The 118,742-nt window shown below is 41.1% G+C and overlaps 3 protein-coding genes across 9 annotated transcripts; 1 reads left to right on the forward strand and 2 right to left on the reverse strand.

Annotated features, from left to right (window-relative positions):
* Nucleotides 1–618: 618 nt before the first annotated feature.
* tle5 (TLE family member 5, transcriptional modulator) lies at nucleotides 619–53,838 on the reverse strand. Of its 2 annotated transcripts, none has more exons than XM_082523519.1 (7): nucleotides 52,987–53,838; nucleotides 29,213–29,301; nucleotides 22,307–22,370; nucleotides 14,500–14,544; nucleotides 7,519–7,581; nucleotides 6,677–6,751; nucleotides 619–4,910 (listed from the first exon to the last, which is right to left on the reverse strand). In XM_082523519.1, the coding sequence occupies exons 1-7, from the start codon at nucleotides 53,011–53,013 to the stop codon at nucleotides 4,686–4,688; spliced, it is 588 nt and encodes a 195-aa protein (XP_082379645.1). In that variant the 5' UTR covers nucleotides 53,014–53,838; the 3' UTR covers nucleotides 619–4,685. The 2 variants fall into 2 exon arrangements, with proteins under 2 accessions (XP_082379645.1, XP_082379644.1); XM_082523518.1 differs by having other exon boundaries at nucleotides 619–4,913; nucleotides 52,987–53,833.
* A 2,409-nt stretch (nucleotides 53,839–56,247) lies between these two features.
* On the reverse strand, nucleotides 56,248–90,023 carry LOC309700107 (guanine nucleotide-binding protein G(q) subunit alpha-like). Of its 5 annotated transcripts, none has more exons than XM_082523516.1 (8): nucleotides 89,805–90,021; nucleotides 88,666–88,791; nucleotides 71,428–71,612; nucleotides 69,438–69,592; nucleotides 67,325–67,453; nucleotides 63,960–64,089; nucleotides 60,829–60,982; nucleotides 56,248–60,514 (listed from the first exon to the last, which is right to left on the reverse strand). In XM_082523516.1, exons 2-8 carry the CDS (start codon nucleotides 88,784–88,786, stop codon nucleotides 60,324–60,326), a joined length of 1,065 nt encoding a protein of 354 aa, XP_082379642.1. In that variant the 5' UTR covers nucleotides 88,787–88,791; nucleotides 89,805–90,021; the 3' UTR covers nucleotides 56,248–60,323. The 5 variants fall into 5 exon arrangements, with proteins under 5 accessions (XP_082379642.1, XP_082379641.1, XP_082379639.1 ...); XM_082523515.1 differs by having other exon boundaries at nucleotides 88,666–89,016; nucleotides 89,805–90,020; XM_082523513.1 differs by having other exon boundaries at nucleotides 88,666–89,019; nucleotides 89,805–90,020.
* An 8,529-nt stretch (nucleotides 90,024–98,552) lies between these two features.
* Nucleotides 98,553–115,572, forward strand: LOC309700030 (guanine nucleotide-binding protein subunit alpha-14-like). 2 transcript variants are annotated; one of them, XM_082523377.1, is made up of 8 exons: nucleotides 98,553–99,147; nucleotides 99,457–99,618; nucleotides 103,334–103,518; nucleotides 103,872–104,026; nucleotides 106,954–107,082; nucleotides 108,560–108,689; nucleotides 109,967–110,120; nucleotides 112,077–115,572. In XM_082523377.1, the coding sequence occupies exons 2-8, from the start codon at nucleotides 99,468–99,470 to the stop codon at nucleotides 112,280–112,282; spliced, it is 1,110 nt and encodes a 369-aa protein (XP_082379503.1). In that variant the 5' UTR covers nucleotides 98,553–99,147; nucleotides 99,457–99,467; the 3' UTR covers nucleotides 112,283–115,572. The 2 variants fall into 2 exon arrangements, with proteins under 2 accessions (XP_082379503.1, XP_082379502.1); XM_082523376.1 differs by having other exon boundaries at nucleotides 98,554–99,147; nucleotides 99,446–99,618.
* The last annotated feature ends 3,170 nt before the right edge of the window (nucleotides 115,573–118,742 follow it).

Raw genomic sequence — 118,742 nt, forward strand, 5'->3', positions numbered from 1 at the left:
ACAAAACATTTTTTTTTTTTGCCAAATTACACACTTTTAGGTTTTACATTATACACAAAATAAGTATTTAAAAAAAGACCTTTACAAAGCTCAAAACGCTTACAATGCTTCACGCTATGAGGGCAAAGAGGCGGCACAGGAGTCAAGGGGAGTGGGTGGGAGGGAGGGAGTGTTAGGGTGGTGGGAGGGGGGAGAAAAGGAAAGGGGGATCAAAGGGTGAAAAGGTCAACATACTGCAGTTTCCCTCCCCCCTGGTGTCACATCAGTTTTGTAACACAATAGCACAAGAATCATCCAGGACAGACAAGAGAAGATGCAGCCATATACACATAAAGCTTTCTATGTATAACTGTATACAGAGGCGAGCACCTCCAACTACTTCAACAAATACATAGAATTTCATTTGTACGTCTAAAACGTCAGCCTTGCAAATCTCCCTCTAGTTCATATCGATTAATATTTAAAAACGAAGAAAAGGGGGGAGGAAAGGAACGAGTGCATCGATCACAGAAAGTTTGGATCAAACATTCTTTAAAAAGAAAAAAAAAATGTCTCCACTAGAAAGAAATCAATCTCAGTTCCCCCGCAGACATGCATTGATGTGTGTGTGTGTTCTGCTTTGTCTACACGCTCTGCATTTCACTACAACAAGTACAGTATGTATGCAACTAGATACATACAGTATGCAGCTAGATGGGAGGACGACGTGCCGCGAGCTTAATTCACAAGCAAGGTAGCATGTTAGCTTTAGTTGTAAGAACAGCAACGCATTTCATCTGGTTTAGCATCGACTACGGGATCTGTACAAGTGTTTATACACACCTTGTTTTATGTATTCACATACATACACAACAATGGGGATCATTGAAAGAGTCCTCCAGCAAATGCCATCAACAGTTTATCACCTGAACCTTTAGAAGACGGAGGCTTTTATTCTGAAAGTCCCTCATATGTATTTTCACTTTTGGATATCAAACGTGCACGTTCGCCGATCTCTTTGAAGGGTACTTCTGCAATAAAAATGTGCTTTATCATCAAACCGGAGACCATTCTGAGCTTATTTTCCCCCAAATGAAAGGAGCAGGTTTTTTTTTTAAAATACATATACAGCTCGAGATGGCTACACTCAATGAAGCCATTCAGAGATGAAAAGAGAGGAGGTCAAGACAGGTGTACGTGCTTTTAAGTGTGGTTCGACATTTTCAAAGTATACGTGGTACCTCTCAAATTGCATGTCATCTTTTTGAAAGCAGACATTTCGCCCATTCGCACTTCTGTTGCCTGACAAATCCCCGGGACAGTAAAAAGAAACTCCAATATATCCAAAAAGCAAACAAATTCAACCCAAACATGATGAAGAACGCGATGTAGTCTCTATTCTTTTTTGTTTTTTAACTATAGACAAATTTTCAGTCCTATTTTGCATTTTTTTTGGTGTTATAAATGCGCACTGGGTATAAAAATTGGTCTACTTCCACTATTTATTAATTTGCACTGATACTTTTCACAGCAGAGATTTTGACTTGTACTAACAGGTAGAATATCTGTGTTACTGATATAAATTACAGCTCTGGTCAATTTAAATTTCCCACTAAGCAATGACAGTATGATAGCATGAACAGTACTTAACAGCTCAATGGAAGTCATTAATTCTACTATTTACACCTTACCTTACTGGGACATGTCAAAATGTCTGAAGTGAAAACAACCAAACAAAAGATACTGTCAAACTGGCTCTATACTACTTTACAAATAATAGTCTCCTAACTGACTGAGAATTTGGACTGTAATGCTATCATTATACAAATGTTCTTAATTAAATGCAATATAAGACTTTCAGATGCTTCTAAAAGCGATCACTGATTATTCTCCTTACTAATAACATGAATTCTTGCCATGCTGGTTTAAAAAATAAATAAACAGAAGAGTTTATTAAAGAGCTGCAGATGTGTCTTCATTTCCTGTAAAGACCAATTTTAGATCACAGTAAGGAACTGTATGTAATGCAAAAGACACTCTTTAATTTTAAAAAACAAAAAACAAACAGTATTTGGTGATATTATATTATGCTCCTCTCAGATCACAACCCTATTCCAGGAAGCAGGTTTAGCTAAAATTCAGAGTTTGTTAATCCTGAGAAATCAGATAGGAAATGATCGGATTCAATTCTGATCCGATGGCAGGCCTATGGTACAAACTTTTTTCTACGATTATATAGAGCGGCCCAACATAATTTTAGTTTTATTTATTTAACCTTTATGAGACTCAATATGTCACAAGCGACCTCTGTTTCAGACAGCATCATTAAAAATGGCTGCCTACTCTGACCAGCCTCCATGAAGATACCAACTCAGAGTTGCTGATCTGCTCAGTTTACAGTTAGAGTCTGACTTTAGTAAACCTGGTTCCCAGATTAGTGACCGGCTGGTTGCTGCGTTTGCTGCGTGGCATTCAAATCACGTGTGTTGCAGAGTGCCCTCTGTTGGACAAACTATGCAATGTCAACTACTACATTTTTTGCAGACCCCCACATGGAGCAGAACTTTTTTTTCCCTTAAGAATTTGGTAAAAGATGCAGTGGGTATTTTAATAAAATAATCAACCACAACTTTAAAGCCATCTGCCTAACACTGAGTATGTTACCTTGCACCTCCAAAAAAGCTCCAACAGGTTGGTGCATGGAAACGAGACATCTGGGAATTGTCCTTTGGCGTCTGGCACCAGGACGGTGGTAGTAGATCCTCTGACCGGATAAAGACCTTCAGCAATGTGGCAGAGGTGCCGTTGCTCATAATAACATCTAAAGGAAAGTCAAACCAGAAGATTCCGCAGCTGAACTTTGTATTGCAATGAGATCATCAATGTTGTGGTGGGCTGGCATAGTTTCGCCCAGCTTCCAGCAGACTCGAGGTCTAATCTGAAAACAACCAAGAGCGTACAGGACCTTTCTGTTTGAAGGGGGTGTTTTTGTTTAGTTTGGATTCATAGCAGCAGCTGTAGAATGCACTTGTGCTTCATTTGTGTGAATTACAGTAATGTAACTATATTCAATCATACTCAGTGCCCCATGTAGGCATTAAATCAACTGTATAATGCAGGATTAATCTGATATGTGAAAGATCTTTATGTGCAGTGAATCGTAGGGTATTTAAAAGTGAATTTACAGAGAGCCCGTGTTTTTGTTTCATGCTAGGATGGAGTCATTCCATTTAGAGACCAAAATAAACCAAAGCAGACAACTTTTCGAGACCTGCATCACTGCAGTAATTGATCCCACCGGTCTAGTGTCTACTGTGCGTTAAGTTTGCACACTCAGACTGGATAAATAAGCCATTCCCTTTGTGACACAGTCTGCACTCTGTCATTGTCCTTGTTCTGCACAAGCGAGGAGGATGGTTCAAAGACACACGCTGCCCTCTGCTGTCAAACACACAACATGCACTCTTTCTCCCCTCAGTGTCTGCTCTGATATTAGTGCACATTAAAGAGGAAAAAGATGGTGGGAAGGTGTGGACGTGAAGTGGCGTTACTTCTCTTTGCTGCACGTTGTGCTACCTCAGCTCCGTTTAATGATGCCTTTCAGTTACGGTGCTGGGTGGATTTATCCAACGCACCTCACAGGGTCGGGCAAGGATCAAACGTCGGGGGGATTACTTATCAAGGTGGGTCTGTTATCTACTCTGACGGCTCTCAGCATTAAGTCGGATCTAAGATGCTTTTATTTTATATAAAATTAGGATTACTCGCAAAATCTCTAATTTGCCCGGATATGTCTTTTCATAACACCGATTCTCTTTTGAAGGCAGAGGTTTTTGATTAGAAAGTGAGTATAGCTTTTAAGCACGCTTCTGTCTTTAGCCGGGGCATTTTTTAAACAATTCTCTGATCTTTTATCAATCCAACATTTAAACTTTGAGCCCACTTTTATCTTAGAATGAATACACGCGAGGTGAAACACCATGAAATATCAACACTGCTGATTTCGGTGAGACCTTTATGTTGGGAAAATGAAGTTTTTAGGAATCCTGTGTTGCATCTGACAAGTTTTACAGCTTGCCAGCAAATCCAAGTGTTTAACAGTTTTTCTGTTAACACCTACGGAACAGTGCATTCAGTCTGACGGATCAGTCCTGTCTAACAAGGACCTATGAAAGAGGAAGAGGCAAGAGGTGGGAGGAAGACAGGGAGGAAGAGAGAGAGAGGCATGGAGAAGAAAGGAAAACACGGAAACTCAACAGGAATCAGAAGAGAGAGAAAAAGCAAGAGGGAGGCAGGAAGAAACTGAAATAGAAAGTAGTCCTGATTTTCTTTTTTTTTTAAAAGGGATAAATGTGGCTTAATCACATGCAAAAAAGAGAGAGAGAGAGAGAGAGCACACTTGAAAATACAAGATACATAAGAAAGCGACAGTCTCATGGCTTAAAAAAAAAAAAAAAAAAAAAAAAAAAAAAAAAAAGATATAGAAACAACCCAACTATGGTGAATACCAGGATATAAGGTGGTATGTGCCAAAGACCTCCCAATAATGGGGTTGGCTAGGGGGTCGGAAGAGATGAAATTGAAGCCCATGTTAGGTAGTGTCAAAGAGAGGGAGACCTGGGGGAGAGGCTATAGGCCAAGTGGGCTTGAATCTAGGGATTCAGGTCTCTGGATAAAAACAGAGCTGAATAGGGCTGAAACACCATCTAATCAGACTTGTCTCCATCCTCCTCACGGTGGCTGTCGACTCCATCCCGCGATGCTTTCTCCTCCTTGGCCAGCTGGGCTTGAGAGGCCAGCAGGGAAGAGAGGGAGAAGAGACCAGAGGAGGTGGTGACGGCAGGGAGGGTTGGCTGGCTCAGGCTCAGCGGCAGCGGAGTCATGGGCAGGGCCAGGCCCTGAAGCTGAGACAGCTGGTGAGCCTGGAGCTGCTGCTGCATGGAAAAGAATCAGACGCAACTTAGAGACAGTAGGATAGATCAAGCGCACAAATCACTGCAAAACACAGGACAGACCTATTATAGAACCACAGGTCATGTTTAATATATAACCCTTGAGGCACAGCGCTAATAGTTTACAGACAACAGGATAGATGGAACGCACGTATCATAGCACATGCTCAGTAGAAGATACACATAGCTTATTTATAATAGATGCAGTTTTTAAGATGTATAAAAGCCTAAGAAACAAGTGCAGACAAAGAGGTATCTGAGCACAGAACTGGAAAAAACAATATCATGGGATCGACATGCCTTTGATTTTAAAGTACAGAGAGATACATTGTTACTGCCACGCTTCTCTTTTACACACACCCAAAAGTGAGTTCATTTTTACGGCAGCTCCCTCTGACCTCTTATAATCGACACATAACTGCCCCCACTGATCCTCTAACTTTCTACATGATGCGACTAAAGTCAAAGCAAAAGATGTCTGTGAAGGTTCTCAGTCATCCAGGTCATCGTAGTCGAAGGAGCTTGTAAAGAAAAGCGTCTGGACTTCAAGCGTCTTCAAGCAACTTAAAGAAGTCCAGACGCTTTTCTTTACAAGCTCCTTTGAAAGCAAAAGATCCACCGACAACAGAACGCCCTACCACAAACGCCAACGCAGAGCGCCACCTTCTTTATCACAAGTCGCAGACACAAAGACAAAAGCAACGCACCACCGTGAATCATCTATCACAGTGATGGAGTGGCTGGGCTAGCGAACACTAGACAATAGTGAAATGATGGAGGAGCTAGGATAGCTAACACGAGGCTGATAATGATGAAGCGTAGCTGAACTAGTTAAAGCTGCCGATATAAAGAATATCTGCGCATAGCAGGCTAACGAGCTGGCCTGGTTTGTACAGATTTGGTATTTTAGCTAGCGAGATAACTGTGCTGTAATTGTTTCAATGGACAGGATTGTGGCTTAATCAAATTTATCCCCTCGATGGGATGGATACCACCACTTTAAAAAGACACAAAAAGTAGTTTACTCGTGATGAAGAGTACTACACACTCCTAAGACGTAAGTGTAGAAGAGATTTTAACCCTAATAATGCCCCGAGGTTATCTCTACTTAAATCTGCACATTTAACATGAAACCTAAACAAAAACATTTCAAGGCATGGAGGCTTTAACAGAAGAATCCAGCATTTCTTTGGAGCTTAGCCACTTCTAGAAAAGTTAATTTCTTATATTCCAACTTTTGGTGCATCAGAAAAAAAAAAGAAAGTCTGTGCTTTAAAAGTTTCTCTTGGACTTCATCAATATAACTCTAAAGAAACCCTTTAAAAATTAATTGTTCCCAGAGCTGCTTAAACAAAACAGTGGGAACAATTATAAATGTTTATTTTACTGTGCAGGCATACATTACCAGCGCTTGAATATAATCATGATTTATGGGTCATTTTAACGTTTTTCATTAGCAACTGGAGCTAATAAATGCTTATTTACTTTTATAATGCTCTGTTTAGGAGGAAACAGATCGGGGCAGGAAACCTTTGAGGTTTAGGGTTTTTCATTTCACACGATATAAAAAAAGCATTAAAAAAACATTTTAGGTTTTTGAGAAAAACCCTGCGATGACACACAAAGGTTTTTATCCTCACAAACAATAAGTCAATAAATGCAAGATGTAAAAGAAAACAATAGAATTGATCGGGTTGGTCAATATTTGCACTTTTTCAGGCAGGGTTAGGGTTGCAACAACGTACCCTTATGATGGAGTTCATCTCCGGGGGGGTGACCTGCTTGGCCCTCTCTATGGCTGCCAGGACCTGCTGCTGGTGCTGGAGATGGTGGGTGGGAGACAGGGGGGAGGCAGGGGGTAAAGACAAGAGGAGGAAAGTGAGAAAGACAAAAGCGAGATAGAAACATGGGGAGGAGAGTTGGGGGGGGTGGAGAGGTTAGATCAATATCAATAGTCCCAACAGAGACCCGACAACCCTCTCTGGTGTTGCGCCTCCCCCTCTGACCATTTTGCTATTCATCCAGTTACACACACACACACACACACACACACACACACACACACACGCCTTGTGTGACACCCGGGAATGGATGGTCGGCTGGTGTGCTGTAATGGGTGGAGGTCAACCCCCTGGTGGGCAGATAAGAGCATGGCTTATCTGAATCGCACAGCCATTTATTACACTGACACAAACACACACATGTATTAAGCAAGAGAAGAGTTGGATGGAGTAGGAGGAGGCAAAGGAGGGAAAAATGGAGGGAAAGAGGGGAGTGAAGGAAGAGGTCAAAAGGGGAGGGGGGAAGGGACAACCGTGAGGATGGGACAGATTGAATATGGCAGAATCGAGGTGGGGGCAGGGTGAAATGGAAATTGAGGTGGAAAGAAACACAGGAAGCAAGTGATGATGAATGATGGGAGGAGAGAAGAGGGATGCTGAGCTTGAGGTCACGGAGGTGGAGAGGTAATGAGGTGGGAATGAGGGTGATCTCATTCCAGGATGTAAGGAATAGTGCTGAGGGTCAGAGGGTTATTGACGGCTCTGTGCCAGAGTGTGCGTGCGTGTGTGCGTGTGCACGCGCTTACCTCCTGAGACAGGTAGGGGAGGACCTGTGCGCAGATCCCATTCAATCTCTTGACTATCTCAGCCTGTTGAAGGAGAGCATAGTGGTTTATAGTATTCCATATTTTTATCACTCCCAACAAACCCAGTGAAAAAATATGTAACTCAAATGGTTATTTTCCATCTTCCCCACCCTGTCAGCATCAAAGCTTAATAATTTTAACCTTAAAAATGGTCATAAATATAAAAAAAACTTTCCACTGTTTCCTAAAAATTGATAGTTGTTGTAATAAACAGGGATAATTGTATATTCAGTGGTTAGAATAGAACGTTGCATGTATGAGTATCTCAAAATAAAACACACTGGGTGTGTTCATAATGAAGTAAGGGGCGGATCTGACTGTGAAATGTAGGCTCAGATCCTGGGTTATTCGCCTTTCTGAATCTTACAATGATCAAAATTTACAAAACGGACTTTATGGTTTATTGAGTTCACCGCAGCGCACAGATTGGGATTAATGACCGGGTTTTATGCTCGATGCTGTTCCAGATGCAACCCTCGCATTTATCCAGGTTTGGAGCATTAGGAGTACACCTCAAACTGCAACGCTACACCACACCACCACTGTTTTATACAGTATGAAATGAGTGACTGAGCCCATAAACTCAGCGGGATAGTGCTTGCAGATTTTTTATTTTTATTTTTAGCCACCACAGGTGTCTCCCCCTGGTGGCCATTAAAGAGAATGGAGGTTTAAGACAGACAACATGGGGGCGCCTACGTCCATATTTATACTGTCTATAGTCAAGAATTAATGGTACAGGGGACAGAGGGGAAGGATATTCTTACTTTTCTATTAGATTAAGTCACCTAAGTAATGCTCGGTCATGAGGGGATACACTAACAGAAGGAAGCTCATACCAGCTTTGCTTCTGTCTGAGGCTGTTGAGCAACTAAACGTAGGGTGGTGGTGTCTTTAGCACATAGATGTGGATTTGCTGAATGTAAAAAATGTTACTGCACCTCACTGGGTACTAATGCCTGTGAGATCCATGGAGAAGATTTCATGAACGAATGAATGAATAAAGTCAGAGATGATAACACAGAACAACCAAAGCCAGAAGAGGTGAACAAAAACCATGCCAGGGCAAAGTGTCGAGGACAACAACTCTATGGAACAGAAGAATTCAGCATAATAGCCTCAGGCTACACAGATAAAATGTGATAGCAGCTCACGGCTCATTTTAATCTTTTCATGGGATTTAATGACAGCTCAAAATAAAGAGTATCACCACACTTATCCTTTAAACCCTTGTTAAATGTGAATCGTCATTCAGCGAATTTAAGCCACACTCATCAGTATGGGAAACATCTGCTATGACCTTCCCAAACTGGAGCAAATATATCTCACACACATGCACATATATCAGATGTGTCAGAATCCCTTTATTCACCTCATTAATTTAGTTGCTTGTACTTAATACGCTTCTAAAAACACTTGGACGGACACACACACACACACACACCCACGCACACACAGTAATAATCTCCCATACACGCACGCACACGCCGTGTTCTCTTTCACATCATGCACATTCCCTATCTTTCTCACGTGCAGGTCTATTATCACATTTGGTTGGTAATCATCCAATCCATAAGAGATATGCAAAGCAGCAGTAATTGTGTTAGAGCCTAATTCGAGGCGCGATGAGGAGAGAGAGGCTCTTCTAACAGACATTAGGCATGCAGAGCACAGTTCCCATCAAGCGCTTCACTCCTATCTGCTCATCATTACACATACAATCTCCCTGACATCTCTAAAATGTCTCTGCGGGACTCGCTCCACGCTAACTATGGCTCTGCCTCTTTTTCAGTGCCCTTTATTCTGTCTATCTTGTTTTTTTCCAACCCAGCTTTTGTCTATTCTGTTATCCCTGCTCTCCATCACCTTCTCTTCTCCCTCAGATTTTTCGTTCTGAATGCAGCCTCCTCTCTCGTGTCCTCACTTTACATTTCACTCTGCTTCATTCTGGCTTTCCTAAAATGCTATTGGAGCACTTTTCACTGACGAAATTCTGTTTCAAGGAAGTATGGAAGGCAGAGTAAACAAACCTAACGTTACACAGACTTCCTTAGAGTGTACTGGCTTTGTCACTGCGTGGGCTCCCCTATAGTCACAGGGTCTCATGGCAAAATGTGAAATACTGAGATTTTTTTCTCGTTTATGAAAGCAAGCTGTCCTGTTTTTTGTAAGCGTGACTTTGAAATATATTTCAATACAAAGAGGAAAAGGAATAGTTTTTATGCCTGCAGCACACACATGATAACATGCTGCAGGTGGCTCTTATCAAAGTGCCATCTGTTGTACTTCAACCCAAACCACGACCTTTTTCAGAACCTAGCTAAATAGTTTTAACACCTAAATCTGCCCTGAGTAGTTTTTTATCAAGAAGATTTATGATCTAAACTTGTGGTAGCAGGTTTGATTAGCTAAATCTAACCAAGTAGTCCAGATTGTTTAAACCTAATCAAATAGTCTAGATCAGGGGTATCAAACTCCAGGCCTCGAGGGCCGGTGTCCTGCAGGTTTTAGATCTCACCCTGGGTCAACACACCCGAATCAAATGATTAGTTACCAGGTCTCTGGAGAACTTCAAGACATGTTGAGGAGGCCATTTAGCCATTTAAATCAGCTGTGATGGATCAAGGACACATCTAAAACCTGCAGGGACACCGGCCCTCGAGGCCTGGAGTTTGACACTCTTGGTCTAGATTATCTAAACCAGGGGTCCCTAATCCCAGTCCACGAGGGCCGGTGTCCCTGCAGGTTTTAGATCTCACCCTGGGTCAACACACCTGAATCACACGATTAGTTCATTACCAGGCCTCTGGAGAACTTCAAGACATGTTGAGAAGGTCATTTATCCATTTAAATCAGCTGTGATGGATCAAGGACACATCTAAAACCTGCAGGGACACCGGCCCTCGAGGACTGGGATTGGGGACCCCTGGTCTAAACCTAACCGACTAGTCTGAATTGTCCAAACCTAATTGAAAGGTCAAGACTGTGCAAACCTAGCAAAGTAGTCCACATTATCTAAACCTACCCAAGCAGTTTTGACTGCTTAACCCTAACTAAGTAGAAAAACAGGTCGACAGGAAGGCAGAAACAGAATACAGCTTTATTAGCCATATTCCAAGTTTAATCCTCGACTCAACCTTGCTTTTTTTCCAGACCCCAAAAATGGCCTCTGGTATGAGTGGAAAATGAAGTCAAATTGCCCCTCTGTCCTCTAAATTTATACTTTTTCTCCCTTTAAAAGGTTGAAAATATTATTTTCATGTACACAAATGTGACCAGTTACATGACTAATCAAAAGGACTTTTGCTCCAGTTTCCATATATATCTTCAGTTTGTTATCAGATAAAAAGAATTAAAAAAAAAAAGTAATGCTCACGAAACGAGGTCAAAATAATTGGCATTTTTGTTTTGAAATTTCCTAAAACTAGGACTGGATAACTGAATCACAGCCTTTTCAGTGTCGCCACTTCTGCTTAACAAAGAGTTTCCACCATGCCGAACACGAACAACTATTCCTGCAGATGCAGCTCACATACAGATGAATATACTCAGAATTGCCTTCATAGTTTGGTTTATGTGATGAGCACAATGAGAACATATATACTATACACAACACAAACAAAACACAAATGCTGTCAGGAAGAGAAAACGAGGAAAAACAGATAAACGATACAGCTTCATTCAACACACTCCCAGTTCGATCCGCAACTCAACCTTGCTTTTCCTCACTAAGACAAAACAGAGATGCAGAGAGCAAAGAGACAGACTGCACAGAGTGGAGAGGCATTTTTTGAATTGAGTAGGACAGAGTGATCAAGAGGGAGCAATTGAATGTGTGAGTGTGAGAGAGAGAAAGAAAGAAAGAAAGAAAAAACAGGGAAACAGACAGAGGAGGAGGAGGAGCAGCAGAGAGGGGAGTGTGGCTCTGCACAATAGGCCTAGACATGAATGCTCCTCGACACTCGTTTCCACACATCCCCTTCAATTTCAACTCTCTAATGGAACTAGCGATTCTCGGCACCCACTCACACTGTGCACAAAGGACGGGCGTGTGCGCACACACAGTAACAGCAGCACACACGAGCAGAGAGACACAAACGTTTATGAACATGCGCTGGTAACATACGCGCACACACAAAAAACGCAGGCACATGCGGTGATGGAGTGACTGGAGGGGCTCAGGAGCGTGCACGCTAACACACCGAAGCTCACGCTGGCTCTACCCACACACTGACATTTCTAAAAGATTGCAGACAGCCAATGGGAAAGTACATGAGCTAATGTACACACACGCACGTACGAAGATTGCTGGGTACACACACAAACACACAACTCCATTTGTGCCTATGAATTTAATCCCTATGAGATAAAGGAGAAAGGTGTGTGCGTTTGCTTAGCATGCATCGCGGTGCCCGTCTTGTGCTTCCAACCTCAGAGTTTGTGCGGGTGCATACAAGTGAAGGTCTTTAAATCATGGAAGCTGCTACTTTCATGTGTGTCTCCATTCGTCAAAGCATGCTCCCTTCTTCCAATATGGCTGTCAGCGCACGCCGTCAATCATACGACAGCGTGCGTGTGCGTTTGTGAGTGTGGATGGGCAATACCAGACGAGGTCATCGATAAGGGTTGGCCCCTTGGAGGCCCATCGCTCTCTCCTCCTGCAGGCTGAGCATAAATTACTCCCCCTGCTGCAGCAACACAAACTGATGTATGGACCACTCCCTCACCCACGCCCTGCCTGATTGAGGGCCTTTTTTTCTCCTCCATTTCAAAATACCTTACTAGTTCTTACAGCACCGTTTTCACTGGATGTAAATATAATGCCATTTTGCCAAGACCTACATCCACATGAAATGACTGCGTGATGCTCAAAATTACTAAAAACAACAAAAAAAATCAACAACAACTGGATTTACACACAGAATTAGGTGACCTCACTCAAATGAGATCCCCAAAGGAAACAGAGATTATGTTTAATAATCATACCAACAGTTCAATAAGCTGTCGGTGCATCACGAGGAATGCACAGCTCCTTTGACACTTTGTATTTTATTCAACTGAATCAATTTTAGACTTCGTCTGCTACAATCCTATGATATTTAGTTGACTAAAACTAAAAGGATTTAGTCCTAATTAGGAATAAAACTAAACGTTTTTTTAATCAAAAGACTATGGCTACAACTAAATCAAAAACTGCTGGGCCAAAGGTGAGGGTAAGAAGGTACATCATAGATGTACTTTCATACTTTATCTTCACCACAACAGCCCAGTACTGCGTCTGCATCACTGTTGACACCGCATTCATCTATCTGTCAGCCTCCTGCTTTCCTCTTCCCTCACTTGTAAACAAGACCCTAAGATATCATCCACTTGAGGTAGCAGCTCGCTCCTGCACCCTGCAGTGGACACGCTGCCCTTTTCTGACTAAGAACCGTGGCTTCGGAGTTTCAGGTGCTAAATTCTCACCCCAGCTGCTTCACACTCGGCTTCCGGAACAAGGTTGATGAGTCCAAAGGAACCACACCATCCGCCAAAAGCAGAGATGAGACTCCTGAGACCATGAACGGAAATCCTAAAAAATCCTTTTTACAAAAATTACTGGACTTATTCTAGTAATGACCATAATTGCCAAACTGAACTTCGTGTTTTAATCAGTGACCTGAAACTAGTGACTAAGCCCATGAACTCATCAGGAAGGTGATCTGATGTCAGACAGCTAGGTAGCCAAGGGCCATTGCCCCATAGACATCTATACTACCAGACATACTTTTGTTAGGAAAGGAGTCGCCCCCTGCTGGCCATTAAAAAAATGCAAGTTTAAAGTACTTCCACATTAGCTTCACTTTCAGATGTTGGCACAAAGTCCATCTTTTATACTGTCTATGGTAAATCTTTGTACCTGTCACTGTTTACTCACCCGTCCCATCAAAAAAAAAAAAAACACTAAGCTGCTCTCTGAGTATCCATGTCTGTAGCATAATAAGGCTACCACAATACAGCAATGTGGATCTGCCAGTCAAACATCAGTGAGGCACATGCAACAGGTAACTTATGGAGACATTCCCAACCCTGGCAACCAATGCATCTGAGCCAGGTTAAAGAAAAAAAGAACCCTGTAATGAAGTGCATAATTCAAGGTTCAGTAAGTATTAAAAGTCTTTTTATCTGCATTGATGAGGTTAGCCAACTGGCACCTCAAAGTCCAGGAAATTCTCCCAGCTGAATCGTCAGTATGAACAACAAGCAACGATACAGGACAGCGAGTACTTGAGACATTTTTCAATCACAGAGTACAAAATGACGCTAGATTATTGGTAAATGTATGATTCATCTGTAAATATTAAAACAAATTGCTCTGAAATTACTACAACTTTTATTTGTGGCTCTCGCAGGTTTATCCATAACACGTATAGAGAGAGCACTGCCTGTCAGACAGCTGCTAGCCAGGTTTATAAAATAATTCATTTATGCAGAGGAATGTAGCTACTTCCTGCTGACAGCACAAAAGCATTTTTCACTCAGATTTGGCTTCTTTGGATTTTTTCCTGTAGTATTTAAATCCACATGTCAAAGCTAACTGACAGGAAGAAAAATTCTAAACATTGGTAAAAGCAATAACAAAAAATTAGACTGATAACCCTCGGCAGTAGTTGCATGACGATGGAGACACCTCAGTTTATAGAAGCATGTTAGAAAGGAAGCCTTAAGCAACATAATACACACAGGAGGTACAATAGAAACTTGATAAACATGCATGCCCCTCAGTTTGAATCCATCACATCCTGCAAGCAGAAAAGGCATCCTCCTGTGTTTCAATTTTCTTCACAAAAGCAATCTTCTGTTTATGATCATACAACAGTTTTACATCCTATGTGATGGGAATAAAAGAGCGAACTTTAAGGAGACTAAATACAGACTTACCTGTTTGTGCATCTCAATGTTGAGCCCGTAGGACATCTCATAGTACTACACAAAGAAGAGGAGAAGAAGAAGAAGAAAAAGCTATAAAAACACAGGCACCGAACTGTTGCCAGAGAAATTGTCTGTGCAGGAGCTCCATGCTAACAATTTATCATGCTCAACTGACTGCATGTGACAAATCACGTTTGAAGCTAATGTGCATTTTGATTGCACCACAATCGGAAATCGCACAAAAATTCTGTTTCTCAGCTGGAACACTCGAAGCATCTTCAGTTTGCTTCGTTGCTTTTTTCCACCAAAAGCAACGAATGCTAATATGATCATAAAAAACATTATACGGGCCTTCTTAAATCCAAGAGATGATTCCCGAAAGGCATCATTACACTGCAGATTAATAAGAACAAGAATTCACATGGGTACAGTAATCTTGAAACACTGCGGAAGACTTTATTCGCCTTTTCATTTTTGCCTTTGTTTTTAAGTAAACAGCTTAATAACAACCTCCAATGTTCTTTGTTCGATGTTATTTGATGTAAAATGATGAGCTGCTGAAACCGAAGCTACGACGGCACATAAAAATAAACCGATCAACTGATTTGCATAATTAATCTGCCAGTTTGTCATTTTATCCTCCTTCTCATGTACACGCCAGCTCCCTCATACAAATGAAATTTGCATGTATGAACTGCCAGAGAATATAAACAGTTGCTTAATTTAAAGGGCGTACTGAAGTTCTGTTTGTCGCTTACAGCTGTTTGTGTGCAGGATGAGTTTCATTAATCTCTGCAATCATCACACAGCAGCAGGATCCACATGTGTGCGCACGTGGAACAAGAGACGCTGCCTCATTTATTATTTAGAATTATTAATTATCCAGACAAGTCGATGTGATCGGTAACAGTCCCTTTACTTACTTCTACACTTCAGACATGTTCACACACACACATGCAAAGAGAAGACACAAAGAGGAAGAGAGACTGCGAGAGAAAAGGAGAGACAGAAGAGAAACGGCTTCTGTTGTGTGTCTGTGTGTGTGTGTGTGTTCAGTGTTAATGAGAGGGCCACCTTCTAGGCGTCAACCCTGTTAATCACCCACTCTGTCTGCAGGGGGACTGGCTCTGTCACTGGAAAACAAACAACACACAGATCTCTCACTCACACACACATTTTTGTCTCTCGCTTGTTGTCACTCACACACAAACACACACGCACATATGCACGCACACACAGTTGTTTGTGTTCAATTTCACACTGGCTCTCTCTTGTAAGTGAATGCACGTGCACGCACGCACATGCACGCGCACTAAAACATAGCTCCGTAGCTGCTTGTGCCCACGCGGAAGCTCCCTAAAGTAATTACAGCGCTGGGGAAATGGAGGTGCTGCCGCTGGCTGGGGGAGTGGGGCAACCTGATATGCTATTAGAGGAGGAGTGGGGAGGTCGTAGTGGGGATACAAGACTCGGCCTGCCACTGATGGAGTGGAAGTGCGATTGAAAGTGCGCGTATGTGTGTGCGTGGCTGACTGTGTGTGCGTTCGAGTCAGAGTGGGCGAAGGAGGCTGTTTTGGCAATACTGCATTCACAATTCAATTTTACAGGTTTTATTTCAGCTGAATGTGAAGATGGCTGCACAATTACATCAGCATGTATCCAATAAGGGCTGTGCACATATTAAAAAAGACAAATGGTAAGCAAATGGTAACAAACGTGTAATTTATCTCAGTTAATCCAATACAGCGGATCTACAGAGGGGTGATAAAGTGAAGGAAATATCTCAACACTTGACCTCTACAAACGAGGAGATCCAGTAATTATTTTGGGGCAGGTGTCCCCTTGGAGGAAAGAGCAACTGCAAATCAATACAAATCCCTTCTGAGGCATCACCTTTATCCTATAATGAAAATTTTCCATACTGATGGGAGTGGTGTCTTGGCAAGTGATGCCAATTCTTCATCAACTCTTTCCCCATAAAAACCTTTTTTCCAAGGGTTGCTCCAGTAAGCTATACAGGCAGAGATCACTCTCACTAACTAACTTTTGATGCACAACCAGTTATTTTGATATAAAGCAGTCATGGGGGAAAGAGTTAAAAAGGTAAAGAATGCTTTAAATAATTAAGAAAATGTGATTCTTTTGGAAAAGCATGATTACTTCCCTCCAGTAGAGATCCAGAGGCTTGTGAAATAAATGCCAAGACACTCCAAAGCTGTTCTGGCAGCACGTGGTAGTCCCACTCCTCACTAAAGCCGTTTTCACATAAAAACTCTGAAACTTTTGGCAGAATCAGGTCAGGGCATCATCTGCTCTCCTTTCTCACATGTATCGATGGTGCAGCGGTTAGCACTGTCACCTCAGAGTAAGACGATCCTGTGTGAAGTTTGCGTGTAAACCCTGTATGTGCTTCCTCTCAAAGACATCCATGTTAGCTTGACTGCTTTCTTGAATTTGTGCAGAACAATCCTGTGTAAGAGTGATGTGAAAAACTAGTTTAGAGTTTATTGGCTGGACTATTGTAATTCATTATTATCAGGTTGTCCTAAAACATCCTTAAGAAACCTCCAGTTCATTTAAAATGCTGAAGCGAGAGTACTGGCAGGGACTAGGAAGAAGGAGCATATTTCTCCCATATTGGATTTTCTTCATTGTTAAATCCAAAGTCAAATTTTAAATTCTTCTCCTCACATTTTGGATAATCAGTCCCCATCTTATCTTAAAGACCTCATAGTGCCATATCACCCCAATATAGCACTTCAGTCTCAGCCTGCTGGTTTACTTGTGGTTTTGAGGGTACTTATAAGTAGAATGGGAGCCTTCAACTTTCATCACATTTCCTATGATGGCTTATTTCTTCTAAACACACCTCTTATAAATATGTGTTGCACACCACTTTGTATTTAAAGGTGGCTGTCCCTGCCTGAGCTCGCCGGAGGTTTCTTCCATTAAAAGGGTGTTTTTCCTTCCCACTGTCACCAAGTGTCAGCTGATTGTTGGGGTTTTCTCTCTATTGCTGTAGGATCTTTACCTTACAATATGAAACACCTTGAGACGACTTCTGATTTTGTCCTCTCTAAATTAAATTAAACTGAACTGAAATTAAACGTGGCTGCCAGTCTAAAGCACAGCTGGCGAAAGTGATCCATGTTCTCACTTCTGGAAATGAGGCTGCTGCCTGAGTGAAGTGCAGGAAAATGGCACAGATCGGATTTAATCTATAGGGAGAACACATATAATATTGATTAATTTAGATGCAGCAAAGAAGGAGCTGAGGTGGAATTGAATGTGTGAGATGATCAGCTGGGATTGCAGATAAGTTGGCCTACCTGCTAGCCTCAATACTGTGGCTTTTTTAAAACTGTCACAGATCTCTAGACAACATTTTATTTCTTCTTTTAAATCTGTAACAGGGTTGGACGCAAACTATTTATTTATTTGCTGGCTGCCTTTTTTTTTTTTTTTTAAATGTTTTATTTCCCAGACCCAATTACATGTTTATAAAACAACTGGTGCGTTCACTGTTATATATGGTTTTAAACTGCTCAGATTCAAGCAGATTGCACTTTTATGCCCCTCACATTTTATATATGAAGCTTGAGTTTCAAATAAAAATGAAAGACCTTGTAACGAAGAATCAGAACTCCTCAGCAGACTCTGGAAACACTGCAAAGTGCTACTTGTCTGGCATTTTCTCTTAAAAGTGTCCATGTTTCATTCAGCTGCGCATTTCCTGTCTCACTGTTTTCCAGCACGATAGCTATAAGATGCAGGCTGAAGAAAAAGCTGCCTCATATTCTCCTCCTCACTAAAGTTAGACATGTGAGGTTAAGCAGGATTTACGCTCTGTCTGAATTGCATGTCTGATGGTCAGATAGCGTTAGAAACCCCTTTCACCCGCATCCTTCCTGACATTTGATAGTGGGTGACACACACACACACACACACACACACACACACACACACACACACACACACACACACACACACACACTCTATCTTTAATGTTCTAAAGCAGACATTCACACCCGCTTCATGCCTTGCAGAGGTGAGAGAGAGAAGCCAGGGATCTTACTCAACTATTTGTTCTATTTTTCCAATGTTTCCCTGGAAAGTCTTATCCCAGTTTTTACATAGTATCACATAACATCACTGCAAAGTTTTAAATGGGGCTTATTTTGCAAAATCAATGCTTCCATGGCTTTTGCAAAATAATTACACCTACCAATAGGGCTGTTTGATATAAACATAAACATTTTACGCTATTGTTTGTTTCGTGGTGTCGCAAAATTCATTGTTTACTGCAATATTTTTTCATTGTTTTGGTCACTGTAGTGTTTATATTAATTTCTTAAAGTTCTCTCTTTCTCTTATATTTAATATAACCACACTACGGACGGACAAGCGCCTGTTTTTATGCGTTTTGGTTAGCAACAACGACGGTAACAGCATCGCGTGTCCGCTTGTTTATGTTCCACATAAACCTTTCACAATAAAGCTCAAGATCCTGTTGAGACTTTTCAAAATAAACTAAATCACGTGAAAGAGCAGATTATTTATGGATGAGAATTAAAAAAGAGCCGCCAGGTGCTAAAAAATAAACCTTAGACTCAAACGTTAGAACAGGCTTTCCCCCGCAGCACGCCGTGTAATAAATACTCACAAAGAAAACAGCGGCCGTTACAACTTATGTCTAAAAATGTATCGTTTCATGCATCAGTTAAAACACTCGACTCCAGCTACATGACGCGCAGCTGGAAACACTTCCCGCAAGTCGAGCTGCCCGAGATTCACAGAATTTACAGAAAATGTTAAAATTTTGTGATTTATATCGTTATCAGGACGATAGAATTCTTATATCGGGATATGAGATTTTGGTCATATCGCACAGCCCTACCTACCAAATAGAGAAAAGATCATTCCCCTCTTGTAACATCAAAATTGGGGAAAAGCACCACCTATTACCAAATCTAAGCAAACCAATTTATCAGTTTTGTTTTGGCCAATTTTAGCAGCTTCACCTGAGTAACTTGTTGGCGTCTTCACACGATCCAAAGGCAGGAATGTTAAGTTTCCTGTTGATTCTTGATTCGCCACATGTAAGATAGGGAAGTTCATGTGGTTGCAAACCATCCAGAGTGAACCTTGCCTTTTGACCAGTGTCTGCTGGGACTGGCTCCAGCCCAGTTTTCCCTCCTGGCTGCAGTATTGTTCTGAACGATAGATGCATCAAGTCAGAAGAAGTAGAAGATGTGGAAATGGGAAGCAAAGTTTGCTTCAGAACGTCTGACATCTCTTGATGTGTAATCTGGGAATCTCTGAGCTCCTGCACTGATATATCATTGAAACTGCAGTAAAGACCAACCCACTCGAGTATCCTGAATCAGTGTGTTTCTGTTTTAAGATTTAAGATGTCCAAAGTGCAGCTATCACATTAGAAAAAATGAAAGACAGAAAGCTAAACTTTCTGCTAGCTTTCCTTTCTTGTAGCACCAGTGTTCCCTTGTGCTTATATTCAACATATAAGAAACATATGATCTGGTCTTCTTAACAAATGTAAGAAGCACTCAGTTAATCAATTTTGTGCAGAAGAGTCAAATATACACTCTGATACTATTATATTGCAGACAGAATCTGATAAAGAAAGTCTAGCTTAACAATGGAAGCTGATAACCACTGCTGTGATACCCATTTTCTTAAACTAGAGTTTTAGGGGTTTTCAAGCCTGGCTATGTAATGTAATGTAGCACCAAGCTGCTAACTTGTACCAAAGCTGACTGTTGTTAAGCAAGAAAGGTTCAGTAACTTCAGTAAAAGCAGGAACAACCATCTAGAAATAGACACAATGCTGGGACATTAAAGACTTACATTATCTTGTTAAAACTTGGTACAATATAGGACTTTGAAGTGGTCCTAAGAGATAATGATCTGTCCCTTAGTCATTTAAAAGCAGGACCACAACATTTAAGGGGATAGAAACTACACAGAACACTCAAACTGAGCTTTGCCTCCATCAGCCTTTGAATTACCCATTGCATGTATGCAGCCTTGTCTGGTTTCTGTCTTTTAAAGTGTCCCTTAAATTGATTTAGCACATGCATCACAGAGTCACTGAGTGAACTGGAGGCAAAGGAGCACTCTTAAAAAGAAAAAAGAGATGCTTTGGTTAACGTTGCCAAAAAACAGAGCAGCTGAAAGTTGTATATCACTTTGTAGTGCCTCACAAGCTGATCAGAAAAATACCAAACCCTAATGAAAACTTTGTGCTGATAATATCAGCCTGCAGGCTACTAAACAGTCTGTAGAACATTTTTCTGACTATAAAAGTCATCAATTTGTGCAGCTGCGTTTCTTCAAAACATTTAAATGCTTAAATCAACTATTACCTATAATCTGGATAAATCACTGCAATTACACAAAGAAAAAACACACAAATCAGAATTTGCTGGGTTCTGCAACACACTTTAGTAAGAGTTTCCATTTATTTCTGAAATTCGTGGCATCGGTTTTTCATTAAATCTGTTTTACACGACTGTGCTCTTGTTTCAGTGGGTGTGTGCTTATGTGCACAAGGACGACAATGCCCGAGTGTGTGTGTGTGTGTGTGAGAAACTGTGTGTACACATGTCTGCCTGAAAGATACACAGAGGAATTGTGTGTTTGTATGTGTCTGCTGCCCTGCTGATGGTGGAGAGAGCAGTGCGGCAGCGCAGATGAGATGAGATTAAAGCCAGTCAGAGGATCAATTAGAGGCAAAACATCAGACGGCTACACAGCTACGGCCAACAACAATGAGATTAGCCCCGAGGTGGAGCAGAGAGCAGGCAACCACATCTGTGTGTGCATGTTTGTGTGTGGATGTGAATGTGTGGACAGAGACAGAGAGATGGGGGGAAAAAAGAGGAAATGAAGGGGGCTGGGGGAGGCGAGTAACACATACATTAACTACAGAAGCAAAAGGGAACAAAGCATGAAAAATTCTGGTTTATTTCAGTTCAGGTTTTGTTTTTAGGGAACATGATACCATCATTTCAATCATGTTACGTGTTGAGATTTCAAGTCTAACGGGGCTACAATCAACACCAGTCAGCAACTGGATTTGACTGCACTGCGCACTTTAGGGTTTCACCAACATGTCCTTCAAACTGAACTAAAAGAAAATGTTTTTTCCAGATATGATATCCTAATTTGAAGGATGGCGTTATCTGTCTGTGCCAAAATTGTGCAAATCACGGCTGGAAAAAATTACATTTTACGATCCATTAGCACGGCAAAAGTTTTGTTTGCTCACTTAGTCCAATCTCCTCCTGCTGCAGGCTTCGCGGCTCTGTAATAACATCACCCAACTTCCTTCTTTGTTCGCTGACAGACAACAGCCTTTGTTCCAGCAAACACTAAAGGGACATGTCGCTTGATCATTAAGGCATGCTTTTTCAGGGCATTTGCTGAAACAACTGATGCCGTCCGTTTTCTTCGAAGAAGAATCTAATTAAGGGAGTTGTTAGACTGTTTAGATGAGTTTGGAAAATTAATAATGTAACTGTCAGATTCCCAAACAAAGGAAACATTTTTCAAGAGAAGCACAACGACGGCGTCACTTCTTTGCTAACTGAAATCATTTGCAAGCAGTTTTAAGAAAATCTATGAAAATGACTTGCTGTGCAAAAGGGAAGATGATGAAGGGTATGGAGGAGGTAGAGTGAAAATACAAAGAAGTTGCACAACAACCAAAATCTACATTAGTTAAAAACAGTGAAAAGATGGCATTTTGTGTCAACCATCAGCTCTGACGCGCAGCACACACAGCTTAACTCACCATGATATAATGGCGCTGCATCTCTGACTTCTCACTGGCCAACTTGTCACACTCGAGCTTCAAACTGGAGAGAGAGGGAGGGGAGAGGAGGACAGAGTCAGACCTTGTTATTCAGCTCGACAGTCTTCCTTCTAAAAGTGCTGACACCAGGTGACTTCTACCCCCCTTCATCATCATTACCTCCACTTTCACCGGCAGCACTGTCATCACTTTCATCATTGCTTCAACCGCCACCATCATCATCAGCAGCAGCAGCAGCAGCACCACCTCCGTTCTCATCATCCCCCGCCACCATTTTCATCTATATCATCGCTGCCAACTGCATCATCATCATTAGCACCATCATCATCATCATCCTCGCCTTTATTAGGTCAGTGGCAGCGTGTTCGCCACACCTGACATGTGTCGATTGACAGGAGGAGGTCAAACTCCCTCTGAACTCCAGAGACGAGCCGAGCCAAAATGTCTGCTCACTAAATCAAAGAAGAGGCAGCGAAGCAAAAAGTCTAAATATAGTGTTGACGCGTTCTCTGCGACCCTTTCCCTGCGACAGCCATTAGCTGTAATCATGTCAGCGTTGATGTCACGCGAGGCGACAGGACAAAGGAGGATGCATCAACAAGTCAGCCTGATTGTCAAATAAAAACGACAGAGGTGGAAAAAAAAGAGCCCCTCTGTGATTTTGATTGAAGCAGCCTTTTATAGCGTGTCAGTCACAGGCGGAATCATCCGATGTGAAGCGTGGGTAAGACTCATCAAAATATGCAGACACACATGCTAGATAGGTTCAGATTTAGGATAAGTCTGTAACCTGTTTGATGGTGTGTGTATATTTATGCAGGGTTGTTCTTCGCAGCTGTCTGCAGGAATGACAGCTCGATTATAGCGAGCGATGGCTCAGTCTTTGCCGCTGTTAGTCTTAACTGGCAGACTGAACACCGTGTTACACACAGGCAATAATGTAAGCTTACTCATACACACAGAATTGTGCTGCTTTTTCTATACTTACTGTAGCTACTGCAGTGTAGACTGCAGCTAGAGCCTCCACCCTTGCCCTGACTTTAAATACAAAAACCACAATATAATGAAAAAGTATTCAAGACTGGTTTGTGATAGGATGCCACCACAAATCCAGTCAAGAAATTTCCATGGTACTAAATATTCTACAGTCAGCCGTTAGAGGTATTATAACAAAGTGAATGCGACTGGGAATGACAGCAACTCAGACATGAAGTGGAAGGTCCATGTAAAGTTACAGAGCGGGGTCAGCAGATGCTGGGCACAGCACAGTGCACAGTGCACGCCAACTTTCTGGAGAGTCAATCGCTACAGACCTCTAAACTTTACGCGGCCTTCAGATTAGCTCAAGAACAGTTCGCAGGGAGTTTCATGGAACGGATTTCCACAGCAGCTGAGGGGATTATGGAAGGGGTTGTATTTCAGGAGGTGGGCTCAACCCCTTAATTAATAAAAGGAACTCTTAATGCTTCAGCATCCCAAGACATTTTGGACAATTTCATGCTTCCAACTTCGTGGGAACAGTTTGGGGATGCCCCTTTATTGTTCCAACGTGGCTGCAGACGAGCGCACAAGGCAAGATCCATGAAGACATGGTTGAGCGAGTTTGGCTTGGAAGAACTTGACTGATCTTCACAGAGTACGAAACCTGATTTGGATGATTTAGAGCAGAGACTGTGAGCCAGGCCTTCTCGCCCAACATCAGTGTCTGACCTCATAAATGCGTTACTGGAAGAATGGTTAAAAAAAAAGAAAAGAAATTCCCATAAACACAATTCTAAACCTTGTGGAAAGCCTTCCCAGAAGAGCAGAAGCTGTTATAGTTCCAAAGGGTGGGCTGACATCATATTAAATCCTATGGATTAAAAAACGGGATGTCACTGAAGTTCATATGCGTGAAAGCAGAAAAGTGAATGCTTTTGGCAATAGAAAAAGCAAGTTTTCACAGTACTATGCAGGGCTGTGAACTCCTTACTGCTTCTATAGGAAGTAGGAGGTTAAGTAGCAGCCAGGTGCTGCTAATCAAAATAAATTTATTAACTCATCAACCAAGAGCTACATCTCAGTCTCCAGAGTCCTCAGATTGAATTTCATGACTGCACAATTGTAAAAAGACTAAACAAATAAGGCTTGATGACAAGGCAAGGAAAGCCACAAACTCAGTGGATGAAACAGGTGCTGAGAAGCTTTCTCAATTCTATGGAATTCACCCAAAGTCCAAGACTCCAAGGATCTTCCAGAAAAAAAACCCAGAAGAGGGAACAAAGATTCATGTCTATACCACTATCCAGGATGTGTGGAGCAGTCATGAATAGTAAGATGCCCTCCTAGAGTGAACTGCAAGGATTGCTGCTAAGCAGTGAGAGTGCCTCAGGCAGCAGAAGACAGAGGTGTTAAGGAAAGGCGAATAAGACCAATGCTGATCCATCCACCATTGGCAGACAGAAGAAAAAACGTGCACCAAAAAAACATCCTACCAGTAGGTACAATTTACAAAAGGCCAGGGTGAACAAAAACAAACACATTGTTCAGATAAAAGCAGCACTGGAAGAGGCCCCTTCAGTCTAGTTCATTAAACACAACCACAATTGCGGAAAAAAACTGCTGACTTGACTCTTATCCAGATGACAATCGTGAATCCCACAGCCACAGAAGGTCATTACTGAAAAGTGGATTTAAGCATGTTAATGGAGAGCTGACTAGAAAGGAAAAGCAAAGCAGAAAAAGAAACAAGGACGGCTGCAACCTTGAGTGGACTGTGAAGGAAAGTTGATTCAAGAACTTGTAAGAGTTTCACAAGGAGTACCTGAGGCGGGTGTCATTGCATCATCAGCCACCACCCACAGAAATGTTCAGGAAAGGAACTTCAACTAGTACATTTCTAATATCAAGCCACTCCTGAACCAGATGCAATGTTGCAAGTTCTTATCTGGGCTAAGGAGAAAAGGAACTGGACAGATCCAATGTATCATTTCATTGGAAATCAAGGTCATAAGGAATAGAAAAAGAGTGCAGAGGCACAGAAAGTAAGGTTGGATTTTGATGTCCAGTGTGATGTTTCCACAGTCTGTGAAAATTTAAGATGCCATGTCATCTGCTGGTGATTGGCTCACTGTGTTTTATCAAATCCAAAGTCAATACAGCCATCTACTAGGAGATTTCAAAGCACTTTATCATTCCATGTGTTGGCAAACGTTATGAAGATGCTGCTTTTCTTTTTCAGCAGACCTTAGCAACTGCATCCATGCCAAAACATTTGCTGAACATATTATTAATGGTCAGCAAACATTATTTTGCAGAGGTTTGTGATTGGCTAGCCATGTCCGCTGACCTGAAGCACATTGAAAATCCATTGTCAAGAGGAAAACTAGAAACAATTGATCCAAGAATACAGATGAGATGAAGGCTACTATCAAAGCTTCTATAAAAGTTTGGCAGTGCCACAAGCTGACCACCTCCACGCCAAGCCGCATTAATGCAATAATTTGCAGTAAAGGACCCCCAAGTACTGAGTGTATAAGTGAAATTGAACATTATTCAACTGGATTTCTCATTTTCATGAGCTATAAGAACATAATCATCAAAACTAAAACGTTAAAAAAAAATAATTAAAGTTTACCTTCTGGAATGAAAATTTTTATTTAGTTTTTTTCGCACAATTGTAACTGATGATGGGATATCTGTGTTTGTAAGTAGATAGAAACATCCTCTTCTGTCTTATCTCAGCTCTCACGGTGCTCTCACAGCAGCTGTTCCTAATGTAAACGCTAACAGCCAAACAGTTTACCTTTTTTCCCCCGCTCTGTCTCCTGTGTTTCCTTTTCTGTCTCCCTTCCTTTTATATGTGTATTTTCTGTCACTCTGAACTCTGTTAACAACTCTGTAACCCTGTTACTTCCTGCTTTTTTGTTAATAAGTCACCTTGTGTGTCTTGTGTGCTGGTTTGCCTTACTGTGTTAGCATTTTCCCCTCGTCTGCTCTGCCCTCATTAGATTCACCTGAGTCTTCTTTCCCAATTAGTCTTCTCTGTGTATTTATAGATGGTCTCTTCCTCCTTTACTTGTCAGTTCATCTGAGTTGCTTGGCTGTTTTCCTGTCTGGGTTACTGCCTCTGTCTTTCTCCACGTCTCTGTGTTGTTCTGAAGTTTTAGCTTCTCCTTTTGGCTACTTCTTCGTTCTTCCATTTATTACCTTTAGTTTGACATTTGTCATGCCTGAGGTTTCCTTTTTTTAAAAAAAAAATCCAACCAGCCTCCCAGTATCAGCTTTGAGGTCTTCATATCAGTAACATTTTTAATGCCCTTTATTTTTATTATTTATTTGCCATAATATTTAAACTCATGTAATGATTGGTTCTTGCTGCTGAAAACAAGGATGTCATCTTCGTGCATGACAATGTTTCTCAAGAATCCACACGTGTATAAAACAAGTAAACAGTGACCCGCTTTAAAAGAAAATCCACTCTGCAGCAATAACACTCAACATTTATCGTATCAACCATCCAACTCTTTTTATCGATACGAAGAAATTGAGAACAGTTGCAGCCAAAATGCAACCAAGCAAAATAAAGATGTGCACTTGTTGGCTGCTCCAAGCTAAGGATATCTGGTTATGACTTCTCACACCTTGGTAAGCAACAGATGTCCAACCTGATAACACTGACATGTGTGAAGGGTTTTTTTTCTTTGGGCTGGTGATTTTAATCCTTAATCCTGTTTTCGTACGAGCAGCCTCCACTCGCCCAAAATGTTCCCCTTCCCACTTACATAAAACCCTTAGCGCCATCCCTGTGTACATGCGTAGGCTGTATGGTGGGTTGTCATGACAACAGGCGTCCCCGCTGCCAGCCTACCTGGGATTGGCTCCGTGCCTCCTCTGATTGGTGCTCAGCAGCCCCCGGGCCTGCGCCACTGTTCTCAAACGACACTTTGATGGAGTTTTATTGCCGATTCTTCCGCCTCTAAATCGCTCCTGCTGTCATCTTTATTTTGATTTATGTATTCCCTGATCTATTTATGCATGTGAACGAGGGGAGGGGAGAAGAGACGGGGGAAGGAGGGTGGGCTGTCGGGTGGGAAGAAGAAGACAGCGACAGCTACAATGCTCGGTACTATACCCGGGGGAATGCCTGCGGTACATTTGCCTTTTAAAGTCTTCAGCAACAGACACACGCAGCTCAGCAGAATACTACAAAGCCTCGTCTATGGCTCCCAAGCCCCCCCACCCAATCCTAGCTCCCCTCCTGAGTCAATAGGAACTGTATGCATGTTCTGTATGCTCAGACAAAAAAGGCATTCTTTCAACTGCGCCGTGACTCTCTGAAGGGGGTTAAATGGTGCTGTTCACTGTTGTGGGAATTACAAAAACCAAAGTCGAGGAAAAAGACGCACAGGGCATTACTGCAGCTTTAGAATCCCCTACAAACAAAAGCGATCAGACCAGAGCAAGGATTTTACACACAATGTGTTACTCTTTCATCTGCCTTTGCCTGTGTCTGTAACCGGCTGAGGCAAGCCTCTGGAAGGTTCTGGGAGTACAGGTACAGAGGAACAAACCAACCTCCTCAGGAAGGAAGACAGGCTTCAAAGACTCCACTCGCACAAAGAATGGATTTCTTGATGCAGACCCCGTGGCATCCCTCCTCTTTACAACAGCTATCAAACAGATCAGTGAAGGTCAGAATTTGGAAGCACCTCAGACTTCTGGAGCTGTAGCGGTATTTAAGCAGTAAAGGAAGATCAATAGCCGAGGGTAAACGAGATTGATTTAGGTATGAGTCAATAAAGGCTTCCTTAGTGTGCAGTATGGCAATACAGCTGAGATACTACTGAAACAAAGGCACACATCTCCATTTTTTTCTTACCACAGAACAGTTCTCTTCGAGTTCACACTGTGCTTGGCTGCAAACATTCATCTTAAAAGTCTAATGATTTTTATTTAAATTCTTGAAGGTATCCTGCAAACAATGATACCATTTGTTGTTTTTTTAAAGTGAAAATACAGACTTAACCCTGGCACTGTTATCATATTTTGTTAATTCTTTGTATTCATCCATCCATCCATTCGCTTCCGCTTATCCTTTTCAGGGTCGCGGGGGCCGCTGGAGCCTATCCCAGCTGTCATGGGGCGAGAGGCGGGGTACACCCTGGACAGGTCGCCAGTCTGTCGCAGGGCCAACACACAGGGACAGACAACCATTCGCACCTAGTGGCAATTTGGATTATCCAATTAACCTATCCCCACAAGCTGCATGTCTTTGGACGGTGGGAGGAAGCCGGAGTACCCGGAGAGAACCCACGCAAACACGGGGAGAACATGCAAACTCCACACAGAAAGACCCCGGCCTGATGGTGGAATTGAACTCAAGACTCTCTTCTTTGTATTCGATTAAATTTAATTAAGAGGACGTGAACCATCAGCAAACCCTCTGTTTGCTACTTCTTTACAATTCCTATAAAATTAATTATCACTATTATTATCTGAATTTATTTAATATTAAGACAGTAAATGTTGTCTGAATATGCTCACAAATATAAACTACTTCGCTGTCCCTGAGTTTTAGCTAGCTGTAGAGTCAGGCAGTTTCCAAGTGTTACTGTTAGTGATTATTGATGTAAAACAAAGTGTTTAAAAAAAGAAAAAAGGACATACATCCGCATTAAAAGCCATTCTGACCAAGAAATGGTAGGTTTTTGTTGCCACAACACAGCTCAGTTTATGTTTAACATACCGGCTACTGGTACACAAACACAGTATGTTCAATAAACAGAAATCCTGAAAATACACATGTACAGCCTGGGGATATATTCCTTATTAAAAAGAGCTGCACTTAACAGGCTGTCATATGTACAGCTTTTCAATTTTGTTTGCATGCAGCAGTGTTTTCACCTGTGGTATTGTGCTTGAAGAAACTGGAACTCATCCTTGATCCTGTCACAGGAATCAGAGGTCGTGAATTTCAGCTGCTGCGATGAGGCCTGCAAAAACATAGAGAGAAAAACGTTAGAGAAGAGCTACTGAGAACCATGTTGAAAGAGGAAACAAAAAAAGCAGGATAGGTGAGTGAAGGCAAGAGAAGCAAGAGACCAACGTGGAGAAATAATTAAAAACACGAACATGAAATCAAACAGTTTTCAATTTGCCACAGTCCAACGAGCAAAGCATTACGAAGAAATTGGTTGCCAAGCATGTTTCCAAGTGCGACGGGCCAAATGAAAACCCCCAAAACTATGTGCATGCTCAAAAACAGAAACATCTAAACTTAACGTTCCTGCCAGCTTTTTAAACCCCTGCAAACGAACTGTTCTCTTACACACCCGCACACAAACCTGACCCACACAGAGATATAATTAGCCATAAATAGATTAAAACACACCCCTACTTAACCTTCAATAGACATAACCCAGACTCAGTCTGTCCTTGGTTTGGCACACACTGCTTCTTTACAGTGCTGAAGCAACCTTATGAGTTATTAGCCAGGGCCGTGATGAAAAACAGCCATGCTGTGAGCCATAACATCCTATTGATTGATGATGCATGAGGTACAATGGTAATACAAAGTGGGTAATGATTATCTTAACATTCCTTTTTGTTATTCCAGCATTCACTTTGAGTGACAGTGAGTAAACATTTAGGCCTGCTTCTTGTATAACTAATGATACTTTTGTGAAGATACTTTATAAAAGTATCTTTATGGGGAATTTAAATTCCAATGCTGACGTTATGTGTCTCTCTGCCACACTGTAACAGTACTTGCAGTATTTGTAAATCCCAACAACAGCTGCTTCAAGGCACTTTATATTGTAAGGTAAAGACCCTACAATAAGACAAAAGAGAAAACTCCAGAAATCATATGAACCCCTATGAGCAAACAGTTTGGCGACATGGGAAAGGAAAAACTCCCTTTTAACAGGAAGAAACCTCCAGCAGAACCAGGCTAAAGGAGTGGCAGCCATCTTCCATGACCGGTTCGGGGTGAGTGGATGAAGACAGGACAAAGATATGCTATGGAAGAGTGCCAGAGATAATAATAGCAAATAATAATTAAATGCAGAGCGGTGTATAAACACATTGCGAGTGAAAAAGGTTACTGAAGAAGAAACACTCCATGCTGGACACTCACTGGACTGCCCCAGGACCCTAGATCTATTGCTGCTGGTTCCTACTCTTGAAAGTAGAGTGGGTGCCTGTCTCCAGAATCCAAACCGAAAGCTGGTTCCACAGAAGAGGGGCCTGAGAGGTGAAGGCTCTGTACAATAACCTCAGTTTTATCTGAAGTTAGAATCAGAAAATTTGAGGTCATCCAGGTCTTTATGTCTTTAAGACATTCTTGCCGTTTAACTACTTGGTGTGTTATCGGGCTTCATGGATAAAGCTGGGTGTCATCAGCATAGCAGTGAAAATGTATGCTATGCCTTCTGATGATACTGCCTAAGGGAAGCATGTATAATGTAAACAGAATTTGTCCTAACATGGAACCCTGTGGAACTCCATAATTAACCGTAGTGTGTGAAGAGGACTCTCCATTTACATGAACAAATTGGAGTCTGTTAGATAGACATGATATAAACCACTGTAGCACAGTACTTTTAATAACTACAGCGTGCTCTAATCGCTGTAATAAAATGTGATGATCAACAGTACTGAAAGCTGCACTGAGATCTAGCAGGACAAGCACATAGACGAGTCCGCTGTCAGAGGCAGTAAGAAGATCATTCGTAACCTTCACTAAAAGGTGTTTCAGCCAAGACAGCAAGTACTGTTATGAATAACTACAGAGACTATGTTGTAACTTACCCATATGCTAACAAAACAGGTATGACATAGTAGGGAACAGACAGGATTTCTGAGAATTTCCCCTGTGCTGTCTTGGAAAGAGGATATTGGAAGCGGATACTTTGAGTGCTGTGGGCAGGGTTTCCATGGGGCAGGCTTGCTCCGACGTGTACTTTGGATGCTCAGTGATGTTGGGATCTGTGCCTTTAACTCTCCTCAAGTCATTCCTGAGGATTCTGGCTGGAAGCGCTGTCTTGTGGGTGCTTCCTTGGTTTCCAAAAAGTTTAAGATGGGTGGTATGTTTCAAGGTAAAAATCACATTAAATTCCACTACTCAGGGTTTCCCTTCAGATGACTTCATTTGAATTTGCTTCAGTCGCTGTTTTTTTATGTTGTAGCCAAAGTCATGTTAAATTAGCATACATAAAATAACACAATGACACTGTCTGTTTGGAGCTAATTTGGAGAATCACCTGACAAGGTTGTTTTTTCACCACATTAATACAAAAAAATAACAGATTTGGTTATGGTGACGAGGACCATTATTTGTGTTTCACTGTTGTCTTTTTTAAGATTCATTTCTGGCATTCTGCCTTTATTGATAGGAAAGCACCGAAAGCAGACAGGAAAGCAGGGAGGGGGGAATGACACACAGGAAATGGTCTGAGGCAGATTCAAACCCAAGCTCCTGCAGCAGCCTTCAGCATAAGCAGTGTCAGCTCATCTCTGAGATATTTTGCCGCCACTGATGCCTTTAAAAAGAATCTTAAAAGTTCATTTCTTGGGAGGCAAAGGTTACATGGGTTGATAATCGTCTTTTAACAGTGAAACAGATAAAAGACAGTAAGGCTACCTATTTAAAAGTTTGTGTTACTTTAAAGTGGTTTAACTCAAAGCCATGTTTTAATGCCCAGAGTGGCCTGTGCATTCACAATTAACCTGCCACACAGAAAAAACAAAAAACAAAAAACAGAGCGTTTTAGATATACTGTGATTCAAATGACAACCATGTCATGTCAAAGACACATTGGGATTTTTAGCAAACAACATCTTTTGCCTAGCCTGGATGTTGCCATTAGCCCTTATTGTAATTCTCTCCACACTACATTCCCCGGGCAGCAGTGGATGCACTGGTTGTGTGTTGGAGCACAGAGAGCATCAAACCCAAATAGGGACAAAATCTCATTATTTCTCAGCAGGCTGCATAATGGGTCATGTGGGGGGGGAGAAAAAAAAAGAAAAAAAGAGACATTTTCCACACTGCGATCGAGCAGTTACAAAAAACCATCAGAATTCTGATTGCCGCACTTACGGGAAGCTAGCCCGACATTGTTAGGAATGACCTGTCGCTTTGTACCCCGCTCACCACGACATGCCGCTCAGTCTCATTTTTAACTGCAAATAGCCTCCTCTGCATTCATAGAACAATAGACTGAGACTATACGAAGCAACAAGATAGCTTCAGGTTGTAAGAGCAGATCTATTTGATTCACAGGATAAAGTTTTTTTGTTTCTCTTTTTTTGTTAATGGCTCGGTAGCGAGTACTCTACCATGGTTTTAAGTAGGGAAGGCATTCTTTCAGGGTAACAACATTTGGTATCCTGTACATGCATGAAATGCGTTTCGTACTATGGCCGCAAAACATTTGGAAATTCAGAAGCGCTAAGGTCGGAAGAGGCACAGGCACTTAAGACTTTTATTTAGAAAAACATAAAACGTGCAGTCCTGTAAAACTCTGACAGTGACCTCGGCCATTACACATCCAAATGGTACGAGAAGCCCTGACATTATAATTCTGCCTACAGACACAAAAAAAACCCCAATCCCAAACAAACCAGTCTGCTGCTTGGAGACAGAGGCTTCGACTGTAAAGAAGAATAACCTTTTCCATTATCTCTCTAGCCAGTACGGCATGGACCAAGCTCAGCAAACAACAGCTCAGCTATATGGGCCTGTGCCACACAGAGCCTGTGTCAACACAAGGCACTTGGCTAGAGGCAGCCGTGAAGCTCACACTGCACTGTGTGTCCATGCTTGTGTCTATGTACAGGTTGCCCCCTGTGCCAGAGGGCAGAGCTGTTGCTCAAGATCCGATTTCCTCAATGTGAACTGTAATATGCAAGCGTTTAACATGCCAAAGAGTCAGCTGCCCCAGGTAGCTGAAGAAGAGAAAAGAAGTGGAGGCAGGAGGAGGAAAAATAAGAAACAGAAAAAGCAAGAAAAGGAGCAAGAACTTTCTAAGGCTACGTCCACACTAATGCGTTTTCAAACGAAAACGCGTCGTTTTCTCTCCGTTTTGGCCTCCCGTTCACACTGAGACGACGTTTTCCTCAAGGAAAAAAATGCAGCGTTTTGGAAACGCTCTCAAAAACGCATTCATTTCAAAATGGAGCTGCCCCGTCGCAGTGTGGACGCTCGAAAACACAGACTTTCTAAAACAATGCCGCATTTTAGTCATGTGACCAATTAAACAAAGCTAGTTGAGTGCATTATAAAGCAGTTGTTATGATTGCTCTCAATTTTGACAGCCCTAAAAAAAAAAAAAAGATTAATATCAGTTTGTACATGCTCCAGATAGCTTTTCTTCAAATCCTTTAATTCTCACTCGCTTTCGCGCATGCGCAGGACTGGAACGTAAGCGTTTTCGGTCGTTTCAATGTGGATGCACGCCTCTGTGAAAACGACTTCAAATCTATCCGGGCTAATGTGGACATAGCCTAACAAACACACCATAAAACCAAACACCAAGACTCACAAGGGCCAGATTAGGGCTTTTATGGCAATAACAGCTTTTCTGTCTCACCTTCCCATCACTATCTTGTGAAACAGGTGAGAAATGTTGGATGCAACAGCAAAAGATTCACATTCTATAACAGCCTACCAGCATGAAATAAAAAATAAAAAAAATCAGCTTTTGGCTGCCATAGTTATAACATGTCAATTAATAAACTAAACTGGATAAAGAAACAGCGATGATAGATCTGCGTGACGTATCAGGCAAGATAATGAAAATGTCACATTAAAAAAGTCATTTTTAGTTTAGTACATCACACACAGCACACTGAAGTCGCTGAGGACAAGTGGCTCAGTTTCACCAAAAATGACAAACAAACAGTGTCTGACAAATATTGCTCCTCCACATTTACAGCAGCCACAGCCTGAATGACAACATCTGCAGCCTGCACGAACCTGACGCTTACTAACTTATCTACTTTGACTCCAAATCACTGATGACATTTTCACATCTGATTGATAACTCTGCTTCTTGAGTAATTATTCTACACTCTCTACTTTCAGCTTGATATTTTTCATTTTATTTCATTTATTTGTGCAGCAATGGCAACACTGTCATTTACCCCAGTGCATCATATGACCCTAAGGGAAAGAGATTTGACTATATTACTTGCAGCGCTGGGTGTAAATATTGTAATCACATTACCTTTTTCAGTAATGCATTACTGTACTAAATTCAGTAATTAATTTTCAGTTACAATTATTAGTAAATTTAGTTACTAATTAGTTAAATGCATTGCAAAGTCTCTTCAGTTTCTCCAGAAATGTAAAAAAAAAAAAAACGTCAATCAGCTTATTTCAGTTCATGTGCCTGCAGGAGGAAAAAGGTGGCGTGATCTAAAGCCTTTAAGGCGGGGAGATATAGACTTTACTTTTATTTGTATTGCATAAAAGGACATGGTGATGGTGAAATGCAAACTGTGTCGTATGTAGGAAGGTCGATAGACTGAGTGGTTGGCAGCTGTCAACAAGTGGCTGCATAAGCCAATATAGCTTTAAAAGAAAAAAAATGCTTCACAGTTTTAAATATATTTTAAAACTCTACAGCAAAATCAAACCCTTTTTCTGATAAGACATCCAGCAAAGTACAAGAGCTATGAGCACAGTTCTCACAGTGCTAGTGAGAGATTTTTACCACTCTACAACCAGAGTATGTAGGGCTATCCGAGCGCCATGAAACATACATTGTTAACCATGTTTATTATCTCTTTCTCTGTCAGTGACTAAAACAAGGTGCTCTATGGGGACCTGAGAGCACACAACAGATGGATGCCCATAATGTTAATGAAATACTGCCGTAATATTGTGACACATGCCATCTGCGGTGACAAAAAAAAAGGTGCTTGCATGCTGCGTGAAGTGGATGTGTTTGTCCAAGAGAGAGCTGGGCTAATGCATGTGTGTGTGTGCGCGTGCGTGTGTATCATTTTGTTTGTGTTGCAGAGGGATAGCCTAGACAGCGTAAACGGTTGAGAGGATGTGTGTGTGCACATCTGTGTGTGGGGTGTGATAAGCCTCTATATATGGTGCTTGGCTGCCAGAGGAACAAATATTCACTGCCATGAATCATACACAAGGATAAAACAGCCCACACACACACAAATTTGCATAATACACACACACACACACGTGCGCACAGCACCTAAATGTAGGACAATCTCTAATTTGATTCTGCCCTGCTCCTTTGAGACGTAATTAAAGCATTAAAAAGCTTTGTGCGCTGGTGAGGCAATTGAGACAGTCTTCAGCGAATAAATGGGATTCATCGTTTCAGGAAATTGCTGCCCCACCTCCATCCCCCACCCACCAACCCTAAGCACACTCATCGCCCACCCCCGCCCCTCCCCACGCACCCACCCTTCCTGGCCTCATCATCTGGTCCAATCCATGTGAAGTCTACTGTGAACCATAATGTCTATTTTAAATAAGAATCAGGCAAAGGCCGTTTCTGCTCCACGGATCAGTCGACAAAAGCGATGGCAAAGGATGGAGATTACAGAGGGCACTCAGCTTTACGCACACACACATAGATCACACTACAGTGATTAGACACACCAACAATACAAGAATACAGTGGAGCATTTAGACACACCAACAGAGCGGAGACAGCAGCATGTATCCACACACACACACACACAGTGACGCACGCACGCACGCACGCACGCACGCACGCACGCACACAAACACACACACACACACACACACACACACACACACACACACACACACACACACACACACACAATAACAGCAGGATACATTGGAAAACATCCTCCTCAGTATAAATCCTGCCTGAGGGTAGCAGCAGTGTGGGGATTGTATTTCCTGGAGCACTGCCTAACTGTTTACATCTCAGCCGGAGTGTGTTTCTGTGTGTGTGTGTGTGTGTGTGTGTGTGTGTGTGTGTGTGTGTGTGTGTGTGTGTGTGTGTGTGTGTGTGTTTGCGTGCATGTATGTGTGTGCTGGGGGCAGGGATGAAACCTTGGCATTGTAATCACTCACTAATGACTGGATGTTATCTCACTCCCACTTTTAAATGAATGCAGAAGATCCACACTGACGAACAGTTGGCCTATTTTTCAATGCCAGGATGTGTTTGCTCCATAGCAACAGTCTCAAGGATGCCATTTGAGCCATCCGGCTTTTCTGTCCATCACAGATTCCCACTGCCCATCTGAGTGTGGAGTATAGGCATATTATTATTCTTCAGGCGTGACGTTTTTTTCTACGTGACTGAAAAGAACAAGTGTTTCCATCTGATTTTTTTTTTCTGCTGAAAGCAAAAAATAAAGAGTATTCTTTTTTTAGCTGAGTCTGATGGTGAGATTATACATTTTATGGGTAATTTACTGCTGGCAGTATGCATGTGGGCGATGCCCCAGTTCAACTTACTTTCACACCAAGTACAAGTGCTTACATTTAGACATATCTTAATACCAAGGACTCAATAATAATAATGCAGATTTTCAACCATAAAAGTGAGAAGCACCCTAAAAATCCAGTGATAATGTACACCAAATACTCGTCATGAATCTGAATCTGTAGGCTCTGTATGATTCTGAAACCAGCACATATACCTGCCATGTATTTTACTGACTTTATGCAACAGGAATAAGTAAAGACAAATAGATAATACACAGGAAATACAACAATAAAACTCAGTGCTTTTTTTAAAATACAAACACTTCATGACTATAAAACTGATATGCACCACCTGTGTACTACTCTCACACCTGCTACAGCCACGTTCACTGACTGCAGTAGAAATGCGGTGTTGGTGCATCCATTCTGTGCGCTGTCATGATTTAAAATCAATGGGAGATTTCCTCAAGAGCAAAGACGGTGACATAAGTATAACTTCCAGCTGGAAGAGTGTGTGGAGTCAAAGTCTGTAAACTTTCTGGCAGCTTTTATTAAATTTGATGATTTTATACAAGCAGTTTTTATGCACTAGTATTCACTGAAATTTAACTCAATTTAGATAGCATGTCAAACCTGTGTGTACAGCTGCTTTATAATGCTACAGTCACACCAGAGAAAGCAGCAGTCGGAGACCGCAGAACAACAAAAGTATTGCAACGGTGTGAAAAAATAATTTGCAAACGCACCGTCTTTGAAATAGCCGTTTCAAAGATGGAGTCAGTCTATGATTTAATGGGGAGAAGTTGGCAGTTAAGTGCAATCTGTTTGTGATTTTAAAAAAAATCTGCAAACCTGTGGCTTTCAACAGAGAAATTCACATTAACTACTTGCATTTGGAGTCCAGCCAGTAATGCACGGTAGAGCAGGGCGATATGACCAAAAATATTTATCACGATATACATTTGAAAATTTGCGATAACGATATAACTGATGATATAACTGACACTAGACAAAATACTTTACAACTACTCAACTTTATTAGTGCAAAGAAAATCATCAATGTATTTTCACTTAAACAAGCAGCTGTTTTATATGCATTAAAGTTATATAAAAAAAATTAACAGTGCAAATGCAAATTCTTCGCTGACAGTTTAACCAAAAGGCGTTTCCAGTGGAAACTGGCCGACATATCCTCAGCATAACCATGTATAATATCCACAAAACTTAAAAAGAGCTTATACACATACAATACGGTAATATTATGTTGAAGCACAGTGAGGCGCCTGACTACGATAGCCGTAATGCTCCAACAATCCATCAAGCGGTGCGGGTTCGTAGCAAAATCGTACTGAAACATTTGACAGATTTTCGAGCGCCGTGTACATAAAATCGTTTCGAGGTCAGTAAACACAACCAGAGTTCATACATAAGGCACACGGGATTATAAGGGGCACTGTCGATTTTCAGAAAAATCAAAGGATTGATTTTAAGTGTGCCGTATTTTCCAAAAAACACGGTAATAACGACGGCCCACTAGCATGCTCTACCAAAAATAGTGCTTTGTTGTGTATCTGACGGACGAAAGCCAAACCAGTTCCACACCACTGAAGTTGCAGCATTTTTACAAACCAGTTCTGGTTCATCTGTTTCATTTAACGATCCACTTTCGCCCTTCTCATTCTGCGTCGCCGCCATGTCCGTATGTAAACAAAGGCACTGTGCATGCGCGTTTTACCCATATTCTATCGCGATATTTCATTTTCTTATTGTTGCCCAACATTACACCAGTATTACCGTGAACGGTATGATATAGCCCAGCCCTAATGCACAGAACTGAAACAGAAAGTAAGAAAATCCTCCGCCTTTAGTGATGAAGTTGCTGCAGTATGCCGATTTAACTGCAAAAAACCTTGCTTTTACATAGGAATATAACAGGCTGACAGCCACCTGACCTTATGGCAAAGGCACACATCGCAGATGAGTTTCACTCATCGACTCAGACTGATTCCAACATGTGCTGTAAACAATGTCTGTCTGCATTTATAAATATACATGCAATCCATCGCCCATTTGTCTGAGCACGACTGCAGTCATTCCACTTTCAGCATCATCCCGTCTCTTTGTACTGGTGAAACGAACGCATGGTGTGTGCGTTTATTTGGGCAAACGTTTCAGCAAAAATCCATCCTGACATGATTCACAGAGCCTTTGAGGGCTTAAGCTTTTTGCTAATACACGAGCAGCAAACAAGATCACATCCTCCATCTAAGAATAGCTCCAACCAAACAATTCCATCTAAATATCCCGGATTAGTGTTTGGACTAAAGCATATGAGCCCAGTGATCTGAGAGAGGGACAGGGCTAACTGGCCCACATCCAAGCTCACCCCCAGCCAACTCTGTCTGGGCCAAAAGGAAGCCTCGCTATGTTAGCGGCTAAGTGTGTGTATGTGTATCAGAGAGGAGAGGCTGAGGAATAGGATTGTGTCTTCAGCCGCTCTGGACAGGGGCTTTAGAGCACGGGGAGAGCCTAATCCTGTTTCGGCCAGGAATTTGATTTTGATTATTATCTCTCACAAACCAAGCAGAGGCTTACCCCCATTTCTGCAGCATTATCCCCACAACACACAAGCACACATACACACACACCTCCCTCTTGCAGCCCAACAGATTTGACCTCGTTAAGACGCTTTAAAGGGGATTATTCTACTTTTATCACTTCGAGAGAAGTGCCCTTGCAAACATAGGCTTGGCATGTCTTACCTTCCCTCCCCATTCTGAACTATCTTGACCCCCCCTGGCAAGGCCAGACAAGTACACAGTACAAACACATACAAACACGACAGTTATAGCACACTGCCCTGCAAACACAGATGCACCTGTGTACAAAAATATAGTACACTATACCCACACGCACGCAGGCTTGTACACAATAAGACCTAACATAAGGTGGGGGAGGCATAGTGTAACACACACACACACACACACCACAGGAAAAGAGTGCAGAGATTGCAAAGCCAAGGGAAATGGGCAATTTGTCAAAAGTGGGGAAAGTGGTGAGGCCGACAGTACTGTGGGTTTGGAAACCATGGCTGAGATTAAAGCCAGACTCGCAGAAGGGGGGCTTTAAGATTACACCCAGTACGGCTGTGTAGATGATTGATGCCTGCTTGTAAAAACCAAGGTTATTACTTACAACAGCCAAAGGAGGAGAAAAAAAACAGGAACGAAGAAGGGAAGATTAGATAAATTTGCAACAAGTTAACAATGAAAGGAGAAAGCTGGAGCTCTGACATTTGGGCAACACCGGGGGAACTCCAAAGTTCTTTGGCACATATTGATTTCTATCAGAGTATTGCAATTTCAAGTGTATGCTGATGAGCTCTATTTGATTTCATGTTTACGCCAACAGCATGCAAATTAGTTTTTTATAGTAATGGGACCAGGACAGACTGAACAAGGGAGGTTCTCATTGCCCTGCTCTTGAATGAAAAGGCTGTTGGTGGGGATGTGGTAGCATATTGTTTCAGTCATGGCCTTACCGCTGTTAGGCACACAAACAGAACAGCTAATTCTCCTTTGCACATTGGCAGATCTGCGGGCTGTGGCCAGGCAGGGGCAATCAAGCCGCCTCCCGTCGAGCCGCTTTGTTCCAGCCCATCGCACCGTTCTGCTCTGGGGAAGGTTTACCCCACCCACCGCCACCCTCCTTTCTTCCCACCTCCCACACTCTCCTCCTAGGAAGCAACTGCTGAATACTGATGCAGTTCCTCACTACATCCCCCCAACATTAACTCCCACACGAGAAAACCACACACGCACTTTAAGAGGAACTTGCGAAGATGCATGCAAAGACACACACGCACAAAGTCATTACCACATTTTTTTGTGTGGAAACGCACGCACGCACACACAATTTGTACACATGCTAAAAGAGAAGAATGTATACAGACAATAAAAGGACATCCCACGTCAACAAAGCCGTCTATTACTTGTGAATTTGTAACCTTGACATGCAGGCCTCGTCCGTGAAGGCAATGCAGCAGAAATACACGCATGCACACTCAGAAACACACACATCAGTGTCTCCCGCAGGTTTGAGCGAAACCAACAACAGGACATCTGTTTTTGTTTATGGTCACATTCTTTCTGGTAAATTTGCTGTGGTACTTTGTGTAAAGCAAAGCAGCCCGAGCTGACAAAGTGATGCACCGACAACTCAACTGGCAAGTCTCATGCTTCTGCGGATCCTTTAGTTTCTGTATTATAATCATACAGAACCAGAATGTCAATGACGCAGTCCCTCATCTGGCTTGTGATCCATCACAATTCATAGGTTACTGCAATGTGTGAAATACATAAGGAAAGTTTTGTTTTCATTGGTTACCTGTATTGGACTAAGTGACAGTAAGAAAAGACACTGAGAAGCTAAATAGGCTCACAAAATCTGACCAGTACTCCTATAAAATGGAAAAGTGATCGAAAAAAGACAAATATGACCTTGAGCACATTTTGGATAAAGACATTTATCATCATTTTGTGATCAGTGTGTTCAAGTTTCAAGGAGGAATACTGAATCTTGTGAATTGGAGTCAGATAGATGGACAAATAGACAGATAAGAGATGGATAATTGACTCCTCGCCACTAAAGAAGTTTAGGGGAGGAGCTAAAATGAAAATAATTATTATGAAATATATTTTCATTTTAAAATTACAATTATTTTATTTTTTAATGACAGTAACTGTAACACATACAGCACATAAGCATTTACGAGCTCTCTCATAAAGGTTTAGCCTTGCTTGTAACTTAAAAATACGCCATTAGTTGTTTATTTCTTTCCTCAGAATCGGTGGATAATCATGTTAATTTCTCTTTATTTATTTATTTATAAAATCACCACAAGGTGAGAGTTTTGTAACTGATTGGCCCAGCAGGGAAGTGCATCATTTATAGAGCGGTGACACGTTTTCAGTCCTCTTGATTCAGTACTTTGTTCAAGCCATATGCTTCTCTGGGGTGCCATAAACTCCAAGGTGCTTGTGCGTTTGTTGTTATACATAATATATCCTTAAAAAATATTCCTCTTTGCAGACATACTTATGAATCCTTTATCGCATTTAAAAAAAAAAACCAACTGCATGGAAACGTCAATAACTTTTTTAAAAGTTCAAACTAACTAATGTACAGTATGCTTTAGCTTTGGCTAAACTGCAGTGGAAACAATATTGATAAAAGCCAAAAGAGGCTGAAACTGACTCAGAGCATAAATCGTGATGTGGGTGAAGAATCTGAATCACCGAACACTACAGCGTCTGCTCAACTGAAGCAGCAGCAAACTAAAATAGCATCGATATTTGTATGATGAGAAAACGCTAACCGTCAACAATTATTACATGAAAAACTATAAACAGTACAGTGATGACGTTTTCAGCACTGTCATTCCACAGCAAGAAGATTTCGACTTTTAATCCAGACTGGGGTTTCGCATGTTCTCCCTTTGCATGCATGGGTTTCCTCTGAGTGCTCAGGTTAAATCCATGTTAGGTTAACTCGTGCTTCTAAAATAGCCAGAAGTGGCAGACAAAGTGCTTTAAGTGTATAGAATGAAGCAATGTGTGAATGTATAAATGTGGGTTGAAGTTGAAAGTGCTTAGAGTGGTCAGCAACTCCAGAAAAGCCCCTATATGCAAGCCAGTCCATTACCATGTTGTTTATAACGTCATCTTTTTCAGTCTCAATTTATCTTAATGCACTCAACTCTTAATATTTTCCCAACAGTAGTGAATTAAAATTTACATTAATCTGCCTTTTCTTCACCCCATTTCACAAAAACATGGTCATATTTTTCTAGTAACTTGTCAAACTGATGACGTGCAAAAGACAACTTATTTATGGAGTCAAACACAAAGAAGGCATACATGCGGGGAACTGCAAGGTAAGGGGTTAAAATGGCAATCATGAACCACAGAACCCCAGTTACCCCTATGCTATCATCAAGGCAAACCCAAATACAAATCAATTAAGTGAAGCCACTGATCTATTAACTTTGTTTGTGCTGTTGATGCCTTTTTGAGCATTTTTAATGCAGCTATATAACTAATAATATAGCTTCTTGTGTAAAGTTCATCCAAGAAGTTTTGGTCAGTGAAATTGTAATTAGATTAATCAGATGTGTCTTTGCATTGCGCCCCTCGGCAGTTCAAACACCATGGACCGATCGTCACTCTTGTTCTACTTCTGGGAATTCTGCTGGAAGTCTGCCTGAAGGGTCCATGTGTATAATTGATACACTGCAGTGCAGTTTCTCAGTCTGTGTGATCATATAAAATTTACAGGAACGCAGACGTGTGCACGGAGCCTCGCACACACAGTATGTGGACAAAATTTATGTCACCCAAGCACACTCTAGCAGGTTTGCAGATACAGAAACTATGACAGGTCTGAAGCACTTTACTTCTTGTGCAAATTAGAGCAGCACCGATTGCAATTTCCTCAGCAAATTATGATTTCTGATTATTTGCTATCTGCCAATTATTCTTATTCTTTCTAAGAACTAAAACTGACAGCCTATACAACACATATACTTTATAACTTCACTAAATAACAGGACATTAAACCTTTCTCTCGGATTCATGCGGCTCCATAATTTTTCTCATAACTGTTTTTATCCTTTGCTCAGACTGAGGCTGTTAGTTTGTGGCTGGCTCAGAGTTCTGGATAGCTCTAGTTTAAGCCACTTTTTCTTTGTTAATTTCTATAAAATGTCCATGTTTAAGTGACTCATTAGGTTTGATGTCATGAACATTTATGCGGTTTTCTCTGCTGTTTACTTTAGTGAAATGTCTGAGTCTTCACTCAGTTCCAAGCTAACAACAAAGTAAGTGGCTTTAAGTGTGTGTCCAACTATTTGCCTGTGCGGCTTTGTGGTATAACACAGACTAGCGCTTTAATGGTCATATGAGCGGAGAGCAGTGGAAACAGACCAATTCTTGTCTCTGGACAGTCAACTGGTGAATCTCTAATCCAAATATAATAATTTCTTGCTCAAAAAAAAGAACATGGCAAGGCTTCAATATGCACAATACATGAATGACTACATCCATCTATTGTTTTGACTACATAGCATGTTCCCACATCTGATCTACTCTATAGGTGAGCAGAAACGGTTCCTTCTACAACCAAACACATAAATGGGTTGTTGAAGAAAAAGAAACCATGAAAATTATGCTGGCACTGCAGTGTTTTCTCATTTTTAGCTGGGCTTTCTGTGTTTAGAAACAAAGAAGAAAAAGGAACAGACTCAGCTCACTGTCGTCCAATGTGCATTTGCAGAGTTTGGGAAGCCAGCCACCAGCAGGAGGTATAAGTCAGTGTCTGAATCTGTACTCGCATCTTTTCTGCCTACTTGAGTCTAAGTCAGTATGTGTGTATGCTCAACAAGAGAAGGGCTGTACCAATCTACACCCCTCCATTTTAGCCAAACCCCAAAGCACTCTGACAATCATCCACCGTGGCCTTTCACCAAAATCAACATCACCTGTGACCCATGGCCTCTACTCGGCCACTTAAATGAGGGGCCTCCTGCAGGTTGGTGATGTTTGGGTGGGTTGGTAGGTGGGGGGCACATGCAGGGCTGTGTTTGTCATGCTAATCAGCTGGCCTAACCTCAATGACCCAGACATCTGCTGGCCTGCGTGTGTCAAGCCCCACATTCAATTTTTTCCCCAGATACAAAAAGCAGATAAGACCCTTGAGGCTGGTAAGAATGTGTGTGTGTGTGTGTGTGTGTGTGTGTGTGTGTGTGTGTGTGTGTGTGTGTGTGTGTGTGAGAGAGAGAGAGAGAGAGAGAGAGAGAGGGGGAGGGGGCTCTTATTGACGTTGAAAGGGAAAAATCCTTTTATTTCTATGCATGTACTAGAGCAATAATTACCAGAAAATAAAGCCAACGTGCATGTTTGTGCGTTTTTATGCTCGCCTCTGTGCACGCACTAATGTCCAGTACCCCCCCCCTCGCCAATCATCGGACACACATAGTTAAGCTTGTTGCTCTCTCTCATACACACACACAGACAGTGTGTCTGTGTGTGTGCAGCAGAGCAATGGAGCAGGGGCGGGGGAAGTTTGTTTAATGGGCGAGACAGGGGACCATGGGGATTAAGCTCTCCCCAGCTGGAGGCTTTAGAGGAAAGGCTGGGGGCTGTTCTGTTAATTCAAGTGGGCTTAATAATGCCTGTGCACCCTCTGCCCCTGACCCTCCCACCACTACATTAGATCTGGGAGGAAACACATGATAAAGGGAGACAGACAAGAGGAGGTGGAAGTGTGTATGCTGTGTGCAAGAGTCTGTGTGTGTGTGTGTGTGTGTGTGTGTGTGTGTGTGTGTGTGCGTGTGCGTGCGTGCGTGCAACCTGTGGCCATCTCTACAGTCGAGCACATGCTCAGGGGACTTGTGAGATTTTGCCTCCCATATTACTTGCGCTACTCTCTGGATTTGGCACCAGGCCTCTCGGTTGCTCCACTTTCACGCCACTGCCAGCTTTGTTGAAGCTGCATTAGGATTAATCAACACCCAAACAATATGGCAAATGCTGTCAACTGGGTCAGGCACTGTGCCACGATCAAATGAGGCTTTTCCCTCTTAAACCAATGAACTGTGCCCGTAACCTGCAACGGGGGATTAAAACGTGCCCACTGACATAAAATGACAAGTGAATCCCCGTTAAACCTCAGAAACCTTAGTCTTCTTTGTTTCTAAAGCCCTTTTCAGACATGGAATATGCAACGTTGCTGGCTGTATCAATATATTAAAGGATTCTGACACTCAGACATGAGGGTTTTTCTTGCATGGAGAAAATCTGGCGCCCTTCCAGCGCCAAATAAAGATCACTAGTGTCAACATGAAAAGAAGCGCAAACAAAAAATATAAATTCAACCGCTGAGCCAGCAGTGCATCAGCTTAAATACAACATCTCTGTCTTACAACAGGAGCAGTCAACTCTGCTCCGTCCACAGCCGCAATATTTTGCACAGGCACTGGATAAGCCAGCTAAGCCGCGTGGTTTTAACAAGACCTGGATTCTCTGCTCAGCGCTCAGCACAAGTTATTGTCCACAGCTGGGTTGTACCAAACTCTCCCACTGGTTCTAACAGTAGAGTCAGAGCCATGCTGCAGCTCTTGGGGCTGGATATCCTCCTCCATCACTGCCAGCTGAGGAGTGCACGTTCAACTTTCTCGAAAGTTCTATGGAAAAACAATTATTCCGATGCCATAAAGCACCAACTAATAACACAAACACAATGTGAAAGTTAATTGTGTATATTTACTTCTTTTTAACGCTGTAATAAATTATGTGAAAGTTACAGTACAATTTGAAATTTCCAACTTTCCACTATAAACCAAGGAACTTAGAAACCAAAGCGATGAGCACTGTGCCAGATGTTTAAAAACCTTAGAAATGTGTCAGTCCGCTGAGATTACTCCAATTCTTTTTTAACTACAAGTGTAAAATATTTGATTCCTTAGCTGATATATGAACATCAGATAACTCACTGAAGGACATTTTAGACCAGCATCTGCGGGGCTCTTTGACATATGAGTGGGTGGCAATTACATTACAGGGTTACCTTGGCAACTGGAGGTTAAAATGTCCACTAGCAACTAGGGCTGGGCTATATCATACCATTCACGGTAATACCGGTATAATGTTGGGCAACGACAAGAAAATGAAATATGGCGATAGAATATGGGTAAAACACGCATGTGTAGTGCCTTTGTTTTCATACACACATGGCGGAAAAAGCATGGCGGTGACGCAGAATAAGAAGGGCGAAAGTGGATCGTTGAATGAAACAGATGAACCAGAACTGGTTTGCAAAAATGCTGCAACTTCAGTGGGTTTGAACTGGTTTGGCTTTCGTCCGTCAGATACACAACAAAGCACTATTTTTGGTAGAGCATGCTAGTGGGCCGTCGTTATTACCGTGTTTTTTGGAAAATACAGCACACTTAAAATCAATCCTTTGATTTTTCTGAAAATCGACAGAGCCCCTTATAATCCTGTGTGCCTTATGTATGAATTCTGGTTGTGTTTACTGACCTCAAAACGATTTTATGTGGTACACGGCGCTCGAAAATCTGTCAAATGTTTTAGTACAACTTTGCTAAGCTACGAAGCCGCACCACTTGATGGATTGTCGGAGCATTACGGCTATCGTAGGCAGGAGCCTCGCGGAGTGATACGTACTGTGCTTCAACATAATATTACCGTATTGTGTGTGTGTATAACCTCTTTTTAAGTTTTGTGGATATTCTACATGGTTGTGCTGAGGATATGTCGGCCAGTTTCCACTGGAAATGCCTTTTGGTTAAACTGTCAGCAAGGAATTTGCATTTGCACTGTTAAATTGTTATATAACTAATGCATATTTTAAAAAAAAACAAAAAAACAGCTGCTTGTTTAAGTGAAAATACATAGATTTTTTTTTTTTTGCACTAATAAAGTTGTGGAGTTGTAAAGTATTTTGTCTAGTGTCAGTTATATCGTCAGTTATATCGTTATCGCAAATTTTCAAATGTATATCGTGATAAATATTTTTGGTCATATTGCCCTGCTCTACTAGCAACCAATTTTCAACTTACCTTTTTTGGAAAAGCATGATATCTGGGAGTTTTTTCAATCCACATTTAAAACCCTTCCTAGTACAGATTCTGGTGACTATGTAATTCTTCTTCTGCTTGATCTAACCGCTGCTTTTGATAGAGTCGACTATGATATCCTAATAAGTTGTTTACAGCATCTTGTGGCACTTCTTTAGGTCTATTTTCCAACTATTTTCTGTCTCACTGATTCTGATCCCTGCAATGCGGAGTTCCACAGGGCTCAATTTAAGGGCTTCCACTGGGATCCGTTCAAAAAAATTGGAACCTCCTTTCACTGGTATGCTGATGATAGTCAACTCTATCTCCTGCTTTTGTAAGTATTTGGTGGCATCATCACTTAGATGGCCAGTTAAATTGGTGCACTAGTGAAATCTAGCTTCTTTCATTTAAGGTAATTGGCAATGGTGAAACCTTTCCTCCATAGGCAGAATTTAGACAGTAATAAATGCATTTATTATAGTCTTGGCTCGATTACTGTTACACTAGCTCACCAGTCATCTGACTAGCAATGCCAATTTATACAGAAACAGTGATCTTATTTGTTTTTATTGTATTATAGTTGTTCTTACTTTTGTTGTTTTTGGACTTTTATCATTTTCAACGTAATTACTCACTTTTTCAACAGCATGTTCTATCTGCTGTGGCTGTTTTCAAAGTGCTTCATAGTATAGCAAACAAATGTAATAACCAAGCAGCATGCAATGAACTGGCCTACTCACTTAACAAAAATCATGTATGAATAGCTTAAACGGTAAAATGACCAATAAGCTCACAGCAAGGGATGCACTGACCAAAATTCACAAGAATCTCTATTTTTCCTAAAATATTACTGATAAACTAATGGGTGTTCACCCAAACTGTGCTTAAGGTCAAGGTCGAGTTCAGTGTTTACATATTCGCCAACTGATCGTGTCCCGAGTGGATCCCGGAGGAGACACAAGTCCTTATTGGGTTGCATCAGGAAGGGCATCCAGCGTAAAAACTCTGCCAAATCAAACATGCCGAGCTACCTACTGTGAAGACCCCTTGTGAATAACAGAGCAGCTGAAGATAGCCTCTTCTTTGTCATTGAGGTCACATTTTTTATTCTCACCTAAAACAACTTGTAATTCCAGCAGATATTTCAGAAGCGTTCCTGCAGCAGTTCTCCACTCTGTGCTGCTTTTAACCGAAGCAGTCAAGTTGCACAGAACACTTGAGGAGGGCAGGAAATCAAGCCACAGGAATAGCAAAGAGAATCTAATCAATTTTCAAATTAAAAGACCTTATACAGACTGAACACTGCTTCTGAAATGCTCCCAGTCTGATCTAAAGCCATGCCAAGTATGGAACAAAACTGCTTCCAAGACCCAGCTGCCCGTTGTATTCCCAGCGTCAGACAATATGATAGCGTTTGCTTCAGTGTATATGAAACCTATAAAAAAAATTAGAATCAGTATATTTAAATCTGTAGCCTCAACAAAGGTAGAGTGGACTGAAAATACAATGAAGCAAATAAATTGCACTTAAATGTTTGCTAAAATTGTAATGTTATCGACTTAGCTGATATGGTCCATGGGTTCAGATATCCGTGGAAAGAAGCAACTATCCAAACAGCAAAAAGTACGGAGACGGGAAAATCTGTCACTTGTGTACAATTATGAAACAGCTAAAAGCCTACCGGCCTCTGCAAATATGCCTTTTAGATACACTTTGCATTGAGGAAATGTGCCTCAAGTGTCTCAGTAAAGTCAACAGCTTTAAAAAATACCTAAATATTTTAATAACCATCCCAACCAATAAAAGCTTCCCCTGAAAATCTGACATGAGAGGATTGTTGAATATGTACGTAACTAAATTTGTTTGCGAGACCCATCAGTTTGCTATATCGCGGTGCCACTTCTCTCATCCGCCAGGTCCTTATCGGTGACACTCATATCTATATGGGTGTCACATATACTTCCCATCCCTGAACCTTTATGACAACAGCAGCAACTGAAGAGAGGATCTGAACAGGGAATGTGTGTGTTTGTACAGTTTATTTATGTGAAAAATCACAGTGGAGGGCGGTGTGTATGTGAAAGGTTAGGCGTGACCGACTGTAGTCGGTTAAGACTGAACCAGCTGCAGCTCCGGTGAAAAGACGTTAAATTCCCAAACCCCACGTCTAATCCTGTGAGTTTGGTCTTAATACTCCAATAAAGCGTAAAGAGCACTCAATTGGATTAGAAAAATAACCTCCTAGATAAGTAGACAGGCAGGAGTGGAGTGGCCCAGCTGCTCTCACCTTGGAAAAGGTGACTGAGGACTCACTCCATCAGGAGGTGACTGGTTTATAACTTCAACCAGAGACGAGAGAAGACCGAAGATGGCATCTCGTCCCAGTAATTACCCAATGTGAGGTGCAGGTTTTAATATTAATAATACAATAAAAACAACTGTCTGACATAAGTACCTTTACTGTACTCTCTGATAAAAGGTTTTCTTTAGGATCCACAGAGATCCACTGGAAGCAAACAAAATGCAGAGGTTGTTATTCACTCAAATGTTAGGAGTATCTGGGAGGATATACACAGTGTTGTGGTAACCAGCACTCTGGCAAAGACAAAGACAAAAGCTACAATAATAACTTTCTCTTCCAGAGATAGTCATGCACAATTAGGAGTGGGCGATATAGCCTCAAAATGACATCACAATTTTTCAATAAAATTTGCGTAAATGACAATGCAAAAAAAAAAAAAGTACCGAACAATGTTTTATTGATGCTTGCAGTAAGTGCAAGTAAACAACTAAGTAAACAAGGTGCTGGCAGCTGCGTTATTGCAGTAGCTCCACAGTGTTGTGGTTTACACAACACACCTTACACAAAAATGTACACCAGTGTTTATATGAATAACTATAATGACTAAATGTTCTTTTCTATCAGGAGACTCAAGTTGCAACACTGCTGGGACTATGCACAGGTGGTACTTGTTTTCTTTTAGACAGCCACTACAAAAATTAGGTAACCTAACAGACTCAATTGACTGTTACACAGAACAAACACTTAACATTAACTTTCAGTATTTTTTTTTAAATGCTACTAAATGTTATGACTTTACAGTTTTTCCTGTTTCTGTACCTGATATCTATCCACTTCTGTCCTCTAATCAAGGTAGACTCAAGTATTCATCTCTATCTGTAAACAAGTTCAACATGTTACTGTCTTCATGGTGAAAGTGACAAATAAAAACTCCCCAGTGTCTCTCACATACACACTTGCAATTTTTCACAGTAAGGAAATAACTAAATTGTAACCAGATGGCACAAAAGTACTTGTATGCAAATGTTGTCAAATTCTAAGCCCATTTGTTCTTACTAAGGAAATTTTCAGAGGTATGAACACAACCTAAAAGAGTTGGTTTTCTGAAGCTTGAAAACATGCAAAACTAGAGGACTGCCAGTAGCTTTTGGACTTAGCGTTCCTGACAGATCTGACCGGCCTGCTCGATGAATTTAATTTAGAACTGCGGGGTGAGGATAAAGATGAAATCACCATGATCAGTTCAGTGAACACATTTAAAGCAAGCAGTCAAGTACGCTGCCACCCTGTGACCCGAGGAAATCCTCATATGCAGGCAGAACTTTAATGTCAACCCATTCTTGCCGCTTGACAGTGCACGTTATGAAGAGGAAGTCCAAAACATCTTGTCAGAACAGGAGTAGCGCTACACTGCATTTGAATCCATCGAGCCTCTTGGCAGCTATCGGTTTTCTGTTTGATGCAAGTATTGGTGTAGATTACACTGGCTCTAAAGTTGCGTAACTGTTTAAACTGGATTGCTCTGCTACTAAGAACAAGGTGTTTTCTATGCATTAGGGTTCAATTTAGTACATCTGCAATAAATGCAGGGTTTGGGAATGGATTACGAGGGAAAGGGGGAGTGGTCTCCCAAGCTCATGAGAGCCACCTTGAACTGCAGTTTGTTAGTGAAGCAATAATTCAAATCTGCTTTCTCTCACATGAAATTCAGCAGTTTTAAATACACATAAAGAATAACGGATTTGTGTCCTGTCTAATGTTTGATTTGTAGTACTGTGTTTAATCTACAGGGTAGACCTCAGAGAGCTCCATACGCCATGCTGGACCTGCACTTTCCAAAATATGTAACTACACGTTGTAGCTACACAAACCTCAACAACTGTGAAAGGTCTGTTTGTAACTGAAGCATATTAATTAGCACAAAGACAAACAAAATGTAAGAGGCTGTAATTGTATCTGATTTGGTTATTATGCTAATAAAATGGTTGTAGACAAATAAATTTTTTTCCTCTTGCTTTCATACCTCTGATAAACTCTCTACTTTAGGAGATATTCATAAGGATAAACAGAGACTTATGTATTCTCGGATTTGCAGATGGCATTGAAAATAACATAATTTAGCTGAGGTTTCTTGGGACTCTGTGCTTATGAAGGGTTTCACCGATCTGACAAGCCAGACTGCAACCAGAGGTTCCCAAATCCTTCCATCCTACTTCTGAAGACTCACATCAGTGGCAGCAGCAGCACAGTGCAGCATAATCAGGCTGCCACACAGACTGCCAAAGGGCAAAGCATTCGTGTCAGAAGACATTCTGGTTTCGGCTTCAGCAAACAACCCTTACCCTTTCAACAGTAAGAGAACTAGCGGTGGCAACAAAATGTTGCCAGAGAAAAACAGAGGGCATGATTCATAACAGCAAAGCAAAAGTCTTTTTGCGGTTTGTTGTGTTTACCTGGATCTATCACTCTGTTACTTTCACCTTTGCAGAGGGCAAAAACTGGAGGCCATCAAAAGGTTTCTCATAACACAATGGAGAAGGTTTCCAATGTAATTTTAAGTCACATGTAAGCCCAGAAAGATTGAAAAAACATACTTATTTAATTTAATTTTCTAGCTAATAGAATCAGGGCTCTAAAGCCATGCAGTGACAGGTGACACAGTTCTGCCAGTCACTAAACATAAATGTTTGACCAAAGGGCTGAGAGTCTTCCTCACTGATGAATGCATGCCCTGGACTAGTATCTGTTACCATGGAAACTTGGAATTTAGGAGAACAGAGATGTGCATTTTCCACTCATAAAAATAAATAAATAAATGAATAAAATAGGAAAAAAAAAATCACCCACCTGCATGTAACAGTGCACAGCTCAATTTGCCTAAATGCCTGCTTTTTGGCATTTTGGAGAATGAAACTAAACGGCACAAGGGAGTGAAAGCAGCGTGTGGTTATGAAACGTGACAGCATTCAACTGAGGTTTGATTTGGATGATTTTCAGTGCAATCATCTGGGAGAAAAAAAAAGTTTAACAGCTTTTCAATGCAAATATTACAAATACTGCCATGTCGAGTCCACACGTCCTCTACAGAACTAAACGGTGCCAGTTAGAAACCAACACTGTGCTACTGCCCCACAAACACTGCTTCTTCTTACTAAAAAACAAAACAAAAACGCAACTCTGTTTAATTGCAGCCAAGAAACAAGTCACATGCGTAATCTCCTCTCTCCCCGACTCAACCTGCATGCGTAAACACGTAGCAGACAACAGTGCTGAAATGAAAAGCCACTTACTGAGTGCCTTGATTGTGGAAACATCATGTCAGTTCCTTGTTTGTTGCTCTCCTTCCCAAACACGATGTTTATATTTCCCCTTGCGTTGCTCTTTCTTTTGTCCAAAGCTAGCCCAGCCGTACACAGGAGCTGTCCAGCGTTAGCAGGATGACTAGCTAACAGTAGCTAGGGGACTCCCCCCACCCCACCACCTCTTTTAAACAAAATAAATAAATATAAAATTAAGCCGATTATAAGTGATGCACTTTGCGGCCGTTAGAGAGGCAAAAGAGTCTGTGTCCTATCTGGGTTGTCCCGACCCCGTATTTACTGCTTTAGCGTGAGCAGGAAAGCACCATCAGTGCTGGCTAAAGCTAGCTAATTCTTCAAAAGCTGTCAGTCAAAATGATTCATCGCAGTCGTAAGCTTTCCGCTTTAGCGCACGAGCGGCAGCGTCGCGAGCTCAGCGCAGGTAAATTAATAACGCCGTGCGTACACTAAATGTTTGGATGCAGCCCGCGAGCGGAGCGGAAGGTGAACGCCGACCGTGTTTCGCCTCGTGCCGTTGGCCCCCTTACAGCTCGCGGCTCGCTCCCCGCAGCCGCCACAGGGATGAAAAAAGTGAAGAAGAAATCTCAGAAATAACAAAATGTCTGCGGGTTCGTTTCAAGTTCAATCCCGTTTGGTCCAACGGCAACAATTGAGTCGCGTGAGTGGAGGGAGCGAGAGAGATAGGGGGGATAAAAAATAAATTAAAATCGCCGCTAACGCTGAAACTGCAACGCTGCCCGGCTTGGACTTTAACTCTGTGTTTATCCCCTCTTGAACGGAGGGAGTGCGGGAGGATCGGCAGCGGAGCCAGAAAGTCAGCCCCTTCCCGAAGCTGGTGGGTAGGCAAAGGCGACGCTGCTGGGCTGAACGCCCCACACAGAAACACCACGGATAGATGCGCGGAGAGCAGCTCTACACCCCGCGGATCTACAGCAGCAGGCCCAAGTCTGAGCAAGCAGCGCCTCATGCGGACAGGTCAGCACACACAGGCTCTCCCCACTCACCACTGGAGGTTTGTGTGCCATAGTTTATCGCCAAGAATAACGAGTAATTATTACATTAAAAAAATATAATATTAATACATTAAAAATATATATTTTAAAAATAGGTTTTAGTTGTTAGACAAACATCAGAATCGGTCCGAGAACCACTAATCCAGCCCATCAATGGCTTTGAAACATTTGAATGAGGGAATCAAATTTAGACTTACAGAACTGCCCTATGTCCACTCGCACTACACCAAAGTACACAGACAATAACGTAACTGAAATTTCTTTTTTTTTTAAACTACTACAGAAACTTTTTTAAAAGTAGGTCCACACTTACAATTCATACATCAAGCAGTCATACTTGACAGAGTTAGAAAAGCTGAGAATTTTAAGTGCTTAAATTGCACTTCTTTTTCTTAAATTAAGATATCTCAGGGATTAAATGTGTAGTTAAACTGCTTTGCACTGACAGAAACAGAAGTTTCACTGGTTCGGCCCACTTAATATCAAAGTAAACGATGTAAAATGGACATCCCTGTTGTAGAGAGCTGAACTGAAGAAATCTTTTATGTGAACTCTCTACTCTACTGGGAGCAAATGACTGTTATTTACCTTTAAATTCACAGTTATGGGCATAGAACTTAATAGAACCACAGTGAGTGTTTTATACTTTTAAGAGTGAAGTTATGAAAATTCCTTAACTCTACGGTAAGATGCAAAAGTTCTGAATCACCCCTCGTTGCTTCGTTTTGTTAGGAAAAATGGGACAATTCAATAAATGACTGCACCGAAGTGGAAACATGCATGGAAATACCGTATGTGAGGCAAAAACAGTCTGGATGCTTGAAATTCAGTCTGTAGTTTGACCACCTTTGTTCTTCAACAGTGTGAAGCCTCTTTGGCTTTCTTTGAATCACCTTTTAGGGCAAAACACTTATAGCTGTCAAACTGTCATCTTAAAATTCAAACAGTTTATTTGTTTCAAAGATACACTTTAAAACTGATTATTTGCCAAGTTGTCTGTTATGTGTAGACAACTGTGTCTTCAGTTAGGGGCCTTTTGTATGCTTGAATGATTCATAGGTCAGTGTTAAGTGGCATAACAAAACAAAAAATAATATTCCTCTGAAAATGGTCAAGGACAAGACTGAAAAAGCATCCGATGCCTAAAGAAAAAATTTGAAAAACTCTTAGATCAGCTGTAGAAACTGTTCAAGACCACTTTAAAAATTACAATAAAGTCTGGCTCCTTAGAAACAAAATAAGCATCAAGCACCTCGTTCATGTACTTTCCTAATATCAAACCACGCCTGAGCCAGTGACAGCGTCTATACAGCATCTCACCTGGGCTAAAGACAACAAGAACTGTTCAGTTAGCACATTGTCTCTTGGAAAATAAAGGCGAGGCTCAGAATCCAAGTGTCTGAAGTCCAGTGAACGTTTTCCAGTCTGATGATTTGAGGTGTCATGCCATCTGCTTGTGTTGGCGCTTGCTGCATTTTACCAAGTCCAAAGTCAACACAGCGTATGACAATATTTTAGAGCACTTTACGGTGATGCTAAATTCCTTTTTTGCAGGACACAGCACCTGCCCGCAGTGCTAAAACCACCACCAAATGGTTTGCTGACCATCTTGTTACTGTATTTGATTGGCCAGCTCACACACCTGACTCAAACCCCACAGAGAGGAGGATAAGAAAAATCTAACTTTGGTTCAGCAACACCTCCGCAGCGGCACATGCTGATCATATCCACTGCATCAATTTGGGGTAACTCACGGTAAATGAGGCTGAACCACATACTGAATGTATATATTTATATGCATTTCACAAGTTGGGATTTCCATACTTCAAAACCCATTTTAGGACGTCTTAATCTCAGATTTAAAAGGCGCTAAAAGTAAAAAATAAATATGTGCGCTGCGTTATCAAAATAGTTTTGTGAAAAGTAGTGTGCGATTACCTTCAAGAGTCAAAATGATTTGTTACCCAGTCACTTGAGCACTTGTTTGTTAATATCCATTTTCACTAAACAGTATCCTACCTTAAGACTGCAGAGAGAGGTCGCTGCTTTCCAAAGGGCAGCAGTATTTATACAACAAATCATTTTCCAATCCATGTGGATAAAATGCATTCAGAAATTACACATGACCTTAAATGGTGGAATCTTCAAGTCACTATTTATAAAAAATAAAAATAAAAATAAAAAAATACTTGAGAATAAAAGTACAGGGATGCAAGAAGAGAGTATAGGAACATATTTTATTCCAATTTAAAACATTTAAAGGAGAAGGCTATGTAAAAATCATCATGTATGAATGAGGTTCAGGCAACAGTGGTTGAAATGAAACATACAAATAGAGAAATATGGCTAAAATACTGTAAATCAATAACCATTAGGACCCTTTTCTCGAGGGCGTTGCATGAATAGAGTATCTCACCCCCCACTCCCTCCCCCAACCTGACAAAACGCATGCAGTTAAAATGACACTTATTTTTAAAAACAGCAGTTCATCATTAATCTTAAATATAGAATAAAACTGTCCTTTTTGTTAATTAATCACACACTTAGTGTTTGCTTTAAAAACTGGACCACGAAATCCACAGGTCCTCTGAATTTTTTCCACAACATTGGCACTTGTTAAGAGTCTGGCTTTACAAAGAAAAGGGGATTGGCACACTCATTGTACAGAATTTACATTTGGTATACTTTAAAACAAAACAAACAAACAAACAAACAAACAAACAAAAAAAAAAACATTACTTTCAATTTGTACACCACTACACAAAATTTGAATTGTCTGAAAAGAAAAATCATGTCAAGTGGTCCTAAATACGGTGTGTCAACCTTACAAAAGGGGAGAAAAAAAAAAGATGCAAAGAGCTTTTTAATATCACTATATCCATCCCTGAAACCAGAATGGACCTCAAGCATAAGCAACACCCATCAAAGTGTTCTCTCTCTCTCTCTCTCTCTCTCTCACACACACACACACACACACACACACACACACCTCAGAGTACCAACGAGCGTGCTTGAATGGACAAGTTGCATGAACGCAGGCCCATTGCAGCGGTGTATTTTCAGTGCCTTTGACCCAGGGAAACAATAGACAGTCCAATCAAATAAAGGAGATAAGAGAGAGCGCAGAATGGCAGATGTAAACACGCAGCATATTCAACCACCAAAAACACAATGGCCATTTCAGTACCTTCATTTGGCAAGTTTTTCAATAAATACAATTTAAAAAGGAAAAAAAAAAAAAAGAAAGAAAGAAATGAGGCTCAACATGCAAGCTTCATTTGCAAACTAAAACCACAAGTAAGACTCAATTAAATGCTGCAATAACTTTCACTGCACAGGCCTGGGTCAAGTTAAACAGGTTTTTGAAGCCTTTGCTTAACACAGAATTTGCTTGGCACACCATTTTGTACTGGATTGTCATGTGAGTCTTTGTTAAAATGCATTGTGTGTAGAATGAAGCAAAGTAGATATAAAAGAAAAGGATTATTAAAAATAACCGAACCGGCTTTTCTGACGGCTCTGGTCATTGGTAGTGTAACCATGGGACTCTGTGTTAGCGTAAAAATCCACGTCGTCAGCGAGTGGAAACCGACGCCACCGTGCTGACACCAGAGGCTGAACGCAACCTTTGTTTTGTGTTTTTACCGTCTGCAGGACAGTATTTTCTCAAGGTTGCAAGCCACGGCTCAAGGGAACAGCGTTTCCTGAACGTGCCTTTCTGTGGCATCCAAAAGGCCAGCTTCAGTCAGTCAGCATCACATGGGCAAGTGGGTCAAAAATAAAGGCTTTGAAATGTTTCGTGAAGCACCAAAGATTAACCATTTACCATCTAAAACAAAGTAAAGATTACAGTCCAGCAGGGTAAGTTTAATCTGACCCTGCCGCCTCGTTCAATGTGCACTTAAGGTCAAAATATCCCAGCATTCTCTCTCCCCCTCCCGTCCCCATGCAGCCAGTGTCAAAGTCAAGCATGAAAACACTACCAATGAAGAGGCAAATATGTAAAAGCACAGAGGAAAACTTTGCATCGCTGATTTCAGCACATAATTCATAATGGGATCACCTGGGTGATAAGGTCGAATAGAAAAGACACTAAAAACATCCTATTGCAACTTAAGAAACCCAACTTCCTTTAGTTATTCTCTTGAAGGTAAAAAAAAAAAAAAAAAAAAAAAACAACAGGGGGAGGGCGGGGGGTACCTAAACGGCCACCAGCCGTCTATCAGGCTTCTGTGGACTGCTGCTCTCAAAAGGATGTCAACACGCTCCTGATTCAGGCACCCTCCCGAGGCTAATTAATTGCGCCTTTTGCTCTACACCATTCAGATTCCTTTCATTTCTACCAAAGCTGCTAAGAGTAGCCCTTGTGATGAGAAAGTCATGAAAAATTACCTGAATTACATAGTGAAGACAAAAACAAAAAAGCCACATATCAACTCTCGGCTTAATGGAATATTTAAACTACTATCGGGCAAGACGCACAATATGGGATTGGTACCAAGAGCAAACGCATATCCTTAAAGATTACAAAAAGTACAAGCATCTCTGAACAGTAAATATTTAACCACCAAGTAATTTTTTGTCTGTTTTTCATTTTCCTATTTGCATAAAGCACAAACCTGACACAGAAACCTTTTTTTTTTTCCTTTTTCCTATGTCAAGCACTTCAAAAACAGAACTGCAACAACTAAATATATGAAGTATCATTAGAAACAGAACACTTGACCATAAAATAGTTTGATATTTTACAGCAGTATAAAATCTACTCCCAACTTTGATGTTGAAAAAACAAAACTTGAGCTGAAACTAGGGACAACGTCTCATTTACTATATCAATAACAAATAGATCCAATTGATAAATTAGACATACAAAAAAAAAAAAAAAGAAAAATTTATGATTGTGACAGTTTAATCAAATGTTGGCTGATTAATATGGTAAAAATGAAGGCGATTACAGGAGAGGAAAAAGCCATTTGCATGATCATAACCAAAGTTGTGACTGAAGCAAACTGGCAGCGCAAAAGCTTTATTTCATCCAAAACATGACTGCTGCACCAGTTTAATCTGATGCCATCATTCACACATTGTGCACAAGAAAGTTATCCTCACACAAATAAAAATCACAGTACTGTTACACGTGTGATTGAGACAACATAAAGAAATGCCACACAAAGTGAGGTGTTACGCTGTTAAACATCTGGAACGATCCAACTCGGGAGAAAACCTTCACTTAGTTTTTGGCAAAAACCAGCTCCCAAATATGTTTCTTAGTATCTGAACTAGTTAAGGGATTAAAACGATACTGGCAATGTTACTGTATTTACAGAAAAATGTAGGTGGTTTTAATTTAGCAAAGTGATAGAGAATTACAGGGGAGCTGGTGTACAGTACGTAAAATACTGGTAGTGTTGTCTCAGTATAAAATCAGGGGCACTGAATAATAAACAGAACCTGACCACTCCTGAAAGGGTTCCTTTGAGTAGTCGCCGTCGATCGGTTTAATTAGCGAACAACAGAAGAATTAATGACGTTAATATAGATGAAAATATTGAAAGTCAAAAGAGAACATGTAGTCATCTCTGTGTAGCCCTCACTCTGTGTGAGCAGCATGAAAACTTTATTTACATTCAACAGAGCTTCTATGCTCTCATTTAGGGCACGTAACCCCCCAGAAAGAGTTAAAAGAACACATCATGGACAATTCAAGACCCAGGAGAACCAAGTACCTCTCTGCACCCCAGCACTGTCTGATTAATTCGTTACCCTCTGCAGATGAGCAGAGTCCAGTGTGTGCCACCTGGCCTCAAGCCCTCAGGCTGTAGTGTATAGCATGCATGGGTTAAATAACTATGGGAGAGAGCCCTTTGTCCGTAAAAGCTTAGTCTACCGGGAGATGGTCCTCTACCCACACGAGCGCAAGTGAGACTGTAGTGTAGAGAAAGAAAAACGTGAGCCACGGCAAGAGCCGAACGAGGAGCGCCGGAGTAGAGAACAACCTCCCAAGAGGTGACAAATGGAGGGAGTGTTATATCTGAATGTGTTTCATGTGTGATTGTGCAAGACAAGCAGTTAATAAAACCAAAAAAAAAACCAGAGTCCTTAAAACTGGGCAAAACAGCAACCAAGGGTCTGAGTGAAGAGAGGGCAGAATATGGATAGTGTTGGTCTGGTAAAAGCACAAAGCAATGCTCATCTCTTTACGAGTGCATTTCATGCAGATGTGGACACTGCATTGAGTGTGGGGGCTGTGGGTGTCTTGCTTGCACTCTAACCATCTGTCTTTCCAATTTTCCTTCACACCAGGTTGTATTCTTTGAGGTTGAGCTGCAGGATGGTGTCTTTGACGGCCGCAAAGACGAAACGGATGTTCTCCGTGTCGGTGGCGCACGTGAAATGGGAGTAGATTATCTTGTCACTATCTGGGTTCAAGTCCACAAACATCTTCAAGATGAACTCCCGACCTGCCTGCGCGTCCCGCTGAGGACCTGGAAGGAGGACAGAGTGGTGTAGTTAAATGTATTCGCTATGAATGAGCGAGGAGGAAAGGATTCACTAAAACAAAAATAAAAGACACTTGGGTGACAGGTTGCTCAATAAGAGAGCGATGTGACATTTTACAGGAATATATTAGTTTGTATTGTAGTACAGCATCATGGCCATAAGGTGTCAGTCTACAATAAAAAAAACAAAAAACAACAACTGCAAAAGCAAGGTTCCTATATAAAGTAAAAAAACCTCAAGCGTGCACATCACATCCTTCACTCTTTGAAACACTCTTGTTTACAAGTCAACTCCTTACCATCAAACTCTGGGAAGTAATCAACCAGGTGAGAATACATGATCTTCTCTTCCAGCAGGTCCTTCTTGTTAAGGAACAGGATCACAGAGGAGTTCTGGAACCAGGGATATGTGATGATGGTCCTGAACAGAGCTTTACTCTCCTCCATGCGGTTCTAACAATGAAACAAGGACGTTAAAGAGAGCGATGTGTTCAGAACGCTTCACTTTCAGCTTCACTTGACACTGAAAGCAACCAAATTGTAAAGCAGACCATTTATCCAAAACCTGCAATTATATGGCATTTCTGTTTCTTTCTAATACAGGTCAGTAACGATGACAGTGTAACTTGCAAGTGCTTTTGGCAACAGTGGCTTTGTAATCTGAGATTTTTAGTAGATGCACTTATTATTTCAATTGAAAAACAGGTCTCATCTTTAGAGCTAGAGACAGAATATTTACGGTGACCTCTGACCTTCACCAATATTTGAACTTGCTTTGAGTTTAGCAGATGTACTCATGGTATCAACTTGAAAATCCTACATCAATTTGTTTGAGTTCTTGTGCTCAAAATTCAGCGTCCGTGCTGTCCAGCCAACCAGGTGACAACAATACCCTACATCAGTCTTTCATGCCTAAGGAGTAAAAATGCTGCAATGAAATTTTGGTAAAATGCACTAGCCTGACGCATCAACTCAAAAACGGTACTCAGCAGTTTGTATGGCCCTCACATTCTTGTATGCATGCCTGACAACATCGTGGCGACTTGACAGAGTCAGACGGATCGAAACACAATGTCCCAGAGGAGTTCTGTGGGATTCAAAGCAGGCGAGCGTGGGGGCAGGCCAGCGGTATCAAATCCTTCATCTTCCAGGAACTGCCTGCTTAGTCTCTCCACACAGGGCCAGCTACTGTCGTGCACCAGGAGGAACCCAGGAGCCACTTCACCAGCATAGGATCTGACAGTAGGTCCAAAGATTTCATGCTGATACCTAATGGCAGTCGGGGTGCAGATGACTAGACTGCAGAGGTGTGTACACCCCTCTATGGATGTGCCTCCCCAGATCATCTCCCACCACTAAACCAGCCATGCTGATCAATGTTACAGGCAGCATAACGTTCTCCACACTTTCTCAAGATCCTTTCAAATTGGTAATACTGGTGGAAGCACACACACGAAAAATTAGACATCGTCTGGCTCTCTCAGATTAAAAACAAACAAACAAAAAAACAAACAAAAAAACAACAACAAAACTTTAAATTTAAAAATCCTTGCCAGCGTTACTCATGCGGGGTCATTCATTACATCATGGCGAGACACGAGACAATCCTGGACAGACTTGATGAAATCAAAGGCAAAGAAAACTCCCGTCAGGCTTGAACTGGTCCACAAGGGTCAAAGTCTCAGTCTTGAGCTTGTCATCACAGCAGGATAATCTCTGCACACTGAAGTCTGCCAAGCTTTGTCTTAGCTGGTAACCTTTCATTAAACGAGTTTAACAATAGCATCATGATTGTCTGGTGTTTGCTATTACCTCTTAGAGTCTGAACATTAAAGGGGGGAAAAATGACTGTAAAAATTAAACCAGATCCGTCTGTCCAGCGAGGTGCCTGAACTGGCACCATACGCGTGTGCAGTTAAACTGGTAACAGAGCAGCCAGACGACTGGACCCTGCGATACTTGACTTGCAGCAGCTGCTGTACTGATGTACAGCGTCACAGCTGGCAGCTGGGTTTGGTTTATCATATGACCAGGTCAGAGAAAGGGTTTGTTGTCAGAGAGGAGCAGAGGGCACACAGAGGCTGATCACATTAGCTTTATTAGCGATAATTCTATCTGAACAGTCAGAAGCCAAAGCTGACGACACGGGCAAAATATCCCTGAAATAAACAGAAGACCTGCGTCCAGTTTGTTGTGAGAGATTTGATAAATTGTGTCTCATTCATGCGGACATACGACGTTAGTCTGATGACCTGCTTAGTGCTCTCTCGAAAGCTTCTTTGATTGCTCCCATGTTCATATGGTGTCACCACAGAAGATGTTTGATTTGATAGTTTTTCTTCTTTTAAACAAAAGATGCCCTTCCTGAAGCTTTGCACATTAGGTAAATGTATTAACCACAACACGATGGAGCCACTACCTACTAAACTTTCTCCAATTCAAAAGGAGTCATTGAATAATTGTTCATTTGCATTGTTACTGCTCAACTATTGCTGTTAAAACAAGCTAACTGGCGCTGCATAGTACAGCTGCAGAGGTGTTTTACTGGAAAGCAGTTGATGAGTGCAGCAGGAGTAAACAAAAAAGTTAAACCTACAGCTGTGAGCTGCAAAAATCCAAATAAATGCACTTGCACTCCATCGTGGACATGCACAGCTGGAGACCCGATGGCTAAAAAGTCATTCTTGTTATACTTAAGGTGCCAGTATACCCTCAGTATTTGTCACTTCATGCACAGTCACAACATCACACAGTCAGGTCTATTTATGCCTGCTATTAAGCCACAGGTGGCTCCAATGTTCTCCTGAACAACAGGTTTCACTACTCGGACAATAACCGCCACATGATATTGGAAGAAGTCAAAACTGGAACCTCACAAAGTCTCATTTTTGTAACATCTCCCTCTGTCTACTCTGACTTTGAGCTTGTCTACCAATATCATTAGAATGGTGGATGGTGGCTTCAACCCAGCTGCGGCAGCGGCCGCAGCGTAACGCCGCAGGTTAGAAAGAGAAATTGCAATTTTCAGCATGCGCAACTCCGTGTTTTCGACGGGGGTAAGCATAAAAGCAGCCTTATGTATGCGCTTGAGGCACACTGCCTAGGGAGCATGTTTATTTAATTAAATAATAACTAATAATTTCTCTGGACGAGTGTGTGCGGGGACAAAAATGGACAGGCACGTGATGTCCACATGAACTCTCGCACTAACTTCTGATGATGAAATTCGCATCACTGGCACCTCAGTGGACTTTAAAGTAAGACTATACGCTCTGCTTACTATTCAAGCACCCTAATAATTTAAGTACACAAACCCGAGCTTGCTCACAATTGCAAAATTCTGGAAATATGTTGATATCAAAACGAACTTTAAAGTTTATTAAGAGCACAGCATCAAACTGTTGTGTGAAATTACAAGTCTCTGTCTCACCTCATTGTCCGACTCCACCAGGACCTGGTCATATTCGCTGAGAGCAACCAAAAACATGATGGAGGTGACGTTCTCAAAGCAGTGGATCCACTTCCTCCTCTCCGACCTCTGACCCCCAACATCCACCATCCTGATTGGAACATGATGGGATGAAGGGCAGAGGGGAAAGAAAAACTTTAATTAGCTGCGAGTCTTTACTGGGTAAAGTTTTCTAACTCACTAAATATTATACTCAGCATCCACTTTAATATTCGTTAAATCTTTGAGCTACTTTAATCAAATAAGACCTGAACCACAGAACGCCAGGGGTACGCATGCCCTGAAAACGTGTTCAGCACATGCGTTACAAATAAATTAAATATTAATATTCAATCCTGAAGTGATTCAGCCAGGAACAAGACACGGATCTGAAGCACGTCAGGACAGAAATACATTTCAGAAAATGGATCTGTGCAAAGAGGATTCTTAATTTGTCATTTTCAGTGGCCAGTCAATAGATTTCAAGGACGCTGTGGTCAGGTGGTTACAACGGAAGCCTATTTCAAAATAAAAATTGTAGTAATGCATTTCAAGCCAAGCAACCCAATATAAAAAGAAATGAATTTGCACTGTCTAATGACAGGGGAAATGTTCCAAGGTGAACCAAAAGAAGCATAGGGAAGTTTATGCACACATACAAACAACACCATCTTCCTCTGAAAAGCGCAATGCAATAGAATCCATGCAGTATAACTAAAGTTGTGCTGCCAATAAGGTGCTAAATGTGAAGGCATATAAGAGGAGCACAGAGAGTGGGGAGGAACAAGAATGCAGAATTAGGAAATAATTATTTTAAATAATCAGGAAGGGGAAAAAGTAAGAAGATGGAGGAAATTTCTTTAAGGCTCATCGTGTTGGCTTTAAATCTAAGGTCAGGAGATCTGGATCATGGATTAAAAAGCACTTCTGTTTGGCTCTGGGCTCGTCCAAAAAAATAAATAAATAAAAAAATAAAAATCAAGAAAATGAAAATGTAGAAACACCGAAGAACCTTTGGTGCTCGATACAGTGCCGGTCAAAAGTTTGGACACACAAGAATGGGTGGGTGTGTCCAAACTTTTGACCGGCACTGTAAGAATGAAAGTGGGCCAGAAAGTTAAGTCTCAGCTCCATTTAAATAACATATGACACAGTGAAAGTTTGATGAGACAAAGGTGAACTGAGCAAGTCTGCCAGAAGAAATGACGGCATTGATAAATGGGGCCCTCCAAAAGCAAGCCTAAAATAAAACTCCTTTATATTAAATGACCTCCTTTGTTTTCCTCTAGCAAGGATGAGTGACCTACTTAGTTCCATAAGCTCTCCTATGCTGGATATTACTTCAAAAGCCAATTATGATGAAAAAAAAGAAAAGAAACGGGCCTCATGGAGAGGTCCATCATGAAAGCACTCCTTGTTGCAGCAGCACCCCTGTCAGCTGCAAGTATCCTTGGAGTCCTACGTGCGATTATTGCTTACAGATGCACATGTGAGCACTATGGATGAGTAGTTAGTCCTCCCAAACAGCAAGTCAGCTTAGAGTCCACCTGGTGACATAACTGTTGCATTGTTGTGTAACGTTGAGGGGCACGCTGCGTCTTCAGTGAGCCTCCTATTCACCCACTGATGAGAGAATTCATCACTTGGACAAAAGCAGACCTCCACACACAGGTGTGAAGAATATAATCACATTTACAACAAACTGAGCTGAGGAACTTGTCTTGCATCAAGTGCGCTGCATGCTCCACTGCAGAAATCACCAAATTAGCAATTTGTTATTGCATTATTCTTCCATTAAAACCTGACATTTATTGCCTCTTCACATGCATTTTTCTTATGCATATATATATATTTTTTTTAATATGCTTCTTCAATCTCAGCAAAAAACCTGATGTCACTGAGAACATGCAGTGATTCACCATCATCAGCACAGCCAAGCAGAGTAGAGCCTATTGGCTATCTGCAATAGGGCTGCTGGGAACCTCTTCAACACAGCCTCATTGCAAGCAGAGTTATTTCTAGCCTTGCCAAGCGTAGGAGGGGGCTGACATGATGGCTTCCTATCGATTTGCACTCTTCTGTAATCACTTGCGTTTCCTGGGTCCATCAATCTGCTCATCCTTTTTTAACAGGAGGAGGAAGGGAAGCGCTTGTACGTATTGGTGGCAGGTCCTAAGACATTTAGTTTTTATGTCCTGTTTTCCAGGTTCCACGTCAGGACTACAGAGAAACAGAAGAGGACTAAGATGTAAAAATACAGCCTTGGAGCCTGAGACGTTTAAAAAAAAACAGCTAGAGAAATGTCATTTGTCAGCATTTTTTTCCCTGTGACTCATTTATCTCGAGCCATTTTTATTACAAATTATACTTCATTTAGTTAGGCTTAAATGCTCTCAACAACCAAGTACCCAGTCCCACTACCAGCCAGCCAGTTTGCTACATGCCCGTCTCCCATTTCCTTTCCATCTCCACTCTGAAGTCTTATTTAAATAAAAAGCATTAATAACGTATGCAAAGTTATTGTATGCATACAATCCAGAAATCACAATTTTAAACTGCATACAAACAACTTTTTATTGTTGTTTCTTTGTGTTTAAAATATTCGATTTGAGATTGCGTGCCTTTTACTGTAAAGAAGCTGCAGTAAATGTAAAATGCTTGTCATGGAGGTTAGAGAATGTGACTGTTAACTGAAAGAGGATCTTCAGCACTGGTCTTTCAGTGCATGAGGATTTCTCAAGGAAGTAATGAAACGATGGAGCACATACAGCAAGTGATAGAAACAACGATTTAGAATCAGTCCCGTTCGATGACATCTTCTTGTGATCCTTTACTTTAGACTGCAGATGGAAATCCCGCACTGAATACTTTCACATTTACAATGAGCGAGAGGTCATGGAGAGAAAGCTGTTTAGATGAAGCTCAAATTATCTGCGATTATCCTTGACATGCACCAGAAACTGCACCCTGAAGCAGATCAGTCAGCTGCAGGTGGTCCAGTTGGTTCTGATCACACATTTCCACACATGGATAGTATGAAAGTAGACTGGGATTGCTAATGATATGATAGAAAGTGTACAATTTTTGACTTAATATTAAATGTTGCAAAATAAACTTTACCATAACGACTAAATCTTTAGATCATCAGCTGTAGATATACTAGCAGATCAAGTTTCTGTTGACTTATTAATTGATAATGATATCAGGATAATGCACCGTAGGATAGATCATGGTTATAATCCAACTTTGAGTGCCAACTTACAAATAGAGACAAAACACTTTAACCCAAATTGTGTATACCCAATCCCTTTAAAATCTGTGTCAAGATAATGGATGTCGTCTTCTACCTGAAAATGATGCTTTGCAAGTCGAAAGGGTATTCTATGATCCCAGTGGTTGGGATTCGAACCCTAAGCACATCCTGTTGGGTTGGTAGATAGGACGGGTCAGCAATACGATCCAGATCACTTAGATAGCTAGAGACAAGAAGGACAACAAAAGACAGAGGGAGGAAAGAAAGTGAAGCATACAGCAGATAAAGCATATTCCATCCAAAAGCAAGTGCATCAGTCCAGATGCAACCAAAGATTTCCGAGGGGAAGGTGTGGATGGGGGACATTTCACGCTAGCGCCCCTCCAAATGAAATTGAGCTATATCCGTGATGGCAGCTCTAAAAGACATAATTCTCAGTTTTAACTTTTCGCACTGTCAAAGAGCTCAAAGTGAAGGCTTGTAGGTTTCTAAAAAGATAAGCAGTATCCTCTAAAGTTAAATTAAAAACAAATGTGTGTAAAGTCTTGTAGCTTAAGGCTTAAACTCAAGACTAGTCTTTGAGAGTGTACCATCAGGAATGTGCTGAGCCTTGCTGTGCAACACAGTGTAGATTGAGATAGCGGCATCGACGGTTTCCAACTGGCTGACCAACTTTTCTGCTGCTAGCCAACCAGTAACACCAGCAGGAGCACTAGACACCAGTACCTGAATATAATATTCTCCAGGTTAAATGGGTACTCAATGATGCCGGTGGTGGGCACTCGGACCCGCAGCACATCTTGCTGAGTGGGTACATACCCTGGTGTTGATATTCGTTCTAAATAGTTAAGGTAGCTGCGAAGGGGGAGGGAACATAACAGATGCACATGTATGCACAGAGACACAACTGTCAAGTAAAAGACAACATGCACATGAACAGTGCTTTCATTGTCAAGTTGCTCAACTCATTTTAAAATGGATTCAATAATTCTTTTGTTCTTGTTTTTCTGAGGTGCAGAGCGAAGCATCCAGCATGCTGAGCTCCACCTGGGACCAATGCATACGTTGTTATGCACATTCACGCACCAAAGCACTTAAAGTGCTGGGTAGATGTGCACATGAAAGTAACACGATATAAATGCAGTAAATTTAACCTTGCCATTTAATTAAAAAATATATATATATACACATTTCCCCTTTGTTCCAGTACAGATCTCTCACTTAGATTGTCCAAGCTTAGCGCGCATTTAGAAGATGTTTTCATCCTTTTAAGCATTTAGCTTCAGGTCTGAACCCACGTCCTTATGACCCCATTTGTGTCCACAGGTTTCAGTTCCTACAGTCCAGCATCTTTCTAAAGATGAGTAGCTTTGATCTGGCCGTTGTACCATAAAGGCCTGCGTGGTAAAACACTAAAGTGATGGTTGTACATGTACAAAGAAGCTAGTAAAGATAGTTCTTTGTCCCAGACTCCTCAGTTTGAGCGAGTGGCCCAACTAAGTGACTGGTTTCCAAAGGTTACTTTGCTCTTTGACATTTACAATTTTCTTGATTTTCATTGTCCAGAACTGTACTCTGACAATCATTTCTTACAGGTCTACACAGTTCTTTAAAACTTGAGGCTATTTATAATTAGGAGTTTGCATTTTACAATTATCCAATGAAATGAAGTAGCCACAGGTAGACCCCTGCCATAGCAAATGCTCCAAGTATGCATGCAAATTGACATTTCGGTTTTATTAAGTGTAAAAAAACCTTTTGTTTTGCCCATTTGTGTTGATTCATGTGTAAAAATGAATAGAATCCATATTAAGATGAGTCCGAAACATAAAATATGGAAACCCTGAAAGGGGATGACAAGTTTGTTTCTTAAAACACTTACACTATAAATGCATCATGCAAAGCTTCAGTTTCATCCCAATCTTCAACTGTTCAAAGGAGCCACATTTGGCTCAAATAGATTAATGCAGGTTGGAATTGGCTCTATATATATTACTACCGTCATTTATAAACCTGCCAAGAGCTCCTCATGCCATCTGCTGAATTCTGTTCTCTTGCTTCAACCGAATGGATGTCGTCCGTCTGCCCCCCCAATACTTTTGTGTCATTTTTAGAAAACAAAAATATAAATTCTAACATGCATTCTTACACACTGCTTAAACATAAGGCAAATAGTCATTCAGTAAATTATGAAATGTCAGACGTACTACTTGGTCGAGTCAGAGAGCTGGTACTCTCTCCTGCGATCATACGCTTCCTGGATGCCAGGGTCAGCCCACAGCATCTTTATCGCGCTAATGTACGGCTGCTCGAACGATGCAACCTTCTCTACGTCCACGTCACGCACCACCAGGGCATTGTTCTGGAAGAACAAAACAAAAACATACAAAAAGACGTTTAAGCAATGCTTCACAGCATTTCTAATAATTATTTCATATTAAAGTTCATGATTTGAAGTACCTAAACACATGTGGAGTTAACAGACAGGAGAATACTGTGGATTTATTTTCCACCGCTGGAAAACTCTTAAGCCAACACAACACCAAAACCTGAAGTTCGTTAAATGGCCACCTAAGACTGGCACCATAAGTAGGTCCATCCCTACAGGCTTCCATGGTAAAATGCTCAACTTTAAGAATGATATTAGCATGTTTAGAGCCTGGTACAAAAAGCGTTTTGGTTTCAGCCCATTCCTCCTCTCATCACTATACAGAGGTTGAATTTTTTAAACCCATCTGGGTTTTTATAAAGGCTTACAGCATGGCCTATTAAGCAGACACAGATAACTGTAGCTGATCCGTCCACTAGGCTGATCTGAGACACTTAACTGGGCCTCGCCACTTCGTGGCGTTTGTGTGTTCTGGAGCAATTTCAACGCCATTATTTGCCAAATAAATGCAGGATGGAATTAGCTCTTGGATTGTTAGCAATGTTGCTTTACAGCAAAAAGGTTCCCGATTTAAATGGTCTCGCTGGCCTTCTGTGTGGCATTTGCATGTTCTTACTGCGCCTGTATGGCTTTCCTCTGCATGCCCTGGCTTCTTCCCACAGTCCAAAGACATCTTGGCAATGTTCCCTGTAATTTTTTAAGTGTCGGAGCGAACACACAAACTCCCTGAGCGGTCCCTTAGACCACTGTGAGCAACAGCAGACGTGTGCACTGTGGTCACGCCAGCATCGAATCCATCCAAGTTACATGGTTTATTAAAATGTTGTTTTTACTCACAGGTGGAGAGCGCTTTCCAGCACTTTCCTTAGAAAACACAGTTTTTACCGTTTCTTCCCGCAGTAAATATGAACAACTATAGTAATCAGGAAAAAAAAAAAAAACCCAAAACATTGCATATATTTTTTTAATTATAACTGGTTTTACGTGGCCTATCAACACATTTAAAAACTGGTCCACACTTTTTCCATCAATTGTTCCGTCTGTCCTGTTCACATCTCCAGTGGTGGCATCGTTATAATCCCATACTGGAGCAGCCAGCCACTTACTGACTAACACTACAAAACAGAATTGTTAATGTATTTATTTTAATTTAAATTCAGGTTAGATTTATTTGTGCGCAACACAGACTTTGTGCGCAGAGACCGTCCCAGCAGTGCGCAATTGCGCACGCGCGCAGCTTAGACGGAGCATGTTGGGTTTAGTGTTTATTCTAAATTGGCCGTGGATATGAGATGGAATGTATGACTAACTGTGGCTTGCAGTGTAAAAGCCCTTTGACTGGTCAGTAAGACTACAAAAGTGCTATATAAAATACCAGTCCATTTCCAAATAATATGGCTTGCTGTGTGGTAAAACCCCACCCAAGAAGTCTCTGCTGCAGTTTTCCTGAGTGAAAACCTAGTATTTTCTTAGTCATTACTTCTTAGCAGGTATCTGCGTGATGCAGCCACACAGTTTATGGATGCAGCTTGCTAATGAAGCTAGCTAACATTATTGATGACATGGTATGACATACTATAAAATGCCATTTCAAAAAATATATATAAATAAAGAATAAAGCTAACAGAGGCTTTAACGTCAAAAGGTGTTCACAAACTAATGGGTACATTAACTGTTATACACAATATTTGATGTACACTAAGATCTTCCCACACATGTTCCCAGCAAATTAGCCAGTACAAGTACTTGATGCACCGATGCCATCCAAATGCTATAACAATACATTTCTGCCTCCTAATAATACACACCTTGTTCTGTTCATACTTGAAGGGGATCTTAAGGTTCTCAGTTGCACGGATCATGGCCTGCATCGAGGTGAAGATGTTCTGGTAGACCAGTTTGGTGAAGCCCTTCTTGTCTTCATCTGTATAGCCTGAGCCATGGATTATTCTCATCTGCTTGATGAAAGTGCTCTTTCCACTTTCTCCAGTACCTGGAAAATAGATGGGAGCAGTAAGCAAACTGCTGAAAGCAACTGTTATGAATGGACAAACTGGTGTAAAAGGTATCTTTCAGTGTGCCGTGTGTGCTCTAGGAACAAAAGTTACAGCAGCATTATTATTTTTTTGCAAACATTTAACAAAAGAAGAAGAAAAAAAAAAGAAAAGACAGATTCAAATGAGATAGTCGTTAATTTACACAAATTGAAATCTAGAGGAAGCAACCATTCAAATAAATACAAATATCAACCATAACACATGATTTGTAACCCATCCATGTAACACTTCTGCACTTGCCATTTTATAGTAATGTAGCCTGAAAATGTATTTTTGCCGAGAGCAAACTAAGCAAGAAGTAAAATAAAAGACTTGTGGGTACAAATCAGTTTTCAACAGGTCAACCAAGCATTCCAGAAACTAGTTTAAAAGTAGCCTTTTTTAATATAACTCGTTTCTGTGGCAATAAATTGGTCTGTCTCTGCAACAGGCTGGCCTCGTCTGTCCACCTACATCTTAGCATTGATGCATGAGGTCAAGAAGAAATGTGCACCATCGTGTCCACAGGCAATAATCCAGACCTCAATGTCAAGCCCTTCTCTGCTTCACCAGTTCAGGGTGTATGCATTTCTGGTGAGATATTTGAGCATTATATAACTCACTGTAAATAACTCTCCAGCTCTAAAAAAACAAAGCTTAAACTACATAGAAGTTTCTGGGGTTAATTATGGTCAAGCTATTGTCTTCTTCCCTCCAGTCCAGAAATGTGCAATGTAACAATGCTGTGCAATGGTTGTTTTGGCAGTGGTTCCCAAAAAGGCCCGACTGACCACACGAGGACTGCATGGCTCACCTCAGCTCAACAAAGAGCTGGGTACAGCGAGTTCACTTCTCCAATTTTGTATCACTCATCATGCATATGCACATGTGCATAAACACACAAAAAGACCAAGTCACAGACAAGAAAACCTGCTTGCACATGCAGAGAAGGAACTACACATAACCCCACAGATCCCCCTCTCTCACTCACTCACACACACACTTTAACTTCCCCACAAGACCGTCCACAGCAGGTTCTGTATCTTTATATGGACATATTCTGTGAGCAAACTACCACTCTGGGCTTGGAGTCAGACTGAAAACATCAGGGTTTGTATGCTGCGGACATAACCCAAAGAGTACGATTTAAAAAGACAAGGCAGTTAGCAGCCTAACCGAAACTAACCCTCCAGTATTACCATGCAGCGCTTTCTCCAGCGCAATCGTCTCTTCCACCCCCATTCCACCATCTATTTTCTTCCTCTACAACCCTGATGGAGATCTCCACCGCTCATCTCTCCATCTCACTTCTCCCAGCACTCAAGTCTGAGTCACTGCAGTTTTAGCTGCACACGCTCTATCAGGTCTCTACCTTTCAGTCTCATTTTTGCTTTATCTCAACTAAAGCTGCAACTGATAGCATGTGTTAACCAAGTCTTTAGCTTATAGAATTTTAATATTACAGGTTTGTCCACAAGTCTGCTTAACCAGATGTTACAGTTACGATGTGCACAAATCGCGACACTGCATGGTCCGTCTTTATCCTCCTATTCCAAAGGGCTTCAGCTATAAGATAAATTGTACATTTCTGAGCTTACGTCATTATAGTTAATTTACAGATTTCTGTAAAGGAAAGCTACAACTCAAGAGAGCAGGCTGTAAGGTGACCTTTATTTTCACGGTACCGGAATATTGTTAGTTTAATAAAACATTCAACTTAAAGCCATAAATGACAAGATCAAATAGAAAGTTTGATAGCTGTTAAAATATTTCAATATGGGGTCAAAGTAGAACTTAACAATTACACTACCATTCAGCACAAGTGGCTGAAGGCAGGCTATGTGTAAAGGCCTACATTGATATTTACAGCTACAATGTTGAATCATAACTGTAGTTGCTGATTAGATAATGGAAAGCACTTTGCGTTTTGAAGCACAGCTCGTATTCCCAAGACATAGTAGCTGAAATGCCTTCCAAGGATGCCGAGAGACAAGTTTTGCTCTCGCTGAATGAAGAGCACAGTCGCGCGTACAGCGAAGGAGTGCCCTGAGCACTGCCTGCCTTCTAACCAGAGAGGATCTTTCACTGCAGAAAACAGGTCAGGCAACATTGGAGTTTCCCCTTCAGACAGAGTAAGTCTTTGAGAGAGGGACATAAATAGCAATTGTTAAGACAGCCCTGGAGAGTTCACTCTCCTATTGACTGAAGAGTTGAACAGAAGGGAAGTGTGTTGGTGGGTTGTGAGGGACAGTACTGTACACATTTTCTTTCTTACCTCCTTCTAACCAGCAATACGGTAAGTTTAAAAGCAACAGCTGAGAAAAGGTGCAGCTATCCTATGAATTTGGTGTGTGTGTGTGTTCCAGCGTATTTGCCTTTCCCAAACAGCCAGAGGAGAAAAGCATGTCTTGCAGGCATGATCAGCTTAATTCAACAGTTCCTACTGTTCTCCCGCTTAACTGGAAAACCCAGCCGAAGCGTTTCTCACGGACAAGCAACTGTACACTCACTGGAGCTACTCCTGAGGGGTAATGCTAGTTCCCATGGCAACTCCTACACTGGACCTCTAAATACACGGCTGAAAACAGCAGCTGATAGGCTTCAGTGTGTATTCAGAGAGCCCAGTCAAACATGCAACTTTAAAACATTTTTTCTAATCTTACAGCTAGGGCTTGGCAACGAAATGAAAAAGATAATTGGTGCAAAATAACTTCATTAGAAATGAGGCGGTGTGAGTCAATAGAACTCACACCATCCATATTTTAACAGACACCATAAAAACCAAAAGACAATAGTAGCGTTGTGCCAAACCAATCGTGCGATTGGATTATAGCTGGAGCCACGTTGGGTTAGGTTCTCGCACAGAGTATATGAGGGAGAGCTAGCAGGGCACGTGCTAATGTCTGGGCTACTGCACCATACGCACCAGCACGTTACGGGCGCGACTGAGATCAGTGACAAAATGACCAAAATGTTGAGTAGCCTTACTGAACATAACACACCAATGCACACAGCCCAAGGCTCAAAACACGAGGACAGTGTAGAAAAGAAAAGGAATTCTGCCAGCAAGCACAGTCAAAATGTCAGACTTAAGTAGCGGATTAACGTAGCTCACCCTCGTTACCAATTCTGTCCATATACATTTCTCTCAGACGGCACTTTCCCATCTACACAGAGTGTATAGAGACAGTGTAACACTTAACTACCGCATCGATTTGAGGTCAAGTCACATTGGATTCAGACAAGCCTCACTTCATTGAGACACTACTTCACTTCTAGTGTTTTTAACTTATTTTTTCTTCATCCATTTCCCCCCATTTCACCATAAGCAGCCCACAGCTTGCTGAATGTCAAGTTTGTTTGTTTCTATCTCTCTCTTTTTTTTTTCTTTTTTTAAATTTGTGGGGTTCAAATTATTGAAAGTCTATACTATAGAAATGGCAGAGTAGAGCTGTAATATTTTAATTTTGTATTATAATTACACTGAACTGGCCAAAGAATTTGGTTGTACCCATTTCACTGAAGGCTGTGACCGATCTGTCAATTTAACACTGGCCAAATGCCCAAAGATAACGTGATAAAGACATGAAAGACTAAAGCAGGGCGATGACCAAAAATATTTATCACGATATACATTTGAAAATTTGCGATAACGATATAATTCCACAACTTTATTAGTGCAAAAAAACAAAAAATCAATGTATTTTCACTTAAACAAGCAGCTGTTTTTTTATGTGTATTAAAGTTATATAAAAATGTAACAATGAAAATTCCTTGCTGACATTCTCTGCCATGCTTTTTCTGCCATGTGCGTATGAAAACAAAGGCACTGCGCATGCGCGTTTTACCCATATTCTATCGCTATATTTCATTTTCTTATCGTTGCCCAACATTATACCGGTATTACCGCGAACGGTATAATATGGCCCAGCCCTATGAAAGACCTACCCATCCACTTTTTCATGAAGACTTCGTTGTTGTTTTTTTTTAAATGACAAAATGTGAAACAAAATACAAAAACACTTGATCCACATCTGTCCTTTTACAGGCAGTGCATCCTTAGAATTTGAGTTATTAAACAGATAATTAGACTTCAGCAGGAAAACTGTGTAGAGACTATAAGATTGTGTATTTGCAAGTTGCCCTTTGTTGCTTTCTGCAAAATTTGACTTGCTATATTCTAATAAGGTCCAAAAGTAAAGGTTTTGTATGCAAAAATGAATGCACTGGTGACCTTTAACAATTTTGAAACCCCCAACACAGCAAAACCAGAGTGGAAAAGCCCAGTAACTCACTTTTGATCGTTAACTGAAGCAGAACCATCTCACTCTGCCAACAACATGCTCTAACCAAGGTATTAGTCATTTAGCCAAATAACCATTAACTCACAAGGAACATGAGAGAGGTGGGGGGTGGAGTAGCTACTGATCCATCTTATTTAGTTGAATGCAAGGCTTTACCTTGCATTAACTAACAGCTTTGCATTTAGTCAAAAAGACAAGATGTGCCAAGTGCATGCAGAGTAAATGATTCCATAAAATTTCTCCGAGCACATCAAAAAGGAAGCTATATCCACTTAAGCTCAGTGCTGGGAAAGACTAAAACGCTGGAGGCTGTAGTTACTGTACAGGAACTGAATGAGTAACTGTCAAGTGGCCGTATTCACCTTGAAGGAATTTAAGAACCTAACCTGATGACCAGTGCAGCCATGTTTTGGCTTTTTCCTCCTGTAGAGTCAAAAGGCAGTCTAGTTAAGGTCACCATTCATTAAAATACAAGAGCAAAAAGTACTCATATTTACTTGAGAATTTATATTTTGTTACCCCATACCTCTTAGGCAAGATTCACACAGATATTGCTTCAATGCTAGACAGTGGTCGGGGATCACTGTTGGTGCGATCATCACACTGACAACATTCATTCATTACATTTAACACAACTAACAGTTAGCATTAGCCAGCTTAATGCCTGTACACTGTAAACAGATTACTCAGTGATCATCTTCAGTTTGAGATTAAACTGCACAGACACCAACACTGTTCCCAGGATATTTTTTATAATGTGGTAGCAGCCATGCTGGAGCAATATGAATAAAACAAAATTCGACTGGCTGACTCGTGCATCGGTGCTTGCAAAGTTGAACTTGGCAGCGCAAAGCAGAGCAACAGATACACAATTCAGTTGGGCAGCACATGACACACTTCATTTAACGTGACTGAAGACTGAAACACCCACAACATTTCAACCATACACCAAGCTTTAATCTGGACAAACTAGGAGAGTTTCTTACATCATGGCTGCACAGAGCACTCACTGGTGAACAAACTATTCAACATCCCTCATATACTGAGGGACATTTATCCCATCTTTACTCTAAAAAATAAATAAATAAATAATAATAATTAAAGAAAAAAAAAACTCCATGTATGAGTCATTTAGGGCTGCAACGATTCTTCGACACAGTCGATGACGTTGACTATGATTACGCAGAATTTTATTGTTGTGACATCAATTCTCAATGGGTCACTTTTAGGGAGTTTGTGCGTCGCATTGATATCTTGTTTATGTTAGTATAGTAATGTTTGTGTTTCTACGGTAATGTTTGAACAACAATGTTAATGTTTGCATTTGTACAGTAATGTTTATGTTAGCTTACCTGTCAAACGTCTCAGGGTGATGCTTGCTAAGCTAACACCATTTCAGTTTCATTAGCTGAAATGTGACAGTAAAACATTAAACAGAAGTAGCTAATTAATAACTAATAGTTAATATTAGGTAGTTAATCTGGGTGGGACTAATATATAGTGAATGCTACATCGTTTCCAATTCTGTTTTGTTCTGTTTAACTAGTAGGCATATCAGTGAGTTTGTCCTGAAAAGAGACTCTTGCACCTCTCAAATGGATAAAGTCATGACAGTGAGCATCTTTAGCATGGTTATCAGAAGCTAGGAGCATCATCTCAAAGATGAGAGCGAGCCTCACTTCAGAGGATGTTCACTGTAATCGTGAATTCATGAACTGAATCATCTATAAACTTCTTATTTTGGACTGGGGGGGGGGAATAAAAAATAAATAAATAAATAAAAATTCAGCTTTAGTTGAACTTATGGACAGAAGCCATTTTTAGTTTCCTATTTGCACATTATTTTCTCATTTAAAACAATTCTAGCACTTACCCAATATTACTTAATATTTTTATACATTACATTTTTTATTCTGACGGTCCTATTGAGCAATGTTAAAAATACATTTGATATTTTCAAATTCATACACTTCCTGGGTAATTACTGTAATTTGCTGTGGGACGAGAAAACAGGGCAAAATATTCACAGGTTGGGAAGAATTGGGCCTAAAACAGGAGGTTTGCCCACAGGAAACAGATAAATGTTACTGAAACGATCGAAATAATCTTTAGTTGCAGCCCTACAGTCATAAATGTCAATACTAAAAGAGTGACAAATGGCTAATATTGACCAATATAACTTCCCAACTGAAATATCCAGATGTTTCCCTATAACTTGTTCTGATTGAATGCAGTTAGGTAGACCGTTAAAGGGAGAGTACAGTAGATCCTAAAGTGAACAGGTGCATTGCTCTTGCAGGTGCACATAAAATACTCAGAAGACAAGGCTGCTAATCCTTTCTTAATTAACTTGATTGCACAACTCTGTTGCTTGTGAAGCTCGCACACAAGAATTTCACTCACATGTGCTGTACCAATGTACCTGCACATGTGATGTGACAATAAAAGTGATTTGATTTGATTCTTGAGTTGTGACAGCAATAAATAAAATGTACCAAATCATTTTTACATCTTGAGAATGCATTGCTACAAGTATAAGTTTAACTGAAACACGAGCTGATTCAGAATTTACACAATAAAATACCATTTACCCAACTTTAGCCGGCTGACTTAAGGTGTCACTACAGTATCCGAGTTGCCATAGCTAAAATGGTTCATTTCAAACAATGGATAAACTGAGGCGCTGCATCAAGGATGAGTACAAAATAAATAAGGAATTATCTGAAGTTCATGATGATGCTGCTCGTGTCCAGTCCAGAGCTGATTTTAGCGCCAGTCCAAATCAAACCGATACTGTGGCTCTGTAGTTTTAGATAGCAGCATTGCACAGTGAGTGACAGCAGTGCACCTGGAGTTTTGCACATCTAGAACTCAGAAACCAGTTGTTTGCTTCCACTAACAATAAAAACAAAAAGCAATGTAAGCATGCATATGTTCTGCCTCTGGTGTGTCACATCTCATTAACCACAGGAAAGAAGAAGAAACAACCTTAAATTTTCCTTACACTTTAAATAAAAAAAAAAATAGGAAAAATAAATAAACCCACCATGCCCTAGTTAAAAATGCAGACAGACTTGTGGGCACCACATACCAGACACCTGCCAGGCCATTCCTCTAACCAACTGCTAATACATTTACAGCTACATGTGTACTTCAAAGACTGTTCCAGTGACCGTCATTTTTCACATGCCTTCCAAATAAGAGGCTGACTGGAAGGGATGGGTAAGGGGAAAGGGAACCCGAGTCTCCCGTCCTCCGTTTGTAGGGTTGAAATGTGTCTGCATAAAACAAGTGGACTGTAAAAGCACATCAAGATCTTCGCTGAGAGAAAGAATGAGAAAGAGACAGAAAAGGAGAGGGGCAGCAAGCTCAGGATCTCTATTCCAGTTTTGAGAAAATTCCTGGCATACTTTTCCTTCTAAAGGACTTGCATGTCAATTTAATCATTCTGCCTATTTTGGTTCCCATTTAATCAAAACACTTGTTGTACTGGAAGAGCAGCATTTCTCACTAGACAGAGGTTTCGTAGTTCACAATCACTCAAGTAATTGTGATTCGTCTTCAACTTCACTTCCTTCTTCCTAGGCCAAGACTTTGTCAGGAACTTGTCTACAGCAAATTTGTTGCTGTGTAAACATGCAAAAAAAAGCTTGTCTTTTTAAGTAGCTGCACAAGCATTACATGTGTGCATAAATACCAAAAGGAACAAGGAGGTAGTTATGTAGAAAGTGCTACCTACAGATATTTACTTAATTCTAGTGATTTCTCAAGAACGTCAGCAAACTGAAACTAGTTCTTTGTGTAAGTGCCACAGCTGCTCATGAAATACAAACCATTCATAACCGTGCCCAACAATGATGTGCTCTATTGAAAATGATCAATATTTTGATTGCTATGTGTCTGACATAATTTAATGGTTCTATAAGGCAGGTAGGCGGGGCCAGAAGGACTGGGCGGTCTTTCACAGGCCTGAATGCCACATAACTGCCGAAACTCTGGGTGTGCCAACATCAGTTTGCTAAACTAACAAAGCTGCCAGACAAACAGTGCAGAACTACTAACACCTACCTGTTGTGTCTTTGAACTACACTGTGAAACTCAAGCTTCCTTCTACCAGGTACAAGAGCTTAGGACTGCATATGTACACATCTAGGGGGAAAAAGCTAAGCAGGATGGCTGATGAAGTACAGGCATAGCAGCACTCATGACATAAAGTGGACTAATAAATCCTTTTACAACAGAACACATGGATCATTGGGTCTATTATGGTCGTCTGTGACGGACTACAGACGCTGCTTACCAAAAGGTCCAGCCTAGAAATGCTTGTTAAAGTAATTATTCAAATTTTACTAAGCAGAGGGCCAGGTAACTGTTGGGTCTATGATATTACACAGCCAAATCTTAGCAGTGTTCTCCCAGCAGATGGGAGCACTCTTCCTTACTTCTATGATGGCAAGATCTAAATAAGATCGTCCAGTGACAGCGATGGAAATCTGCAGTTCTCTCCTGTATTTTGTTGTGTCCAAGTAAACTGGAGCATAGCCATTTGACCGGAGCAATGTGCAACCACTTTCTGCACAGGTGTGTGGACGTTAACCTGCTGGCACAAGCACTGATAATGTTGACAACACTCAGCAAACAAATCGGACATTATGTATGCAAAGTAGGGCAACGCAATATGGCCAAAAATATTTATCACGATATACATTTGAAAATTTGCGATAAGGCACTGCGCATGCGCGTTTTACCCACATTCTATCGCGATATTTCATTTTCTTATCATTGCCTAACATTATACCGGTATTACCGTGAACTATATAATATGGCCCTGCCCTAACGCAAAGTACGACAGATTCAAGCAAAATTTGAAATACAATTTGATTAAAGAATGTGATCAATGGTTTAAATAGCTTTCAAGTATGGATTTAACCTCATCTACTGGACTGCAGTTTTCACAAAGACACAATCTCTCCAGTGTGTCCTGGGTAGAGTTGCCAGAAAGAAAAACCCTAAGATATTAATACTAAAATGTTCAACAATAGTGATACAAACAGTGCTCTCTTTGCCAGGTGGCACATAATTTTACACGGTACTAGTGGTGCAACGAATCAAAAATCTAATGGTTCGGACCGGATCACGGTTTTAAGTCATGGATCGGATCAATTTTCGGATCAGCAAAAAAAAAAAAAAAAAAAGACAGACAACTTAAGTATGTTTTGCCTATTAAAAACATTCAACTCAAGACTCATTCCACCCAATTATATAAAAACAAATTAAGGTGCAATATAGGGCAGTACAGGGCTTTGTATCTACCACTCCGCTGTGATATAATGAGCGGTCACGCAGCTTTCCGCTGACCTGGAGGTCCACCCGTTTGTAGTTGGCCAACAAAAGATGCCTGGGACAGTTCAGCCATAACTTTTCCTGCTCATATATGCTTGGAACGATCTTGTCACTGAAGTGGACGCGCAACAGGATACCATAGCGTGGCTCAAGCACGTTCATCACAGTTTAAATCCCTTGTTTTGCACAAGGAAATACGGCCTCCCGTCTGCAGCTAAACACCCCAGTAGCTTTTGTAATAGCTTTAGCCCGGTCGGACTGGGCAGCAAAGGGCTGCTTAAATACCGCAAACTCCTCTGCTCCTCCACTTGGATCGCTAGCGCTGACCATAACTATCGCTTGACAGACCTACCACGCGCACCATACACACACACTTTTTTCCTTCTTTTTTGAATCTTCGAATCACGTGCGTGCCGAACCGTGGAGTGGGATCGGTTCGGATTACGGATCAACCGTGATCCGTTGCACCACTACACTGTACCATGGCAGACCTTCCTCTCACCAACAACCAAAACACTCAATGTTCATCACAATGAACACTACTTTAAGAGAAATTTTAAGAGATCAGTAAAGTTCTTATTTCAACAACATTGAAGTAATAAACAGTTTATAAATGTTAACCTGGCCAACACACATAGTTAGCAGGGTAATTGCTAATAGTTACCAATGACCCATTGGCTACATTAGCCACCAGTTATCATTAACGCAGCGGTCGGCAGACTATAGTCATGGATGGAATATCAAACTGTGGCAGCTCAGACTGTGATCAAATGGAAAACTGGGAGGGTTGCTGGCTGTACAGAGCAGCGGGGGAACCATGGCAGAACTGAGTCAAGAGTCCAGAGTGTGAGGAACTAGTCCAAGCAAATAAGGAGTGATATCAGATGGACAAGCGACTGTTTTTACGTGCTGTCGTTAGAAACAGCGACGGTAAACCCAGCATGTGGCTCTGCCGTCCGCTTGTTTATTTTCCACATAAACCTTTCAAAATAAAGCTGAAGATCCTGTTGAGATTTTTCAAAATAAACTGAAATTATGACAAACAGAAGGACCAGTCAAAGAAAATCGAGGACCTTATTTCTAAACGAGGGGCTAGCATGGACATGGTTGGTTATGAAAAGTCTGACACGGACCAGAAAACTGTACTATGCAAATTATGCAGGAAACCGGTCCCCACCTCAGACTCAAACACGACAAACCTCTTCTGCCACCTACGCAAGAATCACGTGAGAGTACGGGGAGAGTTTACGGATGAGAAGCAAAAGAGAGCCGTCAGGTGCTGGAAACAAATAAACCTTAGGCTTTTCCCCGCAGCACGCCATGTAATAAATACAAATAAAGAAAATGGCAGCCATTACAACTTGTGTCTAAAAGTGTATAGTTTCACGCAACGGTCAAAACACGTTACTCCAGGTACACGACGACCAGCTGAAAACACTTCACGCAAGTCAAGTTGCCTGAGATTCACAGAATTTACTGAGAATGTAAAATGTTTGTGATATATATCGCTGTCGGAACGATAAATGTTTAAAATCGGGATATGAGATTTCACTGCATCCCTTCAGTGCAGATCAGTAGAGGCTATACTTCAAATTACTCCCACATAATGAGCTACCTACAACTCAACACCATAGTTGAGGGTGGGAATGTAGATCAACCAGTATCAGGAGCTTTGCTTTCCCAATACGTTCTCCCTTTATGACAACAGAGAAGATAATAATCTGACAATGTGATAATGAGATGAGCAAAGAGACACTTGGCTTAGCATTTTGATCAAAATGCTAATGCACACATGCACCAAGTAAAAATGGCAATGTAAAACTTGGAAAACATAGTTGGGGTTTAGAACTTTTGGTTTTTATTAAAACCAAAAAACAAAACACAAATGAATGCCCTTATAGTCGGCCAAAAGTACATTTCTTAACATTTCATTGTCTCAGCAGTGAATTAAGAAAAGCACTGCAAATTCATCAAAAATTAAAAGAGTAAGTTGCAACCAAAATCATTTACTTTCATCTTAATTCAAAGTTGATAAAAATGAGGTTTACTGCAGTGTGACCACTGCTGTTTACATTTCCACAATTCAAAGACAAACTCAAAACTGATTAACCAGTACGAGTATCTGAATACTCAGCTCCACATACAAGTCCTCGCTGTAACAACTGTCTATATCCTGCTAACAGCTGTGACATGCTGTCAGGGAAGCTGGTTTTATCACAGCTGACTGCCAAGTGCAAGTGAACTGTAAGTAGATCCAAATTCTAGGTGGGTGAATGTTAAAAACAAACAAAAGAATGACTGGTAGTTGATACTGTTATGCCACATTTCCAGAAATTAAGCTGATACGGATGACTTAACCACCATTCAGTACTGCTAGACATACATTTGCAGTATTTGAGAATCCAGGAAGGAAACACTGCCTTCAGCAATGCTATTATGGCTTTGACTATAGCTGATAAACCAGAGGGCATCCCCTACCATGGTCCACAACTGTATAAACACACAGATCTCTCTTTTGGGTCATTTTATCCTGTGTGTGGGTTGTTCATCTGTACTGTCTGCAGTTTTGTTATTTCTACCAAACCCAGCCATGCCAGCCGTTACCTTGGCAGCAGCTAACAGGGATACAAATAAATATGGCTAACAAAGGGCTTATCTGCTTGGCTTACTGTAAGCCTTACTAAGAGAAACCATAATAGGCGTAGGTAGGCTGTATACATGAAACATCCTTGGGTGTTGCCAAAAAACAAATACTCATTAACCCAGATACTACCAACCTGTTTGTGCAGTGCGTGCATTGACAGATGAAGTGTGTGTTCAGTGTATGTGCATACATGCATACATAAAGTGTCCTGAATCCCATTTCAGGTAAGTGTTCAGGTGAGTATCGGGGCCTTAGCGTTTGAGCGTACAAAATGTGCTTTATTATCCAGGTTTCACTGAATACGATCTCAACACCAAACAACAGCCACAAGCCGTTAAGGACTAGCCGATGAGCTGAGCATTTTACTGCAGGGTCTACCAATACTAGAAATGTGGTAGCTTGTCATCTTACTCTGAATGTTATGGTTATTATAAAAAAAATGCTTTTATAAGAGTTGTGTTTCCCATGATTTATGCTGATGTGCTACAGTGGGGCACTGTGTGTTTGCAGGAGAGTTGCAGAGCAAACATAGCTGGGATAGTGACAAAACAAGAGGAATGGTTCAAAATACGTTTGCCATTGTTGCCAAAGCAGTCATAAGAACTTTACATAGCCGACGGCAGGGCTTGATTGATCGCATTTTAATACTAATGAAAATTAAAATAAGGATACTTTTTTTGCACTTCTGCTAATAAGCACTGTTTTCTTGTTTTCTAAATGAAGTACATTCATTTTCTTTGCAGCAGCGCATTTTCACCTTTCCCGAAAAGTTCAAGCTCACTTGCCGTTTATGCAACTTGAGCCAACGTGATTAAAAGGAAGCCCTTAGTAAACACGAGCCATCTAAAGGAAGAAAACAGGCTTTCAGTAGGTGAGCTGATAGCATGACCACTAACTAATATGTCTGCAGCCGCTTTGGTCTGACAATCGCTTGGGATTTCTCACGCGGTCCACTTTCTGCAGTGAGCAGCAGTTGGATCACGGTGGTGCTGCTTGCCCTGTGGCTACTCTGAAAGTATGGCCAAGGCATGCAAGTTCAGTGCTGCCTGGGCTTCTTTTTGCCCACATCCACATGTGCAGACTTCCCACAGTTTAGGATGCAGGCTAAGAGCAGGTCAGCATTTCTTTGCAGGACTTGCAAGTTCTAATTATGAATCCGCTCTCTACAGGATGACCCAGTGTCCCATACAATGGCCAACACTTTATTAATTTGCCTTCCCTCTGAATTAGATTTAAAGTAATAGAGAATACCCTATGAAAACTTCAAAAACTGCCTCATCTATAGGTGTATGAATACTCAGCCCCATAATGTTTAATATTCAAGATCACAATATCGATCAAAACAATTGTAATAATTATTGCTGCCTAAGCCAACAGTCACTATAAAAACCCATCACCACAAAGTCCATCAGTAAAAGACATTTTAACCCCAGGAAGTCAGAAACCAACTTATCAAAATATTTCAAAGAGTGTTTAAAGTTAAACACGTAGGATTTATTTTAGAGATAAGCAAACTTTTGACTCCTGTGGTGTTAAAGGATAATTAGGAGCAATAAAAGAAGTTTAGTTTAGTACAATTTACTGTTGTACTTTATTCCTGTAGCACTATTTATATATTACAACGGTGCAGTAAGACAAAACAGCAGTTCTACATAGATGAATGAGAAGTTATGGGAGCGCCAAGCAAAAAACATGCGTTTATTTCCCACATGCAGAATTTTATCTCTGTGGCTTCCGTATAGTTCTAACTCTTTCAAGGACAGCAGAGTCGGCTGCTGACATACATTAACTAAACTGATGGTTGCTGCTTTTGTCATACAAAAAATTAAATAAAGCCCTGGGCTTATATTAAGCAGGCTACCAAGTGTGTAAGACCATTACAAAAACACTTCAGCAGTATGAAAACGTTTGGTTTTCTATTTCTTAAACACGAACAAAAACGGATGCAAGCAGTTTTGACCGTTTTAAAGACGTTTGCACAATATGAGCAGTATTGCATGAGAAAACAGGTAGGTTTATAGGCAAGTTTTTCAGTCACATGACTCATTTAACCTTGAGTCAACAGTCGATCAACATAAATGCCTGAATGTCTCCAGTTATTGTTTGCACACTGCAGTGATGCATATCCTAAACTGCCTTTTCTTATGTTCACTGCTAAAGGACACTGTTACTTAACCCATCACAACGCAACTCTCTGCTCATGATTTATTGTTATATTTCTGAACGCAACTTCACATTTACTTTCAAATTTAAAATGAAAGGAAAATTATCCACCCTATTACCAATATCTGTCAAAGCTTCGTCATTGTTCGGGAAGCCAATTAATCACAGCCTGTATATCACTTATAATTATCACAAGCATTTGTACTAAAACTCTGTATTCAGTAAGGAGAGCAAACAAACTGTACACATTTAATTACTTGTGACTTTCATTAGCTACAGAGCAGGCAGCGAGCACTCCTCTGACCCTGACTTTTACACCGTGTACTTACAGAAGAAATCAGGCCTGTTGCTGATAAACAGCTGGAATAATTGCCTTTCAATAAAACAGCAACACTAAAAGGCAACAGCCATTTTACCGCTATATCAAACCCAACTTAGGAGAACTATAAGCATACTGTACGATTAACTACTTTTGAGCTTCATATTCAATTTGGCACAAACGTTCAAGCAAAAGCAAGCAAATTCCAAGTGTCACTTTCTTCCTTCTTATAAGTCACAAAAATCCCAAATCTAACAGCAAATCTAAGAGGTTACAAGCCAGTGGAGATAAAAGATCTAAGGGCTATTATACATGCAGTCAAAAACATAATAAAAGCTACACTAAGCATGACAATCTATAAAAGGGATGAAAGAGGTCCATAATAGGCTCCACATGAAGAGAGACAACCAGACGGAGCTAAAACCGACGCTGTAGCTAGATAGCGCTTGGGTCTTTTTCACATAGGCTTAAGTAAACAGGCCATTTCTTGTTCTGAGAGGGCCTTTATAACAGCGAGCACGATCAGGCTGCATACAGTAGAAGGCAATGAGTCCGTGTTACCCTAATTAACAGAAATCACCACACTTATTTCATACAATTATTTCTGACCATCTTGTACAAAAAAATATATATATTTTTGAGTAGATACCCAATTACACCATTGCCATTTTGTTTCAGTTGAGCTTATTACACTGGGAGGTGAGGGATTTATGCAGTCTTTATACTGGAAGACAAGCATCTATGAAATTTCATGATGTCTGTGCAATACACAATAATAATCCTTTAATTAGCTCTTTTTCACCATTTTCTGTTTTCCTTCCTCCCAACCCCCATTTACTTCTGGTTACCATGAAGCATCGACTCCAGTAGATCAGAGTGACACAGGTATCAGTTTTAGCATCCGAATATAAAGAGAGGAGGAGAAAAGAAAAAACAATTGTTGGTTCTAGTAGGGCTGCATCTCAGTATTTGATTATTATAGAAAGGCATTTTGCCATGTCCTTTTTAGAACTTGGAAATCTCATCCAAGGTTAGGAACTTGACATTTTTGGGAGCATTAAAAAGAAAAAAGGCACTCAGAATAGTTCTCTACAAGAACATTTGATTAACAAAAAAATTATTTTAAACTGTATAAATTACACACGATCTTTCTTACAATCTAGTCATTTTTGATACCACAAGAAAACAGTTACTTTTTAATCCGCTTATTTTTAGTGTTAGATGCTGATGCGGCGGTTTGTGAGAACACCTTTAGCATCAGGAAGTCAGGATTCAGTCACCTGTGACAAACTACACAGTCTCTCAAATATCCTCTGGCATGTCAATGAATTTGTGCGACTTACTGTGAAGTTTACTTAAACTCTATTTCAGGTTACAACGCAAGACACAAACACCAAATGGCATTCAAAGGCATAATGGCTCTGCTAATCTACCTTTAACGCACACAGACACACACCTGAATAGCATTTCCAGCTCTCTGGAGAGGACTCATTTCCCACAGCAAGCCACCTCAGTGCAGGCCTTTTCTAGACTTAATTAAAATGCAGCCCTTGCTCATCACTGAAGCCACACTTCACTCCGAGGTGTGTGTGCACAGGAACAGGCAGAATCTACTCAGGGACAAAATATTTAGTAGTGGAAGCGTTCCAGTTTCTGACTGTAGTTCAAGTAATACTGGCCATTCACTTTCAAGAGTCTGTGTGAAGGGCAAGAGAGAAGCTCGCTGGCAAGATTTAATTCTCAAATAACCTCCTCCATCATTTACAACCCAGAACTGCTTACATCCACCGACCTTGGCCAGTCTCCTCCCTCTGCTGTCTTATGGGTGGTCTTCTAACAAAAAGAAAATCAGCAGGGGAGACGTTTCTCATGAATCCTTGTGGCCAAAGATGCAAGACTACGGAAGCTTTGAAGAAACACAGTAAAGATTACAGACTGCGGATTTTAATTCAGTCGCTGGTTTAAATTCCTGGGTGAGTGGCTGCTTCCAGCTATTCCACCGTTAGACTAAAAACACAACCTGAACCACACGAGTGCATTTTGCTTTGCATATCACATCACACGCAAATCCTGTGGTGATCGGAGCAATTTAGCTCGAGCAATCGTGGGTGTAGTTTTGCATGCGAAAGCTGTAAAACAACACAATCACACCAGTGGTTTTTCGAGCCAGATGGTTTGTGTGTAGTGTGGGTGCATCCCGAAGCAAAGCAGTGTGAGACAGGAACCTGCAGACTTACCCAGCAGGAGCAGCTTCAGCTCCCTTCTCGCATCTCTCTTGTCTCGTCGGAGCTGCTTCTCGATCTCAGCGTTGATTCGTTTGGACTCCTTCGCCTCCTCACTCAGGCAACAAGCCATCATGGAGTCTAAAGTCATCACCGCATGAGCGGGGGGGAAGAAAGCCCGTTTGAGGAGAGGTGTCGGGCTTACACCTCACACAAAGTACCAGATAAAAAAAAAAAAGAAAGAAGAAGAAGGCCTCCTGTGTGCACAACAGTCCGATCCCAACAGGTTATATCCAGACACTGATAATGGAGCTCGATAGTCTCGTTGCTTGGTGCAGACTCTGGCCTCCCTTGTTGATGGCAAAGCTGCTGTCAAGTGTTAAATATTTGACAGCTTAACGTTAGTCAAAGTCTCCAGTAAAACCTCAGGCTACAGTGACTGTGAGCTCATCAGAAAAAAAGAAACTAAACATGTCTGCAAATATCCCGAGGAACTACCGAGGGTGCGAATAACCATTTTGATTTCATGGACCGGTATTAGTTTGTTAACTAGCCTGAAAGCTAAACGCTGCTAACGTTATAACCAAGCTAACAGGTTGAATTTTATCTTCAGCGCACTTTGTTTTCTTGCTTAGCCCAGTCAATTTAAAAATATATAGACATATATATTTTTCTTATACTAAACTACTAACTTCGGTCCCACACACAGCGGGACACAACTGCCTGGCGCGGCCACCACATTTGTCCAATCCCCTCTGCTGGCTGCCCGGCCGAGTGCAAGCCTAGCCGCCCCGAAATCAGCGCTCCAAGTTACGCCCGCGCAGTGACAACGAGCCCCAGTCTGTCCATCCAGAAAGGTTGGTTTACTGCCTCGAGTCCTCCACGAACCGCATGCACCTGTGCCGATCAGAGAAAGTGCGCGCTCAGAGCAGGTATGTCTCGCAGGCGGAGGCACCAAGTAACCAGGATAGGGGGCTAAATGGGAAGGCTAATTGTTAGCTAGCTAGGTTAGCTCAGAGAGCCTTCCCTGGAATTGCAGCCCAAAAAACAGCCAACTCCTACTGACAGAGAATCCTGACTGCATTAAACTAGCGTTCCCCAAAATAAACTCGCAAACACCAAACCCCCCTCCCCAAAGTGCCAAAACGTCTTACTGGCAGTCAAATTGACCCTTGTCCTCCGTGCATTTTATCGCTCCTGGTATTTTTTTTTTTTTCCTTTTCCTGGTGGTGCTGATCGCTCCTCATCACCCACTCCTCAGCTCCGGTGTGGCGCTGTCGATTTCGTCACTTGGGATATAAGTGATTGATAAGAGGAAGAGCGAATCAACACGAGGCGTGTGGGTGTTTCAGGCGGGTCTTTCCAGCACGGTTAACTTCCCAAGTTTGCTTGAGAGGAAAAAGTCATCCTCTTTGGAGGCGTGTCGGAGGAAGCGACTGACATTTGACTGGATGGGCAACGCCCATCTCCTGTCAAAGAGCAGCGCACTCACATACAGCCTGTCTGTGTTGTGCAGTCCACTACAAGAGTTTCACCAGGTCATTTCCGAGACTACTCAAACAACGAGCTGCAGGCAGTGGAAATAAACTAAGCGGCCTTCTATTTAAGTGCAGTAACTGAGTGCTGTGCAGTTTTGAGATGAGCTACTTCTCCTTGCACTTTCGTTCTAAAGCACTTTTCATTAGTACTACTACCTTCCCAATAAGATGTAATATATGCCGCTCACATTCTGTATAACAACCCCCTTTCCCAGCTTGAAACTTTATAATATCTCATTTATCTGATATTTGAAGTTTAACATTTGTGTGATATTGAATGCAAGACTTGCCACTTCCTCCAGCCTATCCCTGGCATCCTCCGCTGTCACACCAACCCTCTGCATGCCCTACTTCATTAGATCCATGAATCTTCACTGTGGTCTTCATCTTTTCCTCCTGCATTACAGCTCCATACTCAGTATTATTATCCAGTATATCCACCATCTTTCCTCTGCACATTTCTCTCTAACTTTGTCTTCCCTTTCAGCCATCCTGCCATCCCTCTGTCACAAATCACCCCTGACACTCATCTCCACTTTCTCTCCATTTACCTTCTCTGCACGCTCACCTTTCCACCTGACTCCCTCTCATTCGCGCCCATGTATTCTGTCTTGCTTATCCTGACTTTCATTTGTCTTTTCTCCAGAGCATATCTCCACCTTTCCAGTGTCTCTTCCACCTTCTGCCTACTGTCATTACAGATCATTATTCCATTTGCAAACATCATAGTCCACAAAAACTCCTGCCTGACTCCATCTTTCAACCTGTCCATCACATTGCAAACAAGACACAGTGCAGCTCCTTCTGACGTGACTCATTTCGCTCATAGGCTTCAAAAGGACATATAAACGATTTTGTGAAATCGTCATTTGAAACTTTTTCTTGTTTTTAATGACTTGGAAATTTATTCACTATTTTATCGTTCTGATTTTATTACACTTATACGAAACAGGTCTCTGTTGTAAAGGAGACAATGGGACTCAGTGGGACTACCTGTAAATGAAATCCAAGTTAAATAAAACATCTCCACGCCTGCACAGGTATCTGGACTAAACTTGCTTTGAATGCCTTCCTGTACTTCCTCATTCTACCACCAAGTCTCCCTGTCCCCTTTCCTCTGTCCAGAGGATACAGCAAACCCCTTATTGGCACTTTCCTGCAGCACCACAGCTGTACTTTCCCAAACATCTAGTGACTCTTCCATCCCACTCACAGCTTGTCTCAACTCTTCACTGAACTCTGAATATTCTTAATTGTTCAACTTCCACCATTTAATCCTCCCCTCTCTCTGCACACGCTTCCTCTTCTTGACATCCAGAGTCATCCTGCAGATTACCATCTAAAGCTGCTGAGCTACATTCTCTCCTGCCACCCCCTTTCAGTCTCCTTGCTCTGTCAGACTGTACCTCCTTCCCCTCTCATAGATTACCCTATGCTCCTCCCCCTTCTTAAAGCGCATGTTTACCAGTCATTTCCATCCTGTTTGCAAAATCAGCTGCATGTACTATCATGCCAACAAACAAAGGAAACAAACAAGTCATACAGGAATTATAAAACAAAGTTTCACATATACTTAAGAAAGTGACACATGTACAAGGCCAAGTTCAGCAACTTGCACGTCACATACAAATTAACAGAACAAATTGACTCTGAGTCATCGAGTACCAGCTGTGGGAATCTATTCATAATCACATATTCACTTTGCTTTTCAAACCCCTGACTCACTGTCGGTATACTTGCCTCTTAGAACGGTTATTAACGTGTTAAGTTTTGTACTTGAGTTTATGAGTGTGAGAGATTAAAAAAAATACTCAAGGTCTTACAAAAAATGGTGACAATATTTTGTCAAAATTAAAGCAAGTAAACAAAACTAATGTTATGAAAGAGTCAAATGTCAAAACACAGGTTTGTTTTCTCATTTTAAAGGCTTATATTCTAATGTTGTCTTATATGTGCTGTTACGACTGATCACAAATAAATTTCAGTTATTGCTAATAATTACAAAACATATGAAAAAGAACTATATTTGAGTGAAATGTGCAATATTTTCCCTCTAAAAGTCATGAAATTGCGACAAAATCTGGGACAATGTAGCAGAAATAACCTCATTATTTACTTCGTTGTGAGTTTCACAGGTTTGCATTTCCACAACACAACATGCCCAGTGTGTGACAGACTGTTTTAGCTGGTGTGATTTTGTCCACATCTATATGTTCCATACAGACCAACAATGGAGCAAACTTAAGTAACAGTAAGAATGCCACAACTTAAATTAAAGAGTCAGTTCATTGCAGTAAAGGTGGAGAAGTATTCACATCACATCATTAAACCAGCTCCCTGTTTGGATTTGAGACATAGACACCCTCTCTGCTTTGAAGATTAAGCATAAAACGTATTTGACTAAGCTTACAGTTAGGGCTGGATCAGGTGACCCTAAACCATCCTTTAGTTATGCTGGGACAGGCTCAGGCTGCTGGGGGACTTCCCAGAGGTATGAAAGAGTGCTAGACAAATAAAACTGAGTTGAATTGATATTAAATGAATATAATAATATACTGAATATATTATAATATTACGGTTCTCCTAGTTTGTAACAAAAAAAATAGATGTTAATGAAACGTGTATATATATCTATATATATGAACTTCTAGTTAAACTAACTTTAAATAATAATAGTCAATTATTTAATCTTTTAAATATACCACAGGTGTATAAGATCTTCATTCCAACTTTATCTTAAAATAGATGTCTGGGCTAATAAAGGAAAGCAACTCCAAAATTTTGTGAAATACTCATATGAAGATGGGGAAAAAACAGTTATGCTTGTCTACAATGTAGAGGTTTTGTTGTCAATTAAATCAAGTTTACTTTGATAAATGTATCCCAAAGGGAAACACCTTTGTTTTAGCCATTTTTGTTGTTTCTGTTTCGGGTAATACTGGGTGTGCCGGGATGAGGACACTGAAACAAAGAACAATCCTTCTTCACTGCTTAGAGTCGTCACCTGCTCAGCTGCAACAAGCAATGAGCTGACAGACAATTTTCTAGAGCCAAGTGACATCTTGTGGACATTAGATGTATTTGCAAGAGTCAACAACTTTCAAACTCATTTCACATAACGCAGCAGTATTTTTCATTTCTTCCGACTGTGGGTTCGACATGTTTAACCTCTTTAGACCTTGTTAGGTTTAATCTAACTTTGACAGAGAGAATAAATTAAGAGGCCAATGACACTGAAATCTGAGTCATAGACATTGGGTATGACTACAGATGAGAAGCTATCCCTTAAAAATTCAATAACTATCTTTAACCTGGGTGACTAATTGCATGTTGTGTACGGCAAGCTTCGTGCCGAGAAAGATGGCAAATCTGATGTTCTGATCTAAGACTAAAGAATGAAATGTGTGGGATATCAGCACACTCGGTATGCCCAGTATTATCAGGAAAATCTTCAGACGTGACTCATGACATTACAGCCCGAGCTGGCCGCACACATCTTTAATGAGCTGTGCCTCCTGCCAAAATCCTCCACCTACTGAAATTACTACCAACCCTGTTCATTCACTATGAACTCAGTCAGATAATTACAGCCGTTCACCAATTTAGGGTCATTTTCACCAGTAATGCACTGGGTATTTTTTGTTTGTTTGTTTGTTCTTTAAAAAACACATTAAAAAATTTTCCAAGATGATCACATTATTCCACAAAGCCAAAGATACATAAGTCTGGATTCTCTTTATACACGGCATTGCTCTCTCATTGTCCCACACTTGACTGACGGAGCAGAAGAATGAGGAGAAAATAATCACCAACCAAATATTTCAATTAGAAAAGAAAGCAATTATTATTATTCCACTACACAGCTTTTCATTCTGTTATGTGGCACTTAAGTCAACTCTGAATATTTTTTTAAATTAGGAAATACATAGTTATTTCATTTATTTGACATTCATTTTATTGTGAAATACTGTTTGCCGTTTCATTATCAGTTTGTGGTTGGCTATTATTGTGTATGAGGGGTAGGAGCATATAAGGACAGCACATACTTTTCATCTCAGTGTGAAAAAAAATCTTTATCTTCATTACTCTTGCAAATAGTACCTTAAAAAAATATGCCCAAATTCCTGACTTTTACTAATAACATTTAAGGTTATTTAACTTAAAATCATTGCTTCATCTCTATTGAGGGTGAATGGTCTGGTACTATAGTGCCTTTCTATTCAGCTGACTGTCTTATTACATAATCACACACACACACACACACACACACACACACACACACACACACACACACACACACACACACACACACACACACACACACGCGCGCACACACACACACACGAGTAACTAACTTGCCCAAGGATACTTTAGCATGCAGACTGAAGGAGTAAATATGTAGTCCCAGAAATTAGTATATATTTGCACCATCCTTAAAAAAATCTGCATGATGTTCAGTAGGAGTGTAAGACATAATAAATAAAGTATATTAAATATAAAAAATATTCAGTTCAGCTTTATTTCCATAGCGCTAAATCACAACAAGCGTCCCCTTGAAGTGGTTTATACTGCAAGGTAAAAACTTTACAACGTTAGAGAGAAAGCCCCAACAATCAGAAAATCCCCCATGAGCAGCACTTGGAGGAAAAACTCCCATTTAGCAAGTAAAGACCTCCAGCAGAACGAGGCTCAGGGAGGGGCGGCCATCTGCCACAGCTGACTGGAAGTGAAGGGAAAGAGAAGAGAAAAAAGGAGAACACAGAAAGACAAAGGACAAAACACAAACTATGGAAGGAAGAAGACAAGAGTTAATGACGTGCAGTGGCAAATAAAATAAAAGTGAATAGAAGGGAGTGGAGATGAAGAGATCGGTGTGCATAATGGGAAGTCTCCTAGCAGCATGGTTCAGGGTCTCCTGATCCAGCCTGAACCATATGTTTTACCAAAAGGTTTTAAGCCTAATCTTAAAAGTAGAGGGGGTGACTGTCTCTTAAATCCAAACTGGGAGCTGGTTTTACAGAAGAGGAGTCTGATGACAGTTGAAGCCTCAAATACCACAAGTAAGCTTGCAGTCTGAGAGGAAAGTGGCCTGTTAGGATAACCATGAGGTCTTTAAAATATGACAGGACCTAATTATTCAAAAGTTTGTATGTGGATGGATTTAAAACTTCACACTGTATTTTATAGGGAACCAATGAAGATAAGCTTTTTTTAACCCCATAAACAATAATACGCCACGCTGTGTGCAGAGACTCCTGTTTGGAGTGATGTTAACCTGATGAGAAGCTGCCTGCGGTGCTCTATTGTTTCTGGTGTGACACACTGTCTGATAGATGCTGTCAGATTAATCATTGATCATCTCGTGTTTCCCTCAGCAGCCGGTGACATGGGGATAGAGTCTGTGTTACTGCCGCTGCATGTACAACAAACAAGCAAGCACATAAATAATACAGGTTCTACACAAAGTGTTCCATTGTACTAAGAGATCTGGATCCATCTCTGCCAGCAGGTAAACACTACAGATGTCTAAATCCCTGTAACGGGAAGCACGAGGAAGGGTTTTTTTTTGTTTTGTTTTCCTGTTACTGTCATTCAACGCCCACTTTTTGCGCATGATTCCCCACGGTTTTACCTTTTCCGCTTTCTTTCCTCATTTCTCTTGTGTTCTCTCTCTCTTGTTCCTTGCTCCTCTGTTCTGTCTTCCTTTCCTTTTTTTTCTCTCCCTAAATTCTCACTAAACACATCTTTGTTGGCAAAGATTTTAGAGAATTATATAAAGGAAGGGGAATGAAAAGGGGGGGAAAAGCCTACGAAAGGCGTTCTTCAAAACACAATATTTGCTCCATCATCTTAATAAACACACAAATGTCAAGAAGAAGAGCTACAACACAGTCGCACAATGCACACAAAAGATGACAAGTATGGCAGGGCTTTGTTTACAGAGTAACACCTCTGTAGAAGTCCAGCCAATTAGAAGCAAATAAAATGCATTACATATATTAAAGCTTTAATTACTTGCTGTAATTGAAAACACACGCACACACATATACACTAAAGACCCAATATTCGCCTCACCTCGTTGCCATGGCAACGTGGGGCTCAGGTGATCTCAATATATGAAACCGTGAAAGCTGGACAAACCGGTTCTGCCAGGTGAGACAAAAGTTGGACATCCAAACAGCAGCCAAGAAGAGGAGTGACAAACCTGCTGCCCTCTTCATCTTTACTCTGAAAAACCTTTGCACGGTGAAAAATCACTGAATCACTGAGCCTTACACGGATTCCTGACGGTTGGAGTACTTTGGGTGTGTGCTTTTGTATTGTACTAGACCTGTAACCATTTTATTACATGTCATAATTTAGATGTTAAATTTTCACAATAATATTCTCGTTTTTTCATAACCTGATAAAAAGAAAATGCTTGGATTTGGTTGTTTTAATGAATGAATTTAATGAAAAGTTCTCTAAATCATTTTGAAATGTAGAAGTGTAAAACAAGCTTTTTTTTAAAAAAAATATAACATCTGGTTATTAAAAATAAATGAGTAAAAAGTAAAAGTCTGTGAGTCAGTGATTGCCCCCAGCTCAGGTGAAACATGAAGCCGTGGAGCCTCTGCGGTAGCTGAAACTTTATCCGCGGACTCTTTGAAAACAGTCAAAACAGACATGAAAAAGAAGAGCTAACTTCCGGTTATGTATTTTCATAATAATAGCGTCTGCACAACAAGCTCAAAGGTTCTCCTGCAGTTTTAAATAAAAATGTCGAATAAAAAATTAAAAAAAAGAATTTTATTGTTTATAACTGTTAGCCCATTCCTCATCCTGCTTTTCTAAAGTTCTATTTCAGTTTATATATTCAAAAGGGGCAATGCAGTTTAGCATAGTTCCTATATGGAGCATGATAAGGATGTGCTGCCAGAGTTTATAGCCATTGCTTATTTCAAACCCTTGTCCCTTGCTGGGCTTTTAAATCCACATTGCATAGAGAAGATTTACAACTTTCAATTACATGAAACCATACTACACTGTAAAAATAAAATTATAATAAATACACATAAAAGAAATAGAGTAAATAGAGTAAAAATAAAAGAGTAAGAATATCAGTGTGTGGGGTATTTTTCACGCAAAGCATTTTTATGCCTGCATTAAAAGAACATTAAATCAACCTCAGCTGGTGTAATTAAACGATAGGCAAACATTTTTACATTGCACTTCTTTGTTATCACATGCATTGGTTTTTGGAAGCATTTGTCATACTGTGTACTCTGTCACAGGTGTAAATGTCATGCATGATCCAAACTGTGAGGCTCGTGACAAAGTTGTTTACTCTAGAACAATATACCCAAGGAGTGGTCAGTATCAGCAATGAATCAGGTGAAGCAGAGCACAGAATAAGTTTGGCTGTTTTGCCATGTGTGGAGTCAGCATCCCAAGCTCACAATTTCATGGTCATCAGTGTTGTCACCACAACCACAGGTGTTGTGGACAGATGTTTAACATGGGTCCTGATCTTGGAACTGAACGTGAATTATGAACGTGATTTTTGGGATTGCAGCTGGAATGCTGAGCAGCATCCCTAAATCTTAGGTCACTCTGCTCCTCTGGAAAACAACGGCTTGCTCCATGAAGGAGAAGAGAAGGAGTTCAAGTACTTCATGGTACTTTTTATGAGTAACAAAGCGACCATGAAATCCACTGCAAAGTCACTCTACAATACCTTGGACATGATAAGAGAGCCAGGCAAAGGTAAAACTCTTGATATACCAGTCAGCCTACATTCCTGCATTTACCTGTGGTTGTGAAATTTGTCTAATGACCAGAAGTTTCCTTTGCAGGGTGGATGGATTTACTAATCAGGTGAGAAGTTTGGAAATCCAGTGAGGAGCTAAGAATACAAGAATACTTTTTTGTTTTTATTTTTTAACAATAGACACCAATCAATTATTAACTGCAGACATTACATATCATTAAATGCATTAAATGTAGAAAATGTTCAAAGCTGTATTATTATGTATAATGTTAGTGTTATTATTAGTATTAATGCATTAATGTGCAAACATCATTTTTACACTGTACCCAGTGACGATGCATATGTTGTATGCGAAATATCAAAATGTGATGCATCTCAGGAGACCATGGTGGTAATGGTGTTACAAACTCCCAAATATTTCACATATGTAGTTTTTACAGATCTTTCTTCAGTATTAATCACACATAATTGTAACAGCTACAAAACAAATGAATAACACTGGAATCAGTTCAATTCAATTTTATGTATATAGCGCCAAATCACAACAACAGTCTACTTGGGTGACTTTACATTATAAGGTAAAGAACGCCCAACAATCAAATGACCTCCTATGAGAAAGCACTCGACGACAGTCGGAAGGAAAAACTTACTTCTAACAGGAAGAGACCTTTGGCAGACAGACAAAAGAGTCAGACGTTAGCAATAACTAATTATTAAATGCAGAGTAGTGTACTGGTAAAATGAGTGGAAAAAAAAGATGAGTGAAGAAGAAATCACATGCATGAAGCAGGAAAATATAAAAAAAATTCGGGTTTCAATTTAATCTTTCACGTTTGAATGCAACTTGTGACGACATGCTTTTATTTTGTACGTCCAAACCTCTATCTTCCGGCGCTTCTGCCGTCGTTTGCCGCTGTCTTGTGGCGACGTCGTTCGGGCAGCATTCCAGTCGCGGTGTTTGGAGCGGCTCGGGGAGGCGGCACATTCCTGCGTAGGCGCGGTGGACTTTCCCGAACTGGACGTTGTTCCGTGTGGGCTGGAAAAAAAGGCGTTTAAAGTCAGTGGGAGCTAATGAAGCTGCTGGTGGGCCACGGCAGCTGTTAGCCGCTGTCAGCAGGTGCAGAGCTGAGGGAGGGGAAAAATGGCCCGGGAAAAGAAATCTGAACCTGTACCTGCTCGTCTTCAGGGAGTGTGACAGACTGATTGGAGGTGAGAGATTAATTTTGTTTCTCTTGTAAAAGACGAAAAGGAAAAGTTCTTAGTGACAAAGGTGCTGTAGTGTTTACTCACTGAACTGACCGGCGAGTTTCATAAAGGTGGTTAAATGAAGCGTACATAAAAGTATGAAACACCCTTTAAAGTTAACCTTCGGTCGGCATACTTGCAAATGAAGACCACTGGCGTGTCAGTGAGCAAGTAAAAACCACTGAAGAGCAAACAGACATCAAGCTGCCTAACAGTGAGTTTATTATTGCGGGTGCTTGGCTACTTAATAATGCATTAACAGTTTGATTTCAGTGTTTTTGGCCATGGCCGGCTGCGGGCGGTGGTGCTACAGCACCTGCGTGTGCTGTCTGTCCGAGGAGGAGAAGAACACCATTGCTGTGGACAAAGAGATCAAGAGGATCCTGAAGCAACAGAAGAAGAAGGAGAGGAGGGAGATTAAAATCCTTTTGCTGGGTCAGTAGAGCACCACACACACCTGTTGGTTCATGCAACAAAATAAAAAACCCCACAAAAAACAGGCTAAACAGACATTAAACTGCATTTAAAATTTGACAAGATACTCTAAGGTACACCCTGCATACAAATCAAGACTGTTTGGTGGCCTCTGCACATGAGTGTATAAGCTATGTAAGGCATGTGTCACCATGTGAGTATGTGAAGAATGAACGATGAAAGTAGGGATTGGTTATGCCACCTGAAAACCACCTGTGGCACACGGCCCAGAAACATACAAGCCCAGCTTTGTTTGGGTTTTCTTACAGTTAGTCTGACAAGTTTCGGATTATCTGATTTTAAGATAATTTCACCTTCCTGGCAGAGATACCCTGGGCTGGTGTCATAGGTGAAATATTTACATGATAAATAGTCTAGCTGACAGAAACTCAACTGACAAGTTGATTTTTCAATCGTTTGAATTTGAATATCTCTATGTGCTGACTTTATTTTGTCTCGTTTCTGCAGCTTCTCTGCTGTTTGTTAGACAAAACCAAGTCATTTGAATATATACACTTTTCTTTTTAGTACTTGTGTCAAACAGCAACCACTATAACACAAAGACCAGAAAGGTTGACACCCTTGTAATTATCAATGCATGATCCTCTTTTCAGATCCATACTTTCATGCTTGTACTTTAATAGAGTCTTAGTCATGGTTCATAATTAACCTAATCTGTAGAGCAGATTGAAGACAGAGCTCACAGGAATTACTTTACATACAATGTCCTCATTATTTGAATCTTTGGTCATATTTAATATAAACGCCCACGATTTTCTAATCAGAAAAATCATTTAAAAGGTCAGCGTTGGGCTTAGGTAGGGTTAGGGTTAGCAAAGCAGTAAAAAGCAGCTGAGGTTGTGGGAATTAGTCCATTGATTTGTATCATCGTGATTTCATATTTTGAATGGGTAGGAACAGACGGCGCCACCCTCACATCTAGATACGCGGGCTTGACAGGTGTAAACAAATTCGAAGAAGTCACTGGGCCGCTGCCAGGTCTCCGTTAAACAGAAAATCAAGTTTATGATGAATCAAAAGATCATAAACAAGAGATCCCTCGCCGGAGAATGCTTGGACGTTCATTTCTCGTAATATACATATACGATTGAAACATGAGGTAGAACATCATAGGTCCACTTTATTGACATATATTGAATAAGTGGGCAGTGCAGTGTTGCAGGAGTTAGCGCTGTCGCTCCATGCTGGGGCCTTTCTGTGTCAAGTTTGCATGTTCTCCTTGTATCTTTGTGGGTTCTCTCTCGGTACTCCCGGGTCCCTCGTGGAGTTCAGAGACATGTGTTTGGTTAACTGGCTGTAGGTCTGCGTCTTTTTTGTATCAGAACCAAAAGAATAACACAAAACCAAATCCAATTTTTCTAAAAATGTCTAATACTGTATTAGTTAATCAACTATCTGTCTCTGCAGCTATGCGTGAACCACAGTATCTTTTATGATAGCTATGCTGCTGCTTTGTGGCACTGTGAAAGAGCAGCAGATACCCAGTAAATAACACACAGTAAATGAGCGTGTCGTTTTTTGGGATGTTTTCAGCAGACTAAGACGATAATGAGACGTGATACACGGGGGCCAGTTTTTCTTACGTCTTGTACAAAAATTTCTGTTTTGCAAAAACTGGACTGTCAGGAAAACATCTTCAGCACGTCTCACACAAACGCTGCTTTATGATTTTCCTTCAAAAGTCGTCTTGATTCCCAGAATAAAAAGTTTCAAGAGTTTCGTTTCCTCTAGCTGACAACTGAATAAAACAAATACATCCAAAGACCACTCACTCTTTCGTCTGAGTGGTTAAGTTAGGATTTCAGGAGCGTTTACTGAAGTCTGTTCAGTCCTCTGCACTCCTTGTCTGAGTGCAGGATGCAGACTTAAAAGATTTAGGCCATAAAAAAGTATAAATGCAATCACAGAGGCAACACAGGAACCATAACAGATACCTGAAAATTAGACAGAGGAAAAGACAGAACTATTTATACACAGAGGGTTGATTACACAGGAAACAGGTGGGAAACAAGGCACAGGTTAGCACGCTTAGCACAGGTGAGAACAACAAGATATGAGGGGAGGAACAGAAATAAAACTATTAAAAATCAACGCATTCAGCACTAGAATAAAATAAGAACTGAGACTGAAATAATAAAGAAATGAAAAATAGGAATGAAGAACTCAACCAACAGTTATTCAAAACACACAGAGCACTAAAACATCAGCGAAAGCAAACAGAACCCTAAAATAATAAACACGACTTAAAACCCTGGGACTGTAACCGTGTGAGAAGCAGCGTAAATCCAGGGCGCTCGTTATGAAATACAGTCACCACACAGAATGATGTGGATACAAAACAATAAAACAAGAGGGGCATAAAATGTTAACAATAAACCGAGGTGTAACAGAACATAAATCAACTTTTCCCCCTCTCGTTCGGTGTATCTTTAACAGAGTATCTTTGATTCTAGTCTGCAGAGAAGGTACCTGCAAGCTGTATATCAGGCCTTTTGTGTTTTGAATTGAGTGCTCGTTTTTCAGCTTCCTGTGGAATAAAGTCTCCTCATCACGCTACTTTATAGTTTATATTCACAAAAAAGCTTAAGGTTAACACTTTGATCTCCCTGAGGCTACAGGAGGAACTTACCATAGCCTTGGATGCAAAAGAGAATGATTACGTGTTGTTTTAAAGCTGCTTTTCTGACCACATCTACACCCACATCTATGAGAATATTTTTTTAAACTAGGAGCTTCTGCTTTTGTTTTAAGAGACCATCCCATCCACATGAAACATCCACGCTTTTCAGTGACCCTAAAAAGTTGATTCTGTTCATGTGGACGTAGCTTCTTGAGATTTCTTTACCTGGATGATTGAGCATATGCATCAAGACTTCTTTTCAGTGACCTAAAACATGGTTGTGGACAAAAGGCCAAAAACCGATATAAAAAACTGTTTTCCAAAATACCTGTGTGTGTGTGGGAAGGGCTTAAGGATAGTAGAATATGATGCAAACACCAGCATACCTTTTAAAGATGTTGTGTTAAATGTTTAGTAAGCACAGATATTGCAAAAACACTATGAGAGCCTGCAAAAATATACACATGCAACAGTGATAAAAAACAAAGAAAAAACTTTGTAACTGTAAACTGTAAAAGTGAGACTGACGTTGTGTAAGAGTAGTGCACGTTCCATTAATAAATAACATGTACACTCTAAATCTAAGAACAACATTTGCGTGGAGGTGCAATACAGAAGTATTTGTAGAATCTTATGCCTGACAGGTGTGTTCACCTGTCACAGAACGAGGAGTTATTATGTGGTTTTATATCAGTCTGAGGGAGAAGAGCTCTGCAGCCTTTTTTGTCTGAAAGGTGCTGAAGTATTCTTGGAAATGAACGGGAGTTGTGTTCATGTATGAATGTATGAATTACATTAACTCAGGTAGCACCATCGTCCCATCCTCTTAAATATACTGCTCACAGATAAGTGCTTTAACCTTCTCTCACAATTACAGCGTCTCCATTTTTTTCCATGGGAATGCAGTGCATATCTGGCCATTTTTAAAGCACCGTTATTTTCAGTTAACTCGATCTCATCTTTGCTCTGAGGAAACCTGAATGAAGGATTTCTGCTTTAAATGTAAATTATTAGCTGTTCTGTTTGCTGCCTCAGGGACTGGGGAGAGTGGAAAAACCACCTTCATCCGACAGATGAGGATCATTCACGGACGAGGCTACTCAGAGGAGGAGAGGAAGGCTTTCGCCAAATGCATCTACCAGAATATCTTAACTGCCATGACTGCAATGACAGGAGCGATGGCCACGCTCAGAATTCCCTACTCCAACCCACAGAACGAGGTAGATGCAGCATAAACACACACGGACACACCCAGTTACACATCAACGCTTATTCATAAACACGGGCGCCAGCGCAGGTGTGCAGGCGTCTGACCAGAAGTGCACTCCCAGGATTTGTGGGATTACGCCCACATTGAAGAAGAAGCATGAAACACGCTGACACCAATATACGTGCATAGCGTTCTGCAGCCTATAAATAGCTGGTGGTTTTACTATAAACATGCACAAATCCTTGGTGCAAAGCATCTGTTGAAGGATTAATTACACAGGATGTTAAAAAGCTTTGTATTCAATGTTTTTTAAGCATTCATCATGAAATCTCCTCACACTGAGAATCTTGTGCTGTCCTCCAGATTTACGCCAAGAGGCTGGAGGACGTAAGCATAGTACAGGTCACCCAACTGGAACGGGGCCATGTTGACGCAATCCGCCGCCTCTGGGCAGACTCGGGAATACGTGTCTGTTACAGCCGCCGCTGCGAGTACCAACTCCTGGACTCTACAGAGTAGTGAGTAGCTGTGCTTTGCTAGAAGTCAAAGCTGCACCACACCCTCTGTGAGGGCTGGGACGCAGTATCACATGATGAAATGCTGTCACAACAAAGCACCAACAACAATATCAGGATATGGGAAATGATGATAGACGGCAAGTTTGGAAGAAAGTGCACGTCGATATCTGTGGGGAAAAGGGGATAACCATATATAGACAAAACGTAGTGGCCGCCACCTCCTCTTAATCTTTGAATTCAGGTGCTTTTAGCCTCATTGCCACAAGGGCATAAAATCAGACACCTACGGTAGGCTTGAAGTCAGCCTTTATAAACATTTGTGAAGGAACTGGTCGTTCTTAAGAGCTTACCGAATCCAAGCGTGGTGTTTTAATCCGGTCGTTAAGTGATGACGTGACCAATCCTACTCCCGGGTCTAAAGTAGTCTGCGTTTAATATGGCTTTTGTGTTGTTAACATGTTTAATGTTTTGTATTTTCTTCTATTTGATCTCCAAAAGCTCCTAAAACAGTCAGTGATCACTGTTGACCTCCCTCGGCTTTTATTACCACTAATCGTTTATTTAAGCTCAGTTTTTAAAACCTTAAGATGTAACTACAGCCCAGCCCATGCAGCAGTATATGAATGACTAACCTCGTATTGAGGATGGATTATCTCAGTTGTTCTCCTGGCTGAAGTTTGGTCCTTTTACAGCATCCTGCCATGCGATTACATTTGTTCCTGACCACCGAGAACACTCACGTTAACTTTTATCGAGTGGGAAAAAAGTTAGCTTGTTTATATTATGCTAACATAGCTGTGTCGCTAGCGGTCACGTAGCACATCATTATATACCAGCTAGCCCAACTTCAGTAACCCTACAAACGTCACTGCTGTTTAGTTTTCTGTCTTCATTTATGTTGGAAGTGATAACAGAGCTGTACGTTTTAATTTGTTTCCAAAACCCTGCAGTCAGGACATGCTATATTATATTTAGATTGAAGCTAGCGAGCTAACTTCCTGCTAACTTCTAACTCCGTTAAATGTCATAAATTCCGTTTTCATGGATGCCTGGATGTTAAACTCAATTGTTACACCTGGTAGAGGAGAACGCTGATAATTTTATTAAAGATGAAAGACTTTAGACAGTTTTTCAACTCTCAGTAGTGCCACAGTGATCGTTTGATATATGGACCTGCAGCGGAGTTTAGGCCCAGACGCGGCTAGTGACGTCAGACTGAACGACCGGATAGGATGCCACCACTGCAACAAGTCAGTCTGTGAAGTTTTTTCCCTTGTGCATATTCCACGATCCACTGTAAGTGGCAGCGTGGAAGCATTTAGGAACCAGAGCAACTCAGCCATAAAGTCTCAAACCATGTAATGGACAAAAACTGTGTGCCTGGAGCTTCATAGCATGGTTTCAATGGCTGAGCAGGTCCTGTTGGTGTAATGTGTAGGTAGCCTGGTAATTTTGTAACTATTCAGATTTTGTTATCATCATTATTGATCGAGCTGCTAATTTTTTAACATCCCAGAGCCAAGAAAAACACTCAAATCACAAACTAAATAATTCTAACTCATTATTTTAGGCTGTTGTTTGGGGAAAAAAATCCAACTTAAAACAGAAATGGCTACAAAACCTTCAGTTCAAAATGAACAACCTTCATTTCTTTCAACAAGAGACACGGCATGGCATTCAGTCAGTGTGCCGTTGCTTATTATCAGTCTGAAAAAGTCTTAATAAATAAGTAATACATAAAGGTGTAACATCACAGCCATAAAACAGAGTCGGTGATGCTGATTCTGTTAAAGCTGTTACACAAATGATGCAACAAAAGATGAGCACAACAAACCCGTCATCCGTTGTAGTCATACTAATAACAGCTGTCCTCTTCAGTGAATGTGCTACATTTAGACAGGAAGAGATTAAAGTGCTCCTTCTACGCTGTTTGGGGTTTCCATTTTTGCTGTTTTTTTAACGTTGTCACGATATAATAACATCTTTGGTATTCATTTAAATACCAAAGATGTTATTTGAAGGTTTTTATGTTGGCTAAAACAGTGAGTTGAGCAGTCTAAGGAGCTTGGAAAGAAAAGAAAAGCGTCTGGACTTCTTTAAGTTGCTTGAAGACGTTTCACCTCTCATCCGAGAAGCTATTTCAGTTCTCGGATGAGAGGTTAAACGTCTTCAAGCAACTTAAAGGAGTCCAGACGCTTTTCTTTCCAAGCTCCTTAGACTATGATGACCTGGATGACTGAGAACCTTCACGGACAATGTCTCGAGCATTTTTGGATATTTTATCGACCAACTTTTTCCAGTTTGATAAGTTCTAGGATCCCTTCAGATTTATGCCCTAACTGTGTCATTTTTTCCATTTTCCACCTCTGCTTTACTCACTGAAATTGTACGTCGCGCTCACGGAGGAGTCTTCAGGTTTTATAGCTACATCACAAAAACCATTTTAAGCCACAGTGTAGAGCTAACCTCAGACAGGCTTTTTATTATCAATGGGGAAAGACACAGTAGGTGTGAGCCTTACGCTAAAAGTATCTCAAGTGTCACAGAACAAAGTGTGGGCTCAGCCTGCATGTTTTCTCTCTTTTATACTGCTGTTCTGGTCTGTGTTTACCCGGCAGTTCAGTCATCGCGGTGCGTGCTTGATAAGGGACAGGCAGTCAACATTAGCTAATGACAGCTTGTATCAACATGAGCCATAAAGCTGTGGTCTGTACACAGGTTGATGTGGACTTGCTCCATTCCCTTCTTGCATTTTTAATCAGTTTTTTTCTTTTCTGTCATCACCGGTTCACCTGTCATTGCCGGATGCAAAGTAAACAGAGGCAATATGTTTCAGTAGAAATATCCTCTAGTGTGAGAAACAGATTTTTTCTTTTTGCCGTTGTAATATTTTTTCTCTCTTCGGCCCCATCGCGTCTCTCTTTCAGCTACATGAATAATCTGGACCGCATCACCTCCCAGGACTACATCCCCACGGAACAGGACGTGCTGAGAGTTCGATTCCCCACCACGGGCATCCACGACTACTCCTTTACCGTCAATACCATCACACTAAGGTGACCAATCCTCGGATTTCTAACCTCTCACAGGGGCAAATCCAATACCTTCACTATTCACTGCACTGTGAAAAAAATACTATTGACTCTTGCAGAGGCTTTGTCTGCTCACGCCTGCTTGGACGCAATAGGATCGCATTTCTGATTGCCTCTGTGCAGACTTCATGTGGGTTTTATTTTGAAAATGTGTAGGCAGTCAGACTAAGCTTTGACAACAGATCCAAAGCTTATTTCTAAAGGACATTGTGTTCCAACATATTATCTTAAAATAATAACTCTTAAAAGCATTTAAAGTTGACCTAGTAAAAGCCTTTCTTCACTTTCTTTCACATGTATACTGTTACAGAGGGGGAGTGCTGATATTAAACATGGCCAAAGTTTCACTGTGCGTGTACAAGTAATCCCTATGAGCCAAAAGATCACACACTTTGTGTCAGGCAGTTATTTTTACTCTTGAATCTTTATGATGTCACAGAGGGAGGGCATCCTTGGCTTTCAGCACAGCAATCCCAACAAGCAGGTGACCAAAATAAGCTTTATTTAAAACTGTGAATCATGCAGAGCTCTTCTGCTAGACTCTAAGAATACAAATATGGAGCTGGAAATGAAAATAATGATGCACTTTAAACTAAAGAGAAAATACATCTGGATAAATTAATGGCAAAATAAAAAAGTGAATGAAAGGCAAGAAGGACATCTCCACTTCACATCGCAGCTTATTAGCACATTACTGATGTGAGGGCACCGTGTAAGCACTGAAATGGTGGGAAGGGCTTGTTTTTCGTGCATTTGTACATAAGCACATTGGCGTTCACGAAGGTTTTCTTAATTTGTAGTGCATCTTGGGTACAGCTGTAAGTGGTTTGGGAAATGCTCGGAGCAATGGAAGGGAACCTTGAGCTCAGTGACGAGGTGTGGCTGACCCCGTTGCTAGGTGTGACGTAGTTTTTCAAAAGGTGGACACAAAATGGCTAGTTATAAAAAGGCCTGATTAAATAAATTAGTATCCATTAAGACATGCTGTAATAATGAATACTATTTTATGCAGTGAACATCTTTGTTGAATAAATTGGATGCCATACTTCACCTCTCGCAGGGACCTGTTCCAATGTGGATACTTGTTATATTCATTTGCTTCATTTGCTAATTTTAGTACTTAATTGATTTAATATTAACAAAGGAATTAGCTCACATCAAGTACGCAGGGACACAGGAAAACCTGCACGTTAATGAATGCCTCTTGTGTGATTTGCTCGTGCAGGGTTCTGTCATAGTTTTTGCATTTTTCCTAGGTGTGCCAGATGCCTCACTGTCTCGATCACTATCATTGTTGGCATTACAGTGTTACTTTGTTGGGCAGGAGAAGTAAGCACATCCCTGCTCGATCTCGCGTTTGCCGCTTCAGCAGCTCACGGTCATTTGGCAATTTGTCGTTTGTTTGTTCTTTTACACGTTTCCTTCCTCTGATCCTTGATAGGATTGTGGACGTTGGCGGTCAGAAGTCGGAGCGGCGGAAGTGGATCCACTGCTTTGAAAACGTCACCTCCCTCATCTTCCTTGCGTCGCTCAGCGAGTATGACCAAGTCCTGGAGGAGAAAGACACGACTGTAAGAACTCCTGTGACTCTCATTCAGTGTACAGCTGCAGAAAATGAACACAATCATAGGATCTGTGCAGATTTATCTACCGGATAGTTTACCAGCTATTCTAAGGTGCTTGGAATATTTATATGTAGGTGCTCAGCCATCCAGGTAACTGGACTTCTTTAGGTTTGCAAAGATGCTTCACCTCTCATCCCAGGTATTTAAGAGAGGAGTTCCAAGTATTTAGCCTTATGAGGGGTTGTCTTCTGAGGGTTGTTGACCCACGATTGATCATCTGCAACATCACATGAAAAAAAAAGGCGTGGGTTATTACCTTCAATGAGAATGTTGAAGGTTGAAAACACTCGTAGACTTTGCTCCAGCGCACCATGTGACCTATCGAGGTCACCTGAGTCGAGGTGTGATCGGGGGTTGAAGGTCCTGGAAAGGGTTATCGAGGCTGCGTTGTAGGTGGCTGACGGATGGTGTCGCAATGCTGTGTTTCGGTTACCTGAGTCAGAACTTGGGAGTTTGCAACACTCTGTTTTCACTTTAGCTCCTTATATGTTGTAACGTCGCTCTTCTCCTCGGCTGGCTGGTGACCCAACAAAAACACAAGCAACAGTGGCCCACAGACCGGTTGTACCACATGCTTTGTACACTGCCTCCATCCGACATCAGAGCTCACTGCAGGCAGACTTCTGCTCAGCCAAAAAAAACAAAAAAACGGCTTAAGGGTGAAAGCACAGAGAGACCTTGCCCCAACCCATCATGTGACCTATTGTGGTCCCCTGAGGCAAGGTCTGATCGGAGGTTGAAGGGATCTCAAGCCTGCACTGTAGGTGGCAGACACCACCTCAGTTTAAAGATGGCCGTTCACTCTGGACATAGATTGTGCAAAATACACAGCACATGTACATTTACACACAGCATACACTGGGTTGTTTAGCTTATGTTTGGGGGTTTTGTAATTTGTTAATAAAGAACAAAGTATATATATATGTACCAGAGTCATAAATGTGTCTCTCACTACAGTCATTCCATCGTTTCACCAGCAGGTCTCGCTCTTGTACAACAAAGCCTCTCTCTTATCTCCTCTCAGCCTCTGCAGCCCCCTATCGCCTTCTTCTTCCCTCCCATCCTGTCACTGATCCGTTTATCTCTCCCAGACACTTTCTGGTCTGCCATCGCATTTATTAACCTCCACTGTGGTCCATATGCTGCCCATAAACAACCTATTTCCTCTCTTTGAAGGACTGTTTTCTCCCTGCCTCTGTGATAATGCTCTGTGTCCTCCCCAGAACCGCATGCAAGAGAGTCTGGCTCTGTTCTACACCACCATTCACTCCCAGTGGTTCCTCAACACCTCCATCATCCTCTTCCTCAACAAGACTGACATCCTGACTGATAAAATGAAAACATCAGACCTGCAGAAATACTTCCCCGGTTTCACAGGTCAGCTGGTCTTCTGTTTGTTTGCATTTAGGGTGAGGGTGTGTTGTAGTTTTGCTAGCAACTATCGGACAACTGATCAAACAATTTGTAAAAAAAGAAAGAAAAAACCATATTCCAAGTATTTTAGTTGATTTGAAGGCTTTTTGTGAAGATTTGGTCAGACTGTAAGATGTCTGCGAGTGCCTGTGCTGAAGTTGCGGTGGATTTAATAATGGCGGGGAGCACTGAGAGCACCAAGGGTTTGATATTTGTGAATCAGTCCGACACTCAGCCTCAACGTGGAGGTTTCAGACATTCAAATAAGAAATCACCGCAGCATCGAATGCAGACTGAGCCAAGTCAGCAGCCAGATTTCACTGCCATCAACAATTACAATTGCAGCTCATTGTTTGCAAGCGTTTATTCCCATCGCAGTGTGGACACAATCATGTCCGAGACACGAGGGCTGTGATGTTATTTTGCTTCAGCCAATTTGCTTTGAGCATGCAACAATTTCATCACGCCCTTCTACACCTGGCACAAAATGTGTCATTTCCAAAAACGTGTGTGCAAAGTGATTTCATTTTCTAATTCCAAGCTTGAAAGTCTCTCCCTCTGTCGCCCTCACCACGGCCACCAGACATTTTTTGCTCTTCTCTTCTTGCTTTTTTCTTTTCTTTCACTGCTCCTTCCCTTTCTACTTTCTTATCATCTTCTTTCTTTACTTACTTCATTCGTTCCTTCCTTCTTAGCATCTTTGCAGTCTTTCGCATTTCCTTGTTGCTTTCTTTATTCTGTTCCTTCTGTTCTTTCTTCCTTTCTCCCTCCTTTCTCACCATCTTTCTCCTCTTCCTCCCCCTTTCGGATATCTTTACCCTCTTCCTGTCTTCCTTTCTTTCTTCCTTGGCCTCTTCCTTTTTTTTCTCCCATCTTTACCCTCTTCATGCCCCCCTTCCTTATTGCTCACCATCTTTGCCCTCATCCTTGCTTCTTTCCTCCTATCTTTCCGTCCATTCTTCCTACTTCTTCCGTCTCTTCTTCCTTCCTTCCTTCCTTCTTTATGTCTTTCTTGTAGATGAGTCACTTCAGGTACTCTGTGCTTAATGACGAGGTTGCAGCCTTTAACTCTGCTGCTGTTAGAGGCAGTAGGGTGCCCCCCTCACCCCCACACACCTCCGCTCTCTCTCTGTAACCAACGGCAACCACAGACAGATACTGGCCTTCCTGCACCCCCACCTGAATACCCCCAGGTGTACAAGTGTGTGTGTGTGTGTAAGATTGAAATGAGTGACTGAAAGTGAAAATTTGCACATGTGTATGTGCGGTGCACACACTTTGTTTTACCACTAGCATTAGCGAGGTAAAATAATGACTCACACAGGGTCAAGCTCTTTGATGTCAATTTAACCTTAATGACAACTGTGAACAGCTCCTAGCACTGGCTGCTATTTGCCGCTAATGTGGCTGTGTTCCAGTGCAGGCACTGTGTGGTCCTTATTACTGCTACAGTGACTACTTCTGAAGGCTATACCTGTTAATAATCCCTGCAGTCTTCTACTGTTTTTAAAGCTGATTTGAACTTGCAGTGAAATGTTTAGAAATGGTATTATTATCATCAAGAAAGTATTCTAAATGATCGCCGTTTACGGTTTTTCAAATATATTATTTGCAGGGAGGTTTTTTCATCTGCTGATAGAATAAAGTCGAACATAGTGTTAGTTCAGGCAGACCTTGGAGTCAAGCTCTGCATGCCATTGTGATCGCTCTGCTGATATCCTTCTATGCAACTTTAGCCACCTCTAAATTCGAAATTGAAAATGTTTTGCCATGTTGATTAATCTAATTTCCATCTCATGCTTAGTGACAAGTAAATCTAAAATTCTCTGATGTCTTTGTTCTTCTCCATCAGTCGGTTTATTCCACCCAAATTCATCTCTTTGTTGTCCACTTCCATCTTTCACCTCCACTTTTCAACAGGCAGGAAACATGACCCCGAAGACGCTATGAAGTTTATCCGCAAGATGTACGAGCAGCAGGCCGTCACCCACAACAACCGGGAGACGTGGAAGACTCTGTACCCCCACTTCACCTGTGCCACGGACACCAACAACATCCGCAGGGTCTTCAGCGACGTGAAGGACACCGTGCTGCTCAAGTCTCTAAGGGACTATGGGATCATCTGAACTTTTACCAGGCAATGAAAGCCAGGAGGAAAGATGGTTCGTGTCTCTTTGTGGACATTTTACTTGTATGAGTGAAAGCCAAAATGGGATTTCTCTTTTCCACATAAAATTCCTTCTAAATTGCAGAAGTCAGAACATCAGGCTTAATATTTTTGTGCCCCTCGTCCTCCTCTCATTCTTCATTTTAATTAAGGCGCAAGTGGAGATTGAAAGCACTTTCCTTTCATCACCACGACTATCACAACTTTACTCTCATCCCCTTCTTCTGTTCAGGAAGTATTTGAAACACATGACGAGGAGCCAGTAAACTCTCTCCTTTCTCTCAGCTTGCAGCTTTTTTGCCCAATTTGATGTTTCTTTTTCTAAGATGAAGAGGCGTTCGGGTCATGCCGCGACTGAATTGATCCATAATTGAAGCGGGAGCAGAGATGCTATGAAGTGCTGTGCCGCCATTAACAGAGTAATGACTTTTACAAGTGGAGATGGGGCCACACACGAATGCAACACCACTGTCACACATTTTAAGGGCTTTATGTGTATCTTCCAGTCCCATTCAGGCACCGTAGAAGCCAATGCACACTCCAACGCAAACTGTAAACACAAAGCGTTACTGTTATGAGCTGTATGGGCAATATGAGTTACGAACTACTGCACTCTTTTTTTTATTAGATGCCCTGAATGTGGGCGATTGTTGTCACAGCGCTGTCCTTCATTGTTTCTGAAAAACATCCGCCGGCGTGCCAAAATCCCTATTGATTACAGTTATCTTTCACTGCCAGTATTTCTTTCATGTTATCTGTATTCAACACATCTGTTCAGCACAGTTGCCATCAAATCTGCAACTGCCACCTGTTGAGTCAGCCGTGACAGCAATATAGACGTACTTTTGACTTTAGTGGCCGTAAGTTGCTCTTAAATGGTAAATGGTCTGTATTTGTATAGCGCTTTACTTGGTCCTAAGGACCCCAAAGCGCTTTACACTATACACAATCATCCACCCATTCACACACTGGTGATGGCAAGCTACATGTAGCCACAGCCACCCTGGGGCGCACTGACAGAGGCGAGGCTGCCGGACACTGGCGTCACCGGGCCCTCTGACCAGCACCAGTAGGCAACGGGTGAAGTGTCTCGCCCAAGGACACAACGACCGAGACTGTCGGAGCCGGGGCTCGAACCAGCAACCTTCCGATTACAAGACGAACGCCCAACTCTTGAGCCACGATCGCCCCATCATTTAAATCATTAAATGATATAAATGTGGAAAGAAACTACAGACTATATGTTGGAGTGAATCTGGACTGAAGTAAAAATTGTATAAACTGTATAAACTCCAAAAACCAGATGAAGGAAAGTTTAAAAGTATTGAGGTTTGTTTAGATTCACTTTTTTCAGTTTTTTTTAACTTCTCATCTTCTCTTTTAACTAACAAACTTGCAGTTTTTTAGTCAAACACTAATTAAAGTGTTTTCTGTAAAGCAGTTTCGCGTTGGGAATCCATCTGTCAGAGACTCTAAATCCTGACCGGCTCCTATTGTGCTCTTATGATGCAAAAATAGCCAACTGTTTGCTTAATATTATGCCCAGAGCGTCCAAAAGAATCTGCTAAAGCTGGTTTAGGTACTTAAAGAGGACATCTTGGACTTTGTGATTCAAAAATGCTCCCTCACAAGCTTCGTCGTGCCACTGGCAACAAATTACCTCTACTTGCTGTCGAATTGTTCAGACAAGGCCACAGACATCCATCATTTCTGTGGTTTTTGTTCACTGGGCTTTTGGCAGATGAATGTATTTAAGGAGTTAACATTTTGCGCAAAGAACAGGATGCGAAATGCTATTGTTGTTTTAGCCTCCAGAGCTGCCAGCTGCTGGAAGCTAGCCAGCAAAACAGAGTGGGCTCACTGAGAGGAGGAGCGCTCCAGAGTAAAGACAAAGACCTGAAAAATAAATGTCACGTCCCATGTTAATGTGTATCGTTCGGTTTTTTTTCAAAAACACAGCAGGAGATAGCTCTCTTAGCTTGACTTTTAAATGTCCAGTTCGCATACGGTAAGCTAGAGAAAAGCAGGTTTCTGTACTTGAAGTTGTCAAACACCAGTTTCTTCCAACTCTGCTCAATATTTCTGTCAACTCCAAACACAATTCATGCTCTGTGTTAAAATCATCACCACTCAGAGAGTTGATTGTTTTGTGAACTTATTTTATAAAGTTAAAGATGGTAAAAGGTAAAAATAAATAAATGAATAAACTCAGCAGGTGATGCCTCATTTTGACAAAACTGTGTGTCAGTGCAAGTCAGCTGGAACCACATTAAGTCCTTTGTTGGCTTTTATGTATTAGCAAAACAACTCTCTGTTTTTATATTTTTGCCTTGTATATTTTGAAAAATTTGGATTTGGGAGAAACTAAAAAAATATTCAGTAATTTCACTACATTAACAGTCAATTTATACAATTTATATAATTTGCATAATTAAAAAATAAAGTATTTTATCCAAGCTGGTAATTCTTGTCTTTGGAGATACTTAATTCTTATAATATGTAATGGTTATTGTGATAGCATGTTGTGGAAACACGATTATTGTGTTTCCACAACATCGTTGTAATCCAAACAGCCGTCCGAAGAAGTTTATCCAACATGCAAGTGCTTTAAACTGCAGTTTCTCTAACAGCCACTTGAGGCTCTAAAAGCGAGTAAATGGTAATAAACCCGACCAATATAGGATCCATTTGAAGTCCAGAAACCAATGGATGACTTCACTACGTCCTTCTTTTATCTACAGTCTGTGAGAATTACTGACACCAAACAAAGCCGTGTGGAAAAGAATATTAAACCAACCTTTTATGATATTAATCGTGTGTTTGAGTTCTGCTCTGTGTGCCTCATTTTATGACGAGTGGAAAATGCCCGTGACTTTAATGACTTTGAAGCTAATATCAGCTCACAGTGGTGGTTCCAGCTGCTTTTTTGTTGACTGTATATAAAGTGTTTTGATCTTGACTCTGCTACATTTTTCAGATGTGGCAGCTATATTTTTACATCTTTGATGATGCCCTCAAAGAAAAGTAATTCTACTGTACATGATAACTTCCGTGTTACTGCTGTATTTTTTTTAAACATTGTTGACCAACAGGATGTAAACTGTGTGTTTGAGCTACTGTGTGTGGTAGGTAACTATTTTTCAGAATTGTGAAACCTCTAATTTGGTGACAGTGAATTATTTTATGTAGAATCTGGTGGAGGAAGTGGACTTTTTTTTTATAGTTAATATTAAAAAACCTCTAAACACACATTCCTGTTCTTCCTTCTTTCTTTGGGTCACTATTCACTGTGCAGCAGGCAGGTTTTGCACCCAGTATTAGAGATCGGTGGATCTAAATATCGATAGAATGGATACCAATGATGATATTGGTTTCAGATTGATACTAGCGCAATAGAAACAAAGTATCAACCCTAGGAAACAGGGTTTAAATACACACATTAGGGAAAGCAGACACAGCTGGGGGAAAATGAGACAGCTGAACATAATACTAATGAGACACAAAAGTGATCAAAAGCACACAAAACGAATGACTGGTGAAATAAAACAGGGAAAAAATAAAACATGAAACTGACGAACACTAATGGGGACTTAACAACTAGACACAGGGGAAACCAGCTCATGGACCGACATAACCTATCCAGAAACTGTAACCCCACACAAAATCCAAAACATAATAACATAAAACATAGGATAAAGAACACAAAACTCAAAATATGGGTTCAAAGACTCAGGATCATGACACTCTTTGACCAGAGTGGACTCATGGACATGAGTAAGGACCCGAATGCAGACACAAAGCTCAGTTACAAAAGGATAGACCAAAAGCCGACATCTAGAAATAAACTACAACAGGAGTAAGAAAATAAACCTTCAAAATAAGACAGAAAGCAACCAAAAGACATGTAACTAATCCTGAAACATGAAGAGTAACAATAGCATGACAGCAGAGCTGGGCAGGAGGAATTAGAAACACAGAGAAGCACAAGAGAACCAGCAACTATAACAGGGACCTTCACAGATATGTCCAGAGTGAGCCGCCGTGTCTGTCTGCGTGATGCGTTTTCTCCGTGCAGCGTTGTGAGGCTCTGTCACCAAGACAAATAAGGTCTCACAGGCGTCAATCACACGTCTGCTGTTACCTGCAGAAAAAAACCTGCAGGATTTGCATTGGATTGGCACACACACCGCTCATTTTCACCGAGCAGCGTGTGTGTCTGAGTTTGTGTGTGTCTAAGAAACAGACTGCAAAAATTCCTTTGTGAACACTGGTGTCACATCAACAAAGGACCAAACGTTCACCTGTTGTCCTTCTGAAAATGCAGATTCGACAGCTGACAGTAGATCAGGCTTCACATGGTTAGATCATAGTCGCCTCATCTGTCCATCTGACTGCCACAACCAAAGCAGCTCCTTATTAGTCCGTGACAGCCCGCATCCACAAACATTCAGTCACCATTTCTCCACTAAACTGTACACGCAGCATACATATTTAACAAAAAGGGATACATTGGAGCACATTTAAGAGAAATGTAATTCTAACACACACAAATGGGGATGCACACACAACCTCGCACTGCGCCTGATAATGGCTGTCCAAAGGAGGGTGAGACCGGTGCTGTGGCTCAGGTGACTGTTTCATCCAGACGGCTTGACATTTTCAAGCGTGCGTATGTGAGACGGGCGGGGTAGGCGGGGTATGTCTGGGTGCGCATGTGCTTGTGCATCTGTGTGTCAGTATATCTGCAGACAACCTCTGTGCCTGGCTTTCTGAGAACCAGTTTGAGGAGATTTTGGAGCTAGGGTTAGGATTAAACTAAAGCAGTTTAAACACTTAGTTGTGATGGTAAATAGTGAACCTGTCTGTTAAAAGCACTGCCATTGTGTTAGGGATGAAAATGTTAGGTTCAATTCCATCAGACCTCTAAACCCTAAAAAAGTGAGACACTGAAACCACCGGCACCCTGCATAAAACTGAAAGGCTACTGTGAGAGAAACTGTTATGTGAGTACAGCCTTTCAGGTCGCACATAGACTCTCGTAGTTTGAAAACTCCAGGACAGGGGCAAGGGATTCCCAGTGTATGTGAGTGCCCATGTGATGAGCATTTTCAGACGTGTTAGTACAAGAAAACGACTTTCTAAATTAATGTAATAATTTATACAAATATTTAATTGCCAAACGACCAGTGTTGAAGTCAGAAAACACACTATACCACATTATTACAACACTGTGCTTTTCTTATCCTCTACATGCATTTTACAGTCAGTGTGCAGGATTGATGGGAACTTTGCAGCGGCTCTGCAGGACTTGAAGAAAGGCTTCTGTTGGCCTTAGGCAGTTATTCTACCTTTTATCTTAGTAAGTCTTTTAAAAAAGGAAAAAATGAACTTTATTCCTACCTCAGCAAGCTGCAATGACTGACTTGAATCCATCACATGAGCTCACAGAATGAGGTCCAATTTTTGGGACAGAACCAATTTTACATGGCTGACATTTAAAACTGATTCCTGTGGGAGTGTGTGGGCGAAGCTTCCAAAAGTTGGCCTTGCTGAGAAATGAAGGATATAACAACAGGGGGGAAGCCAGGACCTTACACCCTTTACTCATAATGAAGGATTTGTGTATGTAAATCTCAGGTGGCAAACAGACAGGAGGCAAAGGAAAAAGAAAAAACACAACCTAAATGTGGTTGGTGTAAGGTGTTGGGCTACTATGTCCCACCAGAACTACTTCAGTGCACCTTGGCATTGATTCTACAAGTTTGTGGAAATGTATTGGTGGTACGTAACCCCATTCTTTTTCCTATTTAGAGTTTTGATGATAGTGTGGTAGTGAGGTAAAAATACCTCATACTGCTAGGTCCATAAATATTTGTTTTCATACATTACTACAATGAATTTTAAATGAAACAACTCAAATGAAGTTAAAGTGCAGACTTTCAGCTTTAACTCAGTGGGTTGAACAAAAAGATTGCATAAAAGGTGAGGGGGAAAAGCATTTAAAAAACCCCACAATCCCTTCATTTCAGGGGCTCAGTGGTAATTGGACAAATTAAATAAGTGAAAATAAAATGTTCATCTCCAATACTTGGTTGAAAACTCTTTGCTGGCAATGACAGCCTGAAGTCTTGAACTCATGGACATCACCAGATGCTGAGTTTGCTCCTTTTCATTACTCTGACAGGCCTCTACTGCAGCAGCTTTCAGTTGCTGTTTGTTTGTGGGCCTTTCTGTCCAAAGTTTAGTCTTCGACAAGTGAAATGCATGCTCAGTTGGGTTAAGATCAGGTGACTCACTTGGCCGTTCAATAATATTCAACTTCTTTGCTTTAATAAACTCCTTGGTTTCTACGGCTGCATGTTTTGGGTCGTTGTCCATCTGTATTATGAAACGCCGCCCAATCAGTTTGACTGCATTTG

This window comes from Aulonocara stuartgranti (assembly GCF_965226115.1).
Source record: "Aulonocara stuartgranti genome assembly, chromosome: 23".
NCBI classification, from domain to species: Eukaryota; Metazoa; Chordata; class Actinopteri; order Cichliformes; family Cichlidae; genus Aulonocara; species Aulonocara stuartgranti.

Coding starts and splice junctions, on each gene's coding strand:
- LOC309700107 (XM_082523517.1), bottom strand. CDS start 88,801: ATGACTTTAGACTCCATGATGGCTTGTTGCCTGAGTGAGGAGGCGAAG. Junction 71,613..88,665: donor GCTGAAGCTGCTCCTGCTGG/GTAAGTCTGCAG, acceptor TCTATTTTCCAG/GTACTGGAGAAAGTGGAAAG. Junction 60,515..60,828: donor TTACTTCCCAGAGTTTGATG/GTAAGGAGTTGA, acceptor TCCTCCTTCCAG/GTCCTCAGCGGGACGCGCAG.
- LOC309700030 (XM_082523377.1), top strand. CDS start 99,468: ATGGCCGGCTGCGGGCGGTGGTGCTACAGCACCTGCGTGTGCTGTCTG. Junction 99,619..103,333: donor GATTAAAATCCTTTTGCTGG/GTCAGTAGAGCA, acceptor TTGCTGCCTCAG/GGACTGGGGAGAGTGGAAAA. Junction 107,083..108,559: donor GTCAATACCATCACACTAAG/GTGACCAATCCT, acceptor GATCCTTGATAG/GATTGTGGACGTTGGCGGTC.
- tle5 (XM_082523518.1), bottom strand. CDS start 53,013: ATGATGTTTCCACAATCAAGGCACTCA. Junction 29,302..52,986: donor TTCCACAATCAAGGCACTCA/GTAAGTGGCTTT, acceptor ATGTTTTTGCAG/GCCTCATCGCAGCAGCTGAA. Junction 14,545..22,306: donor TGCAGCGCCATTATATCATG/GTGAGTTAAGCT, acceptor TTCTTTGTGTAG/TACTATGAGATGTCCTACGG.